The 118782-nt window shown below is 49.5% G+C and overlaps 3 protein-coding genes and 1 non-coding gene across 6 annotated transcripts; 2 read left to right on the forward strand and 2 right to left on the reverse strand.

Annotated features, from left to right (window-relative positions):
• Positions 1-794: 794 nt before the first annotated feature.
• On the reverse strand, positions 795-4863 carry Ss18l2 (SS18 like 2). 2 transcript variants are annotated; one of them, XM_045136767.1, is made up of 3 exons: positions 4719-4863; positions 4538-4605; positions 795-1691 (listed from the first exon to the last, which is right to left on the reverse strand). In XM_045136767.1, exons 1-3 carry the CDS (start codon positions 4785-4787, stop codon positions 1604-1606), a joined length of 225 nt encoding a protein of 74 aa, XP_044992702.1. In that variant the 5' UTR covers positions 4788-4863; the 3' UTR covers positions 795-1603. The 2 variants fall into 2 exon arrangements, with proteins under 2 accessions (XP_044992702.1, XP_004662066.1); XM_004662009.2 differs by having other exon boundaries at positions 4529-4605.
• A 3120-nt stretch (positions 4864-7983) lies between these two features.
• On the forward strand, positions 7984-35041 carry Sec22c (SEC22 homolog C, vesicle trafficking protein). The gene is made up of 7 exons (XM_004662119.2): positions 7984-8076; positions 16948-17156; positions 21572-21735; positions 23520-23699; positions 26661-26779; positions 28261-28326; positions 31300-35041. Exons 2-7 carry the CDS (start codon positions 16975-16977, stop codon positions 31498-31500), a joined length of 912 nt encoding a protein of 303 aa, XP_004662176.2. The 5' UTR covers positions 7984-8076; positions 16948-16974; the 3' UTR covers positions 31501-35041.
• A 9967-nt stretch (positions 35042-45008) lies between these two features.
• Positions 45009-79699, reverse strand: Vipr1 (vasoactive intestinal peptide receptor 1). Of its 2 annotated transcripts, none has more exons than XM_004662117.2 (13): positions 79676-79699; positions 69261-69366; positions 63253-63360; positions 58179-58285; positions 55775-55881; positions 55254-55386; positions 52016-52169; positions 51509-51569; positions 51206-51272; positions 50811-50902; positions 48461-48590; positions 48145-48186; positions 45009-46247 (listed from the first exon to the last, which is right to left on the reverse strand). In XM_004662117.2, the coding sequence occupies exons 2-13, from the start codon at positions 69319-69321 to the stop codon at positions 46056-46058; spliced, it is 1254 nt and encodes a 417-aa protein (XP_004662174.2). In that variant the 5' UTR covers positions 69322-69366; positions 79676-79699; the 3' UTR covers positions 45009-46055. The 2 variants fall into 2 exon arrangements, with proteins under 2 accessions (XP_004662174.2, XP_004662175.2); XM_004662118.2 differs by having other exon boundaries at positions 55775-55878; positions 79676-79698.
• A 26804-nt stretch (positions 79700-106503) lies between these two features.
• LOC123455676 lies at positions 106504-106634 on the forward strand. The gene has a single exon (XR_006634059.1). It is a non-coding gene; the product is annotated as a small nucleolar RNA SNORA65 (small nucleolar RNA).
• The last annotated feature ends 12148 nt before the right edge of the window (positions 106635-118782 follow it).

The following is a 118782-nucleotide window of genomic DNA, read 5'->3' on the forward strand; positions in this document are numbered from 1 at the left end:
AAGTATTTATTATATGCTCAACTCAAAACTACACTCTCATCCTGCAGGTTCAGGAGGTAGCTGCGATTTTCATTACCCTTTTCAGAGGTAAGCAGAAATCTGAGGTTAAGGAACAAAGCTGGGATTCAAAATGGATTTGCTTGGGGCCTGGGAAGACAGCTCAGCAGTTAAAGGCACTTCCTTGCAAAGCCTGCTGGCCCCGGTTCAATTCCCCAGCCACCCATGTAAAGCCACATGCAAAAAGTAGTTCAAGAGTCTGGAGTTCATTACAGTGTTGAGAGGCCCTAACACTACCCCTCCCACAACAAACACATGTACATAAACTTAAAGGTTTTTAAATGGGTTTTCACATATTTGCATATTATAACCATCTTGATTTGCAACCCCTGAGCCCAACAAAAAGAAGAGTTTTGATATTGGATTCACTTATAAGAATGTCATCTTTGAAATAAGTCTGGAGAGAGAAAGATTTGTTTTTAAAAATATTTTATTTATTTGAGAGAGAGAGAGAAAAAGAGAGAGAATGGGCGTGCCAGGGCCTCCAGCCAATGTAAATGAACTCCAGATGCGTGTGCCCCCTTGTGCATCTGGCTTACATGGGTCGAACCAAGAGCCTTTGGCTTTGCAGGCAAACGCTTTAACCACTAAGCCATCTCTCCAGCCCAAGGTCTTTCTTTTAAATATATTTACCTTTTGGTTTCTTGAGGTAGGGTTTCACTCTAGCCCAAGCTGACCTGGAATTCACTATGTAGTCTCAAACTGGCATCAAACTCAATAGTGATTCTACCTCAATGTTCCAAGCGTTGGGATTAAAGATGTGTACCACCACACCCAGCTTTATTTATTTTTTAATAGGATACAGCTAAAAATGGCAGAAGAAATGACAACACTAGAAAAAAAAAATCACCTATGTCATTCCTAATGAGTTAAAAGCTGGGTTATAATATAAATGAAAGGCTGTTGGACACTTGAAAATAAATCAGGTCACTTCCTTACGTGACCCAAATGAGACATTTGTCACCTTCTTGCAGAACCCGAGTTTGAATACATCTCTACATCTACCAGTATACAGGAAACGTCGGTGGCAGTGGGGCATAGTGGGACTACAAGAACCTAACTGAATGATTCTAGAACATGAGAAATTCTAGGACAAATGACTTATTTGTTTTTTCCAACAAGTGGTCAAATAATAATGATGATGATGATGATGATGGGCAATTGTTAAGTATTGTTAAACTGATATGAACAATATGTAATGTAGTGACATAGTTTTGATCCAAACTCAGACTAATCAGCAGACATTTTGTGGTACTGAAGAAATCACTGCATCACTTATCATCACATGATATTCGATAATAACTAGAATTACTGTTAATTGCTGACTGAAAGTGGTACTGGTGTCACATACCTAAATGCCTTACAGTCTTCTTGAGGGATTTGCTCAATTCCTTAATATTTACATTGAGAAGACAGTGAGCTCATAGTTTTCTTCACACTTCCACACAATCTTCACTCATATTTCAAATAGCTGAGCTGGTAACAATTCTGTCTCACAGGGGATGGATCCACATTCAGTCATTCCTCATGCTGGCCACCAGGAAGATTATTCTGGTGCTTTTGAAGAAATGGCTGTGTTGCTATCTGCAATGGTTGCTAAATAAATGAGATTTCTATGCAGCACGTGCTGATACCTGGGGGAAAAAGCAGGCCAAAATTAGAGGCTCGTTTTTACCAACCAAGAACAAAAAGCTGGAAGGGAAGCACCACTGATTAGATGACTCAGTGTTTAAGAGAACCACAGAGTAAATACACAGAGCCTCACTCGCTCTCACTTTTGTAGCCAGTCACTGCTACGTCAGAGACTAAGCCACTATTTCTTTTTCTTTTTCTTTGGTTTTTCGAGGTAGGGTCTCACTCTGGTCCAGGCTGAACTGGAATTAACTCTGTAGTCTCAGGGTGGCCTTGAATAAGCCACTATTTCTTGCTTGGACTATAGCAGTAGTCTCAATCTCCTGGATTGAACTTTGCAGCCCTGTTCTCTTCTCTGGGGTCTGAGTGATCATTGCTCAATTCAAATCAATCAAACATTTCATAATTGTTTAAAATCCTCCAAGGACCACCTCATTCAGGGAAAGCTGAGCCTTTCCCATGCCCCTATGCGACTGGAGTCTGTGTTACTCCCTGTGGCTTTCCCTTGGCTGAGTCCTGGCCACAGCGCCTCCTTGGTGACTCCTGCAAAGGGTGCCTTTCCACCACATGCTCTTACCTTACTTATCTGCATAGCTGGTTTCCTCACCTCAGCTCTCCACTCAAATGTCACATTATTAGAGATACTCTAAAACATAGCACCCCCCGACACTTACCCTACCCCAAGTTTCACACAAATGAGCCAAGTACTCTTCTACTGAGTAGCACTCTGTGCTTCCTACTTCTTCTAATTCAGCTTCCTACTTCTAATCCAATGCACGTACTGTTATCTGTCTTATTACTCACTTCCTCTCTCTCTACATTCAAAAGTCTAGAACAGTTCCACAAAAGAGCTGGTATCTTTTGTGCTACCATTCCCCGATCCTCACTCAAGTATTTCCAGGTAGTACTTCCTGTACTATTAAACAATTTCAAGCGATCCTTCCACGATCAACCTGAGCACAGAACCAGCCTAGATGTCCCCCAACTGATGAGTGGATAATGAAGATGTGGCACATTTATACAATAGAATTCTACTCAGCGGTAAAGAAAAGTGAAGTTACGAAATTTGCAGAAAAATGGATGGATCTGGAAAGGATTATAGTAAGTGAGGTAACCCAGGCCCAGAAAGCCAAGTGCCACATGTTCTCCCTTATATGTGGATCCTAGCTACAGATGATTGGGCTCCTGCGTGAGAAGGAAAATACTTAGTAGCAGAGGTCAGTAAGTTAAAAAGGAGATATAAAGGGAAGAAAAAGGAAGGGAGGAGGGTACTTAATAGGTTAGTATTATATATATGTAAGTACAATGATTGAGATGGGGAAGTAATATGATGGAGAATGGAATTTCAAAGGGGAAAGTATAGGGGTAGGGAGGGTATTACCATGGGATAATTTTTATAATCATGGAAATGTTGATAAAAATTAAAAAAAAATAACAAACAACAAAAAGGAAAGGAAAAGACAGTTAAAGATAAAACAAACAAGATCATTCTTAGGAAAAAGTCCATCTTTGTCTACAAGTGCCTGTCACTCTTGCCTTTCTCTGCACTGAAATGCAATGGTGCTTTGCACAGGTGAGAGTCCTGGCTAGCTGCTCGAAAAACAGTATTAAAATTACTACCTGCTTAAAAAAAAAAAGTCATATGCCCACTGAGTACCTTGATGGATAGTAGAGATGTCCATTTGGGGTGTTTATGTTTAACATGGACATTTAGTAACTATGGTAATTTTTCAAGGTAATTTGAACATACCTTAGCAGCAATAAACATGGTTGAGCACGTACTTCTAAGGAAATGAGATGGGTCCTTAGGATATATGCTTTGGAGTGCTATAGCTGGGTCATATGGTAATCAATCTTTAGCTGTTTTAGGAACCTCCACACTGATTTCCACAATGGCTGGACCAGATTGCATTCCCACCAGCAGTGTAGAAGGGTTCCTCTTTTTCCACATCCCCGCCAACATTTATGATCATTTGTTTTCATTTTTAAGTAGGATCTCACTCTAGCTCAGGCTGAGCTGGAATTCACTGTGTAATCTCAGGGTGGCCTTGAACACACGGGCGATCCTCCTGCCACTGCCTTCCAAGTGCTGGGATTAAAGGTGTGCGCCACCATGCCCGGCGCCTTTTTTTAATTTTTAGAGAGCAGAGAAAGTATGGCATTCGTCAATACTTCCATAACAAATACATTTTCTGTAACTAATGAGGCATCATCCCTAGTCCAGATGTGAAAAAAAAAAAAAAGAAATGGAGTCTTCACTTCTCTCACTTTGCACTTTAGTGGGAGCACACGAAATTCCTATGCAGAAGTTCTCTTAGGCATAACTTGGAAATCCTTGGTTGATCTTTGCGCATGTCAAAGACTACAAGTCAAACTGGGCGAGGCGGGGCCCGCCTTTAATCCGAGCAGAGGTTGGAGGATTGCTGTGATTTGAGGCCAGCCTGAGATTACATAGTGAATTCCAGGTCAGTCTGGGCTATAGTGAGACCCTACCCTACTTCGCAGATTAAACGGTCTAATTCTCTTACTATCAGGAATGGGAGGGAGACGATGATGAGCCCATGGCTCTCCCCTGAGTCCGGTCTTTCGACGCTTCCCACCCCATCCCTCCGGTCATCTTCACGTGAAGCTGCCTTTATATGGTGAAAAGTTCCGACTTTGGAAGAGGGAGCCACGTCTAACTCCAGTCTTGACATTGGCTATCTGGTCTCAAGTAACTAAGTAACCTCTTAAATGAGTTTCATCTGAGACCCATGCCCCAAGCCCGCTAGCTCCGCACGGCCGCGGCCTGGTCCTTGGGCTTCCCTTCCGCTCGGGCTCCGAGGAAGAAGGAACTTACTGCACGCACTCGTTCGCTCGGCCCTTGTTCTGATACTCCACGATACAGCGGATCAGCTGGTCATTCTCCTCCAGGAGCTGAAAGATACGAGGAGGTGACGTCAGGACGGCCTGGTCCCCATGCCCTGGTTTCAGCCCGGTAGGTCCCCCGCTCCGCAGACCCAACATCCGCCCGCGCGCGCGACACTCACCCGCTGGACGATGTCCTGATTGATCTTCGCCGTGCCTCGCAGCCAGGAAGGCGCGAAGATGACCGACATGGTGAAGATCCACGCTGCACCCACCCCCGGAGCCGCCGGCCCGCGCGTTGCTAATGACGCATTACCTGCGCCGCCGCGTCCTGCGCGCGCGGGGGGGGGGGTGGAGACACGCTCTCGGCGTTGATTGGATCCGCCGGCCTGTGGGCGGGGAGAAATTTGTGATTGGCTGTGAGAGCGCAGCGCGTAGAGCTTACATGGGGGGCGGGGCCGCGTCCCTGGCTCACCTGCGGGTCTGCGAGTTGGGTTTTAGGCGGTGTTCTGAAAGTGACTGCGTGGGCGCTTGGATGGCTCTGGGTCGTACAGGATTCATGGATGGCGCCAAGCCCACGTGTCGCCTGTGTAGCGTGAACCCTGGGCATCGCCTTCTGTCAGATCTTGTGAGGCAAGAAAACCGCCGAAGTTAGCTTTACTCTTTGCAGAGGGGAAACTTGAAAGTGCTTAGTTTTTCTCTGGGCCATGACAATACTTACTATTTTTAATATCCCTAAAAATACGCTAATATTTTCCAGATCTAGAAACAACTGAAGTCATTTCTCCAAAGTCCCATAACTACTAAAGGCCATTAGAATCGGAATAGAGGCAGTGTGGCCTTAGAATCTTTTTAGTCACCCCTGTGCACCTTACTGCAAAGGTGTTTACTGCGGGGTGCAGTAAGGGAACTGTGTTATCCTCGCGGGCCATGTGAAGTGACTACAGCGTCTTACCCATTCTTGATGGTTGTGCTTATAATGGCTGATTGTCGCTGAAGCACAAGGAGCACAGGCCACTTCTTGTAGGAGGGAGATCCTGGCCCTCTTCTCTTTTTGGTAATTTTAAACACACATTACTTTGATCAATAATCTCCTCCCATTACTTTCTTTTGTGCCTCCTGTCCACCCCTTTTTTTCTTCCCGAGGTAGGGTTTCACGCTAGCCCAGGCTGACCCGAAACTCATTCTGTAGTCCCAGGCTAGCTTTGAACTCATGGCGATCCTCTACCTCTGCCTGGGTTAAAGATGTGTGTCACCAAGCCCAAACCATCTCATCTTTCTACTAGCAGACAGTTTGGTATCATCCACATGAAGCAGAGGGGAAGTAGTGACAATGAGCTGGATAACAATGGCAAGGGGGGGGGTTGTGGACTATCAAGTCCCAAGGCCAGCCCCCAGCGACACATCTCTTTCAGCAAGACTCTATCAGCTAGGTATTAATTATGAGGCTTAATCACAAATACTGGAGGCTCTGGGGTATATTTAACATTCAAACCACCACATTCTGACCCTTGTCTATCTCATGATGCAAAATGCATACAGTCCAACTTTAAAAGTCCCATGGTCAGCCGGGTGTGGTAGGTAGTGCATGCCTTTAATCCCAGCACTTGGGGGTCGCTATGACTTTGAGGCCACCCTGAGACTACATAGCGAATTCCAGGTTAGCCTGGCCTAGAGTGAAACCCTACCTCAAAAAGCCACAGAGAGAGAGAGAAGTGGGGGGAGGAGGGGGAGGGAGGGAGGGAGAGAAAGAACATCCCATGGTCTTTACCAGTCCTAACACTGTTCAAAGTCCTAAATCTCATATGAAATCCAGGGCAATCTCTCAACTGTGAGTCCCTGTAAAATAACACGAGTTACCTCTTTCCAACACATAATGGCAGAGTAAATATTCTCATTCACTCAACACAGCAAGAACCTTTACCCACTGAACTATGACTCCAGGTTCTTGTTTTGTTTTTGACATATGGTCCCTGAAGCCAAGGCAGGCACCACCATGGCTAGTTTCCACATGGAGGTCTTTATACATGTAGGATTACAGGTATGTACCACCGCGCCTGCATAGAGCTCCCCCCCTTTTGTTTTTCGAGGTAGGGTCTCACTGTGGTCCAGGCTGACCTGGAATTCATTATGTAGTCTCAGGGTGGCCTTGAACTCATGGTGATCCTCCTACCTCTGCCTCCCGAGTGCTGGGATTAAAGGCGTGCGCCACCACGCCCAGCTCCACATAGATTTCTTTGGCGTTACAAGCTAATATCTCTCTGAAACACACTTCTGTCCTTTACACAATGACCTGCTACTCAGGGACGCTTTTTCTTTTTCTTTTTTTAAGTTTTGTTTATTTTTATTTATTTATTTGAGAGAGACAGAGAGGGAAAGAGGCAGAGAGAGAAAGAGAGAAAGAATGGGCGTGCCAGGGCCTCCAGCCACTGCAAACGAACTCCAGACACGTGCGCCTCCTTGTGCATCTGGCTAACGTGGGTCCTGGGGAATCGAGCCTAGAACCGGGGTTCTTAGGTTTCACAGGCAAGCGCTTCTCTCCAGTCTACGCGTTTTCTTTTTAAATGTTTATTTTTATTTATTTGAGAGAGAGACAGAGACAAAATGGGCGCGCCAGAGCCTTTAGCCACTGCAAACGAACTCCAGATGCATGCGCCACCATGTGCACCTGGCTTACATGGGTTCTGGGGAATTGAACCAAGATCCTTTGGCTTCACAGGCAAGCACCTTAACCACTATCCAGCCCACCTTATTTTTCTTTTTCTTTCTCTCCGCCCTCCTCCCCTCTTCCCCAAATCAAAAGAGACGCTCCTGTAAATTCTCTCAGGACTCCTGTTGCTTCGAGGCCTAACTTGTGCGAATGTGCCTGTTTGCTGTCCAGTGCTAAGACCCCGCCCTCCTCTCTAGGTACAATTTCTAGGGTCAGGAGGTCCTTGCTGAGTCCACAGGGCCTGACCCAGAGCGGGTGTCCGAATAGGCTGCTCCAGGTATCTAGCGAGGGTGTGTCGCGCTGGGATCGGACTTTGGCACCCCCTCCAGGCTGGCAGAGTCCAAGCTCTTCGGATCGCCTATCTCGGGGTTCTGGCCAGCTGCGCAGCCCGCAGAACCCACACCAAGGAGTGTGGTTCGAGTCACCAGGAGCCCGTCCGCCTCCGGACGTAGGCCCAGGTCAGCCACGGAGCTGGCATCCGCCTTGGTCCGCGAAGCCTCGATGCACTTTCAGAGCTGAGGATCCAAGGCTAGAGGCCCCGCGGGTGAGACGCAGGGAGGTGGGAACAGCCCTCGCCCGCTCGGCTCCAACCCCGCGCGCCCCAAGCTGAGCGCCGCGGCCCTTTAAGACTGGGCTGCGGAGGAGCGCTCCGATTGGTCGGTTCGGGCTCCAGTGTCGCTTGGCAGCAGCGAATAGTAGCTCAGGGTTTACGCGTGCGCATCGCCGCGCTCTGCGCCCGGGCCGGTCACCTGCGCCGGGTCTGGCGGGTGGGTTGCGTTTGCCAGGGAGGCGGCTGTGGGCGCGGACTCCGGAGATCGCCGTGGGACAAGGTGAGGCTGGCGGGCGGATGGACGGACGCGGGCACCAAGGCCCGTTAGCCGAGAGCAGGCGGGCCTGGGTGTGGCACAGGGCGGGCCTGGAGAGGGAGGCGGCCAGGGGCCCGCCCCGCCCTCCACCCGGCCGGCTACACCTCCCTGGGCTCCCGCGTTCCTTCTTCCCGCCCGCTACTCTCCCGAGGCCGCGACCCCCAGGGTCCGCGGGGTGTCCCCCATGGAGTTCGCGAAACTCGGGTCGCCACCCCAGCTCGTTTACGTAACAAACTGTCCTTAGCATTCTGGAATTGTAAGACCTGGTTACCCTGGACCAACTTTTGTGAACGTCAGTTGTAGGATTCCTTGCTTTGGAACACAAGTCTCTACAGCAGGAAAGCTTGGGGGGGGGGTGTGTGTGTGGAGCAGGCTTACAGAAATCAAGCCCCCCAAGAATATTGCCAGAGGGTAATGTAATTGATGCAATTTGTTGTTTTGTTTGGTTGAGACCAGGTCTCATAGAGCCCAAGCCAGCTTTGAACTCGTGATTCTCCTACCTCCATCCCCCCATCCAAATGCTGCGTTTACAGGTGCAAAATTGGTCTTGAACTCGTGATCTTCCTGTCTCCATGTCCCAGGTGCTGCGTTTACAGGCATGCGACCACCCCACTCAGCTCAATTTGTGTAATTTATGACATGATCAGAAACAAAACCCATACAGTGTAGAACGAATGAAGAGGGTAAACCTTTGTAAACACTTATGAAACAGTTAATCTTTCTAATTTTTTAATATTTTTATTTATTTGAGAGAAAGAGGCAGATGAGAGAAACACACACACACAGAGAAAATGGGCACTCCAGGGCCTCCAGCCTCTGCAAATGAGCCCTAGATGCCTGTACCACCTTGTGCACCTGGCTTATGAGGGTGTTGGGGAAATTGAACCTGGGGCCTTTGGATTTGCCAGCGAGCATTTTAACTGCTAAGTCATCTCTCCAGCCCCAATTAGTCTTGATAAATAAGAATGGCAACAACTGGAAAGAGCTTAGCATTACTACATAGGGTTCAGTTGGCTGGCAGTTTCCTCAGGAAGATCACCATAGGCAGTGCAGTTAGAGCTCTGATTTAAACGTTTATACTTTGCACTCTGGTTGAGCACGAACCTCTTATGCTGGAGGCCCTAGGTCCAGTCCTCAGTATAACTAACACACGTGTACACACACACAGAAAAGGAAGAAAAAAAAAAAACCAAAAGATGTAAACGTTTGTGTGGACATCACATCAAGAGAGCATATCTTTAGATACCAGTTTTTATTTATTTATTTTTTGTTGTTTGTTGTTCTTGGAATTCAATATCAGCTGTGTCCTGTTGGTGACTTCTGGTCAGAGCTGACTTCAGGGTATAAGGTACTAGGTAAGGGGATTTTTTTTGGCGGGGGTGAGGAGGTACTGGGGATTGAGGCCAGGGGTTTGCACATTCTAGGCAAGTGCTGTGCTATGGAGGTGTAGTTCTTAGCCCCCACTTTTGTGATAAGAGCTCATGTAGATCAGGCTAACCTCAAGCTCACTATGTAGCTGTAGATGACCTTGAACTCCACATTTCTAGCTTTCACCTCCCGAGTATTGATGTCTAGATGTGTACCACCATACTAAGACATTATTAAGCTTAGTAAGGGGCATGTGGAGAAATTATAACTGTAGGCTTTCTTTACCAACAAATCTTTGATTTGTTTGTATGTGTACATATGTAAGTAATTTTTTATTTTTATTTTATTTTATTTTTTTATTTTTTGGCTTTTCAAGATAAGGTCTCATTCTGGCTCAGGCTGACCTGGAATTGACTATGTAGTCTCAGGGTGGCCTCGAACTCATGGCAATCCTCCTACCTCTGCTTCCCAAGTGCTGGGATTAAAGGTGTGCACCACCACGCCCGGCTAATTTTGTAATTTTTTTAAACAAAAATAGGGTTCTTACTGTTTCTCAGGCTGGCCTGTAGTGCTCCAGTGCTGGGATTATAGCCTCGAGCTGCCACACTTAGCTTCTGATTAGCTTTTTGTAGTAATACTGTGGGAGAAGGAAGTCTTTAGAAGGTTGGATTTAGAGATTCAGGGTGTGGTGGAAAAAACAGTAAGGAAGGCTGAGTTTGAAGTGTAGTTCTACCTGCTAATCTTATCCTTAGAGCTGCAGTTTTCTCCACCCTTCCAGTGTAAATGAGTTGTGAACACTTACTTGCATTGCCATTGTAAGGTTCCTAGCACAGTACCTGGTATATACTGTCCTCCCTTAGTGTTTTTGGGAGCCTAGGCTCCATCACTATATACAGTAACATTGTACTTTCATTTAACACATGCACATCTTTGTACCTAAGATCATCTCCCAATTATATACAGCACCTAACAGTGTAAGTGTTGTGTAAGCAGAACCCAGTAAGGTTTGGGAAGTGATGACAAGAGTATGTGCGTATCTGTGTGGGTTTTCGTTGTTGTTGTTTTTCTCTAGGTAGGGTCTCCATTTTTAGTCTAGGCCGACCTGAAACTCATCTGTACCTCCAGACTGGCCTCAAGCTCACAGCAATTCTCCTATCTCTATCTCCTGAATGCTGGGATTAAAGGTGTGCACCACCATACCCAGCAAGGTGCAGTTTTGTTTCCTAAATATTTTCCATCTGAGGTTGGTTGAATCTTCACATGTGGTACCCAAAAATAGAGAGGGAGAGAAATCACTTCTCAGCCTTTTGTCTTAGATCAAGTACAAAGGGAGGGCTGTGAATATTAGTTCCTGTCAAGTTCAGTTTGCATGTGTATGTATTCATGTGAATGGGTATGCACGTGTCATGACATCCACATGGAGGTCAGAGGATAGTCTCCAGTGTCAGTGTTTGTCCCCCACCTTGTTTTGAGGCGAGGTGTCTTGTTCACAGCTCTGGCCACCAGAGAAGCTGGCCTGTGAGATTTGGTATTCTCTTGTATGCCCATTTTCTCACTGTAGGCACACTTGGATTACAGATGCCACACTTTGCCTCTGGCTTGAAGTGGATTATGGGTGTCTGAACTTGGGTTCAGTTTTCTACTCCTCTCAGCTCTCTCCAAATGACATAGTTGTTCTGTAACTCCTTCTGCCTTATCCCCAAGCAATTTGGTGCCTTCACGACCACTAGTTAGATGGCCACATCACTAATTCTGTGGCTGAAGGTGAGGCCCCTAAGGGTGGCACCTCTGTGTTGCTTTGTGTGGTGTGTTTGAGGAGTGGGCAATACATCTTCTGCTGAAGGCTTGAGTGTGAATATGCATGCCAACATAAACTTGTTTTTCTGGGTGAAATTTCTTTTGTTGCCTCTTATTCTTGTGCCTTCCTGTTGTGAAGACTTGGAAAGCTAAAGAGTTAAGAAGCCAGCAGAGCGAGAGTGGCCGCCGGCATTGGTGCCTCCTTGGAGGTTAGTGTAGGGATAATCTGTGATACAGACAGTTTGTAAGCATGACGGGAAGAGGATTTAGGTCAGGAAGCAGATTAAAATGTGCCTTGACAAAACATGGATGCCATTTTGATCATTAAACAAAGAGCCATCTATGCAAACCTTTCTCTGTTTCTCTCCAAGTAGAGGTTTCCTGTGGGAAATGTTCCAAGTATAGTTCTGGATTATAGCGAAGGATCTTGTTTCATTGAGCAGAAATCAGGTGGAATTTCAGTTGTTTATTTGCTTAGACGTTCTTACTGAGTGAGGGCCCTGGCTTGTTGCAGGTGCTGGCAAGACCTGAAGACCAATCCGTGCGTCTTTGTGGGGACTCCGAAGGTGCCGCCGTCCTTGTTGAGTCACTCCTTTTTCAATAATCGTGGCTGATTGTACAGATTCATATACTGTGTTTCTGTTTTTAAAATTCTTTATGTATTTTGTACTTTGAGACAAGGTTTCCCTGTGTAACTTTTGCCTTGAACTTTCCTGCCTCAGCCCCCCAAGTGCTGGAATTACAGACATGCACCACCATACCCAGGTGATGCTGTGTTGGTAATCAGACCCAGGTCTTTGTGCATGCTAGGCAGGCATTCTGCCTACTGAGCTACATCTCCAGCCCCTCATTCATTTTTTTTTAAACTGGATGTAGTGGCACACACCTTTATGAGAGAGAGAAAATTGGTGCACCAGGGCCTCAGTCACTACAATTGAACTCCAGATGTGTGTGCCACCTTGTGTGACCTTGCTCACTTGTGTCATCTTGTGCATCTGGCTTATGTGGGACCTAGAGAGTTGAACATGGGTCCTTAGGCTTCACAGGCAAGTGCCTTAACCTCTAAGCCATCTTTCCATCCCTCAGCCTACTTTAGAACTCACTAGAAGGACAGTCTTTGGCATGTCCATGGTTTTACTCTTCTGGTTTCGAGAACTTCCTTTAGCTGATTTTCTGTTCTTTTTTTTTTTTTTTTTTCAAGGTATGGTCTCACTCTAGCTGAGGCTGTCCTGGAATTCACTATGTAGTCTCAGGTTGGCCTTGAACTCATAGCAATCCTCCTACCTCTGCCTCCTGAGTGCTGGGATTAAGGGTGTGTGTGATCTTTTACAGCAAGTATGTGGCAGGAAAACTCTTTTATTGTTCCTTCAACTAAGTGTGCTTTGATTGTACTTTCTTGAAGTTGAGGATAATTTTTATTATTAAACAGTACATGAGCTGGTGGTTCTTTCTCCTCTTGGGCTACTTGCAGTGATGCACACTGGCAGGGTTCTTCCCGGGGCTGGTTTAGTTTCTTGACTGTATAGATTTCTAACTTTTGCCAAACTTGAAAGGTATTCAGGCACTACCCATTCCAGCACCCTAGTGATATGGGCGTTGAATCATTTGCTATCCTGTAGGCCCTGGGGCTCTATGTACTAGTTTTCCATCTACTCTAGGGACTGTTCAGGTTGGGTCATGTGTTCTCTTTTCTGGCGCATTCTCTCCCTTTCATGTTGCTGTTGAGTCCATCCATTTTTTAAAAATTTGAGTTATTTAATTCTAAAATTTTCATTTGCTTTTTTGTATCTTCTGTTTTCTTTTGCTCAGGTGTTTGTTTGTTTTTATGATTTGAGACAGTCTTATGCATGAATTTTTTCATCTTCTAAAATACAGAAGGTATTTTTACCAGTGCTAGGGATGGAACCCAGGTTCTTGTTCATACTTGGCAAGTGTTCTACTGCTGAGCTATGTTCCCAGCCCCAAGGTGCATTTTAAAAAATATTTGTACTTACTTGCAAGCAGAGAGAGAGAGAGAGAGAAAGAGAATGGGGGGGGGGGCTCTTGATGCATGCACTATGCCCCGCTTTGTGCATCTGGCTTTATGTGGGTACTGAGGAATTGAACCTAGGCCATCACACTTTGCAAGCAAGCGCCTTTAACTGTTAACCTATCTCTCCAATCCTCCTAAAGTGCATTTAATTTTTTTAATTTATTGACTTGCAAGCAGAGAGAGTGAGAGAGATTGAAAGACAGATAATGGGGCAGGTGAGGAGAGTGAGCATGCTAGGGCCTCTTGTGAATACAAACCAACTCCAGATGCATACACCACTTTGTGCATCTGATTTTATGTGGATAACTGGCAAATTGAACCTGGACCATTAGGCTTTGCAAGCAAATATCTTTAACTGCTAAGGCATCTCTCCAGCCCCTCCCCCAAGTGCATTTTGATAAAGGAAAATAATAATATTAATCCATCTGTAGATTCGTCCACAGCTATGTATAAAGTCCCCCAGCCTCCCAGGCAGCTGCCATCCTGCACAGTCCCAAAACCACAAGTGATGCTATCATAATGCTACCTCTTAGAATCACAGATTTTTAAAAGAAAGTTTATTTATTTGCATGTGGTGGGGCACACCAGGGTCTCTTGCCACTCTGCAAATAAACTTCAGACCTATGGGACATTTTATATCTGGCTTTACATGGGCACTGGCGCATGGAACCCAGGCTAATGGTTTTTTATTATTATTATATTTATTGAGGGAAGTACAGAGCCAAGGAAAGGCACCCTCATGGCTAGAGATCCCACATGGAGGGCCTGGGAAAACCATGGAAAGAAAAGAAAGTTCCCAGTGCTCCTGCCATATGGAGAGCTGGAGGGGGCTAAAGAACTCATGTGGAGATTAAGGGCTAGGGGGTCCTCCCCTTGGCTTAACCCAGCTAAACCTGGGCCAAGGGCAAAACTCACCCACAGCTGGAAGTTCCTAAGAGGTCAGAGCTGACAGGTTTTATAACCAAGAGTCATTAACCACTGAGCCATCTCCCCAGCCTCAGGAATCCCAGATATTATTAAATGATTTTTTTAAATGGATGTCACTTTTGGTCTTTTGCAGGACTAGTAATTAGGTAGAGGTGAAAAGCAGTGGAAGTTTTATTTATCTTAAATGCTAATACTGGGGAAAAGCAGGTTTGGTCACTAGAGGGTGAGGTGGGTGGGACAGAGAGCTCACAGAAGATGTCTGGGTCCTTTAGAGAGTGGTTGGACTGGTTTCTGTCACTGTCACTTGGAAATGGGCCCCTTTTCCTTGTAGGCTCAGCACGGTGTGGTGTGGTGTGGTGTGAGACAGTAGTGGGAAGAAGCAGACCCGCTTCCTTGGAAACCCTCCAGAGAGCCTGTCTTAGTTCGCGTTGGGGGTCTTGTCTTAACTCTCTTGGCATCTCTTTGATTCATTATGTGTGTGTATGTATGTGTGTGTGTAGTACATGCTTGCTTCGTGTGTGTGCATGTATGTCACTGTCTTTTGTTTTTCTCAGTAGCTTCAGGTCACAGTTTAAGGCTCTTGTTATAGCTGCTGCAGGTTTCAAAATAAATCTGTGGTCTTCCCCCATCTCAGTCAGGACCTTGTGCTGTATAGCTAACTTCAAGTGTTTTGAAATCAGTATCTCTAACATTCACATGACTCACTCATGGTGTGATTGACTCATGTTCCTGTCCTGGTCCCATTCTGCTGTTGGAGCACTCAGCCTTGGCCAGGTGTAAAGCCTGCCAGGGCCCTCTGATGGACGGCCTGGGCTCCCCCAGTGCTGCTGAGAATTTAGTGATGGGTGGGTTGTACCCTTCTGCTCCTGGCTTTTCATCTTGTAATTGTGAAGGAAGATAGAGGGAACGGACAGGTGGACTGGGTACAGTCATAGTACCTGCACGGGTGCAGTGGAAGCACTTGTCCACTGTCACAGGTGGACTGGGCACTGTCGCAGTTCCTGCGCATGTGCAGTGGGAACGCTTACCCATTATCTCAGATGTGGTCTTTGTTCTTAGAACTGACTCATATTAATGGGACTGCTAAATCAAGAAGACAGAATGGGACTGGAGAAGATGGCTTAGTGGTTAAGGCATTTGCCTGCAAAGCCAAAGGACCCTGGTTCAATTCCCCAGAACTCATGTAAGCCAGATGCACAAGGAGGCGCCTGCATCTGGAGTTCGTTTGCAGTGGCTGGAGGCCCTGGCATGCCCTCTCTCTCTCTCCCCTCTCCCTCTATCTATCTCTCTCAAATAAATATATTAACAAAAAAGAAGACAGAATGAAGAGGTAGGGTCTCTGGGCACTTAAAAGAGGGAGAGGGGGCTGGAGAGTTGGCTAAGAGGGAGGGTTGGAGAGGTGGCTTAGTGGTTAAGTGCTTGCCTCTGAAGCCTAAGGACCCCAGTTCAAGGCTCGATTCCCCAGGACCCACGTTAGCCAGATGCACAAGGGGCAACATGTGTCTGGAGTTCGTTTGCAGTGGCTGGAGGCTCTGGTGCACCCATTCTCTCTCTCTCTCCCTCTTTCTTTCTCTCTCTGTTGCTCTCAAATAAATAACAAAAAAAATTAAAAATATTTAAAAAAAAAGAGGGAGAGCCTGGAAGAGTTTCAGTAATGGAAACTGAGGCAGGCCCGGGTTTGGATGTGAGCACAGAAGGTCAGAGGAGTGGCTTGCTGGGCCGAGTGAAGGGCTCAGAGGAGCTGAGGTAAAGAGTGGTGTAAGTTGGGCTCCTGGCTTTAAGATGAAGAATTGAGGTGCTGAATGCAGCTGTTTCCTTAGAATCCTTTGGGAGAAGCTTTATTGGTGTACCCATCAGTGTCCTATCCAGCAGGGGACCTCAGACACAGGACTGTGACAGTCCTGTAGAGTTGTTACCCTGGCTGCAGCCTGTGCATCCAGTGGAGACACCTGATGGGTTGGAGTCGGAAGGCTCTGTGAGCCCTTTTCCATCCTAGAGGCTCCTTTCCCTAAACTGCTGGAGAAACCATGAGGGCCTAGATCTGTTTCCTTTTGTTTCTTATTGCACTCACGTATCATGGTCAAATATTTAGTATCTTCCTCTGGTATGATTTGCTAACCAACTCCCTTTAGCCATCTGTAGGGACTCAGTCATCACTGTGAAGACGGGCTGTGGATCCGGCATTTGCAAATACTCGGGAGGGTGCGCTTGCTCAGTTCTGTGTCTGCCTTCTGCTCCTGTCACCAGCACAGAGATGCTCAGGATCCCCCTCCCCTCAACTTTCCTCCATCTCCTTGCATGACAACTGAACTGCTTAGCGCCTCCCCTGCCCCCCAGACCTGCCGCACAGGCCCACTGGACCCCTGTCAGTGTCAAGCGCGTTCTGTCCCTTGGGGCACCTTGCCTTGTGTCTTGCTATATGCTGCTGCCGCCATAGTGCCTGGGCCCTGCTGGTCTTGTGTCCTAACTTCTCCATCCCTTTAGCCCTCATCCCAGTTGGCTTAGTTCTGGAAAGGGAGAGGTTCCCTGGAGAGAGGGGAAAGGAGGGTGCCAGTGGAGGAGACAGGGAGGACAGTTGCGAGGACAGTTGTGAGGATGTAGTGGTAGTGGGCAGGGATAGTCAGTACAGTGATGTGGAGGATGGAAAGCCTGCATGGGTGCTGGAGGGCAGAGGTGTCCCTGGCACTGACCTTGTGACTTGTTCTCCTCAGGCTTCCTCATGACTTCTCCTGTGGACCATGCCCATGATCCTTTTTGCCAGTGTGGTGCGGGTGAGAGATGGACTACCTCTGTCAGCCTCTACTGACTTCTACCATACCCAAGAGTTCCTGGGATGCAGGAGGCGGCTCAAGATCTTAGCCCTGAGGCTGGCCCAGTATCCAGGTCGAGGCTCTGCAGAAAGCCCTGACTTCAATATACAGTAAGTGAACATATTCCCTGTCCTAGTACATGAGCACACTTTGGGTTGTTTTAGCCACATGTCGAGACAGTAGTGTGCTGAATGCAATGTGGTTTAAATGGCCTCAGATAGTGCTCAGAGGTGGTGTGTCGTTATGACAGAATCAAGAAAGAAGTGGGTGTGTGTTCCCAGAGCCTCCCTCCACTCTCATGGAGCACTCACCAACACAGGGCTCCTCCTGTGGTCTAGCTTGGGAGTTTTCTTCTGCATAAGTGGGGAAAAGGTTGAAATGCTCAAGTGCACGAGGGGTAAATGGATGACAGTGAGAGTAACAAGTCCTTGCATGCATAGCCCATGTCTTCAGTTTCTGGTTTTTATCTTTTTGTCTTGTTTTGTTTGAGCCAGAGTCTCACTATGAAGACCAGGCTGGCTTTGAACTTGTGGACAGTCTTGCTTCCGCCTCCCAGGTGCTAGGATTACAGGTTTATACCACCACACCTTGCTAGTTGTTTACTTTTATAATGTGAGCAGGGGGATGAAAATGAATGAGAACAAGTCTCATTGCCAAGAACTTGAAGTCTAATTAAGAAACAAAAAAAGAGAAATATCCTGAATTTAATACAATGGAAAAGTGCTGTGGGTGGGGGGGTTGGATCAAATGTGTCCATCTTTCCACTGCTGGTGACAGCTCATGGCAGTACATGCTGTCTAGTTGCTGGGGACCATCTTGTGTGGTTTATGAGATAAGCCGTAGAATCACAGACTGGTGGAGCCAGGACTTGAACAGCCCACCGGGCACTAAGGTCTGCTTAGTGGGGAGGTGCTAAGCAGTTCAGTTGTCGTGCAAGGAGATGGAGGAAAGTTGAGGGGGGGGGGATCCTGAGCGTCTCTGTGTCCCATGTGTCCCCTTCGTTCTTATTCTCAGATGCAGACCAAGAAGCCAGACTGTGCAGACAGCTCAGGCCAGGCTGGTTTTAACATACTGGAATGGCAAGTTAAGAGATTTTAAACATGTGCTTTCTCGGGTTTTGACCTTTACTTGCCAACTCCCTTCTGCTGGCCTTGAATACGAAGTTTTTAGTTGACCCAAGACAAAGTAGTCTCAGAACCACACACACAGAAGGCCCAGTGCAGGCCTGTCCCCAGGCCCAGTGGTGGTGTCAAAACAAGAAGGGCAGCCTCCTAAAGAGGGTGCCTATGGCTGCCTCCTTGTGGTGAGGACTCTGGAGCCAGGCGGCTAAGTGGAGCTGTGCATCTGCCTGCCTCTGCAGTCTCTCAGTGTCCTCTGTTGGGCTGTGAGGAGCTGGTTTGTCCTCAAATAGGACACCTGATCCCTGTGAAAGGAGATTTTTTCCTCAGACAAAAGTCTCTGAGGGCTGGGGAGATGGCTCACTGGGCAAAGTACTTGAATGTGAGTGTGATACCTGAGTTCCCGTCCCCAGAACCCACGTAAAGCTGGGTGCTGTTGCACATCTATAATCTCAATGTGCCTGTAGAGAGAAGAGAGATGGAGGTAGATACGGAATATACTAGAAGCTCATGGGCCAGCTAGCCTGGGAAATGCAGCAGTAAATAGCAAGAGAGCCTGCCCCAAACAAGGTGGAAGGCAAGGACCAACACCCAGAGTTGTCCTCTGACCTTTACGTGTGAACACACACGCACACACATACACGCACACAATCTTGGGCCAGTAGTGTTTTGGACACAGGAGTATAAAGCGTGCTGCTTGACTCTCGTTCCCACCTTTGTTTTTACGCTGCTCGGGCTGGAGCGGGTCCTGTGCGGCCAGGCCAGCGTTCCTCCTTGGGGCTGTCCCATCTGCTTGTACTTCGAATAGTCACCTGTTTCCACAGAAGTCGAGTCTCTTGAAATTTTTATTTATATGTTATTTATTTCTATTTTATTTTTTACGTGTTAGTCTTATCATTGTTTTTCCTTTGAGTCTGAAGAGTGAGAGGTCCCATAGCTCTCAGTAGCTGCGGGTCTATGCTGTCTGTCTGTCACCATTCTGAAGGCTGGAAATCTAAAGTTCGGGGTGGTTGGGCCCATGCTGCCTCTGCAGTTTGGGAAGATTCCTTACCATTCCTCTGCTGCCTCCTGGTGGTTGCTTCCAATCAGAGCTCTCCTTGGCTGTGGCCACATTCCTCTAATCCTCACCCAGCTTCTGTGGTCATGTGGCCTTCCTGTTGTCTCTGTGTCCATGGTTATGTCTTCTTGCAAGGGTATCAGCCATTGGATAAGGGCCATCCCAGTCAGTTAGAGCTAATTTAATCTTGACTACACCTGCAAAGGCTATTTCCAAATAAAATCATGAGCTGGAGAGATGATGCAGTGGTTAGCACTTGCCTGCAAAGCCTAATGACCTGGGTTCAGTTCCCCAGTACCCACATAGGGCCAGATGCACAAGTGGCCCATGCATTTTGAGTTCATTTGAAGTATCTAGAGGCCCTGGCATGCACATTTTTTTCTCTCTCTCTATGTATCTCTCGCCTTGCAAATAAATAAAAAAATTTTTTTAAGTATTACTAAATAAAATCATGTTTGTGGGGACCAGGAATTAGGTCTTCAGCGTGTTGTTGCTTGTTCTTTCTCTCTCCCCTTTGCATGTGTGTAGTATGTGTGATGTGTACACATGCATGTGCTGATGCTGCATCCTTTGTGCTCCCCTGTGGTGCCATGTGTGGCCAGAGGAGAATGTTGGGTGTCCCCCGCCATCACTCATCTGCCTCTTTTTCCTTCCTGGTAGAGCCTCTGATTCTGGAGCTTGCTGTTTGTGAGCTCCCCTGATTCTCCAGTCTTTGCTCCCCCAGAGGACTGGGTTACAGATGTGCATAAACGTGCCCAGCTGTTTTTACATGGGTTCTGGAGATTCGAACTTAACGGGTCCAAGACTCTCTTGCTTGCACAGCCCCACCATGTATTTTTTCACATTAAAAAATAAATTTATCGACAAGCTTCATTCATAAACACAATGTGCCTTGATTATTATCCCTTTCTAACACCCTCCTCTGCCCTCCCCCCCAACTGGACCCCTTCTTCTTCCCAACTAGTCCTCCTGCTAATTTGATGGTGTAACTTTATTTTTTTGCCTTTCTCCATTACCCATGATAACATGTTCATGGGCCCAGTATTATGTAGGTCTTGCCCAGCATGTACTTTTTTTTTTGTCAGGTCTCACCCTAGCCCAGGCTGACTTTACTGAATTTACTATGTAGTCTCAGGCTGGCTTTGAACTCATGGTGATTCTCCTACCTCTGCCTCCTGAGTGTTGTATGCCACCACACCTGGCTCCAGGATGTAGTTTTGAGGAAGCCAATCCAATCTGCAACAGGAGTCAGGTTTTTTTTTTCTATGCCATTTGTTTATTTAGTATTTATTTATGTGTGTATATGTATGTGGGCATGCATGCCATCGTACATGTGTGGAGGTCAGAGAATAACTTCCCTTGTTTCAGAGATAGAATCTCTTATTTTGCCACCTGTGCTGTGCCAGTTTAGCTGGCCTGTGAGCTTTGGGATGACAGATGCATGGGCACCACTTTGCATCTGGCTTTCCATGGGTACTGACTGGATAATCCAACGGAGGCCAGCAATCTTGCAACGAAGTCCCTTTAGCCACTGAGGCATCTCCCCAGCCCCAAGAGTGTTAAATTTTTCAAAAAATTTATTTACTTATTTATAAAAGAGAGAGAGAGATAGGGAGAGGGAGAGAATGGGCATGCTAGGGACTCTGGCCATTGCAAAAGAACTTTAGATGCATGCACCATGTGTATCTGGTTTATGTGGGTCCTGGAGAATTGAACCTGGGTCCTTAAGACTTTGCAAGCAAATACCTTAACTGCTAAGCCATCTCTCCAGATCCCAAGCGTCATTTTCCATGCAGAAGCAGCTGCATCCTTAAAAGGTGAAATCCTTCTGGAAGATTCCTTCTGTCAAGTGGAGAGTCATTGTTTTCCTTCAATTGAAAAAAGCTTTATGTAGAACCTCCTATTAGTAGAGTACTATAACCTACAAACCCTCCTGCAAGAAACACCCAGAAGTGGGTAAATATGTAGCAACAACTACTTTAAATGGCTTGCTGAGCCTGAAAGAAACTCCTTATTGCTGGAAATGCAGGGGAGCTATGTCAAGATGCTAACCATGCCAGCTGACTGAGCCCTGGCCATCAGTCACAGTGGACAACTCCAGCACCCAGGAGGGAAGAGGTTTTTGGGCTGATGTAGGGCCAGAACAAGAGCCTTATGGTCAGGTGTGGCTGCACATGCTTGTAATCCCTGCATTCTGGAGGCTGAGGCATGAGGATCATCAGTTTGAGGCTAGCCTGAGCTACACAGAAGGACCCTAGCTCAAAAAACCAAACACAGGAGCATGGAGCTGGAACACATGGTGGGGGGGGGGGGTGTCTCAGGATAACTAGACCTCATCCTTTCGTTTCAGCTTCTCTTCTTCTGGGAATGTGGCATGCATGGCTATCTGTTCCCACCAGTGCCCTGCAGCCATGGCCTTCTGTTTCCTGGACAGCTTGTGGTGGGAATTCACAGCTTCCTATGACACCACCTGCATCGGCTTGGCCTCAAGGCCATACGCATTTCTGGAGTTCGGTTTGTAACCCTCATTCATGACTACACTCCCCTCTATGGCTCTGTATGTGTAAAATTTATAGTGTGGGTTTGGCCTTAACCATCAAAGAAACTGTGGGAGGTGCAACCATATGCCGTTGGAGAATGTATCACAGGGTTTCACAGCGATTTGGGTGGCCTTACGGCTTACCACAGAGACTTTTCGTGTTTCCAGAACCTGCAGGGAGTTGGAGGAAAGGTGAGGCCTGTGGAGATTATTCACCACAGGCCTTTGAATCTGGGGTCAGCCAACCATGCCCACGAGCCAGCTAGGAACCCAGCCACACATGTCCTTTCTCATAGTGTCTGGCTGCTGTTGCCCTCCATAGCAGAGGTGAGCTGTCATGGCGTGTCACCAACCAGCCTGAAATGTACCCAGCCTATATTTCAGCTCAGTTTTGCTGATTCTGCTGTGCAGCAGTACCACTCACAGGGTGTCCCTGTCTCCCTTCGTGAGGTGGTCCAGAAGGCGAGACAAGGTGTTTGCAGCCTTGATGGGAATTTGACATTCCAGATATACTTTTACTATATTTTATCATCAGTCTGCAAATGAAAACAGTAGGATCCTTCCCTCAGAAGGTTGAGTGGCACTGCTGTGCAAGAGGTCACAACCTCGTTAGCCTTGCCACCAAGGCTTGTGATGCCCAGGGGCTGTGGAATCCAGCCTGGAAGTTCACCGTGCATATTCAGTTTATGCCAGCTGTGTTTACTCTGCACTGTTGGGAGGTGAGTCGAGGTGGGTGTTGGGGGACTTGAGATGTCTGTTGGTCATGAGTGAGGAGCTGGACACGTTGGTACAGATGTCACATGCAGGGCTAGCACTTAGGCCTTCCAGCGGCTACTACCACGGCCCTCCCTTCTATCATGCAGCCTACTGCCTGCTGTTGGGAATAGGAGCAGCACCTCTTTGGTGGCCCTTGTAGTCCTGGTGTGTGGGCCCACCCTGGTAAACCTGTGGTGGGTCCAGACTCTGGGGGTCCCTGGGCAGTTTAAGTCAAACTGCTGCCCTTGGCCCGTTGTCTTCTGTGAAGAGGGTGTGCTGCCCCCATGCGACCGTGGCTGTGGTACCCTTGGCTTCAGTTGATTTGGAGCTGAGTTCTCATCTCTGTCTGCTCCTCCTTCCTGAGCAGCGGCCCCATCTGACAGGAGGCTCATTACTGAGTGGGAGGCAAATGAGTCAGAGCAAACCAATATGAGACTTATGCCTGATTCTGTTTCTCAGTGTGCATGAAGTTTCCCTTCAGAATCTTGTAAAGAAACTGGATATGTGCCGGGTGTGCTGGTGCATGCCTTTAATCCCAGCACTCAGGAGGCAGAGGTAGGAGGATCACCATGAGTTTGAGGCCACCCTGAGACTACATAGTGAATTCCAGGTGTACCTGGGGCAGAGTGAGACCCTACCTCAAAAAAACAAAAGAAAAAAAAATCTGGATGTAGAGGTACAGGCCTGTCACCCCAGCACTCAGAAGACAAAGGCAGAAGGATCAGAAGGTCAAGGTCATCCTAGGCTACCTAGTGAGTTTGTACTACTTGAAGGAAGTGCCAAGTCCATTGGCCTCTCCCTACTCTGTTGCCTTCTGCAGTTACATGTTAATTATTCCACTTTGAGGACGTTGGTGGGTTCATGTTGCTATGTGGCAAGTATTAAAGCCTTTATATAATTTGACTTCAGAGTCTGACTGACTTACCGACACTTGATTTTGTGCCTATTGTCTGTTAACACCTTTTTTGATGAGAATGCCCAATTTGGCTCCCTCTCTTTGCAGACAAAATCATTCAGAGAATGAAGTGGCATTTTAACCATGCAAATTCCTCTCAGATGAAAAGCAGCTTGGAAAAAATTCAAGAGGAGCTCGAATTCCATCCTCCAGCAATTCTCTCTCTGGAGGACACAGACATAGCAAACGGAGTGATGAATGGTCACACACCCGTGTACTCAGAGCCTAGTGAGTGGCCTGCTGTTTTCTGACACTGTGTATTTCAAGTGGGAAGGGTTTCTTCTTTTCTTCTTTTTTTCTTATTTATTTGATATAGGGAAAGAGGTAGAGAGATACATAGAAAGAGAGAGAGACAGACAGACAGACAGACAGACAATGGGCATGCCAGGACCTTTAGTCACAGCTGACAGACTCCAGATGCATGTACCACCTTGTGTATCTGGCTTACGTGGGTCCTGGAGAATCAAACTTGTATCCTTTGGCTTTGCAGGCAAGCACCTTAACCACTAAGCCATCTCCAGCCCATAGGAAGGATTTTTTTTTAAATTAGAAATGTGCTATGTAGGGTAGTGGCATGTCAGATCTGTTTGGAAGAGCATGGACTGACTCTGTTTCCAGCTGGCTGTTGGAAAAAACTTCTCTGTGACAGTGGGTTGGTTTGGGAAACAGTGTTCTTTTTTCTTTTTTTAAAAAAAATATTATCTATTTATTTTTTTTTTTATTAGAGAGAGTGAGAGAGAGAGAGAAGGAAGAGAATGGGCACTCCAGGGTCTCTAGCTACTGCAAATGAACACTAGACACATAAGCCACCTCGTGCATCTGGCTTATGTGGGTACTGGGGAATTGAACCCTGGTCCTTAGGCTTTGCGGGCAAGTGCCTTAACCATTGAGTTATCTGTCAAGCTCTTCTTTTTTATTTTTGACTTGGAACTCGCTTTAGCTCCAGGTTGATCTGGAACTCATGGGAATCCTCCCACCTCAGTTTCCTGAGTGCTGGGATTAAAGGTGGGTCACCATGCCTGGCTTGGCCCCTGTTCTTTTGATGACATTCAGGATCTTGGTCAGAAGACTGATTTGTAGGATGTTTTCTCAGGATGGAAGTTCCTGGGTTTAAGTGTTGTGAGAGTTACTTAGTTTTGTTTTTGTTTTTGAAGGAGGGTCTCACTTTAGCACAGGCAGACCTAGAAGTCATTGTGGCCTCTAATTCATGATGATTCTCCTACCTCAGCCTCTAGAGTGCTAGAGTCACTTCTATTGCCTGAAGTCCCTTGTTGGACCGTAGGGATTTATACAGCTTGTGTATTTTGTCCTTGCCTCATCATGCAGGCCTCTGCCAAGAAGCTCTGCACCTCTTTAGTTGGAGGAGGGCTGTGGGGATGGCTTATGGGGCCAAAGCCTAGGCTTTTGGTGCTGTCAGATTTCAGGAGGCACCAGGCATTTTGCTGGCCCTGTGGAGGTTTTTTTTCAATTTTATTTATTTGATAGAAAGAGGCAGAGAGAAAAAGAGGCAGAAAGAGACAGAGAAAGAATGGGCATGCCAGGGCCTTTGGCCATTGCAAATGAACTCCAAACACATGCACCACCTTACGCATCTGGCTTACATGGGACCTGGGGATTTGAACTTGGGTCCTTTGGCTTTACAGGCAAGCGCCTTAACTGCTGAGCCATCTCTTCAGCCCCCTGTAGAACTTTGAGTCCTTCTCAGAACGTGCTCAAAGGCCTGGTACTCGGTGACTTTGGATCACTACTGTTAGACACTCAGTGCTTACTATGGAATCAAACACGTTTTTCTTTCTGCATTTCTTATTTTACAGTTACATACATTTAAACTAATACTGAGTTAAGGTGTGTACATTCTAAAAATTCTATAAAGATAAACAGGCTAAATCCTCTGAGAGTTACCTATGTGGCAACAGTTTATATATATAAAAGTTTGTACTAAACTCATTGCTTGAAATGCAGGTGGTGTATTAAAAATGTTATGTTTTGGGCTTAGCTGTGTTTTGGTTTAACCTGTTTCAACCACTTGATACCTAAGTCAGCCCCTGTGCCGGTCAGTATGTTGTTCTGATGTATTCTGAGAGAACACTGAAAGAAGACCGGGTAGCTGAACCCCAAGCTTTTCCCTTGCGTATGTGAACATGCGGATAACATTGTGTTCTGTGTTTTGTTTTTAAACACTTAGACAGACGAGCAAATCCCGAAAGTGTCAACTTGCCCTTCTTTCTGGGACATTTTACTGTGGTTTAACTCGCCTTACTGTCCTGAGGCTAGAGTCCTTGCAGGTAGCATGCTGTGTTCTAACAGGAATGTGAATTGCTCAGTGGAAACTAACATACTAGCAATAGACATAGTTGGGTTGTGGCTCACGGGGCATATGTGTGTACATGCATGAGAAATGTAAGGACCAGAAAGGATGGCTTTAGAAAGAGCCCAGCAGGAGAAGAATGGGCAGTGTCTGCCAGGGTGAACTACACCAGGCTCAACAGTACTGTTTAAAGGGGGAATAAGCATGTGTTCTCCTTGTAGTTTCAGAAGCAACTTAGAGCCAAAATAATCAACAGTTCTTTCCTCTTCCCAGTTATTGTCGAGTTAAAAAAATCATTTGCTGGAAATTTCTCTAGATGTCCACGAAACACTGAGCACCATCTTTATCAGAATTGGGGCATATAGTAGATTTACTTTCAGATTTGACAATGCCCCATGGCAGGGGGAGAGAATGAATTAGAACCCTGACCTCATAGTACTCTGATCTCAGCCCACTGGTGTAGCTCTGTTGGGGTGTTCTGTGTCATACAGAATGGCAGAGTCACTGGCTTCTGTCCACTGCAGACCAGCAGCACTGTCCTCTCCTGTGATAGTCACAGATGTTTCTGGCCATTGCTTTCTAGAAGCAAATCAGCTGGTTAGAATAGAAAGGGAATTAAGCGCTTTGCAAGCTTTTTTTTTTTTTTTTGTTCCCATAGAGTCCCCTGCCTTAAAGAAGCTCACCTCCGATTCAGAGATCCATTCTGGCCTTGATTTCTGGCCTTACCCCTCTAACTTCTGCTGCTTTTTGAACTACTGTGTCCATGAACATGTGCTTGATGTCACAAGCCTGTCACTAGAAGAGGTCTAGATTGTGTCTTTGCTCACCTTTCTGTCATAGGGAAATTACTTTTACTTGACACTTGTTTCTTAATTGTGAAGTGCCTAACTTCCGGATGGAGCCTGTGACAGCCCTGGGCATCCTCTCCCTGGTCCTTAACATCATGTGTGCCGCCCTGAACCTCATCCGTGGAGTCCACCTTGCAGAGCATTCTTTACAGGTGATGCCTTTGACAGTGTGAAGTGTTAATCAGTTTAAACTGATGGGGTGCATTTTATTTATAAGGTTTTTATTCAGTAAGGTTGTTAAGTGTTAAAAATTCAAATCTTGCTTGGATGTAGTGGCACACACCTTTAATACTAGCACTTGGGAGGCAGAGGGAGGAGGGTTGCTGTGAGTTGGAGGCCACCCTGTGAATACATAGTAAATTCCAGGTCAGATTAGACTATAGTGAAACCCTATGTCAAAAAAAAAAAAAAATTCAACTGTTAGTTTTTGTAGAAAGTTGAATAAATATGGAAGTAGCTCTTGTGTGCATGTTGTCCTAAGAAGCCAGGGAGCTGCTAGGACACTGTTAGAAGTAGACATCTTGTTATGGGGACTTTGGGCCTCATTTCCCATAGGACTCTAGGAGTCACTCCAGGGACAGGGCTCTGAACTGGGATACAAGTTTGGTTCTCCCACTGTAAGGCTCAGGCTCTTCTTCATCTGGGAAAGGATGGTCCCATCATCTCCTGTGCAATACAGAGAGCACATCTGTGTCTTTTTCAGAGAATCGGTCACTGAGATTGAGCTATCGGCTCTGCCTGACTCCACACAGCTTTCTGTTTCAATGCTATTTTGAAACAGTCTTTTTAAAATTTTGAAAAACTTGGCCAGGTGTGGTGGTGCACACCTTTAATCCCAGCACGAAGAAGACAGAGGTAGGAGAATTGCTGGGAGTTGGAGGCCATCCTGAGACTACATAGTGAATTCTAGGTCAGCCTGAGCTAGAGGAAGACCCTACCTCGGAAAACAAAACCAAACCAAACCAAACCAAAAAAACATTGAAGAACTTGAAGTAGTTTAAAAATGAACAAAGCCATTATTAGCACAAGAGGATAGATACTAGTTTTAAAGATGGAGCCACACTATCAGTAAACTGAAGTGTATGGTGACCAGAACAAGGGTGGTAGAGGCTGAATGTCAGAAGCCGTTGTGGACAGACCCCTTGGAAGAGTGGTGACCGTTCACCTGTGAGAGCATCTGGCTGTGGTTCTTGTTCTCACTGTTACCTTTGTTCACAAGCACATGCCCACCAGCTAGATGTGCACACTAGACAAGGTACCTGGCTCACAGGATGGTTACCACAGAGTCCCTTCCTGGAGACTCTCCTGGTACAAAGCAGAGTGCAGTGAAAGCACAAAGGAGGTGACAATGCCTTGGGGTTTGGGGAGGAACTATGGGAAGCTTGGCAGTAACAGATGAGTAGGATTTTCAGGGGTGAAGGGCTGCAGACTCATTGTGGTTTAAGGACAGGTATCTAGGGACAGGAGTACACATGGTCTATCTAAACCTTTGAAAATAGTCAGAGGCCAAATCCTGATCTGGCCAGAAATGTTTGTATACTGTCAGTTACCCTGTCAGACAGGATGTGGGCAGAACACTTCCTGCTGTGGTATCTCATCTAAATCCTCTATGTGTTCCTCATGTTTGTTCTAGGTCACTCAGGAGGAACTTGGAAACATCTTGGCTTTTCTCATTCCTTTTGTGGCCTGCCTGGTCCAGGTGCGTGATGTGGGCACTGTGGTGGGATCAGGCGCAGGTCTTCTTGTAGATGTGTTGGGGTCAGGACAGGGTCTTCTTGTAGATGTGTTGGGGTCAGGACAGGGTCTTCTTGTAGATGTGGTGGGGTCAGGTGTAGGGTCTTCTTGTAGATGTGGTGGGGTCAGGCACAGGTCTTCTTACAGATGTGGTGGGGTCAGGTGCAGGGTCTTCTTGTAGATGTGGTGGGGTCAGGCGCAGGGTCTTCTTGTAGATGTGATGGGGTCAGGTGCAGTGTCTTCTTGTAGATGTGGTGGGGTCAGGCTCAGGGTCTTGTAGATGTTGTGGGGGTCAGGTGCACGATGTTCTTGTAGATGTGGTGGGGTCAGGCGCAGGGTCTTCTTATAGATGTGGTGGGGTCAGGTGCAGGATCTTCTTATAGATGTGGTGGGGTCAGGTGCAGGGTCTTCTTGTAGATGTGGTGGGGTCAGGTGCAGGGACTTTTTGTAGATGTGGTGGGGTCAGGTGCACGATGTTCTTGTAGATGTGGTGGGGTCAGGTGCAGGGTCTTCTTTTAGATGTCGTGGGGTCAGGCACAGGGTCTTCTTGTAGATGTGGGGGGGGTCAGGAGTAGGGTCTTTTTGTAGATGTGGTGGGGTCAGGCGCAGGATGTTCTTGTAGATGTGGTGGGGGTCAGGAGCATGGCCTTCTGTTCAGAAGGCTTCTAGACCTTATTTTTATTCTACCAAGTTTCAAATTTGGACTGATAAGTTCTCAGGGGAGACTTCAGGCCCATCCTCCCCATTCCTCTAATTTCCCACAGAAAAAACTCTTTGAGCCCAGTAAGAGTAAACCACCTGGCCAGGGCCACAGACCAGTGCAGTGAAGGCTGTGAGGAGGAAGAACCTGGCTCCAGCAGGTGACCGTGAGGCCGCTGTCCTTGTGCCTGGTGTTGCTGTTGCATAGGCTTGGAGCAGACAATAGAACATTAATTTTATGACTTTGGTTAATTATTTATTTTTGTTTTCTGAGGTAGGGTCTCATTCTAGTCTAGTGTGGGCTGGAATTTACTGTGTAGTCTCAAGGTGGCCTTAAACTCTCACTCTCCTAAATGCTGGGATTAAAGGCATGTGCTACCACACCTGGCTAGTTATTTTTAGTATATGTGTTCTTAAGAGGTGTCATGAAAACAGAGCTTTTATAATTTTAAAACTTTTTTTAATTTTTTATTTGAGAGCAACAGACAGAGAGAGGAAGAGGCAGAGAGAATGGGCATGCCAGGGCCTCATGCCACTGCAAATGAACTCCAGATACATGTGCCAATTTGTGCATCTGGCTTACGTGGGTCCTGGGGAATTGAGCCTGGAACTGGGATCATTAGGCTTCATAGGCAAGTGCTTAACCACTAAGCCATCTCTCTAGCCCCGGGAGCTTTTGAATCCCTGCAGATAAGAGTTAGTTTTGGAGCCAGGCGTGGTGGCGCACGCCTTTAATCCCAGCACTTGGGAGGCAGAGGTAGGAGGATTGCCGAGAGTTTGAGGCCACCCTGAGACTCCATGGTGAATTCCAGGTCAGCCTGAGCCAGAGTGAGACCCTACCTCGAAAAACCAAAAAAAAAAAAGTTAATTTTGGTAAAATCTGACTATTTCTCCTTTCTTACCCTCTGCATGGACTATTGATTCTAGTACTTTCTCTGCATTTATAGTTTCTCTTCTTTTTTGTTTATTTGAGAGAGGAGGCAGATAGAAAGAGAATGGGCACTCCATGGCATCTATCCACTGCAAATGAACTCTACATGCATGTGTCACTTTGTGAATCTGGCTTTATGTGGGTGCTGGGGAATTGAACTCAGGTCATTAGACTTTGCAGGCAAGTGCCTTAACTGCTGAGCCGTCTCTCCAGCTCAGATTTTTTTTTTTTTTAAAGCAAATTAGTTTTAAAATCCTTAGCATAGCCAGTGGCAGTCTAGAGCCTGCATGTCAGGAACACAGGCGCTTCAGTTCTCCCTTCTTCCTCCCATTGCATCCTACTATTCAGTGCATTCTGTGAAGGACTCTCTCCCCCACTGTAGCATTAACCTTTGTTGGAGTGCTCTGTGTTCCAACAATGGCATGTTTAATTAATTAATATGTGTGTGTATGTTTTAAAGTTCAACCCAAAAGCTTTTGCAACTAATACAGGACAAGAAAAGTCCTTTTCGGAGCGGTAGCCTTCTATACCATACCTTTTTGACAACATAAAAGAAAGGGTCTTTTTTATTTCTTTTTCTGTGGGTACCTGTGGTTGAACTTGGGTCCTCATGAAGTATTTTCCCAGCGGAGCTCTCTCTCCAGTAAGAGTCCTTTTCTGAGTGGTGGCCTTCCACGCTACACCTGTGCCTGCCACAACAAGAAGAGGGAGCCCAAGGGAGCCAGTGGCTCCAGTGCAGTTGTGATTCATCTCAGCAGCTCACTTGTCTGTCATGGTTTCCTAGGAGGACTGTACTGGAAGGCTAGCCAGGCTTGGGGGCCTCTTCCTTGGCTGTCTTTTCTCTGTGGCTCAGGCTGGGCATTTCTGTCAGCCTTCACTTTCCTACTCTGTGGTGTATGCGTCACTGTCCTCTCAAATCTCTGTGCTTGTCCAGTGATCGGCAGCCACCTAGATGCAGAGTCCCGTTCCACTGTAGTGTTCTGTTTAAGGAGCTGTGTGTGTTGGGCTGGAGAAGATGACTCAGTGGTTAAAGCATTAGCCTGTAAAGCCAAAGGATCCTGGTTCAATTCCCAGGTCCCACGTAAGCCAGAATGTACAAGATGGTACATGCATGTGGAGTTTGTTTGCAGTGGCTGGAGGCCCTGGTGCGTCCATTCTCTCTGTCTCTCTCAAATAAATAAGTAAAATATATTTTTTTAAAAAAGGAGCCATGTATGTCCGATGCCTGGGGCTGCCAGAGGCAAGTCTTGATGAGTTCTTTAAGTTGCTCAGTGGTCTCTGACTGGGCATCTCGTGGTCTCATTGCAGTGTCACCTGTACCTGTTCTATAGTCCGGCCAGGACTCTGAAGGTGGTGCTGATGCTGGTCTTCATCTGTCTGGGTAATGTGTACCTGCACGGGCTGAGGAACCTCTGGCAGATCCTGTTCCACGTAGGAGTGGCCCTTCTGTCTTCCCACCAGATACTTACGCGGCAGCTGCAGGAAAAGCGATCGGACTGTGGTGTGTGAGGACCGCGCCAAGTGATGGATGGAGTCTGGTTTCCCTTGAGAGTCAGTCCATGTTTTCACTCCTGCTTCTCAACTTCACCTCAAGTTTCCATCCTCGAAGTTCCCTTCAGCCAGTCTGGACTAAAACCTGAGGTCAGGGGTTCTGACAGGTGTCATGAGGCTCCAGGCCGCTGTGCCTGGTGTTTGTGAGGAGCCAACCTCCAGTTGAGTGCACGTGCAAGACGCCGGAGCTGGGGGCTTGTTCAGAGAGTGTCACAGGAAGATCAGAATGGGGGTGGTTTAGTCTTTTAAAATCAAATGCTAAAATCAACCACTGGATTCAGGAATGCTAGTTTTAATGGTTGGCAATTATCAACAAGGAAACATTTTAAAGTCAAAACCAGATTGTGGCCTAAGCAGGACTTCGGCCAGTTTTCCTTAGGGGGTTAGTACAGGGTAAACTAAATACTTAAAAGTATGGTTCACAAATGCAAGCTAGGCAAATCTTGTTTACATTTTTGATAACTTGGGTTCAATAGACCTTTGTAATATTTAAATATATTTTGGATATAAATTGAACTTCATTTAGGATGAAAGCAAACAAGCTGAGACAATGGAAAAGAAATCTGTGTATAAATAACCTTTTATGGTAGTGGAATTGTGGGTACAGAAATGATTTGTATTTATTTGTGGGGTATATTTCAATATGTTTAAATTAACTTAATAATCAGTACTACTAGTTCATAAGCTTATAAGCTGAACAGAAATGCAAGTTTGGGAATGCCTTTCAGTTGGGCAGAGTGGAATAGGCAAGTGACGTGGATGCAGGGGTCCTTGACAGACATGGAAGGAGGTGTGGTTATCAGTTTGGCAGTAGCAGCTGAGTGCCTGCCTTTGTAAGGATGACAAATATGTGGCCCTGAATCAATCTTCCTGGAGGGCCTCCCAAATTAATTACTCCACACACCTTCCCTGATGCGCTTAATTAATTAAGGGCCTAATGTCTTATGAACAGACTCTAAATAGCATCTAACTTTTAAAGCTCTGTAGAGAGATCACCACATGCTCTAGGAAGTGCTTTCTTCTGTTATGAAAAGGGTCCTGGTTTTCTAAAACTTGTTTCTGGGTCAGGTTTCTCGCCTCTGTCTCCAGCAAGGCTGGATTGTTCTTGGTAGAAGTCTGGAATCTGAATAGTTCAAAACCATTGCATGGAGTATTTGGGGTTGAATTATGTGGCCTGACAAATGAAAAAAAAATCCAATTTTGATAGTTTTTAAGAAGTGGAAAACCACTGCAAGAATTCTTGAGCTGGTGGGAGAAGAGCAAGAATGAGGTTTTGGAGAATTCAGTGGATTTGATTATCACTGGTGGTGTGCTGTTAGCGAGACAGCCAGGGATCGTTTCAGGAAAGACAAGTTTATATGACTCAGAACTGGAAATGTTGCCATAGCAATTTTATTTTCTTATAATAGAATGTTCTATTTTTAACTGAATATAAAATATCTGGATGTGTAAGCTTTATTGGCAACACATCCTCAGAGGTGAACTTCGGTATTTTTCTCCATTTCTTTCATGCCTGCATATACTTGGCTGGAAAATGTTCAGTCTTCCTGAGGGAAAATTTTGAAGAGGTAGGAAAATAGAATGGGAAGCCAGAGGGGGAGAAAAATTCTTTCAATTTGAAATATACAGATTTTAAAGTTGGTTAAAAATGAACCCAGATTCGCAGGTACTGTTTTCTTGCAAAGCCTGTGCAGTACTGTGCCCCCCGTCCACCACCCTCGAGGGTCTCGGGCAGGACTGTCAGTCATCAAGCATTCTGAAGGTGAGCCCTTGCCACAGGTACTTTCTGCCACACAGGTGCTGGAGGAGACCATGTCCACAGCTGTTGGAGTGTGGCCCATCAGTCAACATCTTGGTGGGGCTTTAGATCTACTTTTGTAGACAGAAGGGAAAAGACACAGTGGAAACACCACCGAAACATGGCTCAATTGGAAGCTAGCTTGCAGAAGCCTCACCTCACCCTAGAAAGAGACTAAGGAGAGGAAAGACATTCAGGTGATTTTGACCAAGAGACATCCCAGGCTTAGGGTTGACTTGGTGCAGGCTCAGAGGTTGGTAGTCCATTTGATCCTTGATGTCTGAATGGTTCCCTGCCAGGGTTCTCAGCCTGCTAGGGCCTGCCTCACTGCTGTTCTAGCTGCTTTGTTTCCCCAGGGCTCAGATCCACCCAGCTGGCCTCAGGCCTGGGAAGAGCAACCCTGTGGTGGACAGCACAGCTCAGGCTCAAGGGTAATGGCCAGCAGGCCTGCAGAAGGCAGCTGCTTGGAGCATGGGAAGCAGAGTATGGGGCGTGTGGGGAACAGAATTGAGGCCCTGTGGCATGTGGGGGCTGTATGCTCCTGCTCATCTTCCAGATGTCTCCCACATAGTCCCATATACATCTGGGGCTCTCTGTGCTGTGGGCTGTGAATGGTGGAGGAAGAAAAATCAGGTGTGCCCTTGAGTGAGAGGCGGGGAAGGAGCACAGCTGTCAGCTCACCTGGTGGTCTGAGATTGGAGTGGCTCTTCTGTTCAGTCTTGCCTCCTGGTACAAGTTCAGCTTGTCCTGCCTCAGTGTTCTCATCTGGGGAATGGTGAACAGATCACCCTGCCATGCTGGCATGCGGCTGTGAGACTGGGAGTAGCATGGAGGAGACTGCTGTGTGCCGGGAGAGGGCTGTGCGTCCACCCATGTGAGGCAGGCAGCAGGCTGCAGCACTGCCCTGCTTTTATCCATGGCATTGTGTGCTGCTACGGTGTAAAGGCCCCTCCTTCTTCCCAGGCCTGCCTCTTCCCACAGACAGAGCTCCTGTCATGACTGGCATCCAGTTTACTCCAGGACCCCAGGAGGCTGGCTTTGAGGTTGGGCCCAATTTCAGTGTCAGTCCCCAGTCCTCACCAGTAGAGCTCTGATGCTCCATTGGGGGTGGTGATGTCATCCTCTGTTGCTGGGGAAACCTCACCAGCAGGACACCTGTGGAAAGAAGCTGCCATTTACATCTGGGAATGGTGAGCTAGGGACACATCTGCCACACACACCAGCGGGCAGAGCTGTGGCTCAGGCGCCTTCTATTTTACCTTAAAATTATCAAACCCATTGTGTTCTTGTAACCTGTGTTTGTTACACACATCTGCCCTTTAACCCTTTACATTTCTGAGGTTCTGGATTGCTTCAGCAGTGCTGTCTGATGAATCCTTCACATGGCTCAGACCCTAGGACTTGATTTTGTTGATGGACTTCTCCACTAAGCATAAACAAGTTAGCTGATGTTGGGCACACCGTTTGCTCCACACCCTCCATTGCAGTGCTCATTGTCTAGTCACCCGGGCTTCTTCCTGTTTCCAGTGACAAGACCTGATTTGTGTTGGGTGCATTTTAACAAACTCACCTACAGTGACCCTGAACTTGTGTCAATGTATGAACATTGTACAGATGTTTATATACTGTGTATATAAAAATTACACGAGGTGGCTTAAGAAGTGAACAGAATAAATCTGAGGTCTTTGTTTCTGGCTTGCATGTTTGTACTTGCGTGAACAGTTAGGTTAGGGTCCTTTTTCCTAGTTGGTATGAGGTGGGCCTGACATGGGAGGGGGTGTTGGGAAAAGTGACTTCCTCTTCCTCTCTAGTGATGTCTGAATGGGTGTTAGGGCCTAGAGTCTTTGAAACGAGTCCCAACAAGGACAGCAGGTGAAGCGCTGCCTTGTGGGCTTGACAGGCCTGCCTTCTTTTTGTCCACTACCCTGCTGTGCCCCCAGGCAGGCATTTTCCCTGCTCGGGTTCCTGCTTTCTATCTGGACTGAACGTGAATGTCCATCTCCCAGGGCCAGCCAGAAACTTTGATCTCAGACTTTAAGCCTCCGGAGTCATAGAGAATGAATTTCTGTGCGTAAAGCCTCCCAGGCCGTGGCATTTGTTACAGCACCTCCGGCAGAGCAGTGCGGGCTACCTCCCCACATGAGGTATGCACACGCCCACAATACGGACACCCTCCTGGCTGGGTGTCCCAGGAAATCTCTTACACAAATAGTTAAAGGAACAGGAGTGGCCATAGCACTCATGGAAGCATTGTTTCAGATGGCAGAGAGCAGCCTGTCTCCAGCACTGACTGGAAGTGCCCAGGCTCCTCCTGGTGCAGCTTGAAGCAGGCAGGAGCACTCAATTCAGACAACACTTTGCACCATAGACGGATCCTTGACATGGAGAGATGAGTGAAAAATATTTTTGACATGATAAGCAATACAGGTGCACAAAATGATAAAATATTATAATGTGAAAAGAGCATGTTAATGCATTTGAATGGTTGCCTACAGGAGCCAGAGCATGGGAATTAGGTTTAGGGATAATAAGGAATAAAAAAAGAAATGGGTTGCTAGAATTTACAGTCAGGTTGGAAAGCCCTGGGAGAACGAGGTGGGCCTATACTTCCCTTGGGTGACCTTGTCTGGGTGTCCCCAGTCCCGGAGTTAACATGAGAAGACTGGATTTTGGGTTCTCCACAGATCTACATGCCACCATGTAGTGTCAGTCTCCAGGGCCACCCCTAGGAGCAAGGGAGGAACTGAAGCAGAGGCTGACATGGTAGGGTGGGTTTTCTGGGAGCCAAGAGGGCGCAGAAAGGGGGAGCAGGGAGGATGGGACTCCAAGGGAAGAACGAGTAGTGGGAGCCAGTCTGACCCCTGGGGACTGTCCTCCCCATATTTAGGCTCTCTGACCAGTAGTTTCCTGGCTGAGACTCCCCCAGGAGGCACTCAGCTAAAGGGCTCTCATAAGAACAAGGGACAGCTGCAGGGGGACGGCGATGCCCCCCCCCAAACAAGTCTTCTGTCTCACCCCAGAACTAGCCTGAGCCCAGGGTGTGAGTCTAGGGAAATGAATCCAGAGGTGATGGGGGTGGGATGGGGAGCCGAAGGTGACCAGGACCATCGGGGCCCAGCGGGGTTGTCCCAGCACATTTTCCAAGGCCCCAGGGATCAGCGCAAATGCCAGAGGCAAGGAACGCAGGGCCAGTGTCCGGCTGAACTTTCTCACGGAGCTGTCCAACAGGGCTTGCTTAGGCGGGGAGCTTGCCCTGCAGAGGTGTGCTGGCAGAGAGGGGAAGGGCGCTATGGGACCTTGGGACATGCCGTCCCCATCTGGCAGACATTGTCTCACTCTCAGTCTTGGTTTGCGAGGGGACATTTGCCTATCTCTCAGTGTCTCCTGTTGTGTCCATCTATAGTGAGCCCGACGCCAGCCACAGGAAACAGCCCGTGCCAGCTCCTGTTTGAGGAGTAAATATTAGTCTTCTCAAGAGCTGCCTGTTCTCGGTCACTTGGCACCTTTTGGTCCCCGCTCGCAAATGGAGTCTGGACCTGTCACGGCCGCAGTGGAGGGCCTGAGGAATAAACCCCAGCCCTGCTCCCAACTGTTGGACTACCAGCAAGCACCTGAGCCCTGCTTAGGGGAAATGAGGCCATGCTGAGACCCCAAGCTCCAGCTCCCAACCTTCCTGTGTGCAGACTGCTTCTGCTGAGGCAGAGGATCAGAGGGTTTTACAGGATCCCAAGGCCTCTGTGCCAGTTCTGATGCACATGATCTGAAGTCCTCTGATAATCAAGAAGTGGGAAGAGCTTGCCACTGGCCTACCATCAACCTGGGAGAGGCATCTGAGACCTCCCCACCCTACTGAGCAAACCTGACCAGCCCTGATCCTGCATCTTTCCTCATTTTCTATCTCTGCATCGGAGCCCCTGGGGACCAGGCCTCTGCCCAGTGCTCCATCCTGTGTAGATCTATGAGTGCTTAGCAGCCATGATGGTTGATCTAGACAGTCAACCAGACTGGATCTAGAATCAACTAGGAGACACACCTCTGGGCGTGTCAGAAGAGAGACTCACCCTAAATGCACCATACTATGAGCCAGGATCCTTGTTTGGATAAAAAGGATAAAGAGAGGGCTGAGAGATGGCACAGCAGTTAAGGAGTTTGCCTTCAAAGCCTGATAACCTGAGCTTGATTCCCCAATACCCATGTAAATCCAGATGCACAAAGGGGTGCAGGCATCTGGAGGAAAGGTTGATTTCAGATTAAAATTGGAGAGTAGACAGTCTCCGATGGGGGTGGGGACACATGGTGGCAGGAACATGAAGCATCTGGTCATGTGTCTGACATCATGAGGCCTGTGCTCAGCTAGGCCTCTCCTGGTGGACCCATTCTCTGTCCCCTTGCAAATAAATAAAATAGTTTTTAAACAGGACAAAGTGAGCAGAGAAGAGCATTTGTCTCTGTACTTCCCAACTGCTGCTGATGGGTGTGATTAGCTAGCCCCATCCTTCCACCACCGCGCCTTCCCTGCTAGGGCCGCGTCCGCCCACCACCATGTCTTCTCTGCTATGATGAACTGCATCCTCAAATCATGACCCCAAATCAGCCCTTCCTTAAGTTGCTTTTGTCAGGTATTTTGTCACAGCAAAGAGAAACAGGCACTATCTGCTGAATAATTGAATGGCTGTGATACCTTGAAAACATTAAAGAGATGTAATTCTCACCCCTGCACCCCTGAAATGATATGTGTCTGAAGCCACTGAACATTCTGACCCTCGAGGGAGGGAAGGGTGCTCTTGAGCCGCTGGCTGGTGGTAGGATGACTGACACAATCTTCTGGTCTTATCTTGAGGGTGGAGGATGGGAAAACAAAAGAAGTTGGGTTCCACTCAGCATTTGAAGGCAGCCTCCAGGGGCCTTTCTGGCTAATGACAGAGCCTCAGATTCAAGGGCAAGAAGGTCTAAGTGAAGTCAAGTACAGTGGTGCACACCAGCAGTTCCCAGCTCTTCGAAGGCCAAGACAGGAAGACTGCAAGGTAGAGGCCAGACTGGGCTGCATAGTGAGTTCAAGACCAACCTGGGCTGCATAGCTATGTAGTAAGATCTGTCTCCACTGTATCAAAAAAAAAAAAAAAAAAGTAAGAAAGAGAAAAACAAAGTGAATTGGGGCTATAGCTCAGCTGGCAGAGCACTTGTGTAGCATGCAAGTAGACCTCGTTCTGTCCCCAGCACCACCTAAGCCGGACGCGGTGGTGGCGCACGTCTCTAACCCCGCACTTCAGAGGTGGAGGCAGAATCAATAGCTCAAGGCCGTCTTTGACCACATGGAAAGTTTTTTTTTTGTGTTTTTTTTTGGTTTTTCGAGGTAAGGTCTCACTCTGGTGCAGGTTGACCTGGAATTAACTATGTAGTCTCAGTGTGGCCTTGAACTCATGGCGATCCTCCTACCTCTGCCTCCCGAGTGCTGGGATTAAAGGCGTGCGCCACCACGCCTGGCCACATAGAAAGTTTTGAGGCCAGCCTGGGAGACACGAGACACTGGAGATACTGTCTCATCGCTGCCCTTCCCCACAAGCAGAGTCTGAGTGAGTACTGTCAACGCCCCTCAGCTTTCAGAGGTCGGGGAGCTCCAAGTGCCACAGGGCACGAGGAAGTTGGAACTGTCCTGGCCTGTGCTGCCATGTTGTGTGGTGGAGGTTAGCCGTGGAGACTGTGGTGAGGCGGAGGTGAGGCTGACACCCCAAGGGTCGGAGGAGCCTCAGAGCGGCTGGGGCGGCTCGGGTAGAGCCTGCCGAAACAACGAGCGGTGAGAGGCAGCCTGAGACTTGGGCAGCAGAGCCGGCAGAGGTCCAGCAAGATCCTGGCGCTCAAACGCAAAGCTCTTCTCTGCTGAGTAGTGCTCCTTCGTGGACTGTGCCTCAGGTCCTCTCGTCAATCTTTGGTGTTTGCAACAAAAACTGACAGATCAGGGCTGGAGAGAGAGCTCAGCAGTTGGAGACACTTGCTTGCAAAGCCCCATGGCCTAGTTTCCCCTGTACCCATTGTGAAGCCAGATGCACAGGGTGGTGCATGTGTCTGGAGGTCATTTTCAGTAGCAGGAGGCCTTGGCATGCCCATTCTCTCCCTCTCTCTCTCCTTGCAAATAAAGAAAAATACTCAAAAAACCCTGACAGTTTGGCACCTCAGCCATGCCACATGAATAATGAGCACGTTTTGACCGAGAGCTCCCTGACACCATGGTGGGGGTCACCTGCAAAGACTGGCGAGACACTCATGTAGGCCATTGTGGTGAGGATATGAACCGTCCCCACGAGGCTCACATATTTGAACACTTAGTCATCAGCTGGTGGTGCTGTCTTTGGAAGGTTGTGGAACCATTAGGTGGCAGAACGTCACTGGAGGAAGTGGGTCACTGGAGGTGGACCTTGTGGTCTGATAGTCTGGTCCCACTTCCTGTCTGCTTTGTACTTCCTGATTGCAAATGATTAAAGGCCTCACACTCCTGCTGCCCTGCCTTTCAGACCATGGTAGACTGCAGCCTCAAACTGTGAGGCAGAAGAACTTCCTTCCTGAAGTTGCTTTTGTCAAGTGCTTTGTCACACCAACAAGAAAGGTAACTAATACTTAGGAGGAGCTCAGAAACGCGGCAGACATGGGCACACCTTGTGCAATAGATAACCGGAGCCAGGTTAGCAGTCTTCTTTCCCTCAGGCACATTCTGTCAGGTCTTCAGAGTCCCCATGTCGAGTCCTCATTGTCCTGCCAGTGACCCGTTCAGTCACCTTTGTATCTGCTTTCTTCACTTTCAAGTTCAGTGTTCTGTCTCCTGGTCATGCGATCTGCTTCCTGCCTATACGAACTACGATGCCATCCAAACTGCCATGCTAGAAATGCTCAAGCAGCACTGCCCCACTCCTCTTCCTCTGTGTTGTGGAGGCTGGAAGGCTCAAGAGCACCCTACTGCCGGGCGTGGTGGCGCACGCCTTTAATCCCAGCACTTGGGAGGCAGAGGTAGGAGGATCGCCATGAGTTCAAGGCCACCCTGAGACTACATAGTGAATTCCAGGTCAGCCTGAGCTAGAGTGAGACCCTACCTTGGAAAACCAAAAAAAAAAACAAACAAAAAAATAAAAAATAAAAAAAAGCACCCTTCCCACATTGCCTATCTTGGGCTCGTTAGAGAGAAGTTGTGGCAAGGGTAGGAAGGCCCCAGGGAGGTGGAGGCAATACTTTGTGCAGTTTGGTGGCCCCAGGGTGGATCTGGCAGGTGTGAGGATTTTGCAACAGCAGAGCACTGCATTGTTCTTTCTTGTCACCAGTTTAATGGATGTACAATTGGAACCCTTTTTGCAAGGTGGTATCTGGCATGGTGTGTTCGTGGGTACAGAAACATGCCCTAACACCCATCCTCCCAAGTCTTTATTAAATCTCTGTGTGTGAAACACCTAGAGCGCGTCCTGAACTGACCCATGGCTGATTTGGCTCCCTCAGCTCCCTCGTACGCAATACCAGCAACTCAGGTGGGGCAAGCCAGAGATCACACACGTCCCCAGAGGATCCAAAAGGAGACTGACAGTCGGTCGTGGTGGCGCGTGCCTTTAATCCCAGCACAGCATTCAGGAGGCAGAGGTAGGAGGATCACCGTGAGTTCAAGGCCACCCTGAGACTACATAGTGAATTCCAGGTCAACTTGGGCTAGAGTGAGACCTTACCTAGAAAAAAAAAAAAAGAGAGACTGTTGCCACTGAGTTTTCTTAGCTTTCCTTATGCAAATCTGGCTTTTCTTGGAGCTAGTCCCTTCTCTGGCTACCCCTGCTTTCCTGTGTGGGGATGGGGAGCATTGACAGGATGGCCTCCCGGACTGCCCTCTTCACCCCTGTGATCTGCAGAAGGTGGGCCCTGGAGGAGTTATTGTCCCTGATACAAAGTGTCCCCCTCCTTCCCATAGTTGGGGTTCTGAGATCACAACGCCTGGAGTGCTGGCAGCCGCCCTGCAGCCACAAAGGGGGAGAGGCGCAACAAGGAAACCCAGGGCACTGGGGTGGCGACAGAAAACACTGAGTTCTCTTCTTAAATGCACGTGTGTATGTGCGGCTGGTGTGTGCACACGTGTGTGTGCATGTGCCTGTGGAGGCCACATGACAACCTCAGGTGTCATCCTCGGGAAGACTGCCCACCCTCTGAGGCACTGTCTCATTGGTGAGGGGCTGTCCAGTGAGCCCCAAGGATCCTCCTGTCTCCACCTTCCCAGCTCTGGACTGACAAGTGCATCACCACACCCAATATTTTTTTATTTTATTTTATTTTATTTTTGGTTTTTCGAGGTAGGGTCTCACTGTAGCCCAGGCTGACCTGGAATTCACTATGTAGTCTCAGGGTGGCCTTGAACTCACAGCGATCCTCCTACCTCTGCCTCCTGAGTGCTGGGATTAAAGGCGTGCGCCACCATGCCCGGCCCAACACCCAATATTTTTATGTGGGTGCTGGGGATCAAACTTAGTACCTCATGCTTATGAGGCAAGTACTTTGTGGACTGGGCCACCTCTCCAGCCCAGAAAGAAAGACTGAGGTCTATGATAATGACATGAACTGCTGACTCATCACCCTGACAGGACCTTTTCCCTCTAAGCCTCACAGAGGCCAGTTCAGAGCTCTCTCATGTGGACATCCTGGAAGCTGGGGTGCTGGTGACCCTGGGAGCTGGACTGGAACAGGAGTGAGGCAAGTGAGAAAATGGATGAAGGTGCAAAATCTAAGAGGGTGACAGAACAGCAGCTCAGGAATAAAGGCAAATACTTTAATGCAGTATCTTAAAACAGCAAAATGAATGGGAAAATACATGAGCAAAAATACCTACATGTTAAGCACAGACAGCATCATTGTTGCTAACCAGTTTTTCTTGTTTCCATACAGGTACCCCATGAGTCCACCTTTGAATATATGTATGACAGGGCTCTGGAGTTTGGAGAGCTGGGTTCAAGGTCAGGCCCTACATTGACTTTACTGGTGAACCCAAACTAATCCCTTTCCTTCTCTGGGTTTTGGTTACCCCATCTGTTGTGGGTGGAGGCTGGGGAATTGCCAAGATGGCTTTCTGACCTGTCCCTATGGCCTGCTGAGGTTACTGTCCCTCTCCGTGGGAGGCTCTGTCTCCAGGGCCATTGACTCCTGGCTAATAATATCTCGGCCATCCCTGGCCTGAGAGGGTGTTTAATGACTGCCAGCTGTGGCTCTGGCCTCCTTCCCCCACCCCCAGAGATAAGAGTAGTTCCTGTTCCCACGTGCAGGGAGGGGGCTGGGCCAGTGCTCATCCAAACAGGCTCAGGGGGAGCGGCCTGGTTGGAGGGGCTGAGTGGGACTCCTCTCCCCACCCCACCCTGCCCAGCACACCAGCAAGAGTTTCTGGGATCCATCCTCCCACCCACTGTTCCACCACAAAGGCTGCCCTGCTCTCCCACCCTCTGCCACTTTGGTCTTGATTCAAACAGCTTCGTCTCTCCCCAGATACCCCACAGGCATTAAATTCAGCCTGTAGTCAACAACTGGTAGCCGTCCCAGGTCATGTCCCCTGGGCCCTTCTCTGCACCAACCCTCTATCATCCCCCAGCCTCACTGAAGAGACATTCTTTGTCCTTGCTGGCAAACACCCCCACCCCCTCATCTGCTCACCTGCATTCATGTGTCCCTGACACCTAGCATGTTCCCTTGGGATCTAGAGACCCCCCTCATGTTCCTCGGACACCATCTCTATGTCACCTGCTGGCAGGTTGTCCATCCTCCTAGGTAGCCTCTGCCCCAGAGTGGAGGGGCTGCTCTCCCTGGCTGGCCCTTCAGGAGGGGACAGAGCCTCTCTGGGCAGGGGTCCTAGGGCTTCCGGTTCTCAACGTTCCAGGCACAATCCACCTGAGTTAACTAGGCTTTGCCTTCAGAGACTGTGGTCAGGAGACACTCTGAGACTTGGCTCTTCTCTTCCGACTGGGTCTGAGGCAGGTTTAGGGGCCTTACAGGACAAGAGCTGGTCAAACAGGATCAGGCCTATGGAGTGACCCTGGGGACCAGTCTTGTGGCCTCACCATCCCCTCTGCAGCATTCTAGGAACTCAGGAGAGAGACCTGCCTTCTTTGACATGACCTCCTGTGGAGGGCTCTGTTTGAGTGTTGAGTCCTAAGGTGACCCACCGTGGTGAAGTCCTTGCAGTGTCCACCAGGTGGCAATGGAGGTAAGTTGGCTTGGCCTGACAGGTGACTGGCATAGCCAGAGAGGCATGGATGCCAGGGGAGGTAGGTGGAGGAGACTGAAAAAAAGAAAAAAAACCAAAAAACAAAAAAACTTGCTACTGGGCTGGAAAGATGGCTTAGCAGTCAAGGCACTTTCCCGCAAAGCCAAAGGACCCAGGTTTGATTCCCCAGGACCCACGTAAGCCAGATGCACAAGGGGGCACACACATCTGGAGTTTGTTTGCAGTGGCTGGAGGCCCTGATGTGCCCATTCTCTCCCTCCCTCCCCCCTCTTTTTCTCAAACCCCAACTCAGTGGGGTTCCTGCCTGTGTTCTCTGGGCTTCTCACCTCAGGCTCTGGCCTGGGTGCTCCCCATTCCAGAGCACCTCTGAGCTTCTTACTTCCTAGCCTTCTTGAAGCAGCCCCCCACTTCATCCTTCATCATGAGCCTCTGAGCCTTTGCTTGCCTCTTTTTCTTTTCTTCCCTTTTTCTTTTTCTTCAAGGTTGGGTCTCACTGTAGCCCAGGCTGACCTGGAATTCACTATGTAATAACAGGGTGGCCTTGAACTCATGGTGATCCTCCTACCTCTGTCTCCAAAGTGCTGGGATTAAAGGCGTGCACCTCCATGCCCAGCTCATTTTTTAAAAAAATAAAACCAGCCTTGCATTCATCTTTAGCTCATCCAGCAGGGCACCTCACGTGTTTGCAGAGGAGGAACACGAAGGGGTCAATTTGCACAAGAGCTTGGGTGGTTACTCTTGCTGACATCTGCTTCGCCACATGGCCTCTGTGTCTAAACCTTTCTATTGGGTGCACTGCCTCTGCCCACTGACTCAAGCTGGGGACATCTGTACTGTCCTTGGTCTACTTCTCTTAGCTGGCCCCTGGGCAATGAGAACCTGGTCATTATATTCCTTGTTTGTTGCTTGTTTCTAGGAATGGTGGACCTGTGAGCTCTTCTTTTTTCCTTCCATCCTTCTTTATTCCTTTACTTTCCTCTTCCCTCCCTCCCACCCTCCTTCCTTCCTTTTCTGTTTGAGACAGAGTCTCAGGCTGGCCTCAAACTTTCAGTAACCTTCCTGCTTCTGCCTCCCAAAGTGCTGGCCCGAATCATCCATGCCTGGCTGAAACAAATCATATCTGACATTTTGGCCAGTGGTTTTGATTTGGTCCAAGGCTGGATCGGTCTCCTCTAGGGCGGATTTAGGAGGCAAAGGTCATAGTGGGGCTGTGGTCACACAGTGTGTCACACTCAGAAGCAAGTGGGTACCATTCAGAAAGATGTGAACTGAAGTCCCTAAGTATATGCTCCTCATATGGAAACCTGAGATTCCAGCCCAAAGTCAGGGGGTGGTAGCACCTGGCTTTAGTGGTGTTCTGGAGCACCCCTTCTTGAAGCAGGGGGAGATGGCCGCTTCCAGGAAGCTGGTGAGCCACAACTACCAGAGGAACCAAGCCAGTCGAAGCCAATATTTATTGTTTATTGCCACACAAGCCCGGTGCGGTTCTGAGGGGATCTTCAGACAGGGCCTTGGGCAGGAAGCTGCGTGGCCCGAGTGACAGCAGAGGCGCGTGTGCTAGCGGCACGTCACGGACGACTCCGCCGCCGTCTTCCAGGGAGGGTGGGGAAGGCACAGGTTCTCAGGAGTACTAATAATATTAGTGACGATACAAAAGACCCAAGAGAAGCCAGCTGGTTACAACATATAAAAAAAGTAGCAAAGGAAAAGTTTGCATTTCCATGGTCCTGTTAGCCAGGTCTGAGTTCAAATCCTGCCTACACGGCAGGGTGAGATGCCTGCTTTCTCTCCAAGACTGTTTCCCCATCTGTGAAACTGAGCTGGTGGGTAGAAGGGGCCGGTGGGAGCCCGTCTCGTAGTCTGGTTACAATAGCTGGCACATAGGTGAACCTCAGGGAGGGCAGCTCTCATTTACTTTGGTTGTGCATAAGGCTGGTGTGGCTGATCCTGGGCCTCGGTGGGAAACCCTTTTGGAGTCCCCAGAGTCCTTCAGCCCATGGACAGACTGATGTTGGGCCCACTCCATCCTCACAAAGACAGCTGTGCTCCCCAGACCCAAGCTCCAGGTTAACAACGGGGTCTGCCTGAGGTAGAGAAAGTCAATCACCTGGAGCAGCTGGCAGACAGGAGGAGCCAAGACCCCACATCCACCCAGAGGGGCCCAATGCCTAACCCAACCCATAGCAGTGGTGGCCTTTCACCTCTTGGCCCTCAGAGCACAAAATCTTTACAGAATGGGCAGCTGCTTCACTCCAACAGGTCAGAAGTGACACCAGGGGCGGAGTCAGCAGATCAGGTGCCTGGGCCTGGCAGGGGGGCCTTTGCAGGCGGAGTCTGATGCAGGTCTCTGGCGTGCACAGAAGTGCTCCAGGCCCGAGCCAGGGGCGTCCTGACCGATGCTGGGGTGGCAACGTCCGACCACGCATCTATCTGTCCCAGGTGGGTGCTGGCAGGTTGGGTGACAAGGAACCTGGAGGCCCCTGGTGGTCAGACCAGAGACACCTCTGCTTGGAAGCTGGAGGAGCGGCGTGCGCTGGGGCTGACCCGGGTCAGCATGGAGACCTGTGTGCTGCACGTGGCGCCGTTGCTGCCTCCCCATGGGTGCTGGGATTTGGAGTTCCAGCCCAGAACGCCCTGGAGGTGCCAGCGCCGCCACTTGCGCCGCAGCTCCGCCTGCACCTAGGGGCAGACAGGGTGGTCAAAGCCTGAGGCTGGGAACCTCCCCCAGGCCATGGGCTGCTCTCTATGTGGGGCGCTGAGCCAGCCAGATGTTCGGAAGTCTAAATTGAGAGAACCAGATGTTGTCTTGGGCGGGGTGAAGTTGGGACAGGGTGAGAAGCCAGGGTCAACCCGGGATCTTGGGGGCAGGGAGCAGGTTGTCACAATGCTGCCTGGCTGGTGGGGCGGGGGTCCTCCTGCCTCACTATACTGGTGCACAGGAGTGAGCCATGTGGGCGCTGCCTCAGCCCCAACTCTGTCTGTACTTAGCTAGATGTCTCTGTAATTCTGATGAGCACAGGAGATCCCACTCCAGGGTGTCATTAAATTGCAGGTTCTATGACTGCCAGTCTGGGGAGGTCTCAGATGGGTGTTTTAAAACATATTTACTCTATTTATTTATGACAGAGAGAAAATATGGGCACACCAGGGGCTTCTCCTCCAGACACATGGGCCACTTTGTGTGTCTGGCTTTACAGTGGGTACTAAAAAAATTGAACCCAGGCCTCAGGCTTTGCAAGCAAGTGCCTTTAACCATTGAGCCATCTCCCTAACCCTCATGGGCATTTTATTTATTTACATTTTTCTTGAGGTAGGGTCTCATTCTAGCTGAGGCTGACCTGGAATTCACTATGTAATCTCAGGGTGGCCTCGAACTTACGGCGATCCTCCTACCTCTGCCTCCCAGGTGCTGGAATTAAAGGCGTGTGCCACCACGCCTGGCTTATTTACATTTTTAAACTAATGTATTTATTTGAGGAGAGAAGAGAGAATGGGCCCACCAGGGCCTCCAGCCACTGTAAATGAACTCCAGATGCATGTGCCACCTTCTGTGGGTACTGGGGAATCAAACCTATACTTCACAGGCAAATGCCATAAGTACTAAGCCATCTCTTCAGCCCTTGTTATGGGCATTTTTGATGATATTCTATGTGACTAGAATGAGGACTATACTTGGTGTTGCAAGCTTTAAATCATCCTGGGAGAAAGAGACAAAGATACAGAGAGACAGAGACAGGCGGCTGGGCTGGGGAGATGGCTCGGTAGGTGATGTGCGTGCCAAGCATGAGCGCCTGAGTTTGAGTCCCTGTCACCATGAGGCAGCCTGAGCCTGCAACCCCAGTGCTGGAGAGTGGCAGGCAACGTGGGATCCTTGGGGCTTTCTGGCTAACAAGTCTAGCTGAATCAGGGAGCTCCAAGATCAGTAAGAGACCCTGTCTCGAAAAATAAGCTGAGGGCTGGAGAGATGGCTTAGCGGTTAAGGCGTTTGTCTGCAAAGCCAAAGAACCCATGTTCAACTTTCCAGGTCCCACATTAGTAAGTACACAAGGTTACACATGTGCACAAGCATCTGGAGTTCGATTACAGTGGCTGGAGGCCCTGGCATGCCAATTCTCTCTCTCTCTCTGTCTTGCTTTCACATAAATAAAAGCCCAATCTGTTGGGCTTGCCTCAAAAAATAAGATGAAAATTTTTTTTTTAGCCTGGTATGGTGAGGTCCATCTTTAATCCCAGCACTTGGGAGGCAGAGGTAGGAGGATTGCTGTGAGTTCAAGGCCAGCCTGGGACTACAGAGTGAGTTTCAGGTGAGCTTGGGATAGAGTGAGATCCTTCCTTGAAAAATCCAAAAATAAAATAAAATTAAAAAGGCAGAAAACAATAGAGGATGACTCCCAGTGTTGACTTCTGGTGTGTGTGTGAGTGTGCGCGCGCGCACACACACACACACACACACACACACACACCACATACACACATGGAAAAACAAACCATCCTTGACCTCACAGATCCAAACACATTTTTGAACCCTGAGCTTAGGAGCTCTAGCATATGGCTGCCAAAGCTGAGAGGAACTTACCTCCCCATTGAGGAAGCAGTAGAGGACAGCCACCACGAAACCCTGGGGAGGAAGGGAACAGGAGAGCTGAGGCAGAAAGACTTCCGGAGCTCCCAGCTCCACTCACCGCATCCCTGGATTCCCAATGCCTCTGTACCCCTGGTTAAACAAAACACTGAGTACCAGGCATAGTGGCACACAGCCTGGACTAGAGAGAGGCTCTACTTCCACTGAGCACCAAGTACTCAGTACTTAAAACAAGGACAAGGCTGTAATCCAGGCCCCAGAAGAATGCCTTAAAGGGCATAGAACGCCGCCCCTAGCCAATGGTTCATACCTGGAAAGACCCTACAACGAGCTCGAAGACCATTTTCACTTCAGCCTTAAAGTTGTCAGGGAAGAAGGCGAACATGATGTAATGGACTCCAAACAGGGGGATCAACAGGAGTGTGGACTTGGCCAGCCTCCTGGGGACAGGGAGGAACAGGATGTGGGTATGTGTGCTACACATGTGGAAACCACAGGGACAGGAGTGGGCACATGTGATGTAGAGAGTGACCAGGACGTGTGAGGAAGTCCTCCAGCCCTCCCCATGTCATGCCTACGTGTGTGCCCATGCCCTATTACAGAGTTGCTGCCACCCCACCCCTGTTTCAGAGAGAGAAAGTAAGTTCCTTCATCCTCCCCTTTGCAGAGAAGGAGAAGCCAAGGAGGATGATGGGTAACTTCTCCTTTCGCTTGTGTTCTCAAACAAGACATTCTGGCCCCCTCCACCTGTCTCAGTGTCTGCAGCCTGTGTAGTGGGGTAAATGAGCATCCTACACAGTCAGGTTTTACAGATGCTGGCCCACTGTGACCTGCTTCCAAGGGAGACAGGTTCCTTCTGGGAATGAAGACTTCTGAGAAGGAAGTCTTGACAGCTGGAGGGCTAACAACATGGCCCACGGCAGCTGAGGAAGGAGGCAAGTGCTCAGGTTTCTGCCTGGTGGGCAACCCAGGGGAATCCCTACAACCCTGTGGCTTCTGCTCTTCTGCCGTGGCCACTTCCCTGACACCACTCTCCTCCCCTACCTCACCGCCATCAGTGCGCCATGGCTCTAGAGGGCTTATGCTTAGCTTTCGGCAGCCCTGGCGTCCAGCAGTGCCAGCCCCTCTCAAGGCTTGCCCCCTCCCTGAATGACACAGGCTCAGCTGTCCTGGCAGTGGAGACCACGGCTCCAGCAAGGAAGAGGTCTGGAAGCAGTGGTGTCTTTGCCACTGTCTCTCTTGCCCTTGGTCCTTTGAACCCTAAGGTCAGATAGCAAACTCTGAGCTCTCAGCCACTGCAGGATGCTAAGCACTGCCCACGCTGCCTAGCCACGAACCTGTTCCACATGCTGAAGCTGACAGATGGAGACTTTCTTTAAATTGAAGAGTGGGAGCGACAGAACCCCTCCCCCCCCACCGCCGGGGATCGCCATCTCCAGTCCCGCTACTCCTTCTGTCTGTGACAGCTGTTCTTTCCCATCTCACCCACACAAACCTACCCATGCCCAACTTGGTTCTTTCTCTCAATTCCAGCCCATTTGAGCCACTGGACATTGGGAAAATAAGGCCACCCAGGCAAAGCAGAGGAGGGTATGCAGGCCTGGAGTGCTGCCCCATGGTAGTCAGCACGCCTCAAGGACCATCCCGTCTGGACAGGAAGGGGGTGCTCTGCCCACGCGGCTCACGGTGGAGAGAGTGCTGTCACACCAGGATGGGAGTGAACCTTCAGGCTCATCCCAGAGAATCACACGATTCCAGAATAGAATCCCAAATCCAACAACTCGTGACTTTCTACACAGTAGTCTTTGAACCACAGCGAGACTCCCTGAACGGAAGGCAGGCAGAGAATATTCTAGGATCCTGGGACCGGAAGGCTTTCGTGTTTGCATATTCTGGGGGCCCAGTCTCCCATTCCCATCCCTGTACATGCAGACCCTACTTGCTTTACCACTGGGGCTGTGGTCACCTTTAGTATTTCTTTTACCCGTGAACTCTGTTGCTCACAGAAGCCTTTTCTTCCCTCCCTTCCCCCTTTTCCAAACAAGGAACATTGCTACTGCTCTGTAGATACTGCACCACGTCCTTTCTGCCCATGGCACCTGCGTAAGGAGGTAGTGTCTATCTGTCTTTTGTGAAAAGTAGTCCATTGTATAGGAGACCCTGTGGATGACATGAGATGATATGTGGAGACCTCTTGGCATATTCCTGGCCTGGAATCTGCAGATGTGATGATTATCATTGAGGAATATTAAACATGGCCATTTCATGTGTGGGTTGGAAGCTTTTGAAGGGCACCCATTTGCTGGGCATCTCTTGCATCCCTTTTCTGCTCCATAGGCTAGGAATTAGGCACAATACATGAAGAAGAAGGCTTTCTCTGTCTCCTGATCTCCCTCATGGGTAGCTGATGCCTACCTGGAAGGATGCCAGGCAAGTGCATGCAGGGGTAGCAGATGTGGGTTTCGGAAAGTAGCCTGGAGAGGGGCAGCTCATGCTGGGGACGCTGGTGGCTCAGCCAGTTCATAGGGATGGAGGTGGGCAAGAGCAGTGTATGGCTTTTGAGGACTCTGGAGGTGTGAGTGAGGGGGATCACAGGGAGGCTGAATGACTTGAGGACCTGCGATGGAGGTGCGGGGCCAGGGCGCTGGGCTCACACTCACGAGTATGGGCTGCTGTCATTCTTCCCAATGTCTGGGGGCCGCAGTTTCTGAACCAGGATTCGTATGATGCAGATAAACAGGACGAAGTTCACCTGTTGGGTGTGGGGGGGCTCAGTTGGTGAGGGTGGGTGTCTTCCTTCCCAGGGCCCTGCTGACTCCATCACTCCAGCTCTTCCCTTTGGGACAGGTCATCCCAGACCTCTCCTTTGTAATCCTGGGGACCTGCCTCCCAGTGGACTTACTCTAGAGGAAGAGGTACAGGCTTAGAGATGGGGTGAGGCCCCACTGGGCAGCAGGAAGCCTGAGGTTCAGTTCTGACTAAGACACTAATTTCCTGTGTGGCTTGAGGTTAGTGTCCTACCCAGTCTGGGCTTCACAGTAGGAGGAGGTCTTACCAAGATGGAGGTGAGGATAGGCGCCTTTATGATCCACCACAAAGAGGAGTTGATGGTGTCCCAGCACCTGAGCGGAGCATGGTGGGGAACAAAGAGAGTCCGTCAGCCTGAGACTCAGCTGTCTCCAGCTCTGTCCCCAGGCTCAGCGTCAGTTATTCTCCATGCCTCCCTCCAACTTCCCACCTCAAGCCAAGTGCTGTGGCCTGTTCACCTGCCAAGCCTAGATGTTGTCGTCATGGCACCCAGGGACTCTATCGCAAGTGATGGCATCCGGGAGGGCGGGGAGGGGAAGTGACCACTCACCCATAGTCCTCAAAATGGATCCTGATAATTGTCCACACCATGATGAATGTGCTGGGCACCCCTGTCAGGTCCGGAGGAGAGAGAAAGAGAGGAGGAGGGCAAGGGTAGAAGGGAGAAGAAAGGTTAGGAGAACGAGGGGGAGAGAGAAAAGGCAGGTGCTCAGGGCTGCCACGAACAGTTGCTAAGGAGGTTCACCAAGCAAAGACAGTCCACTGAGGTAATGGAGCTGTGTGCCTGAGGGGCTGTGTTCTGCCTACGGGGGCAGTCTTTTTCTGCTTTGACACCTTACAGATGGCCAGTGGCCCTTCTTGTCAGGGCCTGTAGGGGACACAGAAGGGTTTTCTTGGGCTCTGCCGCACGGGGCAGCTGGCAGCCAGAGATCCTTGTCCCAAGGTCCCATGTTCTGGGAACATGTGTCACTATTGGAAAACCTAAAACTGTCTGTTGGGATTGCACCCTACCCCCAGGGGGAGCTCCCCAGCCTCACCCCCTCCCTGGAAACCGTACCCCAGCCGATGAGTATGTACCCCCAGAAGTACTTCCGTTCGGAGAAGAATGAGACAGCCAGCAGGGTGTGCAGGTAGAGACCCTCCACCAGCAGCCAGAAGAAGTTGGCCATGACACAGTACTGGAAAAAGACCACGGCCGCCTTGCAGCCCGCCTGCATGGGAGGAGCAGGAGAGGTTCTCAGAGGCTGGCAGGGCCCCGCTCTGCCCACACCTCAGAGACAAACACAGTGTAGCCTAGCCAACTTAATCTCTACTGATTTGAACTATCCTCCTGCGACAGTTAATCATAGCTGTCAACTTGGAATCGCCTAGGAGACAAAACTCTGGGCATAGCTGTAGGGAGTTTCTAGATTATATTTAATTGAGGTAATTAATTGTGGGTGGCACCATTCCACAGGCTGGAGTCCCAGACTGAATAAAAAGGAGAGAGTGAGGGCTGGAGAGATGGCTTAGCAGTTAAGGTACTTTCCTGTGAAGCCTATGGACTCAGGTTCCATTCCTCAGAACCCACATAAGCCAGATGCACATGGTGGCGCGTGTGTCTGGAGTTCATTTTCAGTAGAGGTCCTGGTGTGCCCTTTATTTCTCTCTCTCTCTCTCCAATAAATAGATGAATAAATATTTTTTAAGCAGAAAGTGAGCTGAGCACCAGCATGCCTCTGTTTCATGACTGTGGATGCAGTGTGACCAGCTGCCTCCTACTCCCACCACCATGTCTTTCCTGCCTCGATGGCCTGTGTGCCCTGGAATGGTAAGCCAGAAATAAAGCCTTCATTGAGCTGCTTCTTGTCAGGAGTCTGGTCATAACAACAAGAAAAGTCACCAATATATCTGCTCAGGTGTACAGTGGGGTTTGCCATGATCCTTAAGGTTACATAATCTGATGCTTTGGGAAAGATTGGCTGAGGTTGGGGGGAGAGAGAATGAATGAGAATTGGTGTGCCAGGGCCTTCAGCCACTGAAATCGAACTCCAGATGTGCGAGTCACTTTGCGTATGTGTCACCTTGTGTGTCTGGCTTATGTGGGGTCTGGGCAGTTGAACATGGGTCCTTAGGCTTTGCAGGCAAGTGCATTAATCACTGAACCATTTGTCCAGTCCCAAACTGGCAATTTTTTATGAGGGGGGGAAGGAGGAGAGAATTGGCAAACCAGGGCCTCCGGCACTGCAATCAAACTCCAGATGTGTGCGCCACCTCATGTGTATGCTTGACCTTGTACATCTGGCTTATGTGGGATCTACGGAACCGAACATGGGTCCTTAGGCTTTGCAGGCAAGCGCCCTAACAGCTCAGCAATCTCTCCAGCCCCCAAACTGACAATTTAAACTACTCATCCATCACCTGCACATCTTCCTGTCTACCCATCCATTTGTCTAGACATACTTCTCATCTGTTTCTCTACTCACTGGTCTATCCACCATCCACTAGTAATTTATTCATTTGTGTGTATATGTGTGTTTTTGAAAGAGAGTCTCATACTGGAGTCCAGGCTGGTCCATGCATAACTCATGGCAATTCTTCTATCTCAGCCTTCCAAGTTCTGGAATTATTGATCCTCCCACCCACTATCGCCTCACCCATCTATTTGTCTACCATCTAACCACCATCTGTTCATCTCCCATTTCCAACCCACTCACCTAGCTATCTCTCCATTCAATGACAACCCTGCCCACTCCAATACCCACCCATCCATTCATCTGTCCACCCACTGTGGACAAACCACTCATGCATCCTTGCTATCTAACCACCTGTCCATTACTCTGACTGCCCCACCTTCCTTTCTCTGTTCACAGAGCCTCCACCACCTCCTTACTCCCCCAAGCAGCTTGCCCATCACTCACCCCCAGTGCTTTCATCTTATTCCAGTTAAGATTGAGAGAGCTGGAAGGAGGATGAGGGTGAGTTCTTGCTGGAGTTGGCAGGAGTGTGCTGCCTGTGGGTGGGGGCTAGGGCTGTGAAGACTGAGGACAGCAAAGGAGAGGAGGTGGAGGAGGGGGAAGGATGGTCATTCCTTCTGGGGGCCAGAGGAGCTGGTGGAAGGATGGTGTCCCCAGGCAGGCAAGGACGACAGAGGAGCCAGGGAGGTTGGGAGCAGGGCAACAAGGGTTCTGGGTGGCCCAAGTGGCCTCTCCTGAAGGTCTCTGGGGCCTTCTGTCCATTTCAGGCCCAGATTAGCTGCCTGGGAGCCAGGGCTTGAAGCTGCCCCCCACTCCAGGAAGCCTTGCATCACCCCCAGCCCCAACAACACATACAGAACCTGGGGTCCCGCCCTTCCTGAGCCTTTGGCTTTGAGACCTCCTCAGAGAGCAGCCAGCCCTCTCCTCCCCAGGCTGGTAGGTCCTAGCTCCTAGGCATACTTCTTTAGACCCTCCAGTTGCAGACTTCCCTCACTGGTCTTAAAAGACCAGCCAGCTCTTTGAGAAGACAGCAGTCTGTGCCCCTCCCTTAGGAAGAAGGGCTCCTCAGAGCTGCTCGTGGTTTTCCAACTCCCTGCAGCCATAGGCTGTGCTGGGGCTGGCCCTACTTTTGACCCCAGCTCATGGACCAAGCCTGAGTTTTCTCTCCATTTCTGGACATGCCTGCAGTCCTGGTCCATTCTTTGGAAAGCAGGTACCCCTGACATTTATACAATGTGATACCTCTGAGTCCTTGGCATGAGGCATGGGATGGAGCCAGAATGGTCTCAACTCTGTCCCAGTGCAGGAGTACTCAGAATCACATGGAGACTGGACCCCCCGCCCCCGAGTGCCTCAGAGACTTCATCAGCCTTTGTCACCAGAAAAACCCAGAACTGGACTGAGTATAGGCTGAGCAAGGGGAAGGGATAGGTAGAAGGGGGATAGTGTGGGGAGTAGAGCCCTGGATTCAGGATGGGGTCTTGGAGGCCTTGCACAGATGGGAAAGCTGAGGCAGGGTTTGCCTGAGACCACACAGGAAGTTAGTGATGAGGCAAGATGGAGGCCCTGGCTCGAGGTGTCCCTGTGTGCACCTGTGTTTCTCTTTGAAGGGGGCAGGTCTTTGGGCTTCCAGATGGCTGAGCAACCTGCCGCTGGGAGGGATGTGTGATTTGAGGATCTGCCTGTGAGGTGGGCTGGTTGTACTTGAGAAGAGGAGGAGGGAGAAGAGGAGAAAGAGAAGGAGGACGAGGAGGGTGAGGATGGACGAGGCAGGGGTGACAGGAAGGAGAATACGTGGGTGAGGATGAACCCGATGGAAAGGCCAGGCAGGCACCTCACCGAGCCCTCAGCGCAGTGGTCCGACTCCCCGCTGTCGAAGAGGGCCAGGTCTTTGATGAAGACGGCCGTGGCCCGCAGGATGAAGGATGTGAAGAGGTGCATGTGGATGTAGTTCCGAGTGCAGTGCAGCTTCCTGCATGGGACAGGCACGTCTGAAAGGCTGAGGGGCCACGGACCCCCGCCCCGCTGGCATGGTCCTGTGCTCTGGGCCAGGCTGGGGAGGCATGGTGGAAGGACATGTGGCCTCTAGGGTGTAGGCCCTGCCTCTGAGGGGACCCCAGTCTGAGACCCCCACCTGTCTTGGCAAGACCCACCTCTGGTGACCAATCCACAGGCGAGGAGAGGAGGCTACAGCAGAGGCCACTGGTCCCTTGACTACCTGGAGTGTGTGTGTGTGTGTGTGTGCGCGCGCGTGCGGGCACATGTGTGTGTGGCCTTCCAGGGATGTGGGGCAGGGACACGGAGCTGCCTGAGGTGACACTGAGAGGAGCAGAACATGCCTGGGCCAGGCTGGGCCTCACCTGAACAGGCTCAAGATAGCCATGGCGACCAGCAGGGTGGCGAGGGACAGGCTGTAGCCAACGGTGTAGCCGGTCTTCACAGAGTTGTAGAACACTGTCTGCTGCTGCTTGGGGGAGGCAGGAGAGAGTCTTGGGTGTGTGTGGGGGGAGTGAGGTAAGGTGGGCTCAGCTTGGGGCTGTTGATGGCGATGGGACAGCCATGCACTCTGGCAATCCCGCCTCACACAAACAAGGTGTGCCCAGGGCTCCCAAGAGCAGCTGAGTGGTGCCCATCAAGCACCTTAGTGTCCACACACAGGATGCAGCTATGCCCCTGTGCCCCAGGGTGTAGTGGGGGACAAATGCACTCCTCTGCCTGTTTCTGTGTGAGGGATGCCAGAGAGGGAGAGGAAAGACCTCACACCTTCCATTTGCTCATCATTCATTCGTTTGAGACAGGGACTCACTATGCAGCCCAGGGCAGCCTCCAACATGTGAAGCTCTCGAGCGGCTGCAGCTGCGGGTGTGCAGCACTCTGCTGGCTCATCCATCTATCCTTCATCCATGTGTCCAGCATCCTGCTTGTGCCAACTCTGGGCTCAGTGTCCTGGGAGACTCCTGGTCCTTAGACCCCTACACTGAGGTCCCCTTTAGAGTGGCCAGGGAAGGCACATGCTAGGAGTGTTAAAGACCACACTGGGGGATCCCAGCCCTCAGGAGGCAGTAGTAGGAGGACTGCTGTGAGTTCAAGGCCACCCTGAGACTATAATAGTGAATTGCAGGTCAGCCAGCCTGGGCTATAGGAAGACCTGACCTCAAAACACACACACACACACACACACACACACACAGAAAGAGAGAGAGAGAGAGAGAGAGAGAGAGAAAGAGAGAGAGAGAGAGAGAATAAAAAAAACTGTGGGCTCAAGAGATGGCTCAGCAGTTAAGGCATTTGCCTGCAAAGCCTAAGGACCCAGGTTTGATTCCCCAGTACACACATAAGCTAGATGCACTAGGTGGCGCATGTGTCTGGAGCCTGGAGTTTGTTTGCAGTGGCTGGAGGCCCTGACATGCCCATTCACTCTCTCAAATCAATCAATAAATAACATATATAACAAAGACCACATTGGGGCTCATTCCACATGCAGGGGTCTCGAGCCTGTGGCCATCAGGAAGAGGCTAATGTGGTTTTCTGAGGGAAGCAGGACAGCAATGGCCCCAAAGTGTCTTGCTTGGCCCCCCTTTCCCACTGCCCTTGTGATGGTTCATCTTCACTGTCGACTTGACTGGAGTGAGCTTCATCACAGAAGGACACCTTGGGCATGTCTGTGAGAGGGTTTCCCTGATGGGAGAAGACCCACCCTGATTGTGAGTGGCGTCGTACCGTGCACGGGCCAGGGCCCCGGTTGAAGCAAAGGGAGAAAGCAGGCTGGGGAGATGGCTCAGTGTGCAGCGCGAGTCCCTGAGTTCAGATTTCCAAAATGTGCGCAATACCCGGGTATGGTGGTGTATATGCTTGCAATTCCAAGGCTGGGGAGGCAGAGGGGAAATCCTTGGGGTCCATGGGCTAGCTAGTGTATCTGGACTGGTTAGCTCTAGGCTCAGTGAGAGTCTCTGGAAAATGAAGGTGGCCTTCTGTAGCACACAAGTGCATTCACACACGCAAGTGCCCAAACACAAATGAATACATATGCACACATACCACATATACACACACATGCAAAAATCAAATAAAAAAAGGAAGCAAGAGTTGAGCACCAGCTTTCATCTCTCTCTACTTCCTGACTGCGGGCATCATGTGACCAGCTGCCTCCGGCTCCTGCCACTGTGCCTTCCTGGCTGGTACATATGCTCACACACAGCAAAAAGAAGCCCCTCTGTGGAGCCCCCTGTCACTGCAAAGAGCAAAGTAACTCATGCATGGTCTCCATGTCCAGCCAGAGCCACAGGCACTGGGCTCCCTCAGCCCAGAGAGGTTTCTGGTTAATGTTCTATCAAAGACAGACACAGATGATTGTGCACCCAAAGCAGTGAGGGGCTCCTGGCTGAGGACCCCACGTACTTGCAGAGACCGGTCCCCCAGGGCTCATCCCCATGCTGGGACTGGGGTAGCATGTCCCTAATTTGCTGCCAGCTACTGGAGGCTGCCCCCCACCAGGCTCTGCACTTCAATATGCCCTGAACGGGAGAGAGTTGATGCCATCCTCTGCCACCTCCAGGCTGAAGTGCAGTTCCTGCCAGGCTGTGGGGTGACCCAGCTGGGCTTTCTGCTGCTCTGGGTGCTCCCGCTTGGGTGTGATTCTCATGAAAGCCCCATCTGAACCCTGTTGGGGGATCCAGAGGACGGGCCTCAGGAGATGCATGGAGAGGAAGGAGGTTCCAGGTGGGCAGACCCTAGGGTGCGATGGGGCGCCGAGGCCCATCTCACCTCATCTAGACTCGAGGCCTTGTCATCCAGGCCACAGGCGACGGGGTAGGGGCCGGGCTCCAGCGAGGACCAGCCCTCTTCCGTGCAGCTACGGCTGATGTTGCGGCCTGGGAATGGAGGAGAGGGGCTGAGGACCTTTGGGCATGGCAGACTCAAAGCAGCAAGTCCTATGACTCCACTTTACAAAGCAGAATTGGGCTCTATTTGGGGCACAAATTTAGAGGCAGGAGGACTCTTGTTCATGCCCTCAGATACTACTTGTCCACCCAGGGGGCACAGACTGTTAAATGATCCCACAAAGGCAAAGGAGCCACCTGTAAGCCCATCAAAGTAAATGAGAGCACACAGCACTTGACCATATAAAAACCATATCAGAGCTGGGGAGATTGCTCAGTGTTAAAGGTGCTTCCCTGTGAAGCCTTCAGGTTCCAGTTCAATTCCCCAGTACCCATGTACAGCCAGATACACAAAATATCACATGTGTTTGGAGTTTGTATGGAGTGGCACGAGGCTCTTGTGCACCCCTATGCTTTTCTTACTCCAGTAAATGAAAAAAAAGAAGAAGAAAAAACTGGTTGTGGCACACACCTTTAATCCCAGCACTCAGGAGGCTGAGGTAGGATGGCTGTGAGTTCGAGGCCAGCCTGAGACTACATATTGAATTCCAAGTCATCCTGAAATAGAGCAAGACCCATGATATTTCCCTCCCCTCCCCCATTTCCCCTTCACAACTCTCCTTTCCATCATATCCCCTCCCTCTCTCCATTAGTCTCTCTTTTAATTTGATGTTACCATCTTTTTCTCCTATTGTGAGGGTCTTGTGAAGGTATTGCTAGGCACTGCAAGGTTGTGAAGGCCAATTTCTGTCTGGGCAGCTGCATTGTAAGCAGTGGTGCCCTTCCTTTGGCTCTTACATTCTTTCCTACATAAGTCTCTAGCAGGTGGACTCTACTGAAGGAGTTGTGTCACCAGAGGCAGACCTTGGAGTGGAGTCCAGCCCTGAGGTGTGCTCTGAGCCAGCCTGAACCCTTGCTATTCTCTTTCTCTGTGCTGTGGATGTGTGATGAAGTGAGCCAGCTTCCTCCACCATGACGGAGCTTCCCCTGGAAACTGTGAGTCTGAAATAAACTCTTTCCTCCCACAGGCTGCTTCTGGTCAGGTGTTTGTGCCAGCAACGAGATGAGGAGGTAGCTGCAGCACTTTGTGATGTGTAATGTGTTTCTGAGGACTAATTGATGTTTGTAAGTAAGATTGCCCTCAGCCAGGGTGGTGGTGCACGCCTTTAATCCCAGCACTGGGGAGGCAAAGGTAGGAGGATTGCCACAAATTTGAGGCCACCCTGAGACTAAATAGTGAATTCCAGGTCAGCCTGTGTCACAGTGAGATCCTACCTCACGCCCCCCCAAGAAAAGATGGGACTCAAAGAACTTGTGTCTGCCAATGGCTAGCTATTGAGGGAAAGTGGACGGAACCATTTGGCAAATAACTGTGAAGCTAAAATAGCTTCTTAATTTAATATCACTGAACAAATTCTGATGTTGTGAAAGGCACTAAAATGCCCACCTACGTTTCTGCATAGTGCACTACTGATGGGGGCATGGGAGGCAGGGGTGCCGCTGAGGCTCCTGGGCAACCTTCTCTCCCTCAGAACAAAGGGAAGGGCTGAGCAGGCAGCAATTAAATCAGAGAAATGACCCGTCCCCAGCCCAAGACTCCCTCAGCACCAGTACCAGGATGCCACCCTCAGTGCCATGGTCATCACCACAGCTACTGCAATTGTAACGTCAGCACTATCACCAGCACCAATGCCACTGCCAACAGCGCCGCTACCATTGGCTTCATGGCAACAAATTCTTAAAAATATTTATTTATAAGAGAGAGAAAATGGACATGCCAGGACCTCTTGCCACTGCAAAGAGAGAGTGGTGCCATGTACCACTTTGTGCATCTGGTTTTACATGGGTACTGGTGACTTGAACCTGTGCAAGTAGGCTTTGCAAACAAGGACCTTTAACCACTGAGCTATTTCCCCAGCATCCTCCTTGAGTTTTTATTTATTTATTTATTTTTGGTTTTTTGAGGTAGAGTCTCACTGTAGTCCAGGCTGACCTGGAATTCGCTATGTGGTCTCAGGGTGACCTTAAACTCATGGCGATCCTCCTACCTCTGCTTCTCGAGCGCTGGGATTAAAGGTGTGTGGTACCTTGCCTGGCTGAGGTTTTTTTTTTTTTTTTTTTTCGTGGTCGGGTCTCACTCTCTAGCTCAGGCTGATCTGGAATTCACTATGTAGTCTCAGGGTGGCCTTGAACTCATGGTGATCCTCCTACCTCTGCCTCCCGAATGCTGGGATTAAAGGCATGCACCATCATGCCCAGCCTCCTTGAGTTTTTTAAATTTGTGTGCATACGTACATGTGCTCGTGCGTGGTTGCACATGAGTGTGTAGGTGCACATGTGTGCGCATATGTGGAGGTCAGAGGACAATCTCAGGTGTCCTCCTCAGGAATATCACCCACCTTTTCTGGAGTCACGGCCTGTCACTGGCCTGGAGCTCACTAATTAGGCAAGACTGGCTGGCCAAGGAGCACCAGGGATCCTTCTGTTTCCACCTCCCCAGCACTGCAGTTACAGGTGCACACGGCCACGCTGGCATTTTTACATGGGTTCTGCAGATCAAACTGCTTGTGAAGCAAGCACTTAACCACTGATCTATCTCCCTGGCCTCTTCCTTGATTTTTCTCTTCTGTAAGCTTTCTTCAACTTTCCCCGTGGAACCAAGTCTCTTTGGGGGGCATACCTTCCTCGCTCTTGTTACCCTCAAGAGGCAGGAGTTGGGGCAAGTTTTATCCCTGGAACTTAAGTCCAGTTGCTTACACCCTCCTCATCTACTTTCCTAGAAAGCTCTTTCCTCTGTTTTTAGTTGCTAGCCACAGACTCCTCTTCCTTCTCATCATCCTCAGAACTACAGCCACAGATTATAGTCATGCAGACTTCCCTGAGCAAGGGCCTCTGGCCTTTTGATGTCGGGGACTAATGTCTTCCTTCACATTCAGGAGAGGTCAGCTGTGTCTCAGGAAGAGCTACCTTGTTTTGTCTGCACAATGGTCCCTGATACAGCCTACTGAGATTTGTAGCCTTGGCGTGAGCCAGAGGCTTCAGTCTGGGTTCCTAGGTAGATGGGCTGCCTTGACCCATTCCAGCAGGGGCAGAAGGAAGCTCTGGCCATGGAGGGATGCAGCTAGCAGGTGCTTCCGGGGATGGGAGGAAAGGCCAGCTTCTAGCCACCGAGTGTGCTCACTGGGGGACATGCTGGAGGCTGTCCTGACACCTGAATGCCCAGGGACAATCTGCCTCCTTTGGAGGGCAGCCGGATCTGGTCTTTACCATGGTCACAACCTGCAGGATGAGAGTCAGCCTAGCCACCTGAAAGAGGTCACTTAGCACACCTCTTGTCCTCATTTTACAAGGAAGAAAACTGGGGCCTGAGGAGGGAAAGACCACCTGGCAGGAGATGGCCAGGAATCTTTCTGCTCCCCAGGAATCCAAATCTTGGTGCTCCTCATCACCCCTCCCCATGTACCATGCTCCTCTTCCCCCCCAGCTGATGAGACCTAGATGTAGGGAAGGCATGGCTGGGTCCTCTCTTCTCCTGGCTCACCCCCATGCCCATCCTCTGTTATCTATCTCTCCCGCCTCACAACCAAGGCTCCCCACTTGCAGTTCCTTCTCTCAGAACTCAGTGCTCTCCATCACGAACCCAAACCTGCCTTTACCCACAGCCTGCCTGAGAGAAGCCCTGTGGCTTCTTGCTGGTCCTGGGACACAACTCCTCCTGAGGCAAGGCCACCTCTCTCCCCTATTTCTGCTGGTAGACCTTCCTCACCCCGGAGCCTCAGACCAGCAAGGCCTCATCCGTTGGTAAACACCTGCCTATGGCATCCCACTTTCCTCTTCCTCCTTCCCAGCACCTCTGACCATTTATGAGACATTTGTTTGTTGACTTCCCTAAACAGAAACTGTGGCTCCCCGAGGGCAGGAAGGGGGCAACCACACAGGCCTCACCCAGCTGCTGGGCAGCCTGGTATGACAGTAGGTGCTTTTGTGCTTTATCCACTTGTAAATTTGACTGAATTTTTTTTGAGGCAAGCCCAACAAACTGGCCTTTTTTTTTTTTTTTTTTGGTTTTTCGAGGTAGGGTCTCACTCTGGTCCAAGCTGACCTGGAATTAATTCTGTCATCTCAGGGTGGCCTTGAACTCATGGCAATCCTCCTACCTCTGCCTCCCGAGTGCTAGGATTAAAGACGTGCGCCACCACGCCCGGCTAAACTGGCCTTTTTTTTTAATGTGAGAGAGCAAGACTGGGGAGGGCAGGGAAGAAAGAGAGAGAGAATTGGTGTGCCAGGGCCTCCAGCCACTGTAATCAAACTCCAGATGCGTGTGTCACCTAGTGCACATGTGAGACCTTGCACACTTGTGTCACCTTGTGCCTGGCTTACGTGGGTCCTGGAGAGTCGAACATGGGTCCTTAGGTTTCACAGGCTTAAGGTTTCACCTTAACCACTGAACCATCTTTCCAGCCCCCATGACTGAATTTCTGAGTGCATTAGAAGCTCTAAAAGGGCTCCTCCTAAGGGGTTCCTTTTCCCTATCTGTCTCTCCAGTGGACATTCATTTAAGTAGAGCATGACAAGGTGTAAGCTGTGTGTCAGTTTCCCAGGACTCCAAAGGTCATCTGCTCCAGGGCATGAAAGACTGAGTCACAACTAAGACCACAGGAGGGAACATGGGAGCCATAACTTAATCAGACCTGTCAGTCAATCAGTTATCAATTGTTGAGCAAATATTTAGTGAGCCCTTTCCATATGCTTATCTTTATATGAAGAGCTAATCAAATTCCACTATTCCTCCAAAGACCTGCTGCCACTGACTCCTCTACCAGGGTGCCCCTCCACAGCTTTTTCTAGTCCCTTGGACAATCTTCCCATCTCTTTGATGTAAACTTCTCCTTCCCCCTCCAGACAGCCCAACTTGCTGCACATGCCCCAGATCACTCCCTTCAGCCCAAGGCTCTTACCATGAATTGGGGAGAAGAGCTGGAAGATGAGGGGGCAGGCCAGGACCACCACGTGGCCCCGAGGGGTGGCTGGCCAGCAGGTGAGGTTATCCCACATCTTGCTGCAGCCTATGAATGAAGGCAGAGGACAGATGTCACCAGATGGTCACAGTGACCACTCTTCCTCCCTCAGCCAGGCTCACCCCAGAGGAGCTCCCAAGCATCTGTCAGTGTGGAGACCTCGCCTACCCAGGCTATCAGAGTCCTGTAATGATGAGGAAAAGAGAAAAGTCTTCCCTTTGTAAAGGATGGAGGCTGAGATGCTGTGAAAACTGGTCAGGGCCTGGAGAAATGGCTTAGCTGTTAAGGCGCTTGCCTGTGAAGCCTAAGGACCCAGGTTTGACTCCCCAGAACCCACATAAGCCAGATGCACATGGTAGCACATGCATCTGGAGTTCCTTTGCAGTAGCTAGAGACCCTGATGTACCCATTTTCTCCCTCCCTCCCTCTGTCTCTCATAAATAAATAAATAAATGAAAAATTTAAAAACTGGTAGAATTTTTTTTCTGTTGTGATAAGGGGTACACCTCACCTGGCCTTCATGTTTTTTTTTTTGAGGTAGGGTCTCACTCTGGTCCAGGCTGACCTGGAATTAACTCTGTCATCTCAGGGTGGCCTTGAACTCATGGCAATCCTCCTACCTCTGCCTCCCAAGTGCTGGGATTAAAGGCGTGCGCCACCACACCCGGCTTTCATAGATTTTTTTTTAAGAATATCATGTAGCCCAACTTAGCCTTGAATTTTCTGTAGCCAAGGATGACCTTGAATTCCTGATCCTCTTGTGACCACCTCTCAAGTACTTGGTTTATAGGCGTGCTCCGTCATGTTTGTTTATGTGGTGCTGGGGATCGAACCCAGGGTCTTGTGAATGCCAGGCAGGCTCTCCACCAAATGAACCGTACCCCAGCCCTCACCTAATTTGATAGACAGGTACCAAAAGTGCTGGACGAGTGGCCTAGCTAGTCCTGCCCAGCGCTGAACTGACATTCATTCTGGACTTTCAGAAGAGCTACTGTGCACTTGTATAGGTGGCAACTCTCGAATGACCATAGCGGAGACTAATACCTGATGCAAGGCCTCACCTCTGTGGACTTGTCTGGGAATACAGGCACCACGTAAAGGGAGAAGAGCTTGGACTTTGTTTTTCTTTTTTTTTTTTTCTGAACTTGAGTGAGAGTTATTCAAAGTTTGGGAAGGTCATGTCACTGACACAGTGCTGCCTATTATAACTGAGCCCGTGACAAGGACACCACGCACATCAATCAGTATTTATAACTCCCTCGTTCCCAGCGCCTGTGCCTACAGGCGCACCCTTCAGACCAGCGCTCTTATCTCTTCCTGCGATCACGCCTCAGTGTGCTCTCGGCATTCGCTCATTCGATCGTAAACCACTCTCCTTGTTTTCCTTCCGCAGAACATCATACATATTTCTGACAGCACAATGAGTGGCCTTCTTTTTTTATGATTTGTAAGAAAACAGACATTTAGATTTCAAAATTTATATCACCAAATTACCAGCTGCAGTTTTAAGCAATTCAACAACGCTGTTCAAGTCTGCTTTCCTGACACAAACAAGGCTATTATTCCACCTCCAAAGAGTAAGTCTTGTCCCAAGAGAGTCCATTAGAAACCATCATTGTTTAAAACACGAGTTTGTGAGTTCTGAATTGCGTTTTATGATAGTAAAGGCGGTATTAGAAAATGCTTGTTGGGAGAAGGAGATGTTAGGTACAATGGGGTGACAAACATATTGGGGACAGTTAGTTCTTCACATGACTTCCAAAGCTGCACTAAAGACCTCAGCTCAGTTGGATTGTTAATGGTGGTGGGGGCACAGCACGATCTGTGGGTATGAAGCTACTGGCATTCAGGGCATGGTTGGTGAGCCGGTCTGGGGGTGTCTCCAGGGATCTGCTTCGCTAAGCAGATACACAGACTATGATTCTACCTCTTCAGGAGCTGGGTGCCCCTGGGAGATCAGAACCCCTCCAGACCCCTCCCCCGATGGAACCTTAATTGTCTCTGCAATGCTGCCAGCCTCCGAGACTTGCTCAGGAAACCCAACCCCAGAGCCAAAGTCAGCGCCAGCTGGGCCAAGCCCAGCCCAACCCAGGTCCGAAGGTTCCTGAGTTCCCAAGAAGGGGGCCTGGGAAGAGGGGTGGAGGGATGTCCTCACTTGGGGAAGAGCCTCAGGACTCTCAGTTGGACTAGGGTGACAGCCAGTGAGCAGTAAGGGTGGCAGCAGTGGGATCTAACGGAGCCGCAGTGGCTAGATGGCCACAGCTTAAGGCTGAGGAGCACACCTGGGGCCTGGCCATAGGGCGCAGCCTCCCTTCCTGTGCACACTGTCCGCTTTAGTACGTTCCCCGTCCCCCGCCCCGCAGTCTATCCCGAGGGGTTGTGGCCTTTCTCTAGCTGCTGGTCCCTCTTCTGTTCCTGTTTACTTATTTATTTTTATTTATTTGTTAGAGAAAGAGAGAGGGAGAGAGACAGAATGGGGCATGCCAGGGCCTCTAGCCACTGCAAACGAACTCCAGATGCATGTGCCACCATGTGCATCCGGCTTATGTGGGACCTGGAGAATCAAACCTGGGTCCTTAGGCTTTGCAGGCATGTACCTTAACTGCTAAGCCAGCTCTCCAGCCCTTATGTGGGTTGTTTATTTTTGAGACAGAGTCTCATGTAGCCCAGGTTGGCCATGAGCTGTTATATAGCTGAGGATGACCTTGAACTTCTTGTCTTCCTGCCCTCACCTCCTGAGAATACAAACACATGCCACCATGCCAGGTATACTCAGTGATGGGGATTGAACCCAGGGCTCTGTGCATGCTCAGCAAACATTCTACCACCTGCATCCCCAGCCCTTCCCTCTGTTCAGGGACATGCCCTCAAGCCGGGCATAAGATATTTATATTTTAATATCATCATCAAACTCTAGCTTTGGAATGTTCCAGCACTGCTCTAACCTCTAAATGAATAGCTGATATATCCTGTCCACTTCAAAGATGCAGAAACAGGCAGCATGATGAGGCATGACCCAAGGTCACACTGCCGGTGAGCCTTTGTGCCAATACACATGGTCCTCTCTTGGTCTGAAGGGCTCCGCGCTGTCTCTGGGAATTTGGCAGCTGATGGTCTTTGCACACCCTTGCCAACAGTGCTGGGCACACCCTGTTTTGAAGACCATTGTGTCTGGGTCCCCATCAGATCGTGGGCTCTTGGAAGTCTTCCGCTGCCAGCCTGGGCTGGGGAGCCAGTGGGGGGCTGTGTTTCCAGTCCCGAGCACAGCTTCACCAGAGGTGGGACAGAAGAGAGGGGAACTGGGCTCTCCCTCAGGAGGGCTGCTCTTGGCCTCAAGGAGTCTCAGCACACAAAGGCTGCGCTGTGAACAGGTGCGAGGCGCAGGTCAGCAAGCAGGGCCGGGGAATAGAGGCCTCTGTGTGGGAGGAGGCAGGGCAGCGCTTTGCAGGAAGCACCTCAGGGCTGGTTTGCTGGGGCAACAAGTTTAGGAAGCCACAGAGGAGTGACAGCCATGAAAATGCTTGGAAGAGAGAATGGCCTGGGAGATTTCCCTATGTGCCTCTGGGAGCTGAGCCTCCAATAAGAAAGCCCAACCCAGAGCCTAGGGTGAGGCGTGGCAAGGCAGGGAAGCTTTTGGGGCCTTCCTGCATCATTTTATATGTGTGCATATGCTTACATGTGCACGTGCATGTGGAGGACAAAGGACAACCTTGGGTGTCATTCCTTCAGCACTGCTCATCTTTTTTGACAGGGCCTCTCATTGGCATGGAACAAGTAAAACTACACTGGCTGGCCAGCAAGCCCCAGGATTCTTCCTGCCTCTAGGATCTAGCAGTACAATTCCAAACATGCTCCCTCCATGTCTGGCCTTTCTTCTTCGTTTTAAAACACGGGCTCTGGGGGTCAAACTTAAATATGTTGAGTCATTTCATAGAATTTCCTGCACATAAACACACACACACACACCAGACCTAGGCAAACAGGCACAGAGAGATACAGCAGAGATAGACACATCCGGGCAGAGCATGACATTCACACTGGTACATTCACAAGAAGACACTCAGAGATACAGCACACCAGGGCATATCCCGGCTTAAACAGGCACATGCCTCCGACTCAGACACATCCAGTCAGGTGAGAAACGGACTCCAAGGGCCAGATGCGCCCCTGGACAGACATGGGACGAGAGCGCCCACCTGTGCATACATGAACATCCACACAACTCCAGTGAGAGGCACAGCGGGCCCACAGTGTGCAGACCAGTGCCTGCCCACCTCCGGATTCCAGGCTGCCTGCCGAGTGACTGGGTGTTGGCACTCAAGAGGCACTGGGTGCCAGCAGTGACCTCATTGGGATCACGAGGGTACCTGCCCCAGGACTGGAGAGGAGCTGCAGTGGGTCCTGCCCACGGTCCTGTGGCCTGCTGAGGCTGGTGTGAGGCCTGGCATAGGCTATGACAGGACACATAGGCAGGTTCAGTCACTTCCTGACCCAGGCCTCAATTCCAGGGACCCAGATGCTGGGGGCCATCCTGCCTGAACACCTGGGAAGCAGCAAGGCCCAGACATGAGGCTCTGTCAGTAGCCGCACTCATGAGTACACAGGGCCAGGGCACCGGGGCAAAGGAAGAGCTGGGACTGGTTATGTAACTCAGCCTGGAGTGGTGTAAGGAGCCGGGAGCCAGCAAGGTGCTCCCTGCTCCCAAGTGAGGCTGTTGCGTGACTGCCGGCCCCGCCTCGAGAGGCGACCGGGCGGAGGCGCAGAGCGGCCAACCGCCCTGCTACTGCCACCTGCCATGCCAAACTCTCCCCCCTCAGTGAGACTTGAGCCTGGCACTGCCCCTCCCCCAGGCCGTTGGCTTTCACCCTCCCCAAACCTTTCCAGGCCCTCTGTTTCCCCAGAACTGCCACCCTTCCCAATCTGCTCTAGCTAGATACAGAGCCAAGTGGAAAGTGCTGTCGCGTCTTGATGGTCTGCCACCGCAGCCCCGGACCCTCTCTTTCCACTGTTGGGCTGTGGCTCTCCCAGATCACAGAGGAGCAGGGGGGCCTTTATGTGTTTGGCCTCCAGGGCTGACCACCACTTTCTGGGCTGCCGAGGGTGAGTTGGGAAGGAGGGGAGAGGACAGAGTGTGTCTGTGTTGTACCAGGGTCCATGTCTGCCTATATGAGCCTACGGGCCTCCATCTGCCCATGTGGGCTAGGGCCCCCATGTCTGTCTGGGTAGGCCTAGGGGCCCCTGTTGGCCCATGTGGGTCTGGATGACTGGGTGTGCACAGGGACTATCTCTAGTAGCCCTCTGGGAGTCATGGCAACAGAGTATTGGGTTGGGAAGAAAGAGCTGAGCCTTAGTCCCTTTCTTGAGGTTAATATTGCAGACATATCCAGACTTGCATAGTCTTGTTCTGAACTGTCAAGACTGATTTGAATTTGCATGTGGTCCTTGGAGGACAGTCTGTGGCATCTTATGGCTGAATACCCCAGCTCTTCCTCCCAGATGCAAACAGTGCAATGGTCTAATCTCACTCACAATGTGGCTTTCTGGGGCCACTTCTCTTCTCAATCCAACTAGGGGGCTGAGAAAGTTGACTTCCCTTTGGGAGAAGCTGAGGTTCATGAAATCATCTAGAGTGTGTACCACATACTATCCTGGGCCTCCCATCCCAGGCTGGCCAAAAGCCACAGGCATCAGCTCTGCTTTTCCTGGGCCATCAAAAGCAGAGTTTGCTCTGTGCACTTTGTAGAACCCTAGTTTAGAATGCTATTCCCAGATGGAGGGCCAGAGCTCCTTAGACCTGGCATGGTGTGAGGAGATAACTCACACCCAGTAGCTCTCTGGTGTGATTACTGCCTCACAGTACTCACGCAACCGATGTAGAAGGCATGTGCTTGGACTTGGGCTCATGACATAAGGGGACATGGGGCATGTATGGTCCTGTGAGGCCTCACCTATGGTCTCATTCTCCAGCTGGACCTCCTCCAGACACTGCTGGTGCTGCACCTCAATCATCTGCAGGTAGTCACACTCCTGCTGTGGCCTGGCCGCCCGGCCGCCCTGGAGAGAGACAGGGAGGGGCTGTCAGCACCATCCACACACTCCAGGAGACGGGCTCAAGCAGGGCCAGCCCAGACTGAACCCCTATTCCAACTTATCTGAGCCCCAGTTCCAACCCATCAACATCCCCCATCCTAGCTCCACAATCCTAGTACCAAACTGATTCCCAGCCCAGCCTCACGTCTGCCCGTAGGGCTCCCCTGGCCTTTAAGCATCAAAAAGCATGGCACTCTGTTGATCCAAGTTATTCAGCCTACCGAGGAACGTACATCCAGGTATTGAGCTCTTCACTGCCATCAAGAGAGAGGGGTCCAGCCTGAGGCAGACCTGTTCGGTCCCTTCGACCCCAACAGCACGCTCATTCCAGTAAGGCTCATTGTCCGTCAGTGGGGTCCAAGCCCATAAGTACCTAGCACCATGGCTGTTCTAGCCCAGGTCCTAGGGAGGTCTCTACAGTGAACATGGGTCCCACCTTGGGCCATGAAACTTGGCAACCAGCTAGGATACACACATGAGCTGGTAAGTCTGTCTCAAAGTAGCACGGGTCTGTTGCAGAGGATGGACTAGCAGACTGCTCAAAGAGAAGACAGGAGAGGGCTAGGAAGATGGCCCAGTGGGTAAGAGTATTTGCTGTGCAAGCAAGTGGACTTGAGTTTCAGAACCCAAGTGAAAAAGCCAGGTGTGGCCTCATACTCCTGTCACCCCAGCTAAGGTGGGGGGGCAAGAGATAAGAGGATGGCTTTGGCTCCATAGTCAGGCCAGTCTATCCAAAAAACAGTGAGCTACAGGTTCAGTGAGAGATCCTGTCCTGAAGAAGTAAGGTGGAAGAGCAACAGGGGACACGCGATGGCCTTGGCATGTGTGCACGGGTGTACAAACCTGCACACACGTACACTAGAAAGGGGAAAAAGGAAACAAAAAGTGATGTGAGTTGGGCGTGCATGCCTTTAATCCCAGCACTCGGGAGGCAGAGGTAGGAGAAGGCCAGCCAGAGACTACATAGTGAATTCCAGATCAGCCTGGACTAGAGTGAGACCCTACCTTAAAAAAAGAAAGAAAGAAAGAAAGAGAGAGAGAGAGAGAGAGGGAGGAGGCTGGAGAGATGGCTTAGTGGTTAAAGCGCTTGCCTGAGAAAAGTAAGGACCCAGGTTCAATTCTCCAGTACCCACATAAACCAGATGCACAAGGTGGCTCATGTGTCTGGACTTGGTTTGCAGTGGCTAGAGGCCCTGGTGTGCCCATTCTGTCTCTCTCTCTGCCTCTCTCAAATTAAAAAAAAAAAAAAAAATTTCTTTAAAGAAGAAAAGAAGAAAGTGAACGCTTTATGCCCATGTTTCCTTTTTCCACTCAACTGAAACGCTCGTGGCAATGTGGCTTAAGGGGTGGATGGCCAGCTCTTTAGGTATGCAGAGAAGGAGATCCTAGAGATGACTTCTAAAACAAGAAGCTGAGGACTGGCCACCCAGACTGCACACCACTGGCCTATCTTGCTTGGCTGGGAGCACCAGTCTCCCCAGACACTTTCCCAGCCCCAAGCCCACCGGCACCAGGCTTCCTTCTGCTATCTAGCCCCTTCCAAGCGTTGCAGAATCCTGCCGTTCTTGAGAGCCGGATGGCCATGGTGGGCACCTGCTTCTCTGTGCTTTCCTCTACCCCGGACTCTGCAGCTGGGAAGCTCTTCCTTCCCTTCTCCTGGTGAACTGTCTTCCAGGGGACTGACGTGTGACCAAGTTTTAAGGCAATCACAGCATTCCCAGCCTCGGTACCTGGCACACGTCCCGAGCCAGAAGGCTCCTACTCCTGGGACTTTGGATTAAACTACGAGGCTAGTGGTTTTGTGTCTCTCTGCTGGTTTGGAAACCTCAGAGGACCAAGGGGCTGGAGCTTCCCTGGCAATCTTGTTGACAAACAGAACACAGTGATGAAGGTCTCACAGCTGAAGGCAGAAGAAAGAACTGGAAGCAACACAGATCTTCCAGACACGGTCAGAGCCCCTGAAGGCAGCTCGCCTGAAACCAACCCTTCTTCCCACAGTGTAAGCCAATAGCCTTGTTTATGGCATAAGCTAGTTGACTTTCCCATCCTTGCAATCTGCTGTCCAGTCATGGGTTCTGAGGAGAGAACAACAGATGCCCTCATTTCTGGAGCCCTCTTAAGCCAGGGTGATGGCCATGCAGGTTGCTAAGAGATAGTCTTTTCTCACTGTGTGTGTGTGTGTGTACACATGCAGAATAACCTCAAATGTTATTCCTCAAGCACTATCCACTTCTTTTTGAAGCAGGGTCTCTCACAGGCCTGGAACTCATCATTAGACTGGCTGCTCAGCAAGCCTCAGAGATACTCTGCCTCCCCAGCACTGAGGTTATAAGTGCATACTGTCTTTTTACGTGGGCTCTGCATATGAAATTTGGGTCCTCTTGCTTGCATGGCAAAGCACTTTAACCACTGAGCCATCTCTCCAACCCCAGAGACTCCTCTTTGCATTATCATGTGGACCTAGGTTCCTAACTTAAGTCTGCCATTGTCTGATGGAAGAATGCTGGTCAGTCGATGTCATCCAACTGTTCCCCAGTAGCACAGTATGAGCAATTTAGGGAGGAAGAAGGGAGAGAGGTATGGGGACAGGAGCCCCTCAGGGTAACCTAGGGTCCTGAGTGCCTCTCAGTTACAGCTATGGTGTCTAGAACAATTTAGTTCAGTGACTGGTCCCATCTGGAGAAGGGCAGAGGGAACAGAGACACAGAGAGGGACCTGAGGTCACCCATCAAGCCTCATTCCTAGATGCGACCTGCACTAATCTGCAGAGCATCCATCTATTGCCATAGCCTTGCCTTTGGCCATCTGGTCAACCATGGCCCTTTTGAGGACAAAGCCAGGGCAGTTCCCTCTATCTAACGCTTATCACTGAGGAATTCAGGCAGACTTTGGACTTCCTCTCTCACTTGTTTCCTTTTTCTAAACATCCTCTTACCCTTCTGGCTTCCAGGCACACACAGAGAAGGGAAGTTCCCTGGCCAAACACAGACAAGCCCACAATCCCTGACAGGCTCCAGGGTGGGATGCTGCTGGAGGGCGGGGCAGCTAAACCAGTGATTTACAGATAGGAGGAGTTCCATGGTGAGATGCTGCTGGAGGGTGGGTTTTGGACAGCATGGGTCACAGGAGCTCTTGAAGGATGTGAACAATCAGACAGAGGTAGAGGCAGTACCCCAGGGTGTGCACAGGTAGGAAGACCCAAAAATGCCCACCACATTCAAGGTTACAAGAAGCCTGGTGTGGCTACAGCAAGAAGTTCTGGGGATACCTATTGACAAGTCAGAAGATGAAGGGATGAGTTTTAGAACTTTCAATGGCAGTTTGAAGTGAGAGGACTTTGGGGACTTATGGGCTATGAGAGATCCTCAAAAATGTGGACCAGGAGAATAAGGGTGGGGGGGGAGACACAATTTTTCAAGGACTTGTCCAGTTGCAGGTGGTGGGCGTGGTGGGACACACCTATAATCCCAGCACTGGGAAGGTGCAGACAACACACCGTCTGGGACTGGGAGATGGCTCATGAGGATCCAAGTTCCGAGTCCCCAGTGCCCATGTAAAAGCCGTGTTCAGTGGTACACAGCTGTCATCCCATGCTGAGGAGTGAAGGGGGCGAGGAGAATCCCTAAGGCTTGCTGGCTAGCCAGTCTAGTTAAATTGATGACCTTCGAGTTCAGTAAGAGACTGTCTCAAAGAAAAGATGGAGAGTGACTGAGGAAGGCCTCAAATCAACCTCTGACCTCCACATGCATGTGTACCCATACACATATGAACACACATATGCACATGCATGCATCCCACATGCACATATACATGCAAAAACATCTCTCTCAAGTATTGGGACAGCATTTGGTGTGCCATAGTCCTTCTGCAAGAAGTAGCATCTTGGTGAGGTGGCAAAGCCTCGTAAAGACCCCAGGTTCTGGAATCAGACTGTCTGCCACTTCTTGGCTGGGTGATCTTGGACAATTTACCCATGCATAACTGTACAGTGTGGGCAACGGCAGTAACCAACTTCTAAGATCGTGTTGAGGGTCACATGTAAAGGACATTGGCCTCTCAGTAGGAGACTGCTCAAAGGGGCCAGCAGTTATTGTCAGAACTCTGGCCCAGCCCCCATGCCAGGCTAGCCCTGCCCCAGCCTCAATGCCTTGTTGATACCCCGGAAGTCTGAATGCCCAATAAGCAGCAGCCACAACCCTCCCCCACCACAGGAGGGGTCTTGAGTCTATTCCCTTCACCCCACTAGTGCATTGGCTCCCTCTTCACTCCCCTGCCTTTTTACATCCCTTTATCAGGAGTTCAAAGCCTCCTTGCTCTGTAGTTCCATATTTTGCAAACTAGTTTCTCCTAAGGCTTGAGGAAGTCTGGCTATTACGAGGGACAAAAGTGGGAAGATTCTCTCTCTCTCTCTCTCTGTGTGTGTGTGTGTGTGTGTGTTGGAGGTGCAGTGAGAAAGAAGGGGAGAAACAGAGATACAGCTTTGTACTTGAGTGTAGAAAAGAGTTGTCCAGGGCTGGAGAGATGGCTTAGTGGTTAAGGTGCTTTCCTCCAAAGCCAAAAGGACACAGGTTTGATTCTCCAGTGCCCACATAAAGAAGATGCACAAAGTGGCACATGCATCTGGAGTTTGTTTGCAGTGGTTAGAGGCCCTGGAATGCCCATGTTTTCTCTCTCTCAAATAAGCAAACAAAAAAAAGTTAAAAATTTTTTTTAGATTAAAAAAAAAGAGCTTTCCAGAACTCAGAGTAGTGCTGTCACAGGGACCCTTATAACCGCAGTGTCTGAGCAGAGAGGTCCTCCTTGCCCTATCTTCTTGGAAGCCTCATGGAAGGGCCATGAAGACTTTTAGACTTCATAGCCTGCTGCAACACACCCCAAGAACCTCGGGCAGACTGCTTTACAGGACCTGGTTTTAAAGCCCAGGGTCTGTGGGTGACACTGGCATTGGGGACACCTGTACAGGGCTGAACACTGGCATAAGGAGCCCAAGACTGTGAGTCCACGAGAGGTAGATGCCTGCTGGTGACCTCCTCCCCCTCCTCCTGGGAGCTGCCATGCAGGAAGAACTTGTTTTGAAGGTAGCTAGGAGGAGGCACACTTCCTGAGAGACGGGAATCTTCATATCTCGAGCTGCACAAGAAAGGATGCCGGTAAGGCTGCCCCTGCCTGGGGAATCCTGCCTGGTGCTGCTGTGCCACCCAGCCCTCACCCCACATGCTCACCTGCTGTCTGTTCCCATCAGACACAGACAAGATCTACAGGAAGATCAACCCCCAGAAGTCACCACTCACTTTATGCTTAGTAAATGTGGCTGGAGGAAATTTGATTCTTAGATATGGTGGAGACCAGCAGTGAAATTTTGTTAGGTATGAGGATAGCCTCATAGTTGCAGAGGACATGTTCACTAATTTTAGTGATGAATCTTGAAATATGGGGTAAAAGGTCATGTCTATAATTGACTTCAGCATACTTTAGCCAAGACAAGCAAATGATGAGAATACTAATTGTTGACAAATGTCAAATCTAGAAAGTGGGTATTTAAATGTTCACTATATTATTCTCATTTGTTTTTTTTTTTGATGGCAGGGGGGTGGGCAGGGAATCAAGGTAGGGTCTGGCTCTAGTTCAAGCTGACCAGGAACTCACTCTGTAATCCCAGGCTGGCCCTGAACTCACATTTAATCCTGCTACTTCAACATCCCCAGTTCTGGAATTAAAGGCATGTGCCACCATGCTCAGATTCTTGGTTTTTTTTAAAAATATTTTTGTTCATTTTTATTTATTTATTTGAGAGCGACAGAGAGAGAAAGAGGCAGAGAGAGAGAGAGAATGAGCGCGCCAGGGCTCCAGCCACTGCAAATGAATTCCAGATGTGTGTCCCCCTTGTGCATCTGGCTAATGTGGGTCCTCAGGAATCAAGCCTCGAACCAGGGTCTGTAGGCTTCACAGGCAAGCGCTTAACTGCTAAGCCATCTCTCTAGCCCTCTTGGTTGTTTTTTTTAAATTTTTTGTTTATTTTTATTTATTTATTTATTTATTTATTTGAGAGCAAGAGAGAGAGCAACAGGCAGATAGATAGAGAAAATGGGTGCACCAGGGCCTCCGGCCACTGCAAATGAACTCCAGATGCGTGCGCCCCCTTGCGCATCTGGCTAACGTGGGTCCTGGGGAATACAGTCTCGAACCGGGGTCCTTAGGCTTCACAGGCAAGCGCTTAACTGCTGCACCATCTCTCCAGCTCTCTTGGTTGTTTTTTTTAAAATATTTTTGTTTATTTATTTGAGAGAGGGAGTGGGGAATACAATTGTGCCAGGTCCTCTTGTCACTACAAATCAACTCCAGATGTGTGTGCCACCTTGTGCATCTCACTTTATATGGGGAACTGGGGCATCGAACCCCAGCCATCAGGCTTTACAAGCAAGTGTCTTTAACCACGGAGCCATCTCTTCAGCCTCTCTTGGTTTTGAGACAGGGTCTCACTCTGAAGTGCTAAGAGTACAGTTACTACTAACAGCCTCATACCACTGGTTTATACATTTGAGAATTTTTGTAATAAAGGTAAGAAGAAATTCCCAATGTGGTAGAGAGAGTAAACTTTCTTCTTCAGAAGTATTTCTAAGGTGTGTGAGAGTTTATTTGTGTGGAAACCTTCGCGGGTGCAATGGTAATCTTCTTGGATTGGGAAACCAGATGAGAAGGTAGTGTCTGAGAGGTTGAACAGAAGAGGCCAGGCGAAAAGGACAGGGCTTCCTTTAGTTGTCCTGCTCTGTTCCTCTCCCATGGCCCTAGGGGCCACAGCACAGGTCAGCAATGGCAGGAGGGTGCTAGGCTAGAGGCCCTTTGCTGGTGTGACACAGGTTAGCCTGACACCAAGGCCACTTACACTGCAAGATGTCCCGTTGCCCCACTGTCCAGCTCGCTCTTTGAGGACTCATCACCTATCTGGGACCTGAATCCTCACCCCCTTGAGGATATTCCACGAGGGCATCTCACCCAACCCTGCCTCTCTGGCTGGATAAAGGCCCAAGCTGGGGACCAAGGGGCAAGAATGACCTGTCACACAAGTCACACAGCACATCACCAGCTTTTCTTCCTTCAGTGTGCCCTGCCCGGGTGCCTACCTAGTCCTGTTTCACTGAGACCTGTGGTGGGGGGGAGCTCAGGGGAGGATTAGACCCAAGCAGGAGCAGGGCAGGTTCCAGCTCAGCTGTCTCCTCACAGTGGGACAAGGGCTCTCCTGTCCTGAAATGAAGCAGCCAGGGTCTTTCCAGAGAGATATATGCGATTCCCCAAGTTATCTGGCCATGGCTATGAGGTGAGGCCGGGACCAGAGCTCATGTGTGTGCATGTGCGCGTGTGTTCATGTGTACCAGTGTGGATGTGCATGTGCTACAGCACGTGTGTGGAGGTCAGAGGACAACCTCAGGTGTCTGCCTGTCTTTCCTTCCACCTTGTTTGAGGCAAGACTTCTTGTTCACTGCTGTGTATGCCAGGCTCGGTGTCCCATGATCTCCTGGACAACTCCCTGTCCTTACCTCCCCTCTCACCACAGGCATGCTGGGGTTACAGATGCTCACTCTGCAACATCCAGCTTTACGTGGGTTCCGGGGCCTGAACTTGAGTACTCAACACATGGGCACTGAGCCATTTTCCCAGCCAGGGACCAGGGCTCTTTCTTGCTCAGTGGAGGCTGGGTCTCATGATGGGACAGTGGAAGCTTCTAGAAAGAGCTCCCTCTTCCAGAATGGTCCTCGATGGCCTTGGGCAGGCCTGAGATTATTTATTCTTCTGCTCCAGAAGGCAGCCTGGCCCAGTGGCTGCATGTTTCCCAAACTCGCAGAGCGACTTGCTGAGGCCAGGGGGCCTGGGCAGCCAGTGGACAGTCCCTGGGGACAGAGGCTGGGAGTGGGTGGGAAGGCAGGATGCCTCTGGGAAGGTGATGCCTCCAGGAACAGGAGCCCTCCATCTGCCTGGGAGAGCAGTCAGACTCCAGTCTCCCTCTGTGTACCAAACTCTCTAGATTCTGTGGGGAGCTTGGGGCTCCCTCCACCTTCTGGGGCCAGGCCAGCCAAAGCTGTCACAGGGTGTGAGGTGGAAGATTAGCCCATGTGATCAAACACTTCCAGCACTGTCCCAGAAGCCACATTGGAAGCTAGGTTTGAAGGCCTTGTAGAGCCTTCCTAGGCTATATGTGACAACAGCCTCTGTCCCCTGCAGTGCCCTGTACCCTCTAGGCTTTTTCCTTCTGAGTCTTTAGGTGTGTTGTGCTCCACCAGCCAGGGAATCTCCCTGAGGTAGGACCTGGAACTGCCTGTCTTCAATGCACCACTACCAGCCTGGCACTGGGTATCTGCCCACTGCTGTCCAGGGGGCAGGGGTAGCGGAAGGCCTGGCGGGTAGCCTTGGGGCACACTTCCTCCTCTGATACATTGGCAGTTTTCTTATTTTCTTTTTTTAATTTTTTTTTTTTTTTTTTTTTTTGCTTCCCTGTTCAGAGATTTCCCTTCCCAGGCTGAGGCAGGGCCTCATAAACGGAGTGATAAGGTTCTAGGCTTTCAACATGAACTTTGCAGTTGCCTACAAATTTTATAACTCTGATAACATGTTCCTCCAAGTCTGGCTGGCACAGGAGTGCCGGGTGTCCGTTCCACGAGGGAACAAGTGTGGAGGGAGAGGCAGACTGGGGTTTGCACCCAATTCTTTCCCTGGTCTTGTGGAGCCATCCCTGCACGGAGTCGTGAGGAACATGACCCTGTGTGAGGAGTAGAACAGCTCAGGCTGGGAGGGGAGCAGGCTGAAAGATGGGGTGGAGGAGGAAGGTACGCAATCAGAGAAGGCTGTCTGCAGGAGAAGCCAGAGTTAGCTGGGAATGAATAAGACAGGAGGAAAGGTATTGGGGAGCCAGGCTTGGGTACTGTGGGGAGGTGGAGTGCACAAGTGGTCTGGTCCCTCTGGGCTCAGACGCCTGTAGGAATGGAGAAATGGGGTCCCAAATTCTTTGGCTCATCCAAAAAACCAGGGTACCTGGGATTCTGGGTTAGAAGAACCAGAGGGCTGGTGAGGTGGCCCAGAGGCTCCACAGCCAAAGTACAGTGAAGCCGTGCGTGGTGGAATCCCAGCACTCGGGAGGCAGAAGCAGGAGGATTGCCATGAGTTCGAGGCCACCCTGAGACTCCATGGTGAATTCCAGGTCAGCCTGGGCTAGAGTGAGACCCTACCTGGAAAAACCAAAGTACAGTGAAGCTCGGGGTCTGAGGAGGCGGGGCAGCACTTGCTCCCTCCCGGAGGACTGCTCCTGGGGGGCGGAGGGGGTAAGCTGCCAGTGACCAGGGTGTGTGAGACACTGGCTAGTTGGAAACAGACCTCCCTGCCCTGGAAAGGCGGTGATAAGAGAGTTGACCACTGGACAGAACCAACTAGGTGGCTAAGCGTCCGGCCCTCCTCCAGCCAGCACCCTGGAGCTACCTGCAGCCCTGGAACCCACTGACATTTTAGGCCCTTGTTTAAGCAGCAAGTCCAGAATCTCTGAGGCCTTGGGCAGGAGGAGGAAACAGCCTCTGTCCAGGTCGGACTCTGTCCAGGTGGGGACAGGTTTAGCCTTTCTCTAGGCTTCACTTGGCCCTTCTGTTCAACGGGTTTGAGTAAACTCTGGAGTCCCCACTCTCAGAGGAGATGCGTCCTGCGGCCTTTGTGGGCCATCCGCAGGCACAGGTGCAAGCCCCCACACAGGGCACGCGGGAGCACACAGGTAACACATACCCGCGTCAGGAGGAAGAATGAGGTCGCTGCCTTCCCCACCCGCATGCCCAGGGTCCCACCACCATTTACTTTGGGCTCCAGTACTTTCCTGTGCTCCTCCGAAGCAGGGCGCAGGGAAAAAGAGATCCTCAAGCCACCTCCCCAGACCCTATTGCTGAGACGTCATCCCACAAGTACACACAATGCCCTGGGACTCCTCTGGAACCCCCTCGCGGTCTTCCTTCCCACCCACAGTCTACCAGATCTCCCATCTCTCTGCACCCCCCGCTCTCCCTCCTCCCACGCGCCCCCACTCTCTTCCTCCAAAGCTGCCCGGGATCGTGCTAGGAGGGTCTGGGCACTCCCGAGTATCTACCGCCCCCGCCACATCCCCACCACGCCAAGGATGTAAATTCCGATCCCAGGACGGAGGGAGAACGCGAGAAGCCCACCCGGTGGCCTGTACGCGGACAGATGGCCCGGGCTCGGCTGGGCCGTCCCCCCGCTGCACCCCCATGCGGGGTTGGACACTCACCGCGGGGCCGAGGGCGCAGGCGAGGGCTCCTGCCAGCACGCACAGCCAGCGGGCGGGCGGCGGGCGCATGGTGAGCCCCGAGCCCGCGGCGGGCGGCCGGGCGCGGGTCCTGGCTTGGCGGCTGGGCCCCTGGGCGCGGGATGGCCCGAAGCCTGGCAGAGTGGCGCGGGCCGGCGTCCTGCGCGGCGCTAAGAGCAGCAGCTCCGGGGGGCCGGGGGCGGGCCGCGGGGCTAGCCAATGACGAAGGACGGGGCGGGGCCTCCGCGCAGGTAGGGGCGGAGCTTGGGCGCCCCTTGGGGACCAGGGTGTCCCCCGCGCTCTTGCACGCTGGGCGCGTGGAGTTCTTCCAGAGCCTCTGGCTGCTCGGCTGCGGGTACTCCATCCCTCCCGGCTCGGCCCACGACGTTCCCTTAGGCCCCAGGGCGGGTCGCTCCTGCCGTCCAGGGTCCCAGCCGCCTCCTCGGGGGCGGGATCCCCTCCTGCGGACTCCCCGTTTCCCGCCTCTGCGCCTCCCTCCGAGACACTCCCCCGGGGGTGGGGGGAACGCACCAACGCGGTTCCTGGACGGAAAGAGTCCCTTCTTGTCCCCGGCGGTGGGTTCAGGGCTGGCGGTGGCCAGGGTTTGCGCCCAAGCCAGCTGAGCGCCCCGACCCTTCACATCACCACCCGCGGGTGGGGGGCAGCTGGGTGTGTGTCGCCCGGGGCCCCTGCCCAGGGACGCTGCACGGATGCTCCAGCGCCCTCGCGCGGGGACTGTCCGGGCTCGGCCCAGAGACTCGTTCTCCTCCCGCGGTCCTGGCTTTACCGCCGGAGAGCCCGAAGTCCTGAGGGGGCCAAGACCCGGCCTGCGTCTCCAAGGTCAGGCGACCCGGCCCCTGTGTATCAGGGCTCCGAGGGTCCTTCGTCTCTAGTGTAGCAGAGGATCCCTTGGGCATGACATCTCCGGGAACAGGCACGGTTGGCCGCCTGGTCCTCTTTTCCAGGGCTCAGAGCGGGCACCCGGAGTGGTGGTGGCGTAAGCGGGGATCTACGGGATGGAAGGAGGGTGGAGCTCGATGCAGAGGCGCACAGTATTGCGTGTCCCCCTCGAGAAGTGGGGCATGCGGGCACTGACGGAGGTAGGGCCCCACGCGCTCACTGACCAGCAGGTGCGCGGGGTCCCCCCTTACCTCCGCCCCGGACTCACAGGGGCTTCTCATCCTACAGCGCGGGAAAGTAGGGCTGTGGGCGTGGCCTTGAGGTCAGTTTAGGAAAAGCCTGGAAGGGACTTGCGTCCTGGCCCTCCGTACCTGCTCGCTTGGGGGTACTTTCTGCTCCCCTTCCTGCCGCTTCTCCTTTCCACCCTTCCACCTCCCTCATTCCTGCTTTCTCCCCTCCAATCCCGGCTCCTTTTTAAGTCCCTGGCCGCGAGCCAGATCCCGTGCGGTGCCCTTCTCACGGAGGATGAGGCTGGGGAGCTGCCGCTCGCCCTGCAGTCTGTCTCCGTTCAGAGAACAGCGGGCTAGCTGGGGCCCAGGCCCGTTTCCACACTTGGGGCCCGCTCTGTCTTTCGGGGCTTTGGACCCAACCCCTAAGTCAGCCAAGTGTCCTTAGCTATCAGGACTCCGGGAGCCACTGTTAGCTCAAGAATCCGGGGACTTGCCTCTCCTTGGGACCCTGGGCACTCTTCCTCTCATGCCTCAGTTCCCCAGCAGGACAGTGGAATCATATTCTTATTCTGGGGAAACCTCTCCGCTGGCGTGGTGTCCCAGGGGCCCTCGGTGTGAGCAGAAAATGTTTGGCTCTAACCCCACGTCGCCTAGCCACGCTGCCATACACATGCCGCTACAGGCCTGTAAGCGGGCATGGTGGTGCGTGCTTGTGACCTCAGCATTTGAGAAGCTGAGGCAGGAGGATTTGTGTGAGTTTGAGGACACTTAGGTCAGCCAGGGCCACATAGCAAGAGTCTGCAATGCTTCACCTCCCTGGTCTGTTGAAGTTCTACTCTCTCTGTGGATGGGGATCTTGGAGACTCGCCAGGCCTCTCTTTGAAAGGTGTGTTGAGAGGATGGGAACAGGGGTTAGAGGGAGTCGGTCCCCACTTTGCCCTGTGACTCTTACTAGATTGCTGGGCAGGGTGAGGGAAGAGGGAGAGGCCAGAAATGGGAATAGCTGCCCTGTGCACACCCATCTTTCCTTATTTGGAAGCTGGAGGGTTGGTGCCAAGCAAGAGCCTGAGAGGGGTGGGCAGGTCCCCTGCAAGTGCTGCCACCCTTCTGGGAAGGAGAAGGTGACTTGGAGAAGTCTTCTGGCAGATTTCTCTGCTGTGGAAATCACTCTTATGCTTTCCATATTGTTCCCCTGAGGGACTCTCCCTCCCTTAACCATCAAAGGACAAGGCACACTCAGCAGTGAAAGAAGCAGTGAAAAAAAAAAAAAAAAAAAACAGTGGCAGCAAAATCCCAAAGCATTCACCCAGGCGGGATTGACTCAACTCATTGTCCCCAAATGTCCTGTGTTCTGAGAAACTAGGGGACCAACCATGGGCTCGCTCCTGGAGAGTCCTGTGGAATTTGATGAGGTCATTTGCCCACCTACGTGATGGACCAGGCTTCTGGGTGAGGACTAACGTCACAAGCAGAGGTGGGGCAGAGGGGATACCCAGGGCCATGGGAGTAGCTTCCAGAGGTGGGGGGAGTTACCTGAGGTGGTAACAGCTACCTGAGGAAGTAGGAAGAGCTACCTGAGATAGTGAGGGGAGCTACCTGACGTGGTAGGGCAAGCTACCTGAGGTAATGAGACCATCTGTCTGAGACAGTGGGAACAGTCACTTGGACTTCTCAACCTTTTTCAAACCCTGAGCTCCTGTGAAGTCTGTCTTTACCTGACTAGCCCAGGCTGGGGAGGGGTCCCTCAGGCACCCCTGCTCTCTGTCCCCCAAGCCATGTTTTTCACGAGTCTTCCGGGAAGGGCTGTGCTGATCCATTCCTGGATCCCTGGAACCTGTCCTCAGGCTTTGGCTCAAGCCCCCACCTTCCTTGTGGTTGCCAGCATCACAGGGCCACAGCGGATGCAGGAGGAGGAGAGACAGGAGGGCGGCAGTCACTTGCCGTCCCCCGTGACAACAGGCTCAGCACAAGAGAGTCTGCAGTTACTCATCCGGAGCCTGCCTGGCTTCCTGCCTGCTGTGTCCCTGCCGGTGCCACCCTCGCCTCCTGCAGCCACCTCTGCAAGTTCTTCATTCACTGCGTTGGGCTCTGGCGCAGGGAGTCGATAGTGGGGAGGTTCTTTGGTGGAGTGGGAAAGGTGGCATGTCAAGTGCCCTTGTCCTGCACAGTAGGGGCCAAGTGAAGGCCAGGGGTGGACAGCCCCACCGCAGCGCCAGCACTCCGGGATTCAGGCAAACTTTGATTCGCCTGGGATCCTGAGAGAAAAGGACTAACACCGATAGTACGTCTCCATGGAGGGGGCTGCCAGCTGCTCTCTGCTCCCCAGGGTGCTCCTTCTTCTCGGGACAGTCCTTCCCGAGTGCAGGTGCATCTCAACTGTGCATCCATGCTGTGGCTTGGTGAAGGGAAGGGAAAGCCGGAGCAGAGTAAAGAAATAGTCAGCCAGGCATAGTGTGGCTCATGCTTTGAAACCCCAGCATGTGGAAAGCTAAGGTAGAAGAAAATCACCTTGAGTTTGGAGGCTAGCCTGGTCTGGAGTGAGACTCTGCCTCAAAATACCTCTCCCCTCCCACAAAAAAGAAGCAATATTCCTTGTATGTCTTGTGAATATTCACTCACTCATTCATTGTTCATGTATGACCCCTGCCCTCTCCAGCCTGTGAGCCTCGGCAGTTGACTGTGATGTAGACGTGGGCTGGCCCTTCAGGGAAACCTAGTGTTGCTTGGACGGAGGGCAAGGGGCATCTTATGGTGGTACCGCAGCTCCACCTAGAAAGAGAACAAAGCTGACAGAGTGCAGAGGGTGGAGACCTGCCCTGACTGATGGGTGTGGAAGTGAAGGCTGGGGCCAGTCCTGAGATGGCCACTCTTGGTCCTGAGGGCGGGGGCTTAGCGCTCTGAGGGAGAGGGTGGTGCCACTGCTAAGCGTCATTTTGGGTGACCCAGTGAGCAGAGGCTGAGGTGGCGCTAAGAGCGGGGAAATTTATTGGATGCGAGGGGCTGGGGTGGGGCATGTTCCCCATGAGAGATACGAGAGGAGAAAGCAGGGATGGATAGAGAACCTTAGCTTCAGTATAGATCTGAAACTTTCTGCCACCTGGACAAAGACCACACAGAGAAGCCTTTGAGTTTCATCTGGCCAGGCTGTCAGGGAGGAACATGACTTTGGTCCAAAGACCGTGGCAGAGTCCGAAGGCAACGCAGCTGCACACCATGGCTCTTCTCACAGCTGAATGGCAAGTTGAGGGAGGCTCAAGCAATGCAACTCTGTGGTCAGCACAGAGGGTAACCTGAGGCATGGAAAAGGCAGGGGAAGGAAAGCTTTAATCCTTCCATAGCACATAGAGGAAGAGGAGGTCTTGGTTCTTCCCTTAGAGCTCCTCGTCTGGGCCAAGAGGGGTGACCTGAGAACTCTTTTCTCCCACATCCCAGGGGACAGCAGCCTGTGACCAAGCCACTCAACACACAAAATGGAGGTACATTGAGACTGGACATTCTAGACCGAGGGGCTGACCCTGGTGTTTAGTGGCAGACACATTGCTTACTGCAGAACACACATGCACGAGCATGCATGTTCTTCTGTATGTGTCTAAGCGCATGTATGCATCTGCCCAGATACATACATACGGCTCCTAGCTGGAGGTCTGACAATAGGCTTGGCCAGTGTGTGCAGGGCAGAGGTGGAGTTCAAGGCAAAGTTCTGGGTGGCTAGGGGCAGAGGTAGTGTCCGGGACAACAGGAAGCACTGGACTGTCTCTCAGAGCTCATTTCTGGAGCAGCCAGCTCTGGGAGAGCGCAGGCTGGCAGTGCTGGGGATCTCAGAGTTCCCACGCTCTGGTCCCTCTCCCAGCCTTGCACTCCTGTGAGCTGTGCTTGGTTGACCTTGGGCAGAAATTCCGGGAGAGGTAGTGTGGGTGAGGAAACTGACATGTAGTTTAAGTTGCATGATTCATGCCATCAGAGATTAGTGTGTGTTTGAATTTTATACATGTCCACTGGGGACAAAAGAGGGAATTCCTATGTAACTCCAAAGCAATCAGGAGGAGAAGCACCCCACTGGTTTAAGGAAATATTGTATGTATGGGAGGATTAAACCAAGAACACATGGTCCATAGAAGGATAAAATCAGAGATTAGCAATCATTTCCATTTGTAATCATCACAGTCAATGTGAAGGAGAATTTGAGACAGAAGAATAATGAAAAGCACAATGTAAGCTGGAGAAATGGCTCAGCAGTGAAAGGCACTTGCTTGCGAAGCCTGCTCCAGTCTGGGTTCGATTCCCCAATAACCGTATAAAGCCAGGCACCTTTGGAACATGCATCTGGAGGTCATTTGCAGCAACAAGAGGCCCTGGTATGCCTATGCTCTCTCCAATAAAAATATTTAAAGAAACACAATGAGGACTATATTAGGCAGGGCTCTCTAGAGCAACAGAACCAATAGGGTATGTATGTATGTACTACAAGGGGAATTTCCCAGACTGGCTTACATAATCTGGGCTGGGCAGTGCAGAAGTCACCTTCTGCCCATTGGGGAGGCTGAGAACAGCAGCTGCTCAGTCCATGGAGCTGAGTGTTTCAGCAGTCCCAATCCAGCACTGAAAGTCTCAAAGTTCCCTGGAGAGTTTCTGGGATCGAGTCCAGGTTGGAAGGTAAAGAAATAAGAGTCTGATGGCAGTGAGGGATGGCAGTGGCCATGGCAGAGATGGAGGCATGCAGTCAGGAAGAAGTGAATGAAGAAAGGCAACTGTGCAGTTTGAATGTAGAGTGGCTCCCACAGCCCCAGGCATCTGATTCAGTCTCCCCAGCTGGTGGAGCCTTTGGGAGGTGGAGCCTTGTTGGAGGGCGTGTGTTTCTGGGGGCAGGCCTTGATGTTTGTTAGTCCAGCCCATTGGGTGTTGAGAGCTCAGCTCACTCTGGCTGCTCCCTCCCAGCTGCTGTGACAAGATGTGATGCCCCGCCCCTGCTCCATCATGCTTTCCCTGCCATGATGAAACCTCCCCTCAAAGATAAAGTCCAGAAAGAAACCCTGCACTACCATCAGCTGCTTCTGGCGGGTGTTTTGTCCCAGCAATGAGAAGGTAACTGCTACACTGTTTTTTTTTGTTTTTTTGTTTTTTTTTTTCTTGGACTTCTCTATATCTGGGCTCCCTGTTTGGGAAGTGCCTAGCTTTCCCTGCCCCTAGTTAAGCCTCTCCAGAAACACCCTCACAGACATGTGTCTCACAAATTCTGAATTCCATGAAGTTGACAATCAAGACTAGACATCACAAGGACGATTCATAGCGTCAGGAATTCAAGCTTCCAAGAAGGTCGAGTAACCCCAAATATCTATGCCCTAGCATGATAGCCTCCAGATATGTAAGACAGGCACATTAACTGTCAACTCCATAATCATAATGGGAGAATTTACTCATGATTCTATTCAGTCACCCATTTATTTCATCCAAATAAATGGAAGAAAGTAAAGTCACATCTCTTGATAGAGGCATATATAACTAAAATATGTCATTGTGATACCAAAGAAGGTGGCAGAAATGATATAATGGCATGTTACTCAGGTAAACTTAAAACCTCAACATAATACTGTCTCATTGCTGGAATGAAACACCTGACCAAAAAAGCAGCTGATAGGAGGGAAGGTTTTATTTCAGTTTATAATCTCCAGGGGAAGTTTCAGTGTGGTAAGGCAAGCATAGCATGAGCAGAAAGCTGGCTCACATCATCTACTTGGGTAAAAGTGGTCTGAATACTGGGTTTGGAGATGGGCTAATAAACCTCAAGGTTGGCCCCCAGTGACACACCTCCTCAAGCAAGGCTCCACTTCCCCAATTGTCACCAGTAGGGGATCAAGTATAAGGTTTAATCACAAACACATGAGGATATGGGGGACACTTTACATCCAAACTATCATAGTACATAACTTTACTTTTTGAGGCAGGGTCTCACTGTAGCTTAGGCTGACCTGGAACTCACTCTGCAGCCCAGGCTGGCCTTGAACTCACGATCCTCTTATCTCCATCCCCAAGTACTGGGGTTAAGACAAAAGCCACCACACCCAGATAATACTATGTAACTTTTATGGGCTCCTAAATATGTAGCAAAGGTAATAAGTGTCCAGGAGTGATCAACACCTCAGCTGTGGTCACCTCTCCAGAGGAAAGGTAGGGATTGGACTGGAGGAAGTATATTAAGGCTCCAATTGTAACAAATTCCCACAAGTTCAGCGGCTTGAAACAGCACCACTGACTGTTCCACATTTTCTGCAGTCTGCAGTCAGAAGTGCATATTTAGGGTAGCTGGGAGGCCTCCTGAAACCAACGTGTCCTTCAGGATGTGGTCTCCCATAGAGCTCAGGGTCTTCCAAGTTGATCCCGATTGTTGGTAGAATTCAGTTCCTTGCAGCTGTACTTCAGTTCGCCACCCACTCTATCTTTTTTTTTTTTTTTAATTTATTTATTTCTTTGCAAGGACAGAAGGAAAGAGGGAGAATGGGCCCACCAGGGCCTTTGCAACTGCAAACCAACTCCAGACACATGACACATGCACCACATTGTGCATCTGGCTTTACGTGGGAGCTGAGGAATTGAACCCAGGCTGTCAGGGTTTGCAAGCAAGCACCTTTAATCCCTGAGCCATCTCCCCAGCCCATCTTCGATAGATATTGGCTGGGTTCATTGTCAGCTTCTAGAGGCTGATACTAAGTCCTAGTCCTGTGACACCTCTCTATATGTCTACATTTTCTTCTGTTAGTTTGTTTGAGCCAGGGTCTTACTATGTAGCCCCGCTGGTCTTTAACTCATGATCCTTCTCCCCAGCCATGAGCCATGATGTTTGATTTCTTTTTTAAGATTCTTATTTATTTGCAAGCAGCCTGCAAGAGAGAGGTTGAGGGACACACACACACACACACACACACACACACACACACAGAGAGAGAGAGAGAGAGAGAGAGAGAGAGAGAGAGAGAGAGAGAATGAGAATGGATGTGACAGGACCTCCTGCCACTGCAAATGAACTCCAGATGCATGCCACCACTTTGTGCATATAGTTTTATGTGGGGACAGGGGAATCAAACCCAGGCCTTCAGGATTTGCAAGCAAGTGCCTCCAGCTACTGAGCCATCTCTCCAGCCCCAAGCTTTCAGTTTTTGTTGCAGAAACCAGGCAAAAATTGACAAGAGGACTGGAGGCAGGGTCCATGAGGCAAGCATCTTTAGCTGCTGAGCCATCTCCTCAGCCCTGCTTTTAACAGCAACAACAACAAAATACTTAAAATCAATCCTCAGTTGTTAGACGGTGCAAGCAAGTGCCATAATCTCTGCACCATCTCTCTAGCCCAGCCCTGATTTTACAAAACAAAACAAACCAGAATTAGGTTGGAGAGTTGGTTTAGAGGTTCAGGTGTTTTCCGGCAAAGCCAAAGGACCCAGGGTTGATTCCCTAGTACCTACGTAAAGCCAGATGCACAGTGTGGTGTCTGGAGTTCATTTGCAGTCCATTCTCTCTCTATCTGCTTGTTTCTCTCTCTCAAATAAATAAACACATAAATAAATAAAATACTAAAAAAGCAGGACAGCAAGAGAGAAGCTGCTGTAGCTCTGACCCTTTGTGCCTCCTAACTTCGTGACTTGTTTCTTTGGAGATAGACTCTCGCTCTCGCCCAGGCTGACCTGAAACTCACTGTGCACTCCCAGGCCGGCCTCAAACTCATGGCAATGCCCCTACCTCTGCCTCCCAAGTACTGGGACTCAAGGTGTGCACCACCACGCCTGGCTCACCAGATCCTTTTTGAGAACGCCTCACTTGATTATGTCAGGCTCACCTAGGCTCAAAGGGACAGAATTGCCCAAGGCAGGTACACCAGGGGGGCAGGAATCTTGACACCATCCTAGACCTCTGTCAATCACAAGAAGAATGGGTAAGCTGACAACCAAAATGCTAGAAAAACATCAAATCCAATCCAAATAAAGAATTAGAGAATTAGTAAAGACAAGTAATGAAATCCAGATAGAACAATAAAATACTGAGTTTACAGGATGAAGCAGGGCTGGAGAGATGACTTAGTGGTTAAGGCACTTGCCTATGAAGCCTAAGGACCCAGGTTTGATTGTCCAGAACCCACATAAGCCAGATGTACATGGTGGCGCATGTGTCTGGAGTTTGCTGTCAGTGGCTAGAGGTCCTGGAGTGCCCATTGCCTCTCTCATAAATAAGTAAAAATAAAATAATTTTAAAAAGAATGAAATAAAGGTACCCTAGGGCAGAGCAGCAAATAGACCACGGGTTAGCAAGCCTGGTCAATAGTAACATGGATGAATTGGGGTATACCCTCCCTGGAGACAAGGCTAGTTTTGGATCTCAAGGCCCTCTGTTTATTTTTATTTATTTATTTGACAGTGACAGACAGAGAGAAAGAGACAGAGAGAAAGAGAGAGAGAATGGGCGCGCCAGGGCCTCCAGCCACTGCAAACAAACTCCAGACGCGTGCACCCCCTTGTGCATCTGGCTAACATGGGTCCTGGGGAATTGAGCCTCAAACCGGGGTCCTTAGGCTTCACAGGCAAGCGGTTAACCGCTAAGCCATCTCTCCATCCCCCCATGGCCCTCTGGAGAGTGGACTAGTCTCTAATGTCCACAGGTGGCAAGATGGGTGGGTGTACACCTTGGGACAAAGATGGTGGTCTGCGGTCTGGGGTCTGTAGGAGCCAGACTTGGTGTGGCCCAAGCCTTCTGGCTCTCTTCTAACCAACTTTCCCTCATGTGTTTGGAGTCTCTGTCCACAGCCTTGAGTTCAAGGATCAGGCTTAATCTTCATTTTCTAGAATTCAAATTGGTTTTGGCTTCATACTCTTATTACATTACAGAAAACACAGCCTCTGCTTTACTTGTTTCCTTGGGTGTTCTGCACTGGGAAGGCATTAGGAGTCCCTCTCATTTGTCTTTCTGTCCTCCTCTCCATTAAGTCCTGCATTAACCCAGATTAATGAGTTAATTAACCCAGGTAGTTGAGTCTGGTGCTATTTAAGCAAGGCAGTCTGGGGGACCACAGAAGAATCCCCCACTCCTCCCAGGTTCCTAGGCATGACCACTTCTGTTCCCCCCATCCAGCCTCAGCTCTCCTTTGTGATGAGAGCTCATCCACCCAAGGCAGGAATCATTTCCAGGGAAACACGCACTGAGCTGTCTCCTCTCTATGAATCTGGCCCCATCCCCACACTCAGATCCACACCCTGGACTCTCCCAATTGACCTTAGACTATTCTGAGGAACGAGGGGTGGCCAGCAGCACCCTCTTTCCTCTGGGGACACCCTAACCCTGACACGGAGAGTACAGGCCCAGAAGGCTTGGCACCAGAGGAATCACATGGGGAACTACCTAGCAACCTAATTGCAGAATTAAAGGCAGCTGAGGGGGAGCGCCTGCCCAGGGCAGGGAGCCAGGCCAGGATTTTGGGATGAGGTGATGAAGAGAGATGAGAAAGGAGTGATGGGGAGGAGGGGTGAGTAAGGAAGGGGGGCTGAGGAGGGAGGGTAGAGGATAGAAACTTGGGAAGAAACAAAGGAGTGAGCGTGGAGGAGGGAAGAGGAAACTGAATGCCACAGCCAGAGCAAGGGGAAGAAGGGATGACTTCTCTGTCCCGTCCTCCACTCTGCTGCCTGATTTCCGTCTCTTCTCTCACCACTCACCTGCTCACCACAGAAGCTTTCTGAGAACACCTGCCTTCTCCCTGACACCTCACTCTCCAGTAACAGCATTGGGGTTGGGTATTAATATCGTTTCATAAATTAAACTTAATATTTTTAAAATTTTAAATTTTTAAATTAAATTTTAAAAATTATTTTTTAAGATTGAAGATTTTAGGGCTGGAGAGATGGCTCAGAGGGTAAGGTGCTTGCCTGTGAGGACCGAGGACTCAGGTTCAGCTCTTCAGATTGCATGTAAGCCAGACGCACAAGGTGATGCAAGCTTGTAGGGTCGCACTTACACACAGGGTGGCATCTGAAGTTCGATTGTAGTGGATGGAGGTACTAGCATGGCAATTCTTTCTTTCTGTTGCTCTCTCTCTCTCTTGCATAAAAAAGGGCAGTCTGTTGGGTTTGCCTCAAAAAATTAAAAAATGTATACTATTTTAAAAATTAAGAAGAGCTTTAACAGCCAAAGGCAGAGGACGACTCCTTACGATGCTATCTCCCAGACACAAAGTGACCTTGATATTCATGACCTCCTAGGGCTGACACTACCTACATAAGAGTTGCATAATAGAAGGGGGGGAAATTGATGACCTCCAAATTGAAGAGAGACGGGTTTTGGAAAGAAGAAGGGATTCAGTGGAAGGGGAGAGATTTGGGAGGAAGAGAAAGGGGTTGTAGGAGGGGATTATGATCATGATATGTCTATATTTAAGGAAGTTGCCAATAAAAAGTTAAAAAGAAAAAAAAAAGAAGAGCTTTAAAATATACAAAAATGGACCAAATAATATAATGACACACCCCTTCTTGGACTCGTGATTTCGCTTAGTTCCTCTGTGACCCTGCCTCAGCCATAGTCACTTGAGATCAAGTCATGGATCTGTCATTTTATCTGCGTCTCAGCATGCAACTCTACTCCTTAACCTTTTCCACTTGTGACCCCTTTTGCCTGAGAAGTTTTTTACACACTCTGGGAATATAATTATATAAAATAGGTATGGTGGGCTAGAGAGATGGTTCAGCAGTTAAGGCACTTGCCTGCCAAGCCTAACGACACAGGTTCGATTCCCCAGGACTCACATAAAGCCAGATGCACAAGGTGGCACATGCATCTGGAGTTTGTTTGCAGTGGTTGGAGGTTCTGGTGTGCCCGTTTTCTCTCGGTCTGTCTTTGCTTGAAAACAAGTATTTGAAAAATAGGTATACAGATCAAACATTTACTGATAATAAATCATGATGAAATTTAAAAGTCATTCTTTAAAAAAACATTTTATTTATTTATTTGAGAAAGGGAGAGAGAGGAAGAGGCAGAGCAAGCGGGCACCCAGCCATTGAAAACAAACTCCAGATGCATGTTCCACCTTGTGCATCTGGCTTATATGGGTACTGGGGAATTGAACCTGGGTCTTAAGGCTTCACAGGCAAGTGCTTTAGCCACTAAGCTACCTTGACCATTTTTTAAAGAGAAAACTTAATTTTCATACTAATGAACAGAGGTACTTATTTATTTAATACAATACAATCTAAACATGCACTAATTTGGCACTTACATGCCAAGAAATGATGTAGGAACATATTAAAAGTCTTTGTTTTCTGGGGCTGGAGGGATGGCTTAGCAGTTAAGACATCTGCCTGCAAAGCCAAAGGACCCAGGTTCAATTCCCTAGGACCCATGCAAGCCAGATGCACAAGGTGGTACATACATCTGGAGTTTGTAGTGGCTGGAGGCCCTGGCACAACCATTCTCTCTCTCTCCTTCTTTGCCTCTCTCTCTCTCTCAAATAAATAAATAAAACATTTTTTAAGCCTTTGCTTTCTGTAATTAAATGATTATGGTCCTATGAACACAGAAAATGTATGTACAGCAAAGTAGCAGTTAGCTTCCCATTGTTGGCACAAAACACCTGACCAGAAGCAGCCTGTGGAAGGGAAGGGCTTATTTTGTCATGTCTAGGAAACCTTCGCCTCCCAAAGATTCTACCAGTTGGCAATTAAGTACAGGCATAATCACAGGCACCTGAGGGCCCGGAGGGCGGGGGAGACATTTCACTTCAAGACGTCACAGATAAAAACATTTCATAACATTCAAAAGTCTGCAGTCTGAGCTGCGGTGGTTTGGGCCTTGGCTGGCGGTGTGTGGCATGACAGCATGCACGGAGCAGAGTGCACAGCCGCTCAGTGTTCATGACCAAGGCTGCATGAAACGCCTTTGACCCATGATGCATCTGAGTTTGCGTTGGCTTTTGGTCATCACGGGCTCAGAGCCCTTACTGTTGTAAATTTTTTGTGACCCCCCCTCACCCAGTGTGTAGTTATGTGACCCCAATGTGGAGTCATGACCCACAGTTTAAGAAGCTTTGCCCTAAAGGATAAGGACTCAGGCTGGGGGTGGGGGATGGCTCAGCAGTTAAAGCAGTTAGTTAAAACAGGTCCAGGCTCAATCCCCAGTACCCAAGTAAGGCCAGGCGTACAACATGGCACATGCATATGGAAGTCATGGGCAATGGCACGAGGCTTGGCATGCCCAGCCCATGCTCTTATTCTCTCAAAAAAATAATTTTTTAAAAGGATAAGGACACAATACTGCTCCACAGGAAACTCTTTATGTACCTGTAAAATGCTAAAATTCCATTAAGTGATAGTCATTATTTAATTTTTAACTTTCTTACAGTGTTTCTGTTTTTTTAAACCAGCTAAATAAGCTTCACACAGTAAAATTTTAAAAATATATTTATTTATTTATTTGCAAGGAGAGAGAGAGAGATGGGTGCACAACTACAAACAAATTCCAGACTTATGCACTACATTGTGCATCTGACTTTATATGGGTACTAGGGAATCAAACCACGGGCTCACAGGCTTCTCATGCGAGTGTCTATAACCTTTGTGCCATCTCTCCAGCCACCCCCACTAGAATTTAATGGAGACCTCACTCCATCTCTCAGAAGGTGGCCCTTGTCCTTGCACAGTCTCTTGGAGAACATGGGCTTGTACAATCACATCTCAACAGGAGTTTGCTGATTGCCTTCCTCTGATGTCATTTGCCCCCTTCCTCTCGGACTGATTAACTTAAAACATTAGCAAGGTCACGTCCCTCTAAATTTAGGTCATCCCCAGCAATCCTTTCATTATTCCCTTTCCCCTCTCCTCTCTGGCTCCCCTTCCTGCTATTCTGAGATCGGGCTCCTGAACCCCACTCCCGGTTTGAGGTCTGTGCTATGCTTCCTCTGTTTGGACGACTCTTCCTCCAGGGATTCCCAAACCTTTCTACCTCTCCTCTTAAGACCAAATCCACCCCTACTAATAATGCAAACTTCTCAGGCCCCCACCCCAATTCCTACCCCATCACCCTGTCCCAGTGTGCCCCTTTGCTCTGATCTAAGACAGTACGTCCGTAATTATTTGTGCGTTTGTCTTAGGTCACCCTTTTTGTAGCTCCCCAGGGGGGACAGGAGCTCCAGGAGAGCAGTGGTTCAGGAATGCATCATGGCTTATCCTAGGCTGCTCACACCCATCACGAGAATGAGGACTTCCTCAAGCACACAGGGTTGCCCCTCCCCTCCCTCCGCCCACTCTGTTTCTAACATGCTCTCTCCCCTGCCCAGCTCAGGGGAGAACCTGCTCAGTCCTTCCTCTTCCTCTTCCTCTTCCTTCACTTGGACTCTGAGATGTTCTCTGCCCGGGGTCTCCTTCCTCACCCACTTGAGCCAGGCTGCCACACCTTTGACTAGGCAGAGCTTTTTGCTGGAGCACCTTCCTCCTCTTCTCTCAGGGGAGAGCTTTGGGCTCCCTCCCTGCCCTGCACAAACCCTCCCTCTGACTTCCAGGCCTTGGCACCGTTACCTCAGCGGATCCTTCAGAAGTGCCTCCTTCCGCATGCCTGGGGGAGACTGGGGGCTTTCTGGATTTTGATCCATGTCAACCACCCGTCTGGGAGACTGGGTGCCCTCTGATGGGAGTGACAGGCCCTGAGTGGGTGGAGAAGCAAGAGAAAAGGTTGGCTTAGGAGCTTTTCCTGCTGCACGTTCTCTCTCTTAGCTTGGACTCTGGGCCATGGCCCGACCTTTCCGTGACTGAATGCTAATCCCCAGCCCCAATCCCAGGGCCTCCACCCACTTACCTATGACTCTGGGCTCATTTCTGACCCCAGCCTGACCCCTGACCCTCATCACGGGTTCCAGTCCAGATTGTCCCCTGATCCCAATGGTGTGCCTCGGGCCAGGATGACCCACGATTCCCAAACAGTGCCTAACTGTGAGCACAGCTCTCAGTCCAGTGTGATTTCTGGCTTCCCTGGCCCTGACAGCAGCCAGGTCACGTGCTCACATGGGAACTGACAGGGTGTGGCTGCTCCTGCCAGGCATTTTGTACGCCTGAGCCCACCTGACCTAGAGAGGGCCAGGGCCGGACAGGGCATCCTTAGGACTGCTAGGGGCAGTCCTCATACCTGCTCTTTCTCCAGCCATTCTGCTTCGCTGGCTCCCAACCCAGTGGGCATAGCTTACTTGGTAAGGCCTCCTAGGGCCAGGTGCCAGGGGAGGGAGGAACTAGCTGGACCAGCCCACACCTCTGTTTGCACAGGTCTGGGTAAAAATAGCCTCATCTACGCACACCTCTGCCACTTCCTCTCTGTCCTGGACCCGGCCCCAGCCCAGGGCACTTGCCAGCTGTTCCTACCTCGAGGCCTCTTCTTACCCAAGACAGGAGTGGGCCCAGAAGCGCAGGGTAGGGGCCCCTCTCCACCTTGAGCTAAGCTTTCCTACCGACGCCTTGCTCTTGCACACCTAACCACGAGAAAACAACGTCCTGCTGTTTCAGCTGCTCTGTTCACAGTCCTTCATCTTGTCAGCTCTAGCTACCCCTCCACGATGACTGATCCAGGTGACATCTAAAGGGCTGTAAGACAGGGCCCTCAGCATCCCAGTGGGAGCCTCCCCACCAGCTAGGGCTTTTTCTTGGACTAAGAAACAAATTTTGAGCTGGAGAGATGGCTTAGCGGTTAAGGCGGTTGCCTGTGAAGCCTAAAGACCCATGTTCAACTCTCTAGGTCCCATGTAAGCGTAAGACAGATGCACAAGGCGACCCAAGCACACAAGGCTGCACAGGTGCACAAGGTGGCTCATGCATGTGGAGTCCAATTGCAGTGGCTGGAGGCCCTGGTGGGCCCAGTTCTCTCTCATAAAAAATTACAAGAAAAGAAACAAATTTCCAGCTTCTGTAAGCCATTGTTCTCTATCACGTGTATCTGAAAGCCGCAATGCCCCCCACTACTGCAGCATCCAGAACTTTCTTCCAGTGTGTGCTGTCCCTGAGAAATGAGTCCCCTAAGTGAATGGATGAAGGCTACACTGTCCCTGGTCCTTGACGCCCTCCTCTCACATGAAACACAGGCCCTTCTCCCTCTGCCCTTCCCTGGCTGCTGCTGGTGTGCCGGCACTCCTTGTCAATGTTTCTTGATGTTTACAAGCATTACTTTCTACCCTCCCTTTTATCAGCATGTGGGTGCTCCCTGTGCCACTCCTGTCTGTCTCCAGACACCCTCTTTTATAAGGATGCCAAGTCATACTGAATGGAAGCCCACCCTAAGAATCTCATTTTAATTTTTTTTTCTGTTAAGACCCTGCAGCAGTTTCCTTTTCATTGTTGGCACAAAACACCTGAGCAAAAACAGCGTGTAGGACAGAGTCTATTGTAGCTTATGGTTTCAAGGGGAAGTTTCATCACAGCAGGAAAGCATGGCACAGGCAGGAAGTTGGCTCTTATCGTCATGTATCAGTAGAAAGGAATAAGCTAGCTCTGGCCAGCAGGGTTTGGGCTATCATATTCCAAGGCCCTCCCAGTGATGCACCTCCTCCAGAAAGGCTCCATTTCCCAAAGTTTCCACACCAACTAGGGATTAAGTATGAGGCTTAATCACAAATACATGAGGCTATGGGGGACATTTAACATTCAAACCACCACAGACCCGGTTCCCAATTCATCCACATTCAGAAGTCCTGTGGGTTAGAATGTGAACAACATATGAATTTTGAGGGAGCACAATTAAGCCAATAATAGTTATCTAATGTTGCAAATGACTTTAAAACTTAGTGGGTCTGTGGCAGTTTGATTCAGGTCTCCCCCATAACTTTATGTGTTCTGAATGCTAGGTTCTCAGCTGGTGGCAATTTGGGAATTGAAGCCTCCTGGAGTAAATTTATTGTTGGAGGCAGACTTATGGCTGTTATACCAGATTTCCCTTGCCAGTGCTTGTCACTTTCCTGCTGCTGTTGTCTACCTGATGTTGGCCAGGAGGTGAGGTCCACCCTCTGCTCATGCCATTGTTTTCCTCTGTAACCATGGAGCTTCCCCTTGAGTCTATAAGCCAAAATAAACCCTTTCCTCCCACAAGATGCTTCAGATTGGGTGTTTGTTACAGCAAGGAGAAACTGACCTCAGCAGTAAATTGGTACCAGGAGTGGGATCATAGCTGCTAAAAATCTGATTTGGCTTTTGGCTTTTCAGGACTGATTTGAGGAAAGAATGTAGAAGGATTTGAAACTTTGGCCTAAGAGTTGTCTTGCAATGTTGTAAGAACAGCTTGATGAACTATTCTGGTCAGAGTTGAAAGACCCAAATGCAGTAAGAACTATGGACTATGAGACTTGGCTTTGGCTTATGAGAAAGAGCTTTGCCTTGACTGGGCCTGAATGCTGAAGGAATGTCCTGTTCTCCAAAGTCTGCTTTATTCCCTCCTAGATTATCAAATTGGTAGCTTACCTGATACTATGGAATATAACAAATGCAGGAAAGAAGATCATTGGATTTGTAACACAGTTTTTTTTTTTTTTTTTTTTTTTTGAAATGGCCATGGGTGAAGTGAAACAGGCTTGTTGGTTACCTGCATGGAGGCCTGATGGAGCCATGTGGATGAACCATGCATTGTGATGGAGACCCAATGGAGATTCCAGGACTGTGGGATGGTTGCCAAGGAGAGCTGCCAGCACAGGATGAAGTTTTTCCAGACTGTGAGTAGCCTAGCTGTAGGGGTGGAATTGGAATTCTAGAGACTCATAACTTGTCAGAATTATCAGACTTGGAGACTTGACACTGGTTAGAGTTGCCAGACTTGGAAGTACAGAGTTTGATGTTTGTCCTATTTGTTTTAAATGTTGTATTTGCTCAATATTTATTTGCTATGCCCAGTGCTATCTTTTTGTGAATGTTTATTCTGTGCCATGTTTTGGCATTATGGCTTAGTTAAAACACTTTGGACTATGGGGATGTTTGAATAGAATTGGGATTGATAAAAACTATGAAGACTTTTAATGTTGGACTGAATGCATTGCATTTTATATCAAACATGGTTATCAATTTATGGGGGGCAGGAGAGGAATGATGTAGCTTGATTCAGGTGTTCTCCCTTAAACTTACATGTTCTGAATGCTGGGTCCCCAACTGGTAGTAATTTGGGAACTGGAGCCTCCTGGAGGCAGTTTATTGTTGGGGGCAGGCTTATGGGTGTTATAGCCAGTGTTTGGCACACTCTCCTGTTGCTGTTGTCCACCTGATGTTGGCCAGGAGGTGATGTCCACCCTCTGTTCATGCCATCATTTTCCCCTGCCATCATGGAGCTTCCCCTCGAGTCTGTAAACTGGAAAAAACCCTTTCCTCCTACAAGCTGTTTCTGGTTGTATGTTTGGGTATTTGTCTCAGCAAGGATAAACTGACCACAACAACAGGATCTCTCTTTCTTCCTTTCTTTCCTTCCTTTTTTCTTTCTTTCTTTCTTTCTTTCTTTCTTTCTTTCTTTCTTTCTTTCTTTCTTTCTTTCTTTCTTTCTCCTTCCTTCCTTCCTTCCTTCCTTCCTTCCTTCCTTCCTTCCTTCCTTCCTTTCTCTCTCTCTCTCTCCATCTCTCCCTCTTGCTTTCTCTTTTTGTGTACATATGGTGTGTATCCCTGCCTGCTTGTGCAGGTATCATACCCATGTGTGTGTCTGTGTGTAGAGGACAGAAGCCAATGTTATATATCTTCTTCAATTGCTGTCCACCTTATTCTTTGAAACTGAAGCTAGAGCTCACTTATTGGGCTTGACTATCTAACTGTTGAGACCCAGGGATTTTCCTGTCTTTGTCTCTTTAGCACTGAGGTTACAGGTATGTGCCCCTGCACCTGGCTTTTATATGAGTCCTGGATAATCTGAACTCAGATCCTCATTCTTGTGTGGCATGAGCCATCTCCTCAGGCCTAGACTTTGTGGTCTGAATAAATTGCTCGTGTCTGCCATGCTTTCTAAAGGTCAAGAATTTGGAGGCAGCTCAGGCAATAGCTTTGCTCCAGACGTGCCCCTCACGAGTATGCAGGTGGATGGCTAAGGCCATGGCTCTCTGCAATCTTGGCTGTGGTGGAGGATGCATTCCTAAGGTGACATACACACAAGGCTTTTGATAGGAGGCCTTGGTTCCCCTGCCTAACCGTCCACAGGGCAGCCTGGGCGTCCTTCTTCCATATCAGCTGCAGCCCCCAGAACAAGGTGCTAAAGGACCAAGGTAACTAGAATGTCTTTGATGGCCAGCCTTGGGAGTCACAGACAGTCACCACAGCCATAGCCTATTGGACACAGAGGTGGTTTCTGATGCCATGTGGAAGAGGCTTCCCAGGGCATGAACACCAGGAGAGGACTCTTGTCCCCATGACCCAAGTTGCCCAGCACAACTTCTGCTTTCCAGTCAGTGGAAAGAGGTGAAGAGGAAGAAGCGGGCACACCCCTTCCTATCAAGCAGTTTGCTTGCAAGTGCATGGTCAGGTCATCTCTTTTCACATTCCGTTTGCTGTAACCAATCATGTGGTCATGCACGCCTGAAAAGCACAACTGGAAAACTGAGCCTTTGCTGGGACAGTCGTGTTCTCTGCCTCAAACTTCCAACATTGTGGGTCTTAGATTGGGCTAGCCTGAAGGCAGAAAGATATGGGTTTGGGTTTTTATTGGGAAAAAGGAAGATATGGTAAGACCCTATTGCTGAAGACTGCACATACTTGGGCTGCAAGATCACTGAGAAATCCTGCTAGAACTGAGCTGAAAACCTCCTCCATGTAGACCAGCTGACAGAAAGCTAGAAAAAGCCACAGTGCATGCAGTCAACGGGAGAGAGAGAAATCACTGGTGAAGATACTCCACAGTGGACACTGCAAGCCTTATATTTGGCCAAACAGGCCAAATGAGCAAACAGGTGCAATAGTGGCATGTCTGTTAGGGGGAAACCAACTGCCCTCTAATTTGACTAGAGGCCTGCTCCATGGGAGGGAATACATCCCTGATACTGATAACCTACAACAGGGGTAGTCATGAATCCTAGGGGTGTAACATCTGCTGCTGTCTGGCTAAATGTATATACTATGCTCACCAAACTGCCCAGTAAGCACTTCTGTTAATGTTCATACCCTTATGTTAATGCTACTCTCACTTTTTCATTAGAGAACTTTCTCTTTTCAGATGGCAGTGACCTTGGGATGACTCAGAAGGCACCACGGTGCTGGTAAGAAGTGCCAGAGGAGTGCTCAGCACTTCAATATCTCTATCACACCTTCCAAGGCTCAGGGTCCATTGTGGAAGAGGTGACGGAAAGAATGTAAGAGCTGAAGGAAGGATAGGACTCCTTACAACGTGCTCCTCTAGACACAAAATAGCCTGGATATCCATGACCTCACAGTGCCTGACACTACCTACACAAGACCATCATAATAGGAGGAAAAGATGATGACATCAAAATAAAAGAGAGGTTGATTGAAAGGGAGAGGGGATATGATGGAGAGTAGAGTTTCAAAGGGGAAAGTGGGGAGAGGGAGGGAATTACTATGGGACATTGTTTATAATCATGGAATTTGTTAATTATAAAAAAATAAAAAAAATAAAAAAATAAAAAAAAGAGCTGCGAGAGGGGAATGTAAAGAGTGAGTGGCTACAGTCTCAACTGTGCAAGGACTCAGGAAACCTCTCAGAGCTGGCTGAAATCTGAGACATTTTCTGGGGTGCCCCCCTGGGCATATAACTTCCCTGCACATTTTGGCCACAGCCAGCCCTCATCCACTTCAGGAGACAGAAGTAGGAGTTATGTGCTCAAGATAGGACTCTGAGAGCTTACCCAGTACTGCTTATCATACTGCATTGCCAAGGCAGGAGGGCCCCCAAAGCACCTACCACTCTGTGGGGACCTACCCAGTATCCCTGATGCACAGCTTGCCAATGTTGCCCACCCCTCAACCTGCAGAAGGGCTTCGTCACCCACTGACTTCCCTAGGCAGGTGCTGTGGGTTATCAAAATGAATATAGCTATCAAAATATTAAGAATAATTTTGGATCATAGTAATATATATATAATATATATATTATGATATATATATTTTTTCCATGCATTAAATAACAAGAGCTAGCCACAGGCTAAGCTACCATACTGTGGTCTTAAACCACAGCAGTCCCTCATCCAGGGCTTCACTTTCTGTGGTCTCAGTTACCTGCAGGCAGTGGACAACACATAACTCAGTGTTCCTTCCTTCTTCTGACTTAGCATCAGGTCAGTAGCCACCTCAGGCTATAGCATGATGCCTACATAATTCACTTCACTTCATGCCATCAAGAGGTGTGGTGCCATCTCAAACCTCCCAAGAAGAGGAAGTACATCAGAACAGTGGAAGAAAATATGTATATGAACTTTGATGAATCACAAAGTACTGTTCTGTTATTAGCCATTGGTGTTAATGTCTACTATGCCTAATTTGTAAACTGAATTTTACTACGCTATGTGTAGATAGGAGGCTGTGTCCTGCTCTATGTCACTCCACATTGTGTGACACAGCGGCCTCAGGCTGTGCCTTTTCCTGAGTGACTCCACTTTACAAGCAGTGTTTGGCTCCATTCTGAGGGCAACTATAGGGGCAGGAGGACGCTGTACTTCATCGTGCATGTACTTCATCGCGCCACCCACAAGGCAAAGATATAAGTATCTTATCCATATAAGTAAAAATGGGCCATCTATAAATTCATCACAATAGATTTGGAACACATGAACACGTGAACATGATAAAATTATATCAGAAAAACCAGGCCGGGGAACGTGGCTAACACACACCAGATTGAGGAGGTGTGGAAAACCCTCACCTGGACTCCATGAAGAGATATGTCAGTTACCTTCTCACTGCTGGGACAAAATACCTGAGCAGAAGCAATTTATAGAAGGAGAAGGGTTTCATTAGGCTTGCAGTTCCAGAAGGTAAAGTCCATCCTGGAGGAAGAAGCGCGGCCGGAGCAGCAAGCTGGAGTCACATCATCACATCATAAGACAGGAAGCAGAGAAAGCACGAGAACAGCTGTTAACCCCTCAACGCCCGTCCCTAGTGGCACACTTCCTCCAGCAAGGCTCCATCTCCTAGAGGTTCCACAGCCTTCCCCCCAAATACCAGTTTGCTGGGGACCAAGAGTTCAAACACAGGTCTGTGGGGGCCATTATATTCAAAACAGAGCAGAGGAGGGCACATAACATTGTGATGGCCACTGCCTGACTGACTCATCATCACCCTACCCAGTGTGTGTATCAAGTCCCTACTCTTGCTGGGGCTGTAGTGTAGCACTGTCTCCACTGCTTGAGCGGCCTGCTGAAATTGCCATAGTCTTTCTGACTGTCCATGTGTTAGTCTGAAGTGGTCCTGAACCCTGATTCCCCAGTGCCTGCTCAGCTCACCCTTGGGGCTTGGCTATGTACCCCTTCGCAGTTAGCTCTTTTACTGGATTCCTTACTATCTTATCTAAGCACTGCTATGACTCTCTGCATCTGCACAATCTCTCTGCCTCTAATGAGGCCCTTGTCAACTATGTGGGGACTTTTTAACCCTTTTGTAGCCATTATGACAACACACACACACACAGCCATGTGAAATGTAATATGACCTGAGAGTTAATATTAGTAATTGAGATTAGAATAAAAGATCCTGAGGTAAACCAGGCGTGGTGGCACACACCTTTAATCCCAGAACTCATGCAGAGAGGTAGGAGGATCACCATGAGTTCAAGGTCAGTCTGGGAGTACAGAGTGAGATCCAGGTCAACCTGGGACAAGGTGAGACCTGAAAAAAAACAACAACCAAACAAACAAACAAACAACAAAAGTATCCTGAGTTGCCTTAGCCAGCCATCAAAGAAATTCAGGACTACTTGGCAAACTGCAGCCAATAAAACCAATGTGGCACATAAATTTATTGCTATTAGACAGATTCTGGCACTGTGGAAAGACACAGAAGCATACCCCTGTGTTTCTGCTGTAGCGTGCCCATGGCAGTGTGTATGCTTAGGGAAGATGACAGTGGCCTGTTGTGGTGGTGCATGCCTTTAGTCCCAGCTCCCATAAGGCTGAGGTAGGAGGAACTCAGTGAGTTTGTGGATAGCCTGGGCCTGGACAAAGTGAGTTCCAGGTCAGCCTGAGTGAGACACTTCTTAAGGAAAAACAAAAACAAAAACAAAAACAAAAAAAGATCACAGTAGATAAAGGGTTTGTATTTATGGGAAGTTTCAGGCATCCAAAGGGGTCTTGCCTGTATCCCCTGTTGATAAGAGGGGCTGCTATAGCGATGACAATAAAAATGTTCTGAGACATCTTCACCAATGACAAGAGAGATGAAGATATCTGGGTTTTCACAGCTCCTTCTGACATCCCATGCATGTCTACTTCTGTAATGGAAAAGAATGCTACATTTCAGGTGAACTAGAAGAAAGTAGCCATTTTCCCACCCAATTATAGAAGTCCCCTACATTTATTTAGATAACTAATGAGGTTAGTGGGCTCAGACCAGGGTCAGACCCTCTGATCTGGCAAGTCTTATCCAATGTTGGGAGGGGAAAAGTTTAGCAGCTCAATGGAGCCTCTGTACAAAGGATCTAGGGCTTCTATGTCACATAACAGGAGCTTTTCAGCTCATTTGCATAGCTTTTGCCTCATTTGCATAGTGCTGGCTTTCCCCAGCATCTGTTACATGTAGGTCTACATACAACTCAGTACATCACATGTCTCATTAGCATCTAAAATCTCTACCCAGGGGGTGGATTTAGTATTCTGTGTAGGTCAAGCAAGGACACTGAGCTTTCTGTCCACAGACTCCCATCTTTCATGAGTTGACACCAGGGAGGAGGCTCCTTGGCATTCTGCTCTTTGCATGTCTCCCAAGAGACCCCAGGTGTCTTGGGCCCCAGGACCAGAAGGCCCTCAGACAGAGAGGAGCAGTGGCTGGGGGTGGTGAGTGCAGCGGGGAGGGGGTGGGGCTCTGTCTCCCCACACCGTTTGTACCTACTAACAATCTCCTTCCATGTTTAGGCTTCCATAGGGCTGCCACTGGGGTTCCCATGCCTGTGCTCTGGGGGTCCCTCAGTAGAGTTCTGTAGGCTGGATGGGTGTTGCAGTTACCTGCTTGTTGCTAAGCTGAAGCACCTGGCCAAAAGCAGCTGAAGGGAGGAACATTTTTATTTTGGCTTACAGTCTCATGGGGAAGCTTCATGATGGCAGGGGAAAGCATGGCCTGAGCAGAGGCTGGACGTCACCTCTGCTCAGGTGAGTGAGCGGAGCTAACTGGCAAGCTAGAGGCTAATAACCCTCTAGTCCACACACACTTCCTGCAGCAAAACTCCACCTCCGAAGTCGCCATGTGCTGGGGAGCAAACACTCACAACATGTGAACTGATGGGGGTGCGTCTGAGTCAAACCACAACAATGGGGAGCAGGGCATGGGTGAGCAAGATCACAAGTGGCTCACTCAAGAAGAAAGGACATAGTGAGGCAAACTGTTGTGGCATAGCCAGTTGAGGGTAGGAGTGTTGAGGAGCCAGAGAGAAGGGCGCTGGTGTCTCTGGTGGGCTTCAGGGATGACACCAAGAGCTGAGTGGGGATCTTTGGGGCAGAGAGGACAAGGAGGCATATCCCGGCAGGTGGCTCAGGAAGAGTGAAGACACTGTGGCTGGGCAGTCCAGGTAGGTCATGATGGGAAGGAGGGGGCCTGGCTAGGACAATGGAGACTTACGTAGCCAGCAGGCTGAAGTCCCAACTCAGTTCCACTGAGCCCCGGGGGCATTTCCTCTTGTGGTGGCCACTGGCAGAGCCGGTCCAGCCAGCAGTCTTGGCTTTGAGGCAACTCTGCCCAGAAGCACCAGCTGCCAGGCACTCCATGTAGAAGACATCGTCCATACCCGCGAGTGTGGGATCAGCTGCTCTGAGGCGCAGGGCCCTGGTGTCTTAGACGGAGGCTTATAAATCATCAGATTAAAACACTAATCACAGCATTTGCCCAGAGCCTGCCCCTGCTGCTTAATGCCCGGCTGTGTTTAGTTTTTGCTGGGGGCTGTGGAAGGTACAGAGACAGACTCAGTGGCACCCTGGGTGAGACTGAGCTCTGAGGTACAGTGGCTGCTCCACCCTGGGTGTACAGGGATCTGACTTCCACCATGGCTTCTGTGTGCTAGGCAGTAATCATAGTCACCTTTTCCCCTTTCCTTTTTTTCCCCATGTATGTGTGTGTGTGTGTGTGTGTGTGTGTGTGTGTGTGTGTGTGTGTGTGAGAGAGAGAGAGAGAGAGAGAGAGGGAGAAAGAGAAAGAGAGAGGTGGTGAGGGAATGAATGGGCATGACAGGGCCTCCTAACACTGCAAACAAACTCCAGATGCATGTGACACTTACTACATCTGGCTTTATGTGGTTATTGGGGAATTGAAACCAGGTCATCAGGCTTTGCAAGCAAGTACCTTTAAATTTTAATCCAGCACTCCAGCCTCAACTTCCCAGGAGCCTTAGGATGAGAGAAGAGCATTTGAGGGCCTCTGTCACCTGCCAAGGAAGGAACTGGCTGGGTCCTGTGGACTAAAGGCTCAGCTTCCCTTGGCTCTGCTGCCTTCTGGGAGGAGGCACATGCCACAGGGCTACAGTGCGCAAGTGGGGATGTGACAAGGCTGAGGGCCACTGGCTCATTTAAGATAGCCCTGGCCCTGAGATTCTTGTGTTCTCCCCTCTGCTCTGTGGTCCTCCACTGCCTCCATCTCATGCCAGGCTCCCTCCCTTCTGATCCCGCATTCCCCACAGGTTCCAGAAGTCTCTCCCCAGCCTGGCTTCCCACCTTCCCTACTGTCTCACTAGAAAGATCTTTCCCAGGCCTACCCTGCTGCTTTTCTGTTCCTTCATGTGGCCAGAGAATAGGGTAGGAAGAAGGAGGCAGCAAGATTAACTTAAGAGGAGCTGGGGAGACAGTTCAGAAGGTAACATGTTTGCTGTATAAGTATGAACACCTTTTATGGATCCCACCCATAAAAACTAGTCATGGCAGCCAGAGCACACAATCCCAGAGCTGGGGAAGCAGATAGAAGGATCCCCGGGGCTTTCTGGCTAGCTAGTTTAACCAACTGGGGAGTTCCAGGTTCAATGAGAGACCTAGTCTCAAAAATTGAGGTAGAGAGTGACTGAGGAAGATTCCCAAACATCGACCTCTGGCCACCACACACACATACCCACACACTCCAGAAGTCAGATACACATATACCTGTACACAAAGTGCACACAAACACACATATGAACATGCACATATACATGTACACATACATGCAAAAAGATTACCATATGAAACAAATTAATGACAGGAAAAAGACTGGAACCTCGTTCCCCCAACCACAGGCTACACATAATGATATTCAGGGCTAGAGAGCGGGCTCAGCAGTTGAGGTGCTTCTCTGCATAGCCTAAGGACCCAGGTTAGATCCCCAGGATCCTAGGTTCCTGGAGCACCCATTCTTTCTCTCTGTGCCAGGAATGGCAGCGCATACCTTTAATCCCAGCACTTAGGAGGCCAAGGCAGGAGAACTACTGTGAGTTCAAGGCCAGCTTGAGACTACATAATAAATTTCTGGTCAGCCTGGGCTAGAGTGAGACTACCTCGAAAAACCAAAAATAAATTAATTAAATAAAATTTAAAAAATGATTTTCTAGCCACCTGCCACTGCACCTGACTAGTTCCTGTTGGCTGGTGCAATCCAGTGGTGAGTTGACAGTAAGCCCCAGCTTTTAGGAAATAGGGTTGTTCTTCATGTGGATGACTCTGTGCCAAAAGCCTGGGAACTTGAAGAAGAAGAAAAAAAAGGATTTTCATCCACACAGACAGAAGAAGGAAGGCAACATGTAAATGACTCACTTGAGGCTTACGACCCTCATGGCCTAGTTCATTGAGTTTTTAACCTTCCTCATCTCTTTAACACACTTCCATTTGGAAAGTGCTTTTCTCCTTAGGAAACCATCTTTTTCTTAAAAAACTTTATTTATTTGAAAGAGAGAAAGAGGAAGATAGAGAGATAGAAAGAGAGCACAGGTTTGCTGCTGCAAATGAATTCCAGTTGAATGTGCTACCTTCTGCATCTGGCTTACATGGGTCCTGGGGAATTAAACTTAGGTCCTTTGGCTTTGCAGGCAAGTGTCTTAACTGCTAAGCCATCTCTCCTGCTCCCATCTCTCTCTCTCTTTTTTTTTTTTTTGAACTACTTCTGGTCACAATACCTGGAAATCCCAGTGGGTCACCTCTGGACTCCTATCCACACCTGCAGAACCTGCAGGGACTCCCACTGCCTGCAGAGCACAGTTCTTGGACACCCAGCTCCCTCACTCTGTCAAATGGGCAGCCATGTAGCTAGGCTTCCTGTTTCAAGTTCTGGTTCTGCCATTGACCTTGGATAGGGATCTTAACTTCTCTGCACCTCCTTTTTTTGTTGTTGTTTAGACAGTGAGGATAAAATTGGGCAGAAGTTGTGGCTCACACCTGTCGTCCCAGTACTTGAGAAGTGGAGGCAAGAGAATCAGGAGTTCTAGGTTAGCCTCAGCTACATAATGGGTTTGAGGCCAGGCTGGGTTACATGAGACCCTGCCTCCAAAATGAAATGACATGCTGGGCATGGTGGCACACGCCTTTAATCCCAGCACTTGGGAGGCAGAGGTAGGAGGATTGCCGTGAGTTCTAGGCCACCCTGAGACTCCATAGTGAACTCCAGGTCATCCTGGGCTAGAGTGAAACCCTACCTCGAAAAACTAAAAAAAAAAAAAAAAAAAAAAGGAAGAAGTGAAAAAACTGGGTGGAGAGATGGCTCGGTGGTTAAGTGTGTTTCTTACACAAGCATAAGGCCCAAGAGTGCCGGAGTTCAAATCTCCAGATCCCACTGTAATACAGCTGGTGCCTGTAATCCCAGTCCTGAAGGGGCGCAGAGAGCTGAGGACCATAGGAACTTTCAGGCTCTGACATCAGTAAAAAGAGGCTCTAAATCAAGAAGAGCAACAAAGTGGGACCCCTGATGTTCCATACCAGCCACCACAGGTGAGTCACCCCACTGTGGGTAAGCAGATGGGGCACTTGCAAGGACACATACACCATGCACACCACGTTACACACACACACACACACACACAGAAAATATTTCTTAAAAGCTACAAATAAAGAAGGTAATGCCTCTCTATGCCAGGCTTATCGAGAAGATCGGAGAGGCCCACCATGCTTCCGGTCATGGCAAGTGACACTTGGGAAATCCAAAGTTCTCAAGGGCAAACAGTTCTTAGAGCATGGCTGGGCTAACTTGGGGTTCTTTCCCTGCTTGTGGTAGTATTTTTGGAGGTACAGGGACCTGGGACATAACTACAAGCCTCCAACTTCATCAGGAAGGCTCGCTGCTGAAGCCCGAGTAGCTGTGTTTTGGGTGACCTGTAGACTGGCTAACAGTTATTGCTTAAGTGAGATATGGGCTCAGAGCCTTAGGGTTTTCATAGGTCTGTGGCTCTGGAGGAGGGCTGGACTTTCTGCAGGGTGGGGAGGGTACCCGGAATCCCACGGCAAGGGTGACAGTGTGGTGACATGAGACAGCTGAGCCAACTCCCACCCTTTGAGCTATGGATTGAGGACAGGATTATCTGCTCTGGACACATTTAAATCTTAGATGCTGTTCCTTAAAAAAATGTTAACTTATTTTATTAATTTATTTTTGCAAGGAGAAAGAAAGAATGAGAGAATGGGCACACCAGGGCCTCTTGGCGTTGCAAACAAACTCCAGATGCATGCACCACTTTGTACATCTGGCTTTACACATGGGTCCTGGGGAATCAAACCAGGGACATCAGGCTTTGCAAGCCTGCCTGGTAGATGCTGTTCTTTTAAGAGGATAGCCTTGGTGGCACATGACCAGCTAAAACCAGGGCAACCTGATTTATGAGTTTATAACCTACCAAGTCCTCTCTCCTAGTCCCTAACACTAGGAACTCAAGTCATGTCTACCCATAGCAAGACCTCATCTTTAGGTAGAAGACCTTCCCCTAAAAGTTTATAAAAAGACATTAGTTATCTTCTTATTGTCGGGACAAAACACCTGACCAGAGGCAGCTTATGGAAGGAAAGGGTTTCTTTCCAGTGTACAGTTTTTTTTTAATTAATTTATTTATTTGAGAGCAACAGACACAGAGAGAAAGACAGATAGAGGGAGAGAGAGAGAGAATGGGCGCGCCAGGGCTTCCAGCCTCTGCAAACGAACTCCAGACACGTGCGCCCCCTTGTGCATCTGGCTAACGTGGGACCTGGGGAACTGAGCCTCGAACGGGGGTCCTTAGGCTTCACAGGCAAGCGCTTAACCGCTAAGCCATCTCTCCAGCCCCAGTGTACAGTTTTGAGGGGAAATTTCGTTTTAATTTTTATTTGTTTATTAGAGACAGAGAGAGGGAGTGAAAATGGGCATGCTAGGACCTCTAGCCACTGCATACGAATTCCAGATGCATGCTCCACCATGTAAATCTGGCTTACATGGAACCTGGAAAATTGAACCAGGCTCCTTAGGCTTCACAGGCAAGCATTTGAACTGCTAAGCCACCTCTCCAGCTCTTGAGGGGAAATTTCATCATGATGGGGAAGAGTGTAGCAGGAACAGACAGCTGGGTATTACTGCCCCACATCAGCAGGAAGGAAGCAGAGTGAGCTAAGTGTGGCAAGGAGGACTTGGCTATAACACCCCAAGGCCTCCACCCCAGTGACTCATCTCCAGCAGCTGGGGATTGAGTCCGACACCTAATCATAACATCATGAGGCTCTTGAGGGCATTTCACATTTGAGCCACCTCAAAAAGGAATTTCCTTTGTCCCGTGAGCTTCTATTCTGACTACCTCAGAGTATGCTCCCACTGTGAGTGGCCAGTGTCAAAAAAGAAATTCCACCTAAAGTCAGTTTTAGCACCTCTGTATTTGAACCAGGTCAGCACTTTTCCAAAAAAAGTTTTAAAAATATTTTTATTTTTGCAGGCAGAGGGAGAGATAGAGAGACGAGAGACAGGGAGAGTGAGTATGGGCATGCCAGGGCCTCCAGCCAGTGCAAATGAACTCCAGACACAAGCACCACTATGCATGTGGCTTTATGTGGGTTCTGGGGAATCAAAACTGGGTTGTTAGGCTTTGCAGGCAAGTGCCTTAACTGCTTAGCCATCCCTTCAGCCCCCAGGTCAGAATTTTTATCCGCGAATGGTACTACACTTGGCCTTGCAGGGCAGTGTTTGGGCTTCCCGCCTTATAGTGCTTGCAGTCAGTCACACAGTGGCCTACCCTCGGTGTCCAAGGGAACTTTCTGGAAATAGCAGGTGTGATCAATCTGTGTCACATAATGAGGGAGGTTATGTCTTGCTGCCAAAGACCCATCTGGAAGGAGGGAGAGGTGAACCCAGCCTCGCAGGGACAACCGTCCAAGGTTAGGGCACCACTTTCTATGGAGGAGTCAATAGCCCATTCATGTTCCAGCATTGGACAGGGAACTTGGGAGAAATGGGCTTCTTCCTCCATGCAGCAGCTTCCTAGAGGAAAGAGGATGAAACCAGACTGTCCAGGAACATGGAGGCCAAGGCTTTGCCCTGAGAGCTGGGATGCAGGCCTGTGGACCAGACCCCAGGGAATTGTTGGACTCCTAGAGTCTGAAAGAGGTGGTGTCATGGACTTTGCAATACTGTTTGCAAATGACCAACTAGTTTATCTAGGAGCAGCAGGAGGGTAGCCATTACCTACTGGGAAAAACACCCAAACTAGAAGCAGCTTATGGGAGTAAAAGATTAATTTCAGGCTTACTCTTTCAAGGGAACGTCTCATCCTGGCAAAGACAGCATGGCAGGGGAAAGGCTGGGCATCACATCTTGTCATGTGATCAGAACCAGCAGCAAGAGTGAGTGAACTAGCGCTGAAAAGCTGAGATAATATACCTGAAGGTCCACCCCCCAGTCACACACCTCCTCCAGCAAGGCTCCACCTCCCAAAGCTGAGATAATATACCTGAAGGTCCACCCCCCAGTCACACACCTCCTCCAGCAAGGCTCCACCTCCCAAAGGCCCCACCAACTGGGGATTGAGAATGAGGCTTAATCACAAACACATGAGGCTATGGGGGACATTTCACATTCAAACCATCACAACAAGATTTTATTTAGTGATAAAGAATGGAGAATGGGGCTGGAAAGATGGCTTAGAGGTTAAGCACTTGCCTGTGAAGCCTAAGAACCCTGGTTTGAGGCTCGATTCCCCAGGACCCACGTTAGCCAGATGCACAAGAGGGCACAAGTGTCTGGAATTCATCTGTAGTTGCTGGAGGCCCTGGCGTGTCCATTCTCAATCTCTCTCTCTCTCTCTCTTTATATATATATATATATATATATATATATATATATATAAAATATGTGTGTGTGTGTGTATCTACCCCTTTCTCTGTCTATCACTGTCAAATTAAAAAAAAAAGAACAACAACAACAAAAAGAATGGAGAATGGGAACTTTTGCTTAAGAGGCATTGTCTCCTGTGTGTGTGTGTATGTGTGTGTGTGTGTGTGTGTGCACATGCACACACACACACAAAAGCTGCAGACAACCTTGGGTGCCATCTACTTGCTTTGAAAGGATCTCTCTGTGTCTTGGAACTCACCAAGTAGGCTAGACTGGCTGGCCAGTGAACTTCAGGGAGGCTCCTGTCCCCAGCACTGGATTTATAAGTACTTGCTACAGTGATTTTTTTTTTTTGAGGCAAGTCCAGCGGACTGGCCTTTTTTATGTGAGATATCGAGAAAGAGAGATAGAGGGAGAGAATTGGTGCATCAGGGCCTCCAGCCACTGGAATCAAACTCCAGACACATGGGCCATCTTATGTGCATGTGCAACCTTGAGCGTTTGTGCCACTTTGTATGTCTGGCTTACTTGGGACCTGGAGAGTGGAACATGGGTCCTTAGGCTTAGCAGAAAAGTGCCTTAACTGCTGAGCAATCTCTCCAGCCTCATGCCTTTTTTTTTTTTTTTCAAATCTGTGTTCTAGTAACCAAACTCAGGTCATCATACTTCATACTGGGCAAGCACTTCGCCCAGTGAACTATCTCTCAAGCCCTGGGGCTAGGGATTTTACTGGGGTTTGTGAGGGCTTGTGCTGTGCATGCCATCATTAGAGTTTTCCATGGGAAGGGGAGGAGACTTGCGGGCAGAAAGGTGACACTCCTTTTCTTCCCTGATTTGGGCGTAGTTGGATTTTTCAGACTCCACTGGATGTAGTTTTTTTTTTCCCAGTCATTATTAAAGTGTGAGTCTAAGGTCACCTGGAGTGTCAACATGACATCCAGACCAGATGGATCCATCTCCTAGGCGACTCGAAGTCTGTGGTAATGGTGATACACAGCTTGGAACAAGTGATTTTTAGCATTCACAAGCACAGCAGACGAGAAGACAGGGGTTCACTCTGTGATGTGGTGGTTTGAATGTAAGGTGTCCCCATAGCCTCAGGTATTTGTGATTAAGCCTTATGCTTGACCCCAGCAGGTGGAGCCTTGCTGGAGAAGGTGGGTCACTAAGGGGCGGAACTTGGGGCTTTATAGTCCAGCCACCCCACCAGTGCTAGTGGCCTCGGGCTGCTTCCTTCTTGCCATTGGGACAAGGTGTGATGCCCTGGCTGTCTGCTCTGCTCTGCTCTCCCTGCCGTGATGACACTTCCCTTTGAACCCTTTGCTTCCATGAGCTGCTTCTGGTTGGGTGTTTGGTCCCAGCAATGACAAGGTCACTGCTGCATGTGACATGTAAACTGAAGTTCTCAGAAAACAAAGCCACACCTCCGTTGAAGATTCTACAGGGTTGATTGACGGACTAGGACTTGGTGATTATGAAGAGGTGGGATGTTGTAGATCCAGAGCCAAATTATCTTGAGCTATTTTGAGTCCCCTTAGTGGTCACTCATTGTCCACCTCTGTGTCTGATGGGAAGTCCTTTTGACTGCCAGTTAAAACCTCTGGCATGTATTGTAGCAGATAACCAACTCTCACCAACCCAAATGCTCAGAATGTCATCAGGTCACACCTGAAACCTGTAGCAGAGATTTCTCCTCTCTGCTATAAACTGCCTACCTGATGTTTCCACCAACACATTTGATGAGAGTAGACTTATGCTGAACATGGTGCTGTGAGTTCGGGGCCACTCTGAAACTACACAGTGAATTTCAGTTTAGCCTGAGCTAGGTGAGACCCTACCTTGAAACCCAAAAGCTCTTAACTTATGACTTTCTTTTGTTCTGTGATTGTGAACGTTTGTGTAACTACTTCCATGTGAGAACATGTCATTTTGGGCAACTTGAATCCATGTTCCAGGGTCAGGATAGCTTATATTTGGTTCAGAATAAATATCTCTTATTTCCCTGAAGGCAGAACCATGCTTGCCTCAACAGAAAGTTAGGGTTTTCTAAAAGGTGATGGTAAAATAACAACATCACTAATATTTAAGATTCTTACAGGACATTCTGCCAATGAAAGGATTTGAATCCTCTTTTAATCTGCTTCAATAACAATGTCAACAGAGCAGGAGGAATTTGTCACTTACCTGCCTCTTCGTAATTTTTGAGACCCAGTCCTTTACCCAAAGTCGTCTAGGTTCTATACGAGGTGCCTTATATTCCCTTCAGCTAAAATGAATGGACTTACAGGAAGTAGTGTGTTCTTCTAAGGAGGAAACTACAGTTTCCAATCCTAAGAGGCCCAGGCTATCTTGATTTTCAAAATAAGACAAAGATTGCACCATGAGGAAGACTCTGTCCCAACAGAATTTCAAGAAGAGAAAGGCCCTGCCCAGTGTGGGGTTCCATGAAAGTCCTCAACATGGTATACCAGAAATATAGGAAGACATGTTTATGTCTTCCCACACTATCAGAATTTATTGAATAATAATAAATTCATAAGCTATATGGGTTTATTGACTACAACTTACTAAGTAGTCCCAATTGAATTTGATAGCTTCCTGAGGCAAACACAGATTCCTTAATTCCAATCTTAATTACTACTATTAACCCTCAAATCACTATTACAATTCACATAGTAGTTATATACATCTATATGTATATAGTAGGCTATAGGATGGCTACAAAAATCTTACAGAAGCCTCGGAGTGCAAATGGGCCTCCCTGGAGGGAAGCAGAGAGCTTCAGAATGTAGAGTCACAGCCGTGGTTAGGTAAGATAGTAAAAACCCCACTGGAGAGCTGCTGGGATGCAGAGAGGGGCCAAGCCCCTGAGGAGGAGGACCACGGAGGTGAGGTCTGGATGGGTGGATCAATGGATAGATAATAGCATGTTTTTAAAGAATATCTTATATTTGTTTACAAGGAGAAGAGAGAGAGAACAAAACAAACAAACAAATAAACAAACAAACAAAAAACATGCAGGGCCTCCTGTCACTAAAGGAACTCCAGATGTATGTGCCACTTTGTACATCTGGCTTTACATGGGTACTGGGAAATTGAACCCAGGCTGTCAGGCTTTGCAAGTACAAATGCCTGTAAAAAGTGAGCCATCTCCCCAGTTCCAGATGATGGTGTCTGAGTAGATTGTGTCCAGGAAGGGCATTGTGTTGAGCTGACACCCCAGGTGCACGTGGGAGTTCTCTGCTTCTTGGTCCCTTGACACACACACCAGTTGGTCTGATGACAGGTTGGTGGGGATGTCACCATCACAATGTTGAGTATCTTTACTGTCATGGGGTCCAGGTGACTATGTTGTGCCCTATGTTGGTCTTGTGTGTTAGGTAAATTCTCAGGCCTACTTTTTCTGATATGGTTTTGATAAACCCATGTGCTTGTGTATTCCCAGTATACTTTGATAAGATTTTAAGTGATACCTTTTTACTTTAGGAATAAGTTATCGATCTGTACCTTATGGGTGGTGCTGGGCAGGTGTCTATGTGCACAGCCAAGTGTAGTCCTTATGCCTCTGCATTTTCACTCAGAATGGAGCCAACACTGCTTGTGAAATGAAGCCACCAGAGCAAGGTACAGCCTGAAGCCACTGTGTCCCACAGTGTGGAGTGACGCAGAGCAGGACATAGCCTTGCACCACTGCCAGTCTCCCAGTGTTTAAGAAGAGCTGTAAGCAGTAGATCACTCCACGCTTTCCAGCAACAGTGTATGGACTTTATAAAGAGCTGGCTAGATTCCAGGGCAAGGTGACTGGGGCCATGTGAAGACTGGCAGTGAGTACCTGCAGGCTTCAATTTCTCATGCATCTATACAGTCGGGTGCTCCCGAGATTTGGCAGCTCAAGAGGCTCAAGGATGTACCCTTGCAGAGGATGTGTGCCCACACTCAGATCCTCCCCCAGGTGGATACCTGGCTCACCTGCTACGAGTGGGGTACCATGGTGTTCCTGGACACTTGAGTCACTAACTCACTGGCTTTGTTTCCATCTCTTTTCTTTTTTTCTTTTTGTGGTGACTTGAATGTACAAAGTCTCCCCTAGCCTCAAGTGTTTGTGATTAAGCCTCATACTCAATCCCCAGATGGTGGAGCCTTTGGGACGTGGAGCTTTGCTGGAGGAGGCGTGACACTGGGGTGGGTCTGGCAGTGTTATGGCCCAGCCTCACCTGAGGGCACTCTACCTACTTCTTCTCTGATGCTGTGGACGTGTGACACCCAGATGTCTGCTCCTGCCATGCTTTCCCTGCCAAGATGAAACTTCTTCAAACTATAAGCCAGAAACAAATCCTTTCCAACTCTTTCCATCCATCATCTGGCTAAGTATTCTATTCCAGAAATGAGAAGTAATTGCTACACATTTTTTTCTTTTCTTACATCTGTATACGTGTGTGGTATGTGTGGATGCATGTAACCACACATGTGTGCACGTGGAGGCCAGAAGACAAGGCTGGTTGTTATTGATAGGGTAGAAGTCCCCACCCTGTGATTGGAGCCAGCAGCAGGTGGGACTCCCAAACTGTCACGGTCAGGATGTTGTCACTCAGCCCTTCTGACAGCCAAGGGCGGCTTCCTCACACCAACTGTGGTGGCAAGGGAAATGGAGCCACCAGACTCTTTGGGAACCTTTGTGATAGACCTTCACTCTTCCTTCTGGGTCTGACAGGCCCTGATCCTTTTTACCTAATTTATACACACCCAGCCAATCAGAGCCCACCTGGGTGAGTACCAACATCTACACCCAGCCTCTCATGGCCAGGCCTAGCAAACCTGCTGGACCTACTTCTGCTGTTGGCGCTGGACCTGCTCTGTTGGCTGGTGGCCGCTCTGCACAGATCTGCGCTCCAGCAGTGGAGCATCTCTGTCAGCATCCTGCTGCCACCAAGTGCTTAGAGCCACCACTTCCACCTTTATAGCCTCTCAGTCGTGCTGCCACCGAGGGCTGGGAGCTGTCACTTCCGCTTTTCAGTTGTCACTTTCATAAACTCTCCTCACGTTGTTCACCTGAATTTCCACCCACTTCATTTTTTCAAGGTGGTAGGACAAGAACCCAACAGGAAGGGAAGAAAACACTGTCGTATTGCTGCTCTCTGGAAGACTATCCACCTCTTTGGGACAAACTGGACTGTCCAGCAAATGAGGAATCCTCCTGTCTCCATGTCCCCAGTGCTGACTCCAGGTGTGCACCTCCATGCCCGGCATTGGACACAGGTTCTGGGGATCAAACTCAGGACCTCATGCTTGTCAGGTAAGCACTGTACCCACAGAGCCATCTTTCCAACTTGTTTATTTGTATCTCAAAAGAAATTAGAGGACAGAGTTTGGTAAAGGAAAATGAGTTTATTTGCAGTTTGGCCAAATGAGATAATGAGCTGAATACTTCTCTCCAGTATGTCTGTGGCCAGCTTACAGTTTATAGAAAACATGAGATGAAGGCCAGAGGCATGTAGATTTGGCTGAGACAGTGTAACATCAGTTCCTAGAGTGGAGTTATGGAGACCCCAAGGTGTCGCCCCTATCGGCAGGATTTTGCCTGCTGCTATCTTAGTTCTGACAGATTTCTATAAGCTGGTAAGTGTTCTGGAGCTATTTCCCTTGAGTTGAAACATTCTTTCCTAGAGGGAGGTTCATTAAGACTCTGGAAGTAAAACTTACAAGGCTCAGGAAGCTTCTGAAATCTACAAGATTCACAAGGGCCCCTTCTCAAGGTTATATAAACAGTGACAATTGCTGTGGAGAACTGATCGTTGGACCAGCCAAGCTTCCTGAACATCATGCACAGAGATTCAGGGTTGCAGCTTTCATGAGTTGGCGTCTATTCTGGGGTGAGCTTTTTGGTGATCCCTCTGCTTTTTAATCACCCATGCTCCTGTAAGTAACCTCTCGCCCATATTCTTGAAAAATAACATCAATAAACTCCCTGGCTCACTAAGCTAGCCTTGGGTAGACTGTTTCTTTGGTCTGTCCTTGGTGCCCCACCTGGCATGACTAGATATTTATTCATATCTCCCTAGGAAACGTCATCCAACAATAGGGTTGCCACAGCTCTCAGACTCTGCCCACTGTGGAGCATTGCCCATCTCCCATGGGAGCTGTATCACTGAGAAGATTATACCTCCCACTCCCAGGCAGCCCAAGGACAAAATCCAATTGATGACAGAGCTGGGTTGTGGGGTGGAGTGTCAAACAATCTGACTTCTTGTCTCAAAATGGGAGTGACTACGGGATTAGCCTAAAACTGGGTCTGTCTTAAACCATCCTTTCCTGGCTCTTTCCTCTGCCTCACCCTATTTCCCCCATGGGCTATTTTCCTTCCTGAGTCCCTCCCTTAAATAAATCCTGTCCCAGGTTCTGCTTCTGCAGAAACTGCTTAAGGTATTGATACAAATATAAAACTACACATCTATCTTAGTGGGTGAGCTTGAGTCAGAATAATACAGCATTAGAATTTAAAAAAATAAAAGAATATGACTCAGCATGTCATGGGCACAATGTATGGCTTTGCTGTCAGCTGAGATCAGGGCTTAGTGGGCACATCCAGAGGGGTTTTAGGTTCTTGGGACCCAGAACAAAACCTTGAGCACACACGTGCACACACACGCACACACACATACACACACTTGTAGCAGAAGCACAGGCAGTTTGTTCAGAAGTACATCTGAGGGCGGGGAAATGGGCAGGAGCAAAGAGAGAAAGCTCGGCAGCCCAGCAGCTGCGCTGTACTAGGGACCGGGCTCTATGCTACACTAAACAGGAAGACATTAATGTCCCCAATTGCAAAGTGACCAAACTGAGGCTCACCTCGCTGGAAATGACACTTTTCTTTACAATTAAAATTTTAATCTTTCTTTCTTTCTTTCTTTTTTTTTTTTGATAGAGAAAGAATGAGAGAGAGAAAGAATGGGCACCCCAGGGTTTCCAGCCCCTGCAAACGAACTCCAGATGCATGTGCCCCTTGTGCCCCTTGTGCATCTGGCTAGCGTGGGTCCTGGGGAACCTGGGGTCCTTTGGCTTTGCACGCAAATGCCTTAACTGCCAAGCCATCCCTCCAGCCCGACACTTTTTTTTTTTTTTTGAGGAAAAGTCTCATTCTAGTCCAGGCTGACCTGGAATTCACTATATAGTCTCAGGCTGGCCTCGAACTCACAGCAATCTTCTTACCTCTGTCTCCCGAATGCTGGGAGTAAAGACATGGAAATGACATTTTAACAGAAAAAAACCCACATAGGATTTCCTTTTTACTTATAACAAAAGTATTGAAAATGCCAAGAGAAATGATTATAAAACAACATTAAATGGAAACATGACAAATCATAAACAGAAAATGGATACTTGTAGAGAGGAAAATTCTGGCATATATTACTTTAGCCAAGTAGTTAAAGTTAATATTACTAACAGTAGTTAAAGTTAATACTACCAGTAGGGGCTAGAGAGATGGCTTAGTGGTTAAGCGCTTGCCTGTGAAGCCTAAGGACCCTGGTTCAAGGCTCAACTCCCCAGGACCCAAAACAGCCAG

This window comes from Jaculus jaculus, chromosome 17 (assembly GCF_020740685.1).
Source record: "Jaculus jaculus isolate mJacJac1 chromosome 17, mJacJac1.mat.Y.cur, whole genome shotgun sequence".
In the NCBI taxonomy this organism is placed as follows: Eukaryota; Metazoa; Chordata; class Mammalia; order Rodentia; family Dipodidae; genus Jaculus; species Jaculus jaculus.

Excerpts from the sequence above, each read along its gene's own strand:
- Sec22c (XM_004662119.2), top strand. The coding sequence starts at position 16,975 with ATGCCCATGATCCTTTTTGCCAGTGTGGTGCGGGTGAGAGATGGACTA. Across the intron at positions 17,157-21,571 it reads AGCCCTGACTTCAATATACA|CTTCTCTTCTTCTGGGAATG; the intron begins GTAAGTGAACAT and ends CTTTCGTTTCAG. Across the intron at positions 26,780-28,260 it reads TTGCAGAGCATTCTTTACAG|GTCACTCAGGAGGAACTTGG; the intron begins GTGATGCCTTTG and ends TGTTTGTTCTAG.
- Ss18l2 (XM_004662009.2), bottom strand. The coding sequence starts at position 4,787 with ATGTCGGTCATCTTCGCGCCTTCCTGGCTGCGAGGCACGGCGAAGATC. Across the intron at positions 4,606-4,718 it reads ATCAGGACATCGTCCAGCGG|CTCCTGGAGGAGAATGACCA; the intron begins GTGAGTGTCGCG and ends CGTATCTTTCAG. Across the intron at positions 1,692-4,528 it reads CGAGCGAACGAGTGCGTGCA|GTATCAGCACGTGCTGCATA; the intron begins GTAAGTTCCTTC and ends TTTTTCCCCCAG.
- Vipr1 (XM_004662117.2), bottom strand. The coding sequence starts at position 69,321 with ATGATTGAGGTGCAGCACCAGCAGTGTCTGGAGGAGGTCCAGCTGGAG. Across the intron at positions 63,361-69,260 it reads GCTGGAGAATGAGACCATAG|GCTGCAGCAAGATGTGGGAT; the intron begins GTGAGGCCTCAC and ends CTTCATTCATAG. Across the intron at positions 46,248-48,144 it reads ACTGCTTCCTCAATGGGGAG|GTGCAGGCGGAGCTGCGGCG; the intron begins GTAAGTTCCTCT and ends GTCTGCCCCTAG.